At 37.7% G+C, this 144,179-nt stretch overlaps 2 protein-coding genes across 5 annotated transcripts in view; one reads left to right on the top strand and one right to left on the bottom strand.

Moving 5' to 3' along the window:
- bub3 (BUB3 mitotic checkpoint protein) overlaps positions 1 to 4,642 on the top strand; it is a 15,449-nt gene extending 10,807 nt beyond the window's left edge. Inside the window, exons 5-7 of the mRNA XM_007903933.2 lie at positions 1,115 to 1,273; positions 2,419 to 2,596; positions 3,664 to 4,642. Of these exons, the coding sequence (XP_007902124.1) occupies positions 1,115 to 1,273; positions 2,419 to 2,596; positions 3,664 to 3,884 (558 nt within the window). The 3' untranslated portion in view covers positions 3,885 to 4,642. The remainder of the gene's footprint in view (positions 1 to 1,114; positions 1,274 to 2,418; positions 2,597 to 3,663) is intronic.
- A 55,634-nt stretch (positions 4,643 to 60,276) lies between these two features.
- si:zfos-911d5.4 lies at positions 60,277 to 119,794 on the bottom strand. Of its 4 annotated transcripts, XM_007903936.2 has the most exons (8): positions 119,724 to 119,794; positions 115,573 to 115,723; positions 114,275 to 114,375; positions 113,548 to 113,696; positions 106,172 to 106,400; positions 104,135 to 104,355; positions 97,914 to 97,999; positions 63,296 to 63,345 (listed from the first exon to the last, which is right to left on the bottom strand). In XM_007903936.2, the coding sequence occupies exons 2-8, from the start codon at positions 115,692 to 115,694 to the stop codon at positions 63,342 to 63,344; spliced, it is 912 nt and encodes a 303-aa protein (XP_007902127.1). In that variant the 5' UTR covers positions 115,695 to 115,723; positions 119,724 to 119,794; the 3' UTR covers positions 63,296 to 63,341. The 4 variants fall into 4 exon arrangements, with proteins under 4 accessions (XP_007902125.1, XP_007902126.1, XP_007902127.1 ...); XM_007903934.2 differs by lacking the exon at positions 97,914 to 97,999 and having other exon boundaries at positions 60,277 to 63,345; XM_007903935.2 differs by lacking the exons at positions 97,914 to 97,999; positions 119,724 to 119,794 and adding an exon at positions 119,386 to 119,491 and having other exon boundaries at positions 60,277 to 63,345.
- Positions 119,795 to 144,179: the final 24,385 nt, after the last annotated feature.

The following is a 144,179-nucleotide window of genomic DNA, read 5'->3' as shown; positions in this document are numbered from 1 at the left end:
ATTTTTAAATTATTTAGTAGTTAGCTATATATGTTTAATGTGAATGAGACAAAGTTCCGCAACTCTACTATACTACCAATGTAACAAATGCTGGTAAGTGGATCACAAGGCAGAACTGATGAATGGAGATCTGACCACGTTTATGTTCTGTTATGAAGCCACAGAGATTTTCTTACAGCCTTGCTTCCTGTTGCCCTGCAGCCTGTACAGATGCACAGAAGAACTATGAATATATCTGGAATTCTTGCACTTTTTCCTATTTGCTTTGCCGATTTCCACATTATTAGATGCTTTCTGTGTACTCCAGACTATTTGAGTTGAAGCTGTAAAGTTTGTTAAGTTTGACACTTTTTTGGAAGAAGACAGTAAGTGGCTTTTTGTAGAATATTCCTCGGGGTTGATGAAACCATAAGCGTGTTTATGATTAGCATGATGTCGGTGACTAGTAAACTGTATATGCATTATTCTCTTGTTACAAAATTAAGTAATTTTATTAGGTGTGAGTCATAATATGTGTTTGAATTGCTAAATTGTTTTTTTCAAATGACTAGCTATTTTGCTTACATTTCAGTGCTGTACGTTGAGGAGTCCTGTAGCTCAGTGGTTAGAGCACTCGCCTCACAAGCGAGAGACCTGGGTTTGATTCCCGGTAGGGTGAAACCTTGGGCAAGTTTCCTTACTCCACACGCCTGATAATAATCCGTCAAGAAAAAAAACAGTAATAAATTGGTCACTTCAATCCACAACTGTTTGTGGGACGTTGCTGTGCGCAATTGGCTGCTGCATTCGCTGCAATTGGCTGCTACATGTGGGTATTTCGTCATGTGGGCTACATGTGGGCATTTCGTCCACAAATATACATTCAATTCACTTTACAGTATATTCTGTGAAGCACTTTGAGACGTCTAGAAGACGTGAAAAGGACTATATCAAATGCAAGGATTATTATTATATGTCAGCACAATAATGTATGTCAGCCTCGATTATTTGAGTTCCAAGTCCTGACGTAGGGCTTGAACCCACAACTTTCTGACTCGGAGGCGAGAATACTCCAAACTGAGTCGGACTCAGTACCTAAATGAAGACTCTTAAAACTGTTTTTTGTTCTTTTTAGGTGTACACTCTTTCTGTGTCTGGAGAACGTCTAATTGTTGGAACTGCTAGTCGCCGTGTACTTGTCTGGGACTTGAGGAATATGGGATACGTACAACAGAGGAGAGAGTCTAGTCTAAAGTATCAGACTCGCTGCATTAGAGCATTTCCAAATAAACAGGTATTCAAAGAGTGAATGTTATGCAGCTCAGGGAAACTCATGGGAACCCTGCCAATCCCACTCTTTTTTGCTACTCTTAATGTGTTAAATGTATCACATGGTATGATTTTAGTAAACAAAGTAAAAAGATCCAAGGTTCAAACATTGTAATTGGTAAGGACTGGTCATAGGAGCACCAAGAAACAATATTGATTGAGCAATGTTTGAAGTTGAACAAAAGGCTGGGATGAAGGCATTTGGGCCTTTTGAGATTCCCACATTCACCTCCTGCTACAAATCTGCTCACCATTTGCAGTGCCCAGGTGATGCAAGTGTCCCCTGGGTGCAACTGCAATAGCCCAGTACTGATTGGGTTTTCTGATCTTTGTTTGTACAAGGCTCTTGGGCATAGAATCGTCAGGAACTTGCCTGGTTGGCAATTTTTTTACTTGTATTTGGCTCCAAGAAATATAGGGAGAAAATTGCTTTAATCTATTTATTGGATGGCTTTGAAACAATTTCCTTAACCAAGTTTCTCTTTAAGCACATGGCCATGCTTGAACAGGTTTGAGGCAATGCCTCTTGTATCAGTTCCAGTGAATATGATTAGCTTCTTATTAACACTGATGAAACCCCTGATTTGGTATTGATTACCCCATCCAGGGAAAGGCTAACGGACAACCCCGTTATAACATCCCTACCTCTGGTGCTGACAAGTCAGCTTCCTGCACTAAAGAAGTAAGGAAGTGACCTCAGCAGTGCTTCTTGCACTCAGGAAGTTGCATCAATGGCGACCTGATGAAGCAGTATTGCTACCTGATGAAGCTATTTGTAGTGTTTATAATGCCGGATGAGATGTAGGACCACATTATAATGTGGTTGCCAGATTTGTAAAAGATGTATTTTAGATTAGTCTGAAGACGAGAATAGATCCGCTTTGCTCCAGCTTTTATATGCTGATTAAAATTTGAAAAGGAAAATGCTTCATGTGATCATTCACTAAATTTCAAGTGGAAAATAGGAGCTGATATCAATTATTGTTTTGACTAACTTTTTTATCATGTTAACTTGTTCAATTGTAGATTTTGTTCCCTGGAAAATGATTTTCCTTCAAAGGGGAATTTCAGGGCTTACTACAAGCGTTTAATTGTTTTTTTCTTGTTTAGGGTTATGTTCTAAGTTCAATTGAAGGACGTGTTGCAGTGGAGTACTTGGACCCTAGTCCAGAGGTGCAAAAGAAAAAATATGCTTTTAAATGTCACAGATTAAAGGAAAACAACCTTGAACAGATCTATCCAGTTAATGCTATTTCATTCCACAGTGTTCACAACACATTTGCTACAGGTAAGATATAGATAAGCAATATTGGATTGGTGAATTAAAATTTAGAAGAAATTATGAACTTGTGTGGGAAGTGTTTTTTGATTTAATGTTCAACTGCTTGAAGTTGGTCCAGTCTTGTAGGAAAGCTGTGATGGTCTAGGTGGTTCTGGTGCAGAGATTTCTTAATCCCCCAGTTGCTAGCTCCTGATTCTATTGTGGGTGTGTGTGTTTATACTTGTGTGTGCTTTTGTGGAAAGGTAAGCTAAATGTGTATTATTAAGTTTTGTACTGTTGTTGGAAGAAATGAAGCAAATATCCTATTTATGCTCGGCTTCTAAACCAAAAGCTATTTAAAATAGCATGCAATTGTGATGGACCTACCAGTAGCCTAATCTGATCTAGATACAGCTGACAGAAGACATTGGCTGTGGAGTTTCCATGGGAACGCTTGTAGAGCAGAATTTTCTGAAGCATTGTGTGCTGAAAATGATTAAATTTACTCTATGGTTTTATGCGGAAAGAAAGCTGTTTAGGTGAAGTGCATCTCCTTAGTGGTTGGACAATGTAGTTCTAGCTAATTAACTGTTTTGACCTCCAAGCATTGAAAGATTTTTTTGGTGAGGGGGGGGATTATTTCACTCTTTTTGCATAGAAGACTTCTGGAGTACTTTTTTGTAAAGTTTTTGGATCCAGACATAATACAGTTGCTTTGTATTTATCAATTTACTTTAATGGCTCGAAAACATAAGTATGGATGCCTTTATCAGATATTGAAAGCAAGATTGCTAATAACTTTGAAATAGGCTGAACTACAATATGGAGTTCGTATTCAAAGGTTTTGCAAGGAGTCCTTTTAACTCTGGAATGTTTGTAAATTGTAAATAACTATTGTATTACACTGCAGCAACTGTTTTAAATACAGTACTGGGGGCAGATTGGAATCTCAAGGCCCCTGCCATCATCCGATTCATTGATCAACTTGTTGATTTTTTTTGTGAATTTTGCAAAACCGTTGCTTCCCAAACCTAAATATGTAACTGGTACATTTCTGTAAACTACATTTTTCTTTTTCACTTTCTTTACTACAGGTGGATCTGACGGATTTGTGAATATCTGGGATCCCTTCAATAAAAAGAGGTTGTGTCAGTTTCATCGCTACCCAACTAGTATTGCATCACTTGCCTTCAGTAATGATGGCTCTGCCATTGCTATAGCATCCTCATACATGTATGAAATGGGTGAAATTGACCATCTGGAGGACAGTATCTACATTCGTCAAGTGACAGATGCTGAAACAAAACCCAAGTGAGTTTCTTCTCAGTTGGGTTTTATTCTTTTTATACCATTCATTTGAAACATTTATGTTTCTTAATTTCATAAAAAATTATTGATGTTGAGTGGACAATGCAGCTGCCAGCCAGCAAGGCCAGGTTGATTTTATCTTCTCCCAAGCTTTCAATATCCGCAGACTGATAAACATTGCTTAGATAGTGTGCCTTGTTTTCAGAGGCAAGAGGTTAAATAGTGGTGCTCTTTCTGAATTCCACAACTTTGATCAGTGAAATTTAACATTACAAAAGTATGTTTGCTTGAGGTATTTAATTTTTGATGGCTTATGATGGGAATGCTAAATAGATAGGAAGTTTTATTTTACAAGATCTGCACAGATTTTGACCAATTATAACCTTATTTGCTAAACTTAGTAAACTGTTGATATGGAAAATGGTTCTTTGACATGTTTTATAATCTTAGATCTAGAAGAATCCTTCCAACAATTCTTCCCATTTGAATTGCCAGGTGACTTATAAATACTTATAACAGTTGATTATAGGATATTGGTCCACTTCCTTGACTTTTTTCAAAGCCCTATAATCAAATATAATCATTGTTTTTTCTCTGAAAGCCATGCTGGAAGAGCTCACACTACCTCTGTTTCTTTTCCTTTGTAGTTTAATTGTAATCGCTATTGTCCAGCCTATTGAATGTTCTTGGCCTGTATTAAATAATCTAGTTGTTGTCTTTTGTTCTCTTTGTATGTTTAAATTTCAATNAAAAATATAAATTAAAGATTGTCATCTTACATTTTTTACACATTTGAGTAATGGCTCTGAGGGTTATTTTCTGTGCATTTCTCTTTGTGACTGTATTCTGGGTTCAAGGGTATCCGCCATGGGGGGAGAGGTAGGTGGGGTCTCCTTGGAGCTGAACATGCTACAAGGTGACATGCCTGGCAATGGAATGTCAAAATCGAGCCAAGAGTTTGTGGCGGTCTTGGTAGTCTGGTTCCTGAGGCAGGTGAGTCTGTGGCAAGCCAAAGCCCTAACGGGTAGGGTGGTCCTAGCAGTGAGAACGCTTGCCATACAACAGTATCAATGGAAAGCTATGTGGTTTCAGCAAGTTAGACTCCAGCACACTCTGGGTTTCTAATCCTTAACTCTTGCTAACCTGCGCCTAATATTTTCCTGAATTAGGTAAGCAGGATGTGTCCCTCCAGGTCGAGAGTGCACATTTCATTCCAACAATCTATTTGTAGGGTTTCCACACATAGGTGGGATCTATGGAAAATTTCAGCTTGGTTTCTGGATGTGTCAAACACATGGCTGGCCAAAAAAAAAATCTGCCTTGGTTTGAACATATTTTGGGTTCAGACTTTGGGTTGGTCTCTGGCTCTCTCCATTGCAAGCCAATCTGAAAAGAAAAAGTGGACTATTTGGGGGCCTCAGTGCATCTCAATTGCATCTCCTTTATCATATAGGTCTGGATAAAGCCTTGAATCACTGAGATGAATAGTAGCTATTGTGGATGTTGCCAATGATGCAAGAGTATGAAATAGTTAAAACAGATTTTAAGGCTGGAATCAACAAAGTAAAAGATGCCTTACAATTTAGTATAAATAAAAATATACCAGAATAGCAAAATATCCAATTTCATAAGCCCAAATGAATTAATCTTTCACGCACTGTGTATATAAATGAAATGGTTGCCTTGTTCACTGAGACTGTTCAATCCTGTCTACCAATTTATAGTGGTACTGGCAGTATTTTTACAATTAATCACATGGTTCTGTCTAAATATTGCAAGAAGCTTATTAACATTTGAACTTGCTAGAAAATTATGCATATTTCTTTTTTTTTGAACCGACATATACTTTTGAATTGCTGCCATGTAATGGGGGTAAATAGGGAAATTCAGGTTAATTCATGTGCTGAACAATCTGACAATCTTTCTCAATTTTCCTGCATCAAATGTTCATCTCAGGCAGGCTTTATTTGCCTGGAGGAGACCAGCAGTGAGGCTAAAGAACCAACAAGAGCACTGGTACATTACACTAACCAATAAAATTGCACAAAAAATCTAACATTCAAGGAATATGAGGTATGATAGAGAATTGCGAAGATTTGAAGTCTTGCAAAGAATGAGGATGGTAAGTGTTCTGTCAAAGTGGAGTCCTGTAGCTCAGTGGTTAGAGCACTCGCTTTGCAAGTGAGAGACCTGAGTTCAATTCCAGGCAGAGGGCGAAACCTTGGGCAAGTTTCCTTACTCCACACAGAGCCTAATAATAATCCCTCCAAAACCAAAAACAATAATAAAAATTGTTCATTTTCAATCTACGACTGTGGGACATTGCTGTGCGCAATTGGCTGCTGCGTTTGCCCACGAATATACAGTCAATTCACTTTACAGTGTGTTCTGTGAAGCGCTTTGGGACGTCCTCCCGACGTGAAAAGCGCTATATCCAATGCAAGGATTATTATTATTATAAAATAGTGCCAAAGACTTGAGTTCCTAATATCTACCTTCATCTTATCGCACAGCATATGGAAAGATCTATTGTCAAGATGATGATTGGTAACTTTATTGGCACAAGGCTTATCAAGCGGTAGCATTGCAGGAGACTATGGTTCTGTGAAGTGAATATTGTTCAGTATACTATTGAAATAATGTGAGTATCCATGTAAAACACTCCACAAATATTCAAGACTCATTCAAAATAGCAAGGCTCTGTCAAACCCCCTAGATTTTGAGATTCCAGTATCAACTGAATCGAAGAACAAACCTACTCTGGTTTAATTGCAAGTGCTTCAGTTTCAATATTAAACATGGTTATTTTCAGGAGATATGACACACTGGCTTCAATTGTTGTAGCTCTTTCTTATAAAGAGCCCAGTGATGAAGTAAAATAGTTTTGTAAAAAAAAAATGATCATTATAATATTCACTATTGGTAATTGGCTACTGAAAGCTGTCTAGCTCTTGACGAGGTTAGTCTGCAGTTGCACAATGATATTTTATAAGTGGTCTAGTACTTTTCTATGTAGCAGATGGCTTGCAATTTCCTGGGTTGTTCCAGAGCAGTATGGTTAAGGTTGGACTCCTGGGAATTGCTGAGTTTTTAATTTGATTAAGTAACAAAAATAAAGCCATTAATAGTAATTGTGCATCATTTCGTGACTGGAAGGAATTGGCCATTGGCAAGCAATTGGTCCCAGTGGGAAGACTGCAACTGCATAATACTCAGCCAAAAGCAGAATTAAATCACTTATTTATAATTTTTTTTAATGGTAATTGCATTGCATTAGAGCAAATGTCGACTTAGACGATGAATTTTTATTTAAATGAATCTAATGACCTTACCAAAAATGAGTTTCGTGGCTTGGAAGAGTTTCCAGTAACTAACTTAAAACACCCTACACCTAGGTGTGTAAGGCAGCTCAATAATGATTAGATAGGCCTTTTCAGTAGGTCGCTGGGTAACAAAATTCATTTAGAAATAACAATAATAATTCTTATATTTGAGATAGTGCCATAACAACCACAACAACTAGCATTTAATATAGTGGCTCTCATCCAGGGAAGCATGACGGTGATTTCTCCTTCCACCTCTGTATATTTGGTTTGGAAGCCAATTGTCCACAGCTCTGGTTAGGATCCTTAAACTTTCTTGAATCATTATGAAGTGGCTCATTTCACTACATTTGCCACAAATTCTACTGTGATATTCCAAGTTAAAAAGCACAAGAACTTTACAAGAAACTTGATTCTTGGAGGAGAAGGATGTGCTTCCAGGGCATTTTATAAATGAAGATGGCTGCACCACCTCAGGCACATTGAGTAAAATTTATCCACCAGTAAGCGGTTTAGGTTCAGTCTATATCCAGAACTGCCAAAATCTCTGTGAGGGATAACGCACTTCCACTGATGGATGATGATATCAGTAAATTGAACCTGTTTAGGATTTATTGTCTTTGAGCATAGAGTTGAGGCTTATTCTGGCTCTTGATTGATTTCCATGTTCTAATTTAGGGGAGAATAGATGAACGACAGTACTAGCAGATCAATCCCTAAAGAGAAAAGTGCAGGGAGTTTCTGATTTAGTCTACTGCATCAATACATGTTTAGATTTGTGGAAGTTTTGACAAGTATTCATTTGATAAAATGATTAATCATATCTAAACAATACTGTGCAGGATGTACAGTATATCATTATGTATTAACTTCTGCCTCTACATTTTTTTAAGTTCTGGTCCAAATGTGACGTGTGCTATTGGTAGATCCCATTGAACTAAACTGGGTATGTTAATGACTTTAGTTAATTGCATTTAACCAAATAATTACCTCAGCTATTTTCAGTTGACCAATATGAAACATTTACCATCTTGTTAAATCAACATTGGGTCAGGATTTAATGTTGCCCTCGAGGTCCAGAGTTCCTTTTGTGAAAGGTAGGGTACTGTTTTCTTCCATTGTATTACTGGAAAAAAAAGTGCATTAGATTACCTACATTACCTATGTTGCTTCTGTCCATCTCATGCAGGATATAAATGAATATCAAACTGCAAATCTAAATACCCATAATCTATATATATCTATTCATGTGTCCAAAAGAAAAGCAATGGTGAAACCCTGGTACTTTGGCTTTCGAGAGATAGTGGAAGCAATTCTTTCTCTTGTAGCTAGTTTACCTGCCTTTCAGTGGAATTCATTTTCTCTGTATCAGTAGCAATATATGCAGTATTCCTACACTTGGAGATTGTAGGCCTTTGAAATTCAGATAGTATTTTGCAGAATGTTGAAGCAGGAAATTGTCCATGCTCTTTTGGTTAACTCAGTTTATTCCAGTTTGGAGAAGTTATAGAGATTCAAATCAGGATGTTGCATTCTAACAATTTATTCTGTAACTCGCCCCTGCCCAGTTAACAATTTCAGACAATTGTAAAATGTGATTATTATGATCAGCTACGATAAGGTATTTTAAAATCAGAATATAAATGAGACTTGCTATATATTAAAGTTTTTGATCTTAGCAATGACTATTGTTACTGAAAATGCCTCAATATGCGTTTCTTTGCCAACTGTGAAATTTAATGTATGATTTAGTGTTCTATTGAAGTGCCATCAACAAATAAAAATGGTTCATTAGCAAATAGATACATAGATAACATATCTTAATTCAGCGGCTTGGGACGTCCTCCCGACATGAAAGGCGCTTTACAAATGTAATTTTGTTGTAGTAATTCTATGTTACTAACCACTAAAAGGAACAGATTTCTCTTGACAGTTTAACATGGCCATTTCATAAGTGATGACTGCTACTTGCCCTCTATTGACCAACAACAATAAACAAATCTGTTCTTAGGTAGTCAACATTTTAACTTCAGCTGGTTTATGAAGGGAAGATTGGGTTACACTTGGGTGTGGGTATCACCTTAATTAATAGAATCTCAGAAAACTTTTCACTAGGAGTTTTGGAGCATAAAACTGTCAGAAGATGTAACCATACAGATCCTCTAACATTTTGGATTCTATCTATTTAGTACAATGCAATTCAGTTTTAATTTTATTACTGTTACTGACATTGGATATTGTTTTTTGTTGTATTAGTTGTACCTGTTGCAGCTTCGCTTGCAACCAAACGATCCAACATGGAATGTAAATTGACACACTGACAGACACACAGACTATGTGTCTTTATGCTCAGCTGGGAGGACTCAGTGGGAGGACTTGGCGCTTTAAAAATGTAATTTTGTTGTTATTGCCGTGGCTTAGCTTCGTCTGTTCTTTTTTTGTTCCCGCCGCTACGTAAATCGTTATTGAGATCCTTCTTGATGCGCAGACAGACATGTTTTATCAGTATATAATATAATAACAATATATATAAAATAGTGTTTCATTTCGTCCATCTGGTTGATGTGAAAAATGTTAGCTTTGTTAGTTTTGCTACTTATTGTAAAGCATTAGGACTTTTGGGATAAGTAGTTTCACAATCACAGTTGTATCGTTTGAACCTTTGCTGTTCTAATGTTGAGTATTGTTACGACTAACTTGAAATAGCTATAGGAAATACAAGTCAAGGTCATGTTGAGGTTGTACAATGTTTGTGTGTTGCTCAGGTGAGATCCCTTATTGCTGCCCTATACAATGGCAGTTCTTATAGGTCAACAATTATGCTAAAGGCACTGCTGACAGGGATGGCGCTGAACACAACATTAAAATAAAGCTTTCATTCTTCCATTTTCTAGTGGGGCCATTGATTAAATGGTAAATGTAGGTAACAATAACCCCTTTTTTGTTGCAAACCCCTATTTCCTCTGAACAAAAGAGATTTTATAATGTCCTGTTGAAGGGAAATGACCCAGAGCTGATTTTGATCTATAGTCTGTCTCTTTTTGGTACCATCTTATCTTCAGTCTAAAAAAAACATTAAAGAAGTTCCTGCTGATGGCTACCTGTCTCACTTGATTGTCTCAGTTTCTGCAATTGTATTGATTTGAAGTAAATGCCCATTTTTTACACTTGTTCTGCTTGGTTATCTCCAGAAAAGTTTGAGGTGGTCACTGTCTGTATTGAAGCTCTTGGATAGAATTCTCACCCTATTCCTAGTAAATGGGGATGTTGAGAGGGGAAGAATTATACCCGGGCATTGTTTGATCATGAGTGCAATAAAATTGTTGCAACAATTCAACTGCATATGTAATATAATAATTCTTGCATTTGATATAGAGATTTTTGCATCTTCTAGACGTCTCAAAGCGCTTCACAGAATATACTGTAAAGTGAATTGACTGTATACTTGTGGACGAAACTCAGCAGCCAATTTCCCACAGCAGCGTCCCGCAAACAGTCGTGGATTGAGTGACCAAATTATTATTGTTTTTTTCTTGGATTATTATCGCCGGAAAAGCGATCCGCCAATCAACTAACATTCGTGCTCCCACTTGCTGCCGGGTAAACAGGCGTATGGAGTAAGGAAACTTGCCCAACGTTTCAACTGACGGTAATAGAACACAGGTCTCTCGCTTGTGAAGCAAATGCTCTTAACCACTGAGCCTCGGGACTCCAGAGTGGTCATTGAGTGACAAAATTGTCATTTTTTAACATGTTATTATGGTTGCTCCAGATCATTCCAGGCCAGTGTTGGCAGAAACAAGTTACGAGGGTTGAAATTGCCGCAAACTCTGTTCAACACACATTTAAAAATGATGCGAAGTGCAGCCTTCACAACAGCGGTGGCCTGTTTTGTTGCTTAGCAACACACACACACTGTTTGAGTACCGCATTGACATTCAATTTACAATCAGACTCCAGCTGATTGTAGCCTGACCATTGCCTCGCAGTTTTATTGTATGGTTGATGGGATGCTTTAAACTCAAACCTCCTTTGAACCTCACAAACCTTACACTGATGCCATTCTTTGCAACTAAATGAAAGTTGGACTGCATTTACCTGATCTTGCATTGTGCTTTCTTTCATTAAATCAACCGTACAATAAAATCATTTTAAATTGGAGGAAAAGCAATGCTATATGCTCCGCATAAGATATTTCCTTTTTTAAATTCATCATCAGTTTTAGCACATTGTCAATCATCATTGTCAACTTGTTCCCATGATATTCAGCATCCTTGGAAAAGTTCTTTAAAAGTGAATGGGATATACAAAACACACAATGGACCATGCTTTCTGATTCCAGATTGTCGATCTCCTCGGTAGTGTTCATTATCACCTATTTTACAAACCCATTCCCTAGCCATACTGTCTGAAGCTGGGTGATTGGAGCTCATTTCCTTTGAATCTTTCATTTGAAGTCCATTGTACTTGCCCTTTGACCAGACCTCTTGATAAAAATCAAATAGACGTTTGTGATATAGACAGAATATCGGAAATGATACTGGAAAGGGGACAGCCTGACAATTATCTACTGAAGGAGTTAATTTAGTGGTGGTCAGACATGAGATGCTTTGTTCATGCCAAGTCACTTTGTGCATTACAGGTAAGTCTAATTCCAAACACTGTTTTATTGATCTTAATAAGGGGGAGGGGGATATCATTTTACTTGGAATCATTTGGAGATCCCACAATAGACTGGACACAACCTGTTATTTTGTCAGTATGTTTTCTTGCTTTGTACAGTGATTCAAAATCAAAACTCAGTTTACAATTCTAGCAGTTGCAGTAGACAATGGAAAGTTTTATGGGTGTCATTACAAAACATGAATCAATTAATTGATGAGCTTGCTGCGTTTGGTGAAATAGCCACTTTTTGCAGTGATATTAATTGGGTGGAGAGCTCATGTTCAAAAGAAGTTTTGTGGATTTTTCTTGAGCATACAGGAATTAACATAGCATTTTATTGGACTATAGAGTTTGCATTTCTGTTTCTGTACTGTTTCCTCCACAGATCAACGGGAGGACATCAATTGCCCAGAATATATCATATATCAGAATGCGATACTAGCAATTCTGCCCTCAAGAATACAAAAATAAAATATATTTTCATTTAGAAATCTGAAAATGGAAACTAGATTAAAATAGCAATTCTGGTTGACATTCATACCAAGCCATAATGTACTGTACTATGCAGAAGCAATGTACTTTGCCGATAAATGAGAGTCAAAATGATGAGGGATTCCTAAAGTTACACTTCAGCATTCCTTCCTGCTTTTCTGCGTAAGCCACAGGGCATTTTAATATTTTAGTAGACAACCAGCAATTTTTATGCAGCTGGTCAAATGCCTGTATTCTCAGGAATAGTAGAGTAGATGGTTATGAACAATACAAAAGAGAGAGCATGGAAATCAACATATTTTAAAATGGTTCTAAAGATGTGTCTCTTGGATTTAAAATATTGCTCCCCCCCACCACCTCCCGCCTGTCCCACACCATCATGAAGTGAGGCTTTTGAATTGAGAGCTTTGTCACCTACAAATAATTAAATATTCTCTATTTGACCCCATGATTATTGCAGTTTATACTGTATTATACTTCACCGTGGCTTTTACTGTAATAACAAACAAGATTGGGAATATGGTAAGGCTAGGTTGTAAAGTGATGAATTTAGTGGAGGTTTGCATAATAACCTTTGAGGATCAGGGAGTTCATCTATTATGCATAACTTTCACAGAGGAGACTAAACAGTTGAATATTTTGTGATTGATTGTGCATACGAAAGGAAAAGTCTTGATGTGCCAAATGACCATGTTTTTCTCTTATTTTAGTTTATTATCAACAAAAAACATCTTGGTAATTTTAGTGGCAGCTTAAAAAAATCTATCCTTGCCTTTGAGGGGAATTGTGGAAGAGATATTGTCTTTTTCTCATGGTTTCCTTATAATTATGTCTGCTGTGAATGGTGAGCAAATGCAACTTATGGCAGTGATGTCAAACAATGGTACATGTGCCCAAAGTAGAAAATATTTACTGTGTGGACACTATTAAATTTTAATAATAATAATAATCCTTGCATTTTGATTTAGTGCCTTATCACGTCATTGAGACATCGCAAAGCGCTTCACAAAATGTATTGGAAAGTGGATTGCCTAAATTTTATGCGCTGACGGCCTTTGTTGGCCACCAAAAATTGNAAAAAAACCCACAAAAAAAATCCTCACAGGAAATTGAAGCTATACAATGGACACAAGGGAGTGATTTCAAGGCTACAATCTAATCTTGAGGTTCAGATAACGATTAGAAACTGCTCAAGCTTTGCTCGCACAGTTTATGATGTCACCTTGATTGCATTACTGCCTTGGAATCATTCCAACATTTTATACATGAAATATTTGTGGGTACAGTGATTTTGCTAAAATTATATGCCCGTTCAAATATTTTATGCGACAGTTCGATATTTTAGTGGTAAAGTAGCTTTTTAAATGAACTGGCAAATTTGTGAGTAGCTCCACAGTACAGATTTGTACCACGTTGGGAAGAAGGCTGGGTAGTGAAACTTGAGTTGAAGAGGGTATATCGTATTACAAACAAAAAGAAACTGGAAGCAGATACTACACAGAAACAATTTAAGCTTATCAAGCATGGATACATCAGATAAATACTTGTAAATGCATAGCCAGAGTCCACTTTAACCTTTATAATGATGTCTATTAACAGTGTCAAAAGATGTTAAAAATCATATGTCTATTCTTTTATGGTCCACCATGTGATACGGTCTGCCATTATCTAATCAACTGGCTATATAGGCTCAATAGACTTGAATAGACTCATCCTGTTTCTAAGGTCCTACCTTCATGATTTTTTAAGGTTGTAAGTGAACAAGAATAACCTATTATTTTAATGCTGCCACTGTATTTTCCAGTTCGTCATTAGATTGTTATTTTAGTTTATTATCAACAGAAAACATCTTGGTAATTTTAGCGGTAGCTTAAAAATCTATCCTTGCGTTTGAGGGGAATTGTGGAAGAGATATTGTCTTTTTCTCATGGTTTCCTTATAATTATGTCTGCTGTGAATGGTGAGCAAATGCAGCTTATGGCAGTGATGTCAAACAATGGTACATGTGCCCAAAGTAGAAAATATTTACTGTGTGGAAACTATTACATTTTAATAATAATAATAATCCTTGCATTTTGATTTAGTGCCTTATCACGTCATTGAGACGTCTCAAAGCGCTTCACAAAATGTATTGGAAAGTGGATTGACTGTGTATTTTGTGGGCGAATTTTAGCCTGGTATGTCATCTCTTCTGAAGTGAAGAATAAAAGAAAAGAGAATTTCAAAAGCTGGGCAGATTGGAACAGAAATCAAATGTGTTTAGGTGGCAAAAAGGCTTTGAATTAAAGCTCCAAATATTAAAAGATCCTTTCAATTTGATTTTCCTTCGAGGAGGAGCTATGGGTGTGAACTTGTGTTACAGTATGGCTTGTATAATTTGTGTAATATCTGTGCACTGCAGTGCCTATGGCAGTACTAGAAAATCTTGAAACACAGAAGGAAGCAAAACTAGAACATTGTATAGATTCATGTTGACAATATATTCACATAATCAAAATGTACAAACAGGGCTGGGCATTCAATCTTTGTTTAAGCTCTGAATTAAGTTTTATTAATAACCTAAAAATAAATAGAAACCATTCAGTTATTCATAACATTAAATCATTTTAAAAAGTAAACCATGAAATGATATCAGATTGCTGTATTTTTTAATTGATAGAGGCATTGATTATCAGAGCTCAAATCATAGCTAAGAGATAGTGATAATCTTTAGCAGTCATTAAAATCACCAAGATGCTTTCTTTGGCAAGAATCATAGCCAGAGCCAGAACCTTTGTATGAGGTACTATTACTGCACAATTGGGTTCTACTGGGGGCAATGCAACATTAACATAATTACAAGTCCACATTTCCCATATTGAATTAAACTAAGCCATGATGGATTAGGATATGATGATCAAAACACAAGTTAACTTGTTTACCGAGAAGTAGACCTGAATAGAATAAGCCAAGCTATAATTTTCTGCAATTTTATGTGCACTAAACATGTGTGCTGTAAGGCCCATTTGAAGTAGGGTTTAATACCTCTTATGTTGTTTAACCGGTAGTCATAAATCTGCTGCATATTTTCCACTGATGATGAAACTCGTGATTTATACATCTCTGATGATAATTATGAAATCAAATGTCACATTTTTCACCCCAGTGTCACAAAGCAGCTAATGTAAGGCACTCTGCACAGAATTGAAAACAGTTTCAATATGTGGGGCCCTAGGGCACTCCCTGAGGAGAGGAATGTGATATTGGTATCCATATTGCATAAGCCTACATTACGTGTGCTAGTTATTTTTATACAGTTTATAATTCAAAAAGTTAAATAAGTAACTTGCAATAATTGGAGGAGTCGATGGATCTTGAAGAGGTTACATTGAAGAACCAAATCAATTGCTTCTTTACTGTAGCAATCGGTTTTGTTTGATTGTGTCACCTCTTCCCTATCACCATGCTTATTGAGGGCCACATAACTCTTCAACTGACCCAAGCAAAGAACAATATGAAGACAAATGGAAATACGGAGGAAGAAAATAAAGAAAGCGAGAAGGAAACGAAAAAAAATGCAAGGGAAACATTTCTATCCTGTAACTCGATGCAAAATTCCCATCACTATGAAATTTGATGATTATAAGCAATTAGCGACGAGATGTAAATTAAGCATGCAAATTAGCTCCAAACTGTACATATAAATTAGGTTAATTAGAAAATAGATATTAGGTGATGTCACAGCTTCAATCAGGTGCTTTTAACTCTCTGTGCCATGGAATGTCAGCACATGGTATTTCTCAAGGCACAAGTTTCAGATCAGCCCAGTGCCATCGTGGCCAGGGTTTCAAGCGTAAGATGTGTGCCTCCACGCTCAGCACGAGCGCAAATGGTACATGAATTACTCTGGGCCACTCAAACAAATGTACTGGTCCAAGAGTGAAATAGATCTGGGTCGAGGTTGCTTAACCTGACCTGTTGATTGACAAATGTTGCACCTTACATTCTTTGTAAACATGGAAAGATCGGGAAAGTAATTAAATGAAACCCATGACCTATAGTGGTGAAATTTTGATGATGTGCAACTCGTTAGGCAACTGGCGACTTAACTTAAGAAATATTAAACTGCAATACATTACAGAAAGGAGTATTGTGAGATGTTAAAATGGTGACTTGGAGCACGAGTGTATAACTCCGCTATGTGTTGGGACGAAAATTCAAGCCTTTGACTTCCTATTTTCACTGCCAGCATATGACCCATTGGGGTGGAGTATGTATCTAATTTAGAGAGAGAGGTACTGTACAATAAATCTCCACAGCTCCAGCTCAGAACAATCGTATTGGCACTCAGGGATAGAGGTCATCTGCCCTTCTCAGTTTCAGTGGAGTCTGGATCAGGAAAACTGAAGCAAAATGAGAGGAAAAAGTGACTTGGAAAAAAATTACACATATATGTATTCTGATTGAAATTAAATGTTGCATAAAGCATTTAAAAGGAAAGCAGACTGGTCAAATACTTAAATGAAAGTATAGTATATGCAGGTGATCTAAATACATTTTCCACTTTCATCTTAATTTTTTCCTTGTTTTTAGGGGTCAGCTGGGTATCTGACACGTGCGGAAACCCATCACCATGATTAAGAGTATCCAAAGCAGATTGAGACTGACAGTTCCACATATGTTTCCCGCCTACATATAAAAATATCCCTGTGCCTGGATTGAAATACACTCTCCCTGGAGGGACACATCCTGCTTCCCTAATTCTGGATGGAAAGCATTTTCTTGTTTGACAGGGTGACCAAAAAGTTGTGATATCTACTCTATTATCTAAAAAAAATCATCTTTTTTTAAGACATATTGGACATTGTAATGGTATCGCAACTTTTTGGTCACCCTATGCCATAGGATTATGATGAGATTTGTCTCCTATTTGCTCACAGCCCCTATTTGTTCAGAAATTACATTTGAAATGACAGAAACAGCATCTTGTCAGAATTGTTTACTGTGCAATAACATGGGAACTTCAGCTACACAGGAAAAAACTTTTCTTGGTGTTTGAAACTATAATGCACATTCAGAACCTGACACTTAACTATTATTAAATAACAAGCTGGTAGAGTGAAGTCTAAAAAAGAAGCTGGGCTTTTTAACAACCCACTACCTCAATTGCCATCATTATCTTATATTATGAGTCAGTCCTGCTTTCTGTATTTCGTTGAAACTACTCCATCTCACCAGAGCTTTTCAACAGTTGTTTATAGTGCTTGGAGCCTCCTTTTCCCTCACTGAAACCCTTTATTTTCTAGTGAGGCAGACAGGCCTGAAATTATTCCATTAAAGAGGTGCAATTTTTGTAATGGGACTTAGAGTGTTCTGCAGAAGTGCAGGCAAGTTTCTTCAATATCCTGAGCATTATTCGCTCATTAAGTTAAATGATGTTTCTAATTCCCTAGTAATTACATGTAATGAGGCACTCTTTCTCTTCTTGATGGGACTTTAGCATAATATAAGATGTCGTTCTTTTTAGGGATAATTACCATTCATAGGGAAGCGAGGTTTGTTGTGTGGAATATGGCAAATTACATTATTTCCTGCCATTTTGACTGACAGTAAATTATGAAATTAAGTTTATTTCAGTGGAGCATTAGCACCATTTTGGAAGGAGACATGGCCTTTATCTACGTGCTGATGTCCTTTGGGATTGTGAGGACTATTATGCAAAAAAAAAAGGATTTTTTTTATCCGTTGTAGCAAATTATCATAGGCTATTCAGTTGCTTTAAAGCATAGATGGAGGCTAAATCATTGTGTGTGATCTGGAGAGCATAATTTTAATACTGCACTCAGTTGGGTGTTATTTTATATTTCTGTGTGCTGTGACGTGCGCATTTGTATTTATCTTAGAAAAAAATGCCATGAAAAAATAATATTTTGCGAATTATAAAAGGAAAATATTTTGCATTGATAAAGAATGATAAAGCCTTTATAATATTTTTGGGGACTGTTATAATCTCCTGCTTATTATTGAGATAAATCCTGTCTTCCAGCTAGTTGGCATTTGTATAGATCTTACTGATGTTATATTGCTGTGAAAGAGCTCTAACGCACGATGGAAACGCAGAAGGCAGCTACAGTACTTTCAAATGAGGCTGTGTGCATTCAGTATTTCGCCCTCCAATGTTTAGTGTGAGCAATTTTGGGGTGGGGGGAGAAGTTGCTTTTATCAACAACAAGGGGAAATTGGAGGCTAAAATCATTATCACCTGCAATTATCTCAAGCTTTCCTGCTCCACCCTAGCACTGCTCAATTTGGTATGACAATGGTCAACACAGAGCTGAGAAATCTTGTAAGTACTATAAATACTATACATAGACCAGGCAAAGCGTGTTTTTGAAAACTCAAAGACTACAAAGTCATCACTGGCTTTATCCGATTTCCTGTGAGCTGCTATAGATGGGGAATTACTGTTGCAGCGATACGCAGTACAGGTACAATGCTGTGGCTGTAATGGGGCTAGTAATGATGGATACAAACTCCAAAAGAAAAACTCCAAAAGAGTTCCTGAAACTTTTGTCCCCAACAAAGTATGATTTCTTTTCACTGAGTTTGTAGACGGGACCACTAAAAGCGGATCAAAGTTGTTTATTTTCAATGTTTATACCAATTGATATGACACTGAACATTCAGGTGACTCAGTCCTATTGGTATGTTCCTCTCAGGCAATATCACTCATGGGGGAAGGACAATAAGTCTCTGGTGGTTATCCATCAAAAAGCCCTCGTTTCCTGATCGAATCTCCACATCCTGTCACCTTACCTTTATCATTTAATGGACTTCACCTTTTAAATTTTCCCCTGTATTTTCTTTTCTTGCATTTTTCCTCTCCTAAAGGCAGCAAATCATGCTAGCATAAGGCTCCATGTAGAAATGTAGAAACAGGAGTAGGCCATTCAGCCCCCGTGCTTGTTCTGCCATTCTGTAAGATCATGGCTGATCTGTACCTCAAGTCCAGTTATCCACCCTCGCCCCATGTACCTTACTATTCTGACCTAACAAGTATCTATCCATGTATGGCGTGGACCCTGAAATGCTTTACCCAAGTGGCTATTTTTCATTTAACCCTCTGCAGTGAATGACAGTGGGTTGTTTGACCACAAAGGCCATATAACAGCTGCGTGTTATAGGATCCTCTCTTTCAATATCATGTGTTTGTGCTTTCAGCACAAGCCCATGAAATGAGAAACCTGGATTATTTGCCCCATCTCAAGATCATGGCTAAAACTGACTAACTCAGGCTAGCCCAGGGATTGAACCTGGGTCTTTTCCTCTTCTGTCTTAAATCCATGCAATGTTTCAGTACCTACTGAACCATTGGGCAGCTGGATTTTACCTTGAATCTAGTTTATCTTGGCAGAACAGTATTGACCAAAAAGTGGAAAGCTTTGTGCACGTGTCAGAACGGGTGGTCCATATGAACTTTTTTTTCTATTTGTGCTCCATTTTCCAACAATGTAAAAATAAGATTGTTTAAAGTGATGTCTCATTAAAATGGTGTGAATGGCATAGAGATAAAGATAGAGAAACCGCTCATTGGACTCCTGCATGGAGAATGACCGCTTAGCAGAGTATTGGAGGGTGAGCACCCTGACATGGAATCGAACCCAGCAGGATCTTTCAGGAGAATTAATGGAAGAACATCAAAGGAAAAAATTACACCATGGAGGAGGGGGTTTATGAAGTAAAAAACAGATTGGAAAAAAATTATAAATATATCATATGGATAATTCTACCGGCATGACTTAAAGAGGCATTGATTAATTAATAGGAGCCTATTTCTAATTTAACATTTTTGTGTTTATCCATTATTGAAAGACTTCAGAAAGTTTAAAGTGAACAATTTGGTCTCTTTATATTAAAGTTTCAGGAAATAGCAGACTACAAGGGTCATGCTCCATTGCATGAGTCTAAAATTAAAAAGGAAAGCAGGGTATAACAGGCATGAATTGTTTGGTGTAAGAAGTGTCAGCCGAACTATCGCTTTTGTGGAAGGGAACAAAGTGATTGTGGTGGGAAGAGTAGGAGTCAGATAAGTCTATTAATGTTTAAACATGTCTAAGTGTGGTTGATAGTTGCCTTCAGCACTCTGTGTTTAAACACCAGAAGTGATACACAATCTGAGGAAGGCCAGCTTGCCACATGTGATGTCAATCACATTCATTCGCTAAAGTCTACTGTAATTTGCTTTTTACCCAGGTTCATAGAATCAGAAAAATTATGGCACTGAAACAGGACATTCAGTCCATCAGATCTGCACTGATGTTTCTCTTCATGATGATTTGTGGGAGAAAATTCCACATTCCAACTACCGTCTTTGTAAAATAAATGTTTTCTAAACCATACACCAATAAAGAAACGTTAAAGGCCATTATTTAAATGACTTCATAATTTCTTAGTCATGAATTTATATACTGTAGTTTGATGGATGCATGGAAGAGTTGTTAATTATTATCATTATATTATAATTAATGCTAAGGATCAAAGATACAAATATGACAAGTGTCTAATTTTTGAAGAGTATGTTTCTGGTTTGCTGGTTACAATCTCCCTGAAAATATCCTAAATCTAGATCATTCAAATCTCTAAATTAGATGTTTAAGATGCAGATATGTCCAATAAAGGATACAAATTGATTTAATGGAGTGTTAAATTCAGCAGTTTCATTGTGGTAATATTTTTTTAAAAAAGTGGATAGTGATTCAGTAAACTGTAACAACTTTGTTGGATGAGAGATGGGGTGCTGGGGTTAGGTCAATAATCTAATTTGTCGAATTTGACATCTCTGATGGTAGGTAACATGATTGATAATAGTTGACCCATTACATTAAATGCCCCAGACGCACATTTTCACCTTGTTGGAAACGTTAGTGACAGAAATGGGACTTCCCCACTATAAGCAGACTCTTGACAAGATTAGTGATTTTCACCTCTCTGGTAAATAGAAAAACAAAATGCTTTAACATGGTCTGGCATTAGGACTTAGGTTTTGGCAGTATCCTTGTACTATTTTCTGAAAGAACTTAAGCAGGATTAGACGAGGGTTAACTTGACTTTATTGAGCATTCTCTTCACCTTTTGATCTCTTTCCTATAGTTTGCATAATAGGAAACTTACAAAGCTGAACGAAAGAAAAAAAAAATGTGGATACCTGTGGATTTGTGGAAATCAGGGACATCTTACTGTTCACCTGTGTTAACGGTGCAAATTGTTGTAGTCAGAGAACACTGATCATTTAGTGCTCCACACATTGAATGGTAAAGAACTCCATCTAGCAGGTAAAATGGTCACCATTAAAGAAAACAGAAAAGAATCTTGACCCGCTTGCGTTCTGTGCTACTTTCAATAATTGTTTGCTGTATTTTACACACACACATCCATGCTTTAATAATGCATCTTTTGCAGTCTAGCGTCTATTTTGTGGCATAGAAAATCACATTAATTTCTATTTAGCNTTTTTTTAAAATATGCATTTTGCTGCAGACATCAAAGCAGATATCTGATTTGTACGTCTTCTAAATGTTAATGGAAATTGGTGCCAGAGAGACTTAAAGAGGGACTGATTAATAGCAGCATATTTCTAATTTAGCATTTGACAGAAGACTGTCATAGGATGTCATTATCTGAAACACTAGTGTTAAAGCTTCAGACCTACTCTGTTCAATTTTTCACATTCAAGATTAGAGCACCTTGAAGCCTACTTAAATCTAGTGCTTTTCTCAGTTTTTCCCATTTTTTATGATATTGCCAAATTTCCCAATCATATGTTTGCATATAAATACTGTAACACTTAATTTTTATTTGTCCCAACTCCTGGAGATTACAGCACCAAGAAATAGGTGAAAGAGAATAGTTTGAGGCAATTATAAATAACTTACCTGATTGGATACTCAAATCCCTATTAATAATAATAATAATTATAGAATTTTTAAACAAAATTAGTAAAAGATTGTCATTATAGCACATTTGTAAATAAGACATGGTAATAATATTAACCTTTAATGGGTATAAAAAGTAATTATATTAAATAATATCTATTTTACTCTTTTCTCACTACTTTTCTCCTCTTCACTCCATTCCTGAAGACATTCAGCTCCTTTTCCTTTTGGGATGTCCTCCCGACATGAAAGGTGCTATACAAATGTAATTTGTTGTTGTCACTGTCTTCCCCCAACTACTACAGTTTAAACCTATGAATCAACCTGCGCTTACAGGTGATTCCTGGCTTATCAAATATCAAAAGCAAACCATAGGATAGATAATACAATTGACATAAATGTCCGGGTTAGCTATCCAATTGTTGTAGTAATTATTTTTATAAATTGACAATCTTGTTTTTATGCTGCGAGACCAATGCCGGAAAAATGAAACATTTTCTGATGCAACCGTTTTTGGTACAACCATTGTCGGCAGCACTAAGCACTTATAAAGGAGTATAGCTTGGGCCAGACACAAAGTGCAACTCCTTCGCCTATCCTCTTGTAAATACCTTAATACCAACCTCCAAAGAGTAGTACATTAGTGTAATTGTTTTTTTGATATCACACACTAGCCTTTCTCAAGGTTTGTTTGAGTGGCATTGCCAATTTAGTACCAAATCTGGGCTTTTTCTGTCCTGACAGTAGCTACCCATTAGGAGTTCAGTTGAAACTGTCTAAAACCCATTCCACATAAAATGTTTACAGCCAATGCAGCCGACAGAGAGACACAGAGCGAGACTGTCATCATTTCAGTCTGGGTTGGATTCCAACCCCCAGTCCCAGAGGTGAAACAATAGTAATAGGAAACCATAGTGAATGTGCCCCTTACTTATGGAGAAATTTAATAAGGTAAAACTACAACTTATGTGTGTCTATAGAGTGTTTCGTGTATAATGGATCTTTTGCTATGATGTGTCGTGGAGTGTTTTACAAACTAGAGATTAGAGCAAATGCTTTTCCCAATAGAGCAGGAGATATAGGGAATGTACATTTATTAAAAGGAGCTTTTAACCATTATGTATTTCAAAAGGAACTGGGTGACTGTGAAGATACAAACAGGATTGACAGGTGGGCTCGATGGTGAAGAGCAGCGCCCAGTGCTGGTGTAGGCTATACAGAGCTGATGGTTAGCTAATCTCAGTGGGCAGCATTTGAGGAGCTACAATTGACTTAATCTACAATTGGTTAAGGAGGGGGTAAATCCTATAAAGTTGAAGGTTGCTGCCTTGAATGATGATCAAATATTGCACAGATGTTATTATTCTAGGTTTGTTGGGAACATTGGGAATGTCATCTATAAAATATACATCACTCAGCCCTGAGTGTTTGCATCATAAATAGCATTCTGAATATTGTTGGGAGTCAGGGAGAAACTTTGCATTGGTAAGGTTACCTTTGACTTAAATTCTTCTCCCTCAACAGATTAGATCATTTGAAGAGGGTCTGTCACAGCACAAGTTGTACATAGTTTGTTGGAATGAACAAAGCTGATATACCTTGAGGCATTTTTTCAATTCCCACTTTACAATTTACATTCTTACTACATCTGTACCATCTGTTATCATTGCTTCGCCACAATACTTCACAGCTCAGGTGGTTAGATGGTTACCTGTGGATTCTGTCTCCCTTTATTCTTTCATAAAAAGATAAGTAAATCAAACAAAACTTAAGATTCCCTAAACTTTAAAGATCATCTATCTTTTTCGGAACATTCTGCATAATATTTTAAACCGTGACAGATTAAATGATCACTTCCATTAATAAGGACTTCAAAATATATTAAAGAATACCATATTTTGGTCATTAATATACTCTGGACTAATATGAAATTAACTACACTGATGACAATGATGAAATAGATGGGACACATGTGCATTTTTAGTTTCTAGATAGATTAGATTGGAGATGATCTGACAACCAGTATAATCTAACAGACACAGCCATTTTTATTGGAAAACTGGTTTTCTTTTTCCAAGAATTGCTATAAAATTGACGGCGCTCTTTACTAATGTAAAAAAAAGTAAGTATCTATTCGCTCTGCCTAACTATCCAAGTAAAATCTCCCCCACCCCCAACCACTTTCAAAGGCCACTTCAAGATTTATCTTTTTTACTGCCGCACTTTCTCATCTTTCCTCATCTTTTGGGTGTTCAGAATGCTGTGTAAAGCATTTTAACATGATCTCTGTATGCAAAAGGCACAATTTACATTGTATTGTACTTTATTAGTTATTATTACTGTACGTCCAGTTGGTGAAACTGGATAGAAAACAGAATAGCTCTTTATTCTATCTGAGAGGAAAATGCTGTTTGGTCAGATGTGCTGGAGATCAACGATTGTGCCACCAAATATGTTTGCACTTGTTAAGCATTACATTCAGTTTCCAACTTTTAAAAAATAATGGTCCTCATTTGATATAGCATCTTATCAAGTCGTTGAATGTCTCAAAGCACTGCAGAGGATTTTACTATAGAATGTATTCACTGTGTATTTTTTGTAGGCAAGCATAGCAACCAATTTGCACAATAAATTAATAGCCATGAATTTAATGATCAGCCATAATGATCAATTTTATCTTGGGGATTGTTGGCCAGGACACCAAGAGAAACTCCCTTTAAATCTCTTCAAATGGTGCCATGAGATCTTTAACATCCACATGAACAGGCAGACTGGACTTCGGTTTAATATCTCATCTGAAAGATGCACCTTTGACTATGTTCCCACATTCCTGCCCTGACTATAAACTCAAAGTACCAATGTGAACCCACAACCTTCTGACGCAGAGGTGAGAGTGCTACCACCTAAACCAGGTTGACACCTACCTGAAGTTCACACCTACCTGAGCCATACACTAGAGCAGAGACTGAGAAAGATGTTATTGTACTTGAAAAAGTAAGGTGAGAGATATCATTGGGTTGGATTATATCTCAGGAGTAAGCAGGCTGACGTTAGTGCAATTTTTGCATGGACAGACAGAATCTCGCAATAGCACAATGAACACATTGTTCCTTCTGGTTATTCTGCCTAATAGATCTTCCTCATCCAAATTAATCCCTGAAAATTCAAATTAATTGGCTGCTCGTTTCATTGTTGTTCAGGGGACACTGTTGGTATAAATTAGCCGCTGCATTTGCCTACATAAATAACACCAAATTACTATCAAATGCATAGATTATTGTAACTTGCAGTTCATTTCAAATTTCATTCTCATTTTGTGAAGTGCTTTGAGACATTCTTTTATCTGAAAAGTGCTACATAAATGTAAAATGGTGTTTAGTTAGAAAACACAATCTGAAGAATCTGCAGTTCTGAGTTTGCAATATTTAAGAGTTTCTAATAATACCATTTGAAAGATATTCACTTTAAGACTTATCTAACTCACTTCAGTGGAGTGGTTAAAGGTTTAATTTAGCTGCATTTCAGGGATTTTCTGCTCATCCTAATTCAATTACAATTGATTTGCTTCAATCCTGCCAATCCAGAGAAGTCCCACTGAATTGTAGGGACATAATTCTACAATTCGCAGCCAATGGGAGAATTCCTCCCACAGAGTCTTCGATCTATCTTGCGCTAACCAGATTTATTCATGTTTATAAACATGATTTTTATTAGTACACATGCTGGATTCACAGTTCACTTTGGTGATCTGAACTGGATCAGATCTGCTCTTGACAGAGTTATCCTAATCAGATTAAACTCTTGTTTAAAACGCTTTATGCCTCCACTGACGCACACTCCTTTCAGATGAGCGTATTCTATTCAGGGCAACCCTAGCCCCGTTCTATGACAATAATTTACACTTGTATTGTGCCTTTCACTTTGGGAGGACGTCTCAAAGCATATTACTTAGCCGACTGGACACCCGAGCATGGTGGAGGGGGGCGGTGGGAGGTCTGAGAAGGTTGTGGTTTTGCTTATAGTGTTGGTATTGTGTGGATCCCTCTAACTGGGGCCTTGGTAGACACAACCTTGATTTAACATCTTATCCGGAGGATGGCACCTTTGACAATGTAACCCCGCACCCCACTTACAGCACTGCACTGGTGTATCATCTTAGACTGTGTCAGTTAAAGGCCGATGTGAGATTTGATTGGGAGGCGAGAGTGCTACCACTGAGCCAAGCTGACACACGATGTTATGGAAAGTATTGTTATATATTTTTAAAAATCTACCTTGTAATGTACTGCCATATCTCTGGATGGACTTCTCAATGCTAAATATTTGTTCATTGCTTTTGGTCCACTTAATAATACAACGTTATCATCAGCAACGACTGCAAACAACTATCTGTTGATATTTTATGAATTTATAATAATAATGAATTTAAACGTTATGGGGAATATTTCCTGTCTGTGTCTATTTAATAAATCAATAAATAAAATTGTGTGCAAAAGTAAAAGAAGAATATTACTGTGGGGAATGTAATTTCATTGTAAAGCATTTCCCCCTCAAATCTTCCAGAAGTTCAGGTCTTTCCAACAGCTTCTCCGAACATAACAGTAATTAAGCATCTGATGCCCCCTGGACTGCTTATCCCTTCACAGGGTTAATGTCTGAGTGCTGAAGTGTTGCAGACATTTTGGCTCTTCAAGATGTAACGACATGACAATTAAAAAGGTGGAAAATGCACTCCAAGGGATTGCTATGTACATTTAGTAAAACCACAAAGTGGTTTAGTGTTTGCAGCATATGTACAAATGACCTTCAAACCAATCAATGCATTTCAATATAATTTGTCAGATATCTTTGAAAGCTATGTTCATAAAATCTGAAAAGGAAACGTGTTAGATATTGTGCTTGTTACAGATTAGTTTTTTTTAAAAAAACAATTGCTTGATGTTTAAAGTTCACTTACTGCCATCTCCAACTTGTTCTGCTATGTGAGCAAAACATTTGCTTAAGAATGAAGTTCAAGAGTATATTTTCGCCCACAAAATATACAGTCAATTCACTTTACAGTGTATTCTGTGAAGCGCTTTGACACACCTCAAAGGTGTGATAAGACGCTATATCAAATACAGGATTATTATTATAAGAGTGAAGCAATTTAGCTATTGGCGTTTTGGTTAATGGTCATGTTTTTGGCAAACTGGGGTCACAATTCCATGCACTATATAGAAACCATGAACTTCAATTGGTCACATAATTTGGGAGTGCATTAAGTTGAGAGGTGTAACTTATTATTGTAAATAATGATCCTGATTCCATCACTGGTTTGCGCTGAGTCCAATCCAGCAATCCCAATGGAAAGGGTATAGAGCGTACATCAATTGACCAGAGGTTCAGGCATGTTTTTTCATTAACTGCCCATCTCCCAACCCCCAGTTAAATAGTCTGCTCAAACACACAGAAAAGGGTTGGTTATCTGGGCAATGTTCCAGAAGACAGTCAGCATAACTTCAAAGCTTATGATGAGTCAGGACCCTCCAAACCTCACAATACAACAACAACAACTTGCATTTCTATAGTGCCCCTCAGGCAGGGTAGCATCCCGGAGTCAGCACCTTCAGGAGGTAAAGGGAGACAAATTGGAAGGACTCTCTCAAAATTATCTACTTAATGGCTAGATGTTTGATTTTGAGAATGTTTGTAAAACCTGATCTATTTTGTAATATTTCTCAGCATAGGGCATTGTAATCTCTAACGTATGGAGAAAGTGGTCTTGAAGAGAAGTGGCTGAACTCTGCTGCCGAATCAAAATGTTTACCATGGATATTTATTATTCAAATATAATGCACATTTGAATTTTAAAGGCATGAGTGTAAAAAGAACAAACAAAAATGATTCCTTCAATTGTGTTTTTTTATGTTATTATTACACCAATGTCATACCATTTCACCACGCTCAATGACTATCATCAAATTTAACAGCCGTGTTCTACCTCATTACTTTCACTAAGCTACAGGACCATGTGTGGAACACATAGAGATGTCTAAATTTGGCTGGTGACTTTTGTAGAACATGTTTTCACTCAAACGCACAGCAGATTTCTTTATTCTTGCATTTACTCCATGACCCAAATAATAGCAAAAGTGTACGACTACGTTATTTTTGTCAGTCTTCCCCTTTTTCATGCCTCTTCTCCTCCTGAGGGGCTTTTCCAACAGTAAGACTCCACTGGTAACAGAGATTCTCTGATCACTCATCCAGTAGCCATTATTCACGTGTCAGGCCAGGCAGTCAGTGTTGTCACATTATCCATCTGTACAGGACATCATACACAAAGAGACTATTCTATTTTTACCTGATATTCATGCAGGAATGCATATCCCAACAGGGTGAATTGCTGAATAGCAACCATAAGCCAGACCTGGTTTATTTATCACCTCCCTCGGGTCCCTACGCTAATTGCTGCACTCTAACTCCTGATCCAGTTTACTTTACACAAACTTAGACTCAGACCTACAACCTTCTGCTCTGTATGGGTTAGCACTACATTGGGAGGAACTTTAAACTACCCTACACTGAAGTGTGAGTATTATTATTAGTGTACTAATAAATCCTGAGCACAAAGGAGACAAAGTAAACTCAAGTGATTTCTCTTTGGACAACCAGTTGCTTTTAGACTAGAGCATAATCCATCTCCAATGGTAAGCATCTCCCTGGACCTTTGTCTCAGAGAAGCTCTCTGATGAATACTTGCCTTTAATTGTCTGGTAAACACATGCCCTCAAGCCACATGCCCCACAGTTGGAAGACAGTAGACTTATCAACTTTAGGCTAATTACACATTTGTGATGATGCTGATTGAAACTAATTTACTGTCTTTCAGTTTATTTAGGTGTCACTCAATAAAAGTGTTGAGTTAAAATGCTTTGTGTTTTAACAAACTTTGCGCCTCTGCCTGCACCAGGGGCTATAAGGAAACAAAAACCGGTTTGGGGAGAATTTTCTAAATTGCAAATGCCTAAACAACAACATCTTACATTTATATAGCTCCTTTCACTTTGGGAGGAAGTCTCAAAGTGCTTTACACAGCTGCCTGGGCCTGAAATGAAGTCCATTGACAAACAGCGTGGATTCCTGCAGCTCGGTGGTTAGAGCACTCACCTCGGAAGTAAGAGACCTGGGTTATATTCCTGGCAGAGGTGAAATCTTGGGCAAGTTTCCTTACTCCACACGCCTAATAATAATCCCTCAAGAAATAAAACAATAATAAATTGGTTACTTCAATCCACAACTGCTTGTGAGACACTGCTACGCAATTGGCTGCCGCGTTTCGCCCACAAATATACAGTCAATTCACTTTACAGTCTATTCTGTGAAGCGCTTTGAGACGTCTAGATGTGATAAGGTGCTATATCAAATGCAAGGTTTATTATTATTTTTATTATAAACAACTCAATCTTGCCTCTACAGGGTTAAAGCAAGTTGGGGGTGGGGTCGCTGAGGAGAATATGCAACATCATCCCCAAAGTAGCAAGGGTCTGATGTAAGATTACAAAACAAGAAAAGTACATTTGTGAAGCGTCTTTCATCTTTGAGACACATTTATAACCATTAGATTGGCGTCAGGTTTCAGAATGAAGTGCATTTTCACCCCTTGTAACAATGCTAATACCCTGTAGCAGAATGATGCTGGAGCAGGTTTGCCTGGTGCCTTTACAGCCCACTGACCATGCATCATGTCAGGCAGACTAGTAATCTGACCCTGGCCCTTTGCCCACCAGACTCTCGTTGTGTACACCTTTGCTGCACATCTCAGCCCGAGGGATGGTTTTATTTGCTACCCAAAATATCGCTGCAGATATCCACAGCTTTTCATGTTTTTGTATCTCAGTGACAATGCTCTCACAATTAACTAGGGATAGATATGGGAAAGAAAGTTGGTCACGTTACGGAGGTATGCGAGCTAGGCCTATTATCGCGTAATGGATTGACAGTCTCAGAATAAGACGGTGTGGCTAAAAAAACAACAGACTACATAGGTGTGTAACTTGATCACCAAACAAGCACGTTCCAACGAATGATGTCCATTGTGGAATTGGCACTTGTAGGTTTAAAGATGAACATCAGTAGCTGCCTGGTGGAACCATTGCGTTACTTAACTATCTTGTAAAACAGTTTGTTATTTTCAGCCTTTTTATTTGAAGCAGACATTCAGAAAAAAATAAAGAAAATTAATTGGTCAAACCATATAAAAGTGCCTAGGGTAAAACTAATCAAACCTCGGAACACAGCCTTTTTCTTCGCTTTGCATTTTAACTAACCAAGCTATACCAAATACATTTTATCTGAACTTGTTAAATTAAAGAGTTCATTTTTTACATTTGATACAGCGCTTTTCATACCGGAAATAACATGTCAAAATAGTAACTGTGTATTTGGAGGCAAAATACGGCAGCCAATTTGCGTTCTGCGCACAACAATGTCCTGCAAACAACCTTGAAGAGAATTTTCATTGAATATGAAATGTAAATTATTACAACGTAGAATGGAGACCTTCTATTTTGTCACTCTATCTAACCAGTAACCTAACTGGATCCCAATCAAGCCTGTCTGGAGGGGACAGTTGAGTTAAATTATCAATAAAATGACAGCATCCAAAGCTCATTCTCCAATAAATCAGCATTGTACTGAGAGAGCCAGCGAGGCAGGTCACTAGCTCTCTTTTGTATCACGAAAAATTTATGGTGTGAGCCATTTAGCATTAACTGCTCCAATTCAAAGCCAGTACATTTGTTATTACAGATATTTTTTAAAAAATACAAACAACACGTGGCAATTTCTAAAGCAGCAGGATTCTAATAACTTGGCTTCACTATGTAAGCTTTGTGTTTTTATTGTTGAGGACACTTGTATATGTTAATGAATACTTCTCTCTGGGTAATCTGGGTACCTCTCCCTCGCTCTCTCTCTCTGGCACCATGATAGTACATCTAGCAATGTCCAGTGAAATGAATGAATGAGCTTAGTGTGGTTCTCGCTATATAGTGTAGCTCCAGTTTACCTTCTTTCTGTACTGAGCGACAGAACCCCACCTGCTCTATTCAACTTCTAGTGCTTAAAGCCATTTCCCTAAAACAATGTGGCTAAGGTTTCACATGATTATCATTTCTTTTCTATTCAACGAAGCATCTGCCAGCTCAGTGTCTCAAAACGCTAACAGGTTTTAAGAGACCACGGCCTGCCCAGCAGACTGAGCCAGATCATCCAAACAGTGACAAAACCTCGCAAATAATACAAGTTGGACATGTTTCAAAGGGCAACTTTAGATGTTCTTTTACCTTTAGAGAGCTGAAGTACTTGGTGGTCCTTGTGTGAAATGTAATTGCATTTCAGATGCGTTTTGTGTGATGGTGGAGAATAATAATTGCTCACTATGTCAAAGCAGTTCCACAGGTAATACTAATTGAAAATCCTGATTTCATGAACAGATCTTCCTAGTAATTTAGTCCATTGTGTCCCATTCTGTCTTCAATCAAAAGCTCCAGCAAACTGCGGACTTGACTGATGCTGCCCAATGCACACTAACAAATTCGGCCACAAAAAATAATGAATAAGTCAAATTATCGCAAAGATCTATTGATGGGTGTCGTTTGGTTTTAGACAGGCACCCCCTCACTATCGTCAGCCTTCCACCCCCAAGTGCAAATTCTTGTGCCAAGCACCATGGACCAAAAAAATAACTTCTTTGGCGATAACGGTGCCAGCAAAAGAAAAAAATTGCTTGTTTTACATATGAAATATGAGAGAGGTGAAGGTCTACACTGTTTCAGTAGACTGTTTTTTTCCCCCCACTAATGCCATATTTGATTTGAATATCACATTACATTATTAATTGATTTGCTCTACATTTAATCATGTTTACAGCTCAGTAATTACCTTCCCAACTGTTTGCAAAACAAATTCCACAGCAGCATTATGTCCTTTTCTGCCATCAATCTCGCATTTAAACGCTTGGCTGGTAGTAATGTCAATTACATCATGCAAAGAAAACATTATTCCAAAGTCCTGCTTTCACTGCTTGATATCTGTTGATCTATCTACTGCATTGTTATTAAAACACTGATCAATGGGAAGTAGAAGTGAAGTAGGATGATAATTAACCACAGTATTTGCTCAATCTTGGCAACTCTTTAATTATTGGAATTGATTTTTTTTTACATAATTGTGCGGTACTAAAGTAGGATTTCGGAGATGAATTGGAGAGCCCAAATGTTTTTGTTAAGAGTCCTGTTGGCGATATGAATTTCTCATTTGTATAATAAAAAAAAGATGGGTGTGAAACACAGCAACCAAGCAATCTATTGTAATCTTTTGAGTTTAATACTGACCTATGTTTTTAAAGGAGCTCAGCTGTAAACTTTCACTCTAACGATGCCATGTAGAAATGTATTTAAATTACATCTCTGGGTCCTTTTTTATCCGCAGGTCTTTTACTTATGTAAAACGATTGTGTGCTGTCTAACTGGGTTGTCCACGATCAGCTGTGTTGATATACAACGAGTACAATGCTCCCATTCTAGCTTTGCACCCAAACAACCTCCACGCCCAGATCCACTAGCATTCCAGTGATAACACAGACATACCTTTCATATCATCTGTCGTGGCCTTTAATACGGCTTTAACAAGTTTCATTTGGGTTTTTATTAATCAGGAGTTTTACATTGTAGCTTAATACAACACTGAGCATCTTTTTGCATTGCCACACAGTCCCACAGCATAATGTAGACTGCATCAATCTACCATGCTATTAGTTTTACCTCATCCTACAAGCCTATTACAGTATAAAATTGAAAGGACACATGAAAGATGTCTCCCAGTACCAACCTGCTTTGCAAAAGTTTTCTCTTTATTTGAGGCTTAGAAACATTCACGAGAAGTAAAAAATACATAAACACTTATGTATATTATATCGATGGCTGCCTGAGCAAAAGTTATCCCGTGATTTGTAAGGGTCGTAAAAACGAGACTCTATCTTGTTCACGTGTCCTGGATCCGTTGAGGAAAAAAACGATTGCTTTCTATTAAGTTCACTCACCTATTTCAGTGAGCGGAATTCCATCATGCAGATTATGATTATTCATAGCACAAAAGAACATAATGGTTTGTATACCACATGTAAACTAATAACATGATTGAAATTGATGGAGCCTGCATAATGCCTTGGGACTAAATTGCCATACACACTGATGGTCAGTACATTATTGTAATATTTTAAGCACTGGATGTGGGTGATTTATTTTATTAGTTAATCAAAAGGTAAGGGGAAGGATTTCTATTGCTGATTAAACCAAAATTTGCCACTTCTGCAGAATAGCTGTCGATTTCACTTAAAGAGGTGGCAAAACAAGGTTGCACGTAAGTTTTACGATGCGTACATTTTGAGAATCACCGTGCAAGGATCGTACATACTTTACTGTTGTATGTACACAATCCTTTGTGTTAATGATAACTGCACATTTGATTGCCAGTAGTTACTCCTAACTGTTTGTGCCACTTAATGTCTGCATGACCTTAGGGGTTATGAGTGCAGTTAGGTCTTCCTGCAATTACTATTCATGGTTACCTAAGCAGAACTAATGTAGCAAATCTTTTACTCTGAGGTTTGTATTTCAAGATTTGATTTTTAACATGCCTAGAAGGAAGATTTGACTTTGCGAGAAGTGATCTGCCACTTACTTCCCTTTTTCAGCCTTTTTAAGTACTTCCTTGGTGGTTTAGAAATATATCCATGAACCATGGGCCGAAATTAATACAATTTGTGAAGTGTTATAGTCGACTATTATCAATGTTTCAGCCTTTGTTTTTCTATTTTACACTTCTTGTCTCAGATCATTTTATATAATGCCGTGGAGGCCTATAGCTTAGTGGTTAGAGCACTCGCGTCGCAAGCGAGAGCCCTGGTTTCGATTCCTGGCAGGGCGAAACCTTGGGCAAGTTTCCTTACTCCACACGCCTGATAATAAGAAAAAAAACAATAATAAATCCACGGATGTTTGTGGGACACTGCTGTGCGCAATTGGCTGCCGCGATTCGCCCACAAATATACAGTCAATTCACTTTACAGTATATTCTGTGAAGCGCTTTGAGACGTCTAGAAGACATGTAAAGCACTATAAATGCAAGGATTATTATTGTTATTATTGAATCCAAATTAATATTAATGCGTTTCATTTTCTTCACTTGCACAGGAACCTTGCAAAATATTCAATTGGGTTCTGTGTAAAGCGTAGATGACACTTGATACAACTTTAAAATGTTTTAAAAGTCTTTATTGCCCTTTAATACCCAACATATTCCTACATGGAACATGGGCAAATGGATTTTCCGTGATAGAATTTAAAATCTACACAAAATTTCAGGAAAGGGGCTTCTACTTTGAATATCCAAATGGTGTAGAAACTGTGGCCAATTGCTTTTCTCTTCCCAACTCTATGTATGCTGAGGGTACCTGCAGTGCTTCCACCCAAGGGAAGGTTGTTACCTCAGCACAGATCAGGAACTGAAACAAGGAACGTTGGGACCTGAACAGCCAGGCATCTCTCTCAGTCTCTCGTGCATTCATGCTCGAAATCGTTTGGCTCTTGCCAACCTGCGCCTAATACTTTCCGGAATTAGGTCAGTGGGACGCATCGCTCGAGGGAGAGAGAGAGCGCATTCCATTCCAGCAATCTATCTCTGGGATTTCCATGTGTAGGTGGGATGCATGAAATTCTCAGCCTGGTTTGGATACTCATAAGTATGGTGATAGGTTTTCGCATGTATCAGACTCCTGGTTGACCCCCCCAAAAATGCTTGAAATCTTCAGTACTGATAATATGTTGATTTATCTATCCCTTAATGTTTGCAAAGGAAATAAAAATGTTGCATATTGTATTATTCTATTTAGGGAAGTGCAGAAAATCAGCAATAATTATTTTTAATATTAACTGTATCTCTTATGCAAAGTAGGGCGTAGTTGGACTGTTGTTTGATAATTTTGGTTGACCCAGAGGACCACAAACCCAATCATGCTCACCAGGTTCCATTTTTAAACTCGAGTCATAATAAAATAATAATAATCCTTCCATTTGATATAGTGCCTTATCGCATCATTGCACTTCATCAAATATACTGTAGAGTGGAGTGACTGTGTACTTTGTGGGTGAAATGCGGCAGCCAATTGTGCATAGCAGTATCCCACAAACAATCATGGATTAAGTGACCAAATGTTTTTCTTTGGAGGGATTATTACCCCTGGAAAGCGATCTGCCAATCGACTAACAACTGGGTTCCTACTTACTGTTTGGTAAACAGAGACATGTGCCGAGTCAGGAAACTTGCCTAAGGTTTCAACCCATCCGTCCTCAGATTGCTTTAAAAAAAATGCAAATATTTAAATGCAAATGTCAAATTTGGGCAAGTTTGGTTATAGTTTGTGCAGATCTAAAGCGTGCTTAAATTAGAAAGTTACAAAAGTTTTTTTTCTGTCCAGAAATATATAATCTTTTAACTTGGATATTGTCATATTATTGTCTGATTATGGATTTATTCTCTTGGTTTATATTATTATTTAATGAATTACAGTTTGCCACCATTTGACTATAAAAGCTGCGTAATGGGCTTGTAGTACTATATATTCCAGTGGTTCAATGAATCACAAACTTAATTCACACTGAATATGGAATGATAATCTAATAAGAAATCATTCTAGCTTTGTGTGTAATTTCTATAAAACTAGTAATAAAATAAATGTTTTTTATATAACTACTTTTGTTCCATTAAAATTTACTGTGCCTTTTTCTGTGTCATTCTGTGATCTGACCTGTAGAATATGCAATAACTAGAAAGTGTTTGACAAGTGTTACATAGGATGTAAATCAGTACGGGTGAGACAGGCAGTTGGCAATTTCATAACAAAGCCAGTTGCACACAAGAACCTTCTGTTTCAATAGATATCTGGAAACTGCTTAAATGTAGAGCAGCTTTGCTTTTCGGCTTTTGTGGTTTCCTAGCAGGTATTTGGTATATGGTACAGTATAATGGTTTATCTTCAAACTTCAGAATGTGTTAATATGCTCAACATTAGTGGCAGGGGATGAAAATGCAGGTTCAGCCAAGGGAAAATAATTACAGCAATAATAAGTGTAATTCATAGTAATGGCTGAGTTGAATTTCACACCATAGCTCAAAGCACTTACATTTAATTAATGTAGTTTTCACTGGTCTACTAAAAAGGTTTTTAGCAGAAAATTGATAATGTAACTACAGCATTTCTTATTGTGAATGCAATTATTTCTGTAAAAGCAGCAGTAAAACAAGAATATTACTGAGCTGCGCGTGAATTTATCTGCAAGACACGTTGTGTGCAAGGGAGGCTCTGTGGATCTTCCCTATGTTTATGCATGTGTGTTTCCCACACTGTTTAATTAAGCCTGAACTTGACTGAATTTTGTAAAATATACAAATGATTCAACATCAATTAGAATAAACCTCCCAGCTCCTTTATCATGATCATAATTCATTCACGTCTGCAAGCTCCCATTAGAGGACAACATGCATATGCAAAAGAGGTCAAAATGGTGCCAAAACAGCTAATAAAATGAAGGACTAATTATTTTATCAATTAAAAAAAAAACAATTACCATGCACAGGCTTAGCAGCAGCGGTTTTGCTTTTGAAATTCTGGAATTTGAGCAGGCCTCCGGGTCAAAGTGTGTCAGTCTGGCTCAGTGGTATCACTCTCGCTTCTGAGTCAGAAGGTTGTAGGTTCAAGCCCCACGTCGGGACTGGGAATCACAGTCTAAGCTGACACTTTAATGCAGTGCTAAAATGTGTTGCATTGTTGAAAATGCCATCCATTGGATTTTTAAACCAAGGCCCTGGCTGCCCGTTCAGGTGGATGTTAAAAATCCTGTGACGCTATTCAAGAGAAGGCAGTTTCTCCCAGTGGCCTGGCTAACAATCCCCCAAATGAAATTGGTCACTCACTCCCTGGCTGTTTGTGCGACACTGCTGTGCACAACTGGTCCACAAAATATACAGTCAAACCATTCTACTGTATATCCTGTGAAGTTCTTGAGACATCTCAATGACTTGATAAGGCGCTATATCAAATGCAAGGATTATTAAATGAGAAGCTGTGCTATGGCTTCAGGAAGTTAGTATTGCGAGAATGTTGGTCATTTTACACACATTCAAAGTGTGAATACTGGTGGGAGTTCATATTATTCTTGATGGGCGCTGTGCTCAGCTATCTCCTGGAGTCCTGTAACTTCATGGTTAGAGCACTCGCCTCGCAAGTGAGGGGACCTGGCTTCAATTCCCGGGCAGGGTGAAACGTTAGGCAAGTTTCCTTACTCCACTTGCCCCTCTTTATCTAATAGTAAGTAGGAACCTGATTGTTAGTCAATTGGCGGATTGCTTTTCCGGGATTATAATCCCTTTTAAAAAAATAACAATTTGGTCACTCAATCCACGACTGTTTGTGGGGCACTGCTGCATGCAATTGGCTGCCACATTTTGCCCACAAAATATACAGTCAATTAAATTTACAGTATATTCTGTAAAGCACTCTGAGACATCTCTATACTAAATACAAGGATTATTATTATTGTTTTTATCTCCTAGAATCAAAATGTAGTACTGTACACTGGATTTATTGTATGTTAAACTCTTCTGCCAACTTGTAGTTGAACAAATTTTGTCCAGTGTTTTTTTAACTGATACATCTATGGTTTCAATCATTAACATTTAAATCTAATGACTTTATCAGCAGGTACAGTGGTATTTAGTTATTTTAAGGTCTGATATCAGGTCCAAATGCGATGCGAAAATGTCACTATATTTGAGCTATTTGCCTACTGAGCATTGTGAACAAAAGTCAAGATGGCCATAGTAAAATCGAACTCTACACTGCTGACTAGGGAGGGGGTACATGGAAGCAACTATTGTTATTTGTTCTCCTATAAAATAAATAAAGATGGATTTTATTGATAGGCTGATAAAATGCGAGTCTTTGACTTCAATATCCTGCAATTTCCTCAGAGAAACATTAAAGTAATACCCCAGGTTGGTTAGTCTGATAGTGAAAGTGAAACGCTTACTTGTGTTGAGATAACATCTGGTTGGAACCAAATGCATAAAGAAAAAGCACACAAAATAATACAGTATTATCCATGAATGCACCCAGCTGACTGCTATTTGCCATCCAAGACGCTTATCAGTCTCATTGCAACATATGGATTGCATAAAAAATAATCATTTGCCGACTCACCAGCATATTCAGATGACTTTTGCCACTCAAAGACAAATCACTTGGCAGTATATATTCAGCAGAGAGGCGGCTGAAGGAAATGAATGCCTGACTTTTCCATTTTTGGATTGGTGCTATTAACTTTTTTGCTCCAATTCATTTTTGCATAATACTTGTTTTACAATTCTATTCAACTAGGTTTCTGTTTAATATTGTCACATTAAAATCCTGTAAAATACTTTGAGATATCTCAACGACGTGATAGGCCACTATATCAAATACAAGAATTATTATAATACAATTGACATTGGTACAGTGCCTTCCACATCAGGAGGACTCACACAGCGATTGTCAATGTTGGCTGGGGAGCTGAGTTGGGGGTGGGAGGGAAAGGTGACCGACGGGGCGGTGAAAAAGATGGGCCTTGAACAAGTGGAGGCAACGAGTGAGTCAGAAGCCTCCAAATTGTAGTTTCGTAGTGCAGGGGCAGAATGGTTGACGGTGAGGTGAATACCATGGCGACATGCAGCAGCCCAGTGTAGATTGAGTGAAGGAAGCATTGTTATTTATGTCAAATTATATAATTGCATACAGAAAATTAAATTAGAAAACAGGTAATTTTTTTTGTTCTTTCACTGTTTCTGTCAATGACCAGAATCCCGTGTTAAATCTTGCTTATGTCTGTAATATCAAAAGGCTGTTTTGGAAGTACAAATAATGTCTCAAGAGTGAAGATTTCGGGAACATTCTGCTCCACTTGCTAAGTGTAGCAAATCTTTTGGATTGCCATTATGAGCGCCCATCAACCCAATATTGATCTATCAAAACATACAATCTCCTTGGGAATCACAGCTACAAGGTGGAATTTGCTAGTTCTTATATGGTTAGCTTCTTTTTTCTATGCCTGCGATTTCCGTGTATGGTAAATTGCCAATTCTTTTCTGTTAAACGTTAAAAGTATTGGCTATGACAGGCTTGTGAAATCTTGCAGTAAAAATACAATTCAACCGTGAGGATTCCTAAAGAACACAGCACATGGTTGACATGGATTCTGGTGGTCTTTTTATCCAGTCACAAAATAATGATTTCCTTCGTGCATTTTTAGTTAATTCATATGAAGCGAAATGTCTTTTGCTTCTGGTGGTTCTTAAGGATAAATAAAATAGTTTTGACTGTGTCACATAAATTGTGCCCATTCAACAATTCAGAAATGAATTCTCAGGTGTAATGGGATGAAGTTTGAAGTGTTTTAGAAACCCGTGATAACTTTTGAAGGAAGGCATGATGAAATACTGCAAATTTCTCTCTTGCATGTGCAGATTTAGGTCTAGCGAAATATTTCTGGATTCCTAAGATATACAAGTAAGGACATTGGGCCCAGTTTACTTAAAAAGGATCTTCAATATAATGACGAGGTGTAATTTGCAAAGTAACCTCAAACAGAAGAAATTCTGATCCCTATTTGGCAATGAGCAGTTGGGAGTTGCTGGTTGCTTTGTGAAAACTACACTATTAATGGGTGATAGTCCCAATTTAACAAAACACAAACTGCTCCCAGCAATGGGTTGAGCTCCAAATGAGATAGCTGGAAGACATGGACAATGGAGGTGTAATCATTTCCAGGGCCAAAGGTTAAAGCTTTGTATGTGGGTAAGCACTGCAACTGACCCTAGAGAGCTTACATTTTACAAATTCAAAGAGCAAATACAAACATTTTGTCCACCAACATTAACGATTCTTCTCATAATTAATGCTATATAAAAAATCCTGCCTATGGGATTCAAGACGTGAGCGAATTTTATATTTCTTTTTATTCTTCATTGTCACCTAGTGACGGAGTTTAATACTAGTACATTATCTTCAGTTAGGTACAGTGTGGCCTGTCGCTCTTTAATAATCACTAGCTCTCTTTTGGCAATTGATTACCCATAATTAGGCTTTTTCCCCAAGCTATTATTCTAACTGGCCATAGACGAAAGGTGTATGAAGAACAAGACTGCTTTTATGGACAGATTGCTACGACACTCAATACAGCTCAATTTTTGGACTATCAGCCTGAGCCCTTTGAAGTCTGAGTTAGCGCAACTCCTTTTTAAAAGATCCGCTGTGCTTAAAGGCTTGAAATTGATCACAAAGTCCAAAGAGACCTTTTTAACAAGTACTGTGAGGAGCTCTGCCTTGGGAAATAAATAGTACTCTAATAATAAAGGACACAAGAGTGGTCAGTGGGTGCATTAGATACTACATTAACCTCGATGCTGGAATGTCGCAATTTAGTTGGTAACCAAGGTAAGTCAGCTAAAGTATAACAATAACTGACCCAAATTGGACACACGTAATATTGTGGTTAGGCATTTCATTTATCTACATTATAAACCATTAAAGAATAGTTACTTTTTAAAAAATGAATCAGTATTTCCATTTAATTTTTAAGTGGAAATGTGTATTGTAAATAATTGTGCCATTATTGTTTCCCGCAAGGTGTTACGTGAAATGGTATCTATCTACAGTTCAATTAAAAGTAATGCCAGTATCTTGCCATTTGACTGGGTACGATAATTGTGTGAACTTATTCTCTCCTTTATTAATATGTCTTCACTGGTGATGAGACTTAATTTCTAAAACATTTTAAAATCATTAGTAAAATGTCATAGCAGGGTTTTCCAACACATTTTAAGCAACTAATAGCACTATAGGTAAACTATTTCACATGTTCTACTCATTCTCACATGTATGATATGGCAAAGATTAAAACACGTCTGATTTTACATTAATTTATCATAATAATAAATGATATGATCACGTTGTAGAAAAAGATTAATTTGTTTTTAATGAATTGCACTTTTAATGCAGGGACCTTGATGTAAAAAAAACAAAGTAATTAATACAGACCAAGAGATTCTAATAGTTTTAATAATTAATAGTTAATATTTTAATTATTTTTTTACTGGACTGATGGGCTGTCATGTCAGAATGATGAACTATAGATTCGTCAGATTCAAAGGAAGGAAGAATGGCATTTTAACGCACTTCAACATGTTGAAATTTTCAAATGGCTTCACAAATAATACTGACAAGTGTAGTGACTGATACTGTAGACTGCTGTGAGCTCACAAACAGGAGTGAGGTGAATGGCCAGTTAATCTGATTGTTGACCAAGACACCAAGAGAAAATCTCTTCTCTAATTGATTATAAGTTGCAATTTCTGTGCATTGACTTAAGGTTAGTCAACATGAAGAAACTCACACAAACTGCTGGCGTTCTGTACTCTCAACTAAGTGAATGTACCGCACAATTAAATGCTTTAAAAAAAATTAAAACAGCATCAAAGATTTCATCTGTCCTATTTTACTGGGTTTTTGTGGCGTAGAACAGTCGTGATAGTTTTTCAAGGTGATGGTTGTTTCGCTCATATAATTAAAAAATAACTGTATGCAGTCATAAAATCCTTTAAAATATTTGTTCACTTGACATAGCTTTTACACTACGTTTAACATGTATCAACAATGAGTTTGCTGCATTCTTGCTGGATCAGTCTTACTCCTATCCAGATTGAGTAAACCTTTGCTACGATTCAATATTAGTCCTGGGCAATTGTAATGATTTACAGATGAGCAACTTGCATTTTGAATTGGGCATGACCAAAAATGTTGATTAACAGACAGTAGATAAGCAATTAACTATAAGGAGTTGTTTTGAAGTTACTCCTTTGATTGTATCATTCTGGGCTAAATTTTTTTTAATGTTGGCTTATTTCTTCGTCAAAAGTAAAGGGTACTGTTGGAGAAATCAAGTTTATGTGCCCCATTCATGTAATTAGGGTCAGCTCAATTGTTCATTCAATATGTTTGTCTACTGCCTGTCCATTCTGAGCAATAATGCATCAGTATCTAGCACTATATACTCTGTTCCGTTCATCATTACTCTTACATTATATTATTATTGATAGCTTTCCCCTTAAGCCTGTCTCTTTATTAGTAGATTGTGACAGATGACGGCTACCCTTTGCTATGCTTTATGGCATTTTCCAGCAATAATGCCAGGAGCGCTCTAACTGCTGGTGTTGCATATTTATTGATCTCCATATTCCCCAATAATCTGATGTGTGTCACATTTGACAACATTATGAGGAGAGGTCAGCTATAAGGGGCTAATGAAACTGCTACAAAGATGGATGTTGTTTTGTACAGCATTAACCTTGCAAATAGCTGTCAGTAACATGCTTCAGTAAAGGCATTCTGCTTGAGCTGCCCTAACTCTGTCAATGTTGACATTAACATTAAACAGAACCTGAAGCCATTAAATTCAGGATTCATCTACAATAAAAATGTGGTCTATATGGCATCATTCCAAACCAAAATCTTATTAACTGCATATATTGCTTGTGGCAAAATAAGAGGAATTTCAAAATTGCTTCGGCCATCCTAAATACATAAAGGTTTGGGTAATGATGATGTAAAGTTGAATGTGAAATGGCTGAATACTGAAGCACTGGGGTGTGGAGGAATTGCTACTTAGTTTGCCCTTTTGTCAGTTCATTTAAAAATGGTATCTAGTGATCACCCAAGTCCACAAGCTTCACTGTGAGCCACTCAAATCCACCAGCCTCAACTGTGTCCAGCCCACTAGATGGAGTAGTGTCCGAAAAGCACATTGGCCCTGACATTCCAATAGCCACACATTCTAGACAGTGTAGGCGTGTGGAAACTGTGGCGGAACCGAGACTGTACCAGTGGATGAATTGGTGGGTAGATCTCACTGGAGATGGAGAGAGGATAGCGCAGGAATGTCGGGCTTACCCCGTGTTTCAGTCAATAACATTTTGCTGCATTTGTGCAGGCCTTAAATATAATATCCTTGCATTTGATATAGCGCTTTTCACGTCTGCTAGACGTCTCAAAGCGCTTCACAGAATATATTGTAACGTGAATTGACTGTATATTTGTGAGCGAAACGTAGCAGCCAATTAAAAGGTCATTCAGTGAAATTAACTCGTGAAGGAGATACTGTAATGGAGGCACTGCAGTGCTGAGTGTTCCTCTACATACACCTCAGCAGCCTCTCAAGCAAGAGGACAGGTCACCAAGGGTCTCAGTGCCCAATTGTTCCACTGACCTCTGCATTTAAGAATGACTGTTTTCACTGTTTAGGGTTACGGAACTGCTATTATTTTGCAACGCAGTATACTCTGTCTCTTTTGATTGACTCTGGTCGGACGGCTGACTGTTTATTTGACCCATTTTGTCCTCTTGTGCGTTGCGAACATCTCCTTGGTGTTTGGGTAGATGTCCTGCTACGCTGTCCGCACATTGGAGGATCTGTAGCTAGTACAAGTGAACGGCTCCTGCAGGCAGACACGATATTCAGGAAGCACACTAACTGTAATCCTGATGGAGTTACATCTATGCTCATGTTCTGAGAGGAGGCATTGAGTATAGTTTGGGCAGCCCTACATAATACAGAATTGCCACTTGCATCAATAAAAACCTGTGCTATTCCATGAATGCAACTAGCGAGAATCATCGCCTCAAGATGCCTTTGAGTTTCTGGTATTGAAAATATACAGATGCCCTCTTCATAGAGCCTCATACGCTGAATCCACAATTACAGCCAGGGCGAAAGGAGAAGACAGCAATCGCAGCTCAGCCAGATCCTAGACGAGATGAAGCAAAATTAGTATTGATATCTACACCACAATGTTGTACAAAGATTGTGTCAATTGATGCTGTCCACATTTCCTCATTTAGTTTACTCAGGGACTGGGGCTAAACTTTCCCACCAGATAGTTCCTTGATCTCTGCAAACATTGCATTTGCATTAATATTGCATTAGCCTTCATTTTGTTATATTGATGGGCTGTTCAAATTCAATCTCTTTGATTCAATCTCTGGTGTTCAATTGGAATGTAATTCGAACAATTGGCTCAATCCAATGCGGATTTGCATTGTTTTGCAATTTCAGGAGGTCCAGCTATAGGAGAAATATTATACTAACTACTGTTGATATAGATTTACGCTTTACTTTTTCACCCAAATTGGACAATATACAGTGGTAAGGAGTAACCATCCATAACAAAGTCAGAGATGTCATGAATTCTCAATTTGCTTGGAGCCACAGAATGTTCTAAAGCAGGTTATTGTGCGCTGAGCTCTCCCTTGCAGTAAATGCATTGCTGTGGGCTAAATGTTATGCTGTTCAGTAAGTGTTGCAAATTGTTTGTGGGCTTTTTAATGCTGTTTGAATATTTTTATTAATTTTACAAATGTAAGATTATTTACAAATTAAAATTGCATTAGATATATTAATTCTTTGTGCGCTTTTATTAATAATAGCAAGTGCACAAATTTGCAAAACCAACTAAATTGTATTATTGTTATTATTATATTAAATGAGACATTATACTGGATTGCCAATGGGCAAGTCACAAATGTTTTATGGTTCAACACATGCTCTTAAAAATCTTGGCTCAGCAATTAATGATAAACCTGGCAACGAAATCTGGGAGAGTGTTGCACATGAAAAATAGTTTATGAAACTTTGCTGCTGATATATTATGGAGGCATTTTGGTACAGCAACAGCAGATCTTGTGTTCTTGAGGTCTGTCTTCAGTGCATTTCTGACCATGGTCTTGTAAATGCCAGTGCATGTAGCCTAGTCACGTTTAGTTAATTTTCAGTTGAGGTGTGGAGAGCTGAGTGGAAATCTTCTTATGCAATCCGAGGATTTAGGTGGAATGACTTATCTATTCTACTGTACTGTGCAGTTCAACAGCAGCACCAGTGTCAGCGATGCAGTAAAGGCTTAGATCTGTTTGCCTGCTCCCCAGCCTTACCCATTAAGAAACAAAGGGCGCAAAGTGTGTACGTAAATACAGAGAATAATTTGGATGAAAATAAAAACATGCATACTGTTGCGACACTAACACATAATATTGATAAACAATTTGATATACAGTAATAATAATAATCCTTGCATTTGATATAGCGCCTTATCACGTCTTTGAGACATCTCAAAGCGCTTCACAGAAATATACTGTAAAGTGAATTGACTGTATATTTTGTGGGCCAAACAGTATACAGTATCTTAAGTGTATTGCCTAATCTGTAGCATTATTAATAAGTAAAGAGGACACCATTCAGAGTATATGACTAGTTCAGCGTTCAATACAGAGGCAGAGCATGACAGTAACTTCTCATTCATGTTTCGAGAATCCATAAGCATAACCGAGTCCAAGACTATTTAGGGGAAATGGCCTGAATTTATACTTTAAAAATACCGACCTTCATTTTATGGTAGCTTGCTGCTGGAAATGCTACAGTTGACTTTCGGGTTGGCGGACTGTTCCTCTTATTATTGTTATTATTATCACCTTACAGTTAACAAAACTGTCACAAATACAACAAGTTTCCATATTGCATGTTTTGCATTTAGGACCCTATGAAAGCCCTCCAAGTGACTGAGCACTTTGAATTCTACATGTTGGCCCCTGCTGCTGTCAATAAAACAAAAGGGTTTTTCTGCTGCTATGACCCGGGTCAGTTATCTGGGCTCTCCGTCAATCCCATTCTCTATAATTACACACACAAAGGTTACCAAGATCCACAGCTAATTTGCAGCCCTGTTTAGCAGAATTTAATAGCAGGTATTGCTGCCGCTGTGGTAATTAAGGGTCTTTGTCAATAAGATGGAATAGATGGCCACACTTTGTTGCAATCAGTGGACCCTTGAGAGCCTAAAGGAGTGAAAAGCAATGAGAGCAGCAATCCATTTGGTGAACAACAAGTTTCACCCTCCACCCCCTCCCTTATGAAAACTACCAATAGAATAATAATTCCCCAGGCAGAGAAAGTAGACAAAGGTAGTCACCCTCCAGTTTGTGATTTTTATACTTTCTATTTACTCTTCTGTGATTTTTTTTTCTGCCTTGGGCTCTATTTGATGAGGTATTGTTTGAACAATGTGGAATAAAATGGGGGAAGAGGGAAAGGATATGCGAGGATAAAGAGAAAGGGCTTATTTTTTGTAAAAAAAAAAAGTGTTTTAACCAGGTGGATCCACATTAGCTTTTGTGAAGATCTTGTCGTGTTTTATTAATGATATCTTATGGATCNAAAAAAAGTGACAAAACAAGTGGTTCAATGAGAGATGGAGAGCCATTTAGGGCTGTCTGCGCACAGTTATTCATCTGTAAATGGGTCGTGGACAACAAGGAAGAAGTGAACTTGGTATAGTATTGTAAACCTTATTTCTGATCACTAATGTACCTACTGAATGGCCTGGCATACGAGAGCAGAGAGAAAGAGCGAGAGGAGAGGCTGGTATGACAATACAAAGAGCGCTTTAAGGTATGCACTCCCTGCGGTAATTGGTGAAGAAGCTATATTTCAATCACTGATTTCCTGCCTTTTTACAGCTTTTAACAAGCATGATGCTTTTAATAGCAGTTTGAGTGCCAGGCTTATTGAGGTTTCTCTTTAAACCAGCACTAACCATATTCTCTCTATGCCACTAATGTCTGTAGAACTCCTACCTTTAATCTTTTCCAGATCAGGTTTTTACTTCCTTATTTCAATTACTCGCTGTACACTCGCCAGACATCAAATAATTCAGATGCACCAGCCATTTGCTAAACAGGAATAACATATAAGATACTTTCAAGGGCACCTTCTTTTGTAGGTAAATTGTCAATTTGCCGGATAGTGAGACTATGATAGTCGACATTTGAAATCGTGCTTCTTTTACTGAATTTTAATCAGATACTTACCAAACATTGCGTGTGTAGTTAGACCGAAAACTTTTGAATACCTGTTGATATTACACATTAACTGAAGAAAGGTTCACCACCTTCTTCAATGTGAAGCATACATTGGAGAAGCATTCCTATCCATGTGGTCGATGTGCACACTTTACATTCATGTATGAACAGTGTCATTAAGATAGTTTCATTCACATTTCTAATCTAAATTGTCTGTGTTATCCCTTTATTAACATAAGAACATAAGAAATGCTAGACGAAAAAAGACCAAGGTCCATCTACCTTGCCTTCCGCGTTTTGCCCACAAAATAAAGTCACTACACTTCACAGTATATTCTGTGAAGCACTTTGAGATGTCTCAAAGAAGTTATAAGGCACTATATCAAATGCAAGGATTATGATTATTATAATTCTGGATGCATATTGTATATAGTTTACTTTTCTGCTCAGAATATATGGACTGAGGTTCACTGGAATTACTGCTTTTTTTCTTACTCCAATTTCCATTTTTTTTTGTCGCTTCCTTTGATCCCACTAGACTTCATCATTCCCATGTAATCTGCTCCAAGTTGTTTGGAAATATGGTTCTGCAAATGACTTCTAGGCTGTGAAGAATGATTGGTGTTGACACGATCCCTCGATTTTTTTTTCCCCCCCACCCTCAGTCCCTTTGGGGAAAGCATCTCACATCCCCTCTGACAGATGGGTTTGGATTGAGGAGTCACAGGCATAATATTATGTCCTACCACACCACCAACAGGTCACCTGCAGTAAAAAGTGATGCTGAGAATGCATGTTACTTCTCCAGATGATACAGAGGAGGAGTATTTCTGATAACTCTGAGTACTTTTTAAAGCTATGCAAATGCTATAATCCGAGAGGGAGAAAATGCACCAATAAAGCAAAATTTACTAGTCTTAAAGAAACTTAAAGTTTTTTTTAATCTATATAAAGAACTGCTCAATTTAACAATTTTTTTTGCCAGGTATGTAAACAGATGTGGAGTACTGGCAATCAGCAATGTAAGAAGCTACCCCTGATATCCTAACCCTGCAATTGCTGGTGAATATGCTGAGTGCATCTAAATGTGCATATTCTTTTGTTAATCTGGTTTAGATAATAATCCTTGCATTTAATATAGTGCCTTATCATGTCTTCGAGACGTCTCAAAGCGCTTCATAGAGTATACAGTGAAGTGAATTGACTGTATATTTTGTGGGCGAAAGATCTTATTGAAGGTCACTGAGTCAAAAAAAACTTTGTAGCTTCCACATCGGATAAAGCAAATGGAACAGTGGGTGCAAACAAATCCAAGACAGGCATTGTAATTCGATGATTGTAGGAGGCGAGCACAGTTGTTTGATAAGGGATAGATTTCATTCATTCTCGTTTTTTTTGTGGGAGGTCACAGGCTTTGCAGACATCTGCATGGGGAGCAAATTGGGAATAGAGAGTGGTCTGGGAGCTCAGAGAATATTGCAGGATAAACAGTGGTAGTGGATGCTATCGCAGACAGCGGGCACATAGAAACCGTGTGTGAGGAGACTTCGGCTGACCTGGGAGGCTGTTGCTTTGCTTTGCAATCTGCTGTAGTGAGACCTCTAGGATCACTGAACTGTCTGTACCACACTGTCAGTGTCAATAAAAGTGACCACTGCACTCAATTTTTATGGAATGTGCTCTTTCCAGGCACCCATGGGGAAAATAGCTGGAGACAGTCATTTTACTGTGTCTCGCGGCACCACTATGGTAACAGAAGCCCTGGACAAGGAAGCTGCTCATTACAGTCATGTAAACTGAAACCATCAGGAGCAGATGCAGAGGCAACATCTCTACTTTAATGTAGAGGGATTTCAGAACGATCAGGCAATCGGGTTCACAAGGACTCCAGTGGCAACACCTAAACATAAAAAGTCTTCCACTTGTCGAATAGGGAGATGATCAGGGCACGGGCACTTTGCAGTATATCCTGTGAAACACTTTGGGACGTCTTCTCGACGTGAATATCAAAGGCGCTATATCAAATGTAAGGGTTATTGTGCGAGTGAATCACAGTTTTTTTTATTGATTTGCACCAGAGGTTCACTGACTTTATTTTGAGTGAAAGTCCGATTTCTTCGAACTCGCCTATTTTTGAATCCTCAGATTTTTGATTTCCTGATTTCATTTAAGATTGTGGCACAGACGATTTGGCTTGTCGTTTGGAAATGGCTTGTTCCCGTGCCGTATAATTCCAGGACATGCATCCATTGCAGGCAGTGCTGACAATTCACTCACAAATTTCGCGCTCATAGATAACTTCTGACCTATGCCACAGGTGCTCTGTGCTGTGCTGCACATTCGTGATGCTCTTCAGGTCACATTTCGCCGCCTGAGTTCTGTTACCCTGAGTGTAAGCGCTCTTGGACGCTACACTGCGTGAGGGACTCTGTGTAAATGCAAGTTGTTGTTACCCGCTGCCAGAATCATTCGCATTTGCTGCTTTCACCCACAGTGAATTACTTTACAGTATATTCTGTGAAGCACTTTGAGACGTCTTGGAGATGTGATAAGGCGCTATATTAAATGCAAGGATATTATTATTATTGTTGTGATCTGGGGTCAAAAGAGCTATTTGGAGTTGTAATTACAGAGCTCGCTGACTGCCTTTAAGATGGGCAGCAAAAATTGCAAGTTTTAACCCTTCAATTTCTCCAAATGAAACTACAGTACACAAACAGCCATGAAGCAGGTGACCATTTTTGTGGAAAATATATTTTAATTTTAAAACATGGTGCACAATGTTAGACAGATATTAGTCACAAGACCGCTTGTGAACAAATACTGCGATAGCCCATCAATTCTGGGCTAGTTGTGTTCCAATTGAATCAACCACAGTTGAATGATATGCATCCTGTCTGCATATATAAAAGGTTATGTTGTTTTATTTCTGAACAAAGTTACAATGCTATTTACACAAATATATTAGTTCACAGGCTTTATAAATTTACCAGATTATTTGTAGCAATATTTGCTAGTACATTCAGTATTCTGTAAAATAGAAAACGTTTATACAGCATGTGTATAATCATAGATACTCTATACAGTACTTAGGACGTATACAGTAATAATATTAAGTGTTGTTCATCATTGTGATAGTTTAATATTGGAAACCTGATTTGACATTTTAAAAAACAGAGCTCTTGATCATCCTCAGCAATTGCTAAGACTGGCCTGAACAGGTTACTGGCCTGCAGCACTTTGAAAGCGCCTTAGCTTTCACATATGGCACAGGGCTACCCTTGTCCAGACGGGCTGTGGTGCCCTCGGTCATTAAGGTGGGGCAGTTCAAGTACTAGGTCCTTGCGGAGTGATTCTAGTCCCTGTGACATTGCACCAGAGGGGCAGAAGGTGAAAGGCAAACTCAATGGGTCAGGGGTCAGGGTCGACGGCCTCTGGGACAAAGTCTGGCCAACCCAGATAGCACTGGGAGCTTATGAGTGGTTGGTCATGAACATCCCAACTGTGAGTACCACCAGCTTCCAGATCAGACTAACTTAAAGCTGTTTTAAGAAGTAGTTAATGTGCACTTTCTATACATTCTTTCTTTGGATTTTCCGATGGATCGTTGTATGATTAAGATTACAATTGAGTCTGGAATAAGTATAATTGCTACACTGAAATCATAATTTAGTACAAATATGACGGATAAAGTGTATATGCTTTGGGACGTCCTCCCGACGTGAAAGGCGCTCTACGAATGTAATCTTGTTGTTGTTGTTTGTTGTATGCTTGTGCAGGTTTGTTTCCCTTGGCGAGCAAATTCTACTTAGGGGAATCTTGAACCTTAAAGGTGAAGCCTAAATGGATCAAAATTTATGAGTTTCTGAAAATTAAATATTATAAACATATATTTTGAAAAGTAAGTCATAAAACCATAGGAAGTTTACAGGACAGAAGCACTGCAGTTTCATTTTGGCCCATTATGTTTGTGCTGGGACTAGTTCCCCCACAGGAGCTATCTGCTCTAGTCTCATTCCCCTGCCTTTCTTTTCTGAACCCTTTCATATTCATTTTCCTTTTTTTTAAATGCTGTCATGAACTCAGCCTCAAGAACTATATGTGGGAAGATCTTCACCATTCTAACAGCCCTCTGTGCAAATTGTTTTTACACATGAGAAAGATGCATCATTAATATTAGAATCGCTCATGTGAATGGATCAAAGCAATTTCTTGAAAATGTGCAATTGTAATGGACAAGATACTATTGCTAATGCTAACTCTTAGATGCACTCAATCCACAAACATTGGTAACCGTACAGGTGCATTTATACTAAAGACAATGGGATATCTTCTGTATTAGTTGTTTTCTAATTTTTTATAATGTCTGTTAAAATTAAGCCAAAAATAATAAAGCAGTCGTAGCTTATTTCAATGGCATACGTTTTATTGCGAATCATTATTGAACGCTGCAGTTCATAAATAAGGCTAAATGTCTCAAAAGCTACTCCGACAGTATCGCCCATTTGAGTGGTTCAGCCACAAACTGAAGCTAAACTAGAGAAATTAGTGAATAGCGTATGAGTCACATAACAAATAAAACTTGATCACAGTGAGCACACAGTGAGTACACTGGCAGTCAGCCAGCCAAAATACAGTTAAAAAAGTAATAACATTTTCTTGCATTTGATACAGCACCTTTCATGTCAGGAGGATGTCTCAAAGCATTTCACAGGATTTACTGTAAAGTGTAGTGGCTATGTATTTTGCAGGCAAATGATTGTGAGAGAATGAGGGAATCATAATGAACCATGGTAGCGAGTCATTCTAGATGGACCATATAAATACGTAGGCCATACTTCAAAACTATTTGTGGCTGTAAAAAATTTGCCATCTGTTAATTGTTACTGCTTGTAATTTTTTTGGTTTTGTTTCTGTTGCATGTTTGCGTCAAAGTGTATTAATACATAATGTAAATTATTTCAATTTCCTCTAGGTTAGATTTATAAAAGCAAACATTAATTTAAATAATAAGCAAAAACTATTCAAATGTGTGATACAATGTAATGGAATATCACATAACAGTTTAGAGATTAGAGCACTCTGTCACGTTATCCTACATGAAGAGCATTAGATAAATGCAAAAAGGTTGCTGTATTATGTTGCAAGAAACGGGATTTAAAAGATTACATTTTGACCAGTAAAGCTGGTATTTCCAACTGGGCGGGTGGAATTTGCAGAAACCTAATAATTAGCAGAAAACCATAATGATGATTTGGTCACTCAATCCACGACTGTTTGTGGGACACTGCTGTGCACAAATGGTTACCGTGTTTCGCCCACAAAATATACTGTCAATTGACGATACAGCATATTCTGTGACACGTTTTGAGACGTCTCAAAGATGTGATAAGGCGTTATATCAAATAAAAGGATTATTATTATAAAAACCCAAACAAAGAATCTAACACATCACATGAAAGGTATATTTTAACAAATTAACAAATGGATTTCTTGCTGAAAAGTTCTTAAGTGGTAAGCATATGATAAATCAAGCAACATTTCCAGAAATGGATTTGGAATATAATTTTGGGAGGAGGTTGAGGAAGGTATTGATCAAAGGATCAAGAGTTGGATATCAGTCAACAAGGGAAGGGAACTTTAAAGCAGTTTGAGGTGAATAGTAATAATAATAATAATCCTTGCATTTGATACAGCGCCTTTTAACGTCTTTGAGACGTCTCAAAGTGCTTCGGAAAGAAAAATGGTGACCAGGAGCGAAGTATGACGTGATAAGTGAGTTTAATTCTAAAATGTCAAACATTGAGTTCTACTACAAATGATGGCCAACCTTTTTTTTCCTTGCTTATAATGCGAGCAAGGCTGCTGTGTTAGACCCTAAATAGCTGATGAGTTTCTAATACTTATGCAAACTAAGTTGCCGTACTGGAGATGGAGTTGACGGGCAGATATTCAGGATCAGTATTTGCACTTGACATCGCCTGGGCAACTTATCTGCGGCTATAATCAGCCCAGACCATACGTGCAGATATTGAAAGTTATTTATTTTTGGTCTTAAAAAAAAAGCCCCCAAAACAGCAACACAATTTCAGTAACTCAAAGAGAAAATCCTCTTTGCTTAGCAATTCCAGTTGTAAAGGATTCTTTCAGTCTGACATTTTTCACTAATCTATTCCTCTTGATCAAATGGAATTTTGCTGAAAGCTGTGGACCTCTTCCTTTACCTACCTGTCACAGACTAGTTGGACCAAATGACCTGTTTTCGGGCTATATCACTCCATGTATCTGATATCAAAACTGAAATTGATCAATCATTTTCTTCAATCCCAGCCTGAAGTAAAATAGTAGCAGAAAGAAATTGAAAAAAATCCATTCATTCTGTGCGTGTGTGTGTGTGTATGTGTGCGCGTGTGTGTAAAAATAAGTGCTACACTATCTAGTTCTTCCAGAACAAATGCTGTACCTATTTATATTCCGTTACCCATTACACAAAATATGCACTCAAATTTTACAGAGGAAGAAATTAAGGGTGGAATTATTCTGTCTGCAGTAATGCACAATGAATTAATCAATCTGCAAGAGGCACTGTTTAACACCTGCAATTAATCTAGAGTACAAAATGCAAGTTAACATTAGTGGTAATAACAGTCAAAGTACATTTTATGTTCAAAAGGCAATTTGGGCCGAGTGCTAATAGCTCAAGAAAAACACAGATGTCTGAACATGCTGGTTATTTTTTTGCAATTCTGCACCTCTGACTTTAGGCAATCAATTGCATTTTCTATGTCACACTTCCTAATTCAAATAACATGCCTGGCACCTCACCCTGACACACCTTAGGTTTTTTTCACCAATGGAAATGAGAGAGAACAGTACTTTGCATATATTATATTAAATAGCAGCTGAATTACTGCTGTGTACAGTGTCCAACTGTGTTTGTTTCATATTTGTACATGTACATACAATGATCTAAATCCAATTTGGGAACTACATTTGCATCTGAATTAACTTCTTCACCCTTTATATACATATTTATTATAGATGGATTTGCCTGTAATACTGAGAAGGAATACAATGCCACACTACAGTTTTGGTCACAATATCAAAAATCCTTCAAAGCATCATAAGCTTTCTAAAAATTATTTTTAAAATGCATTATATAAAACAAACTATAAGCAATGACGTAAACTCAGTCTTGGATGATGCTTACAAAACATGCAAATCATGCTCTTTTGGTTTGTGATGTTGTCAAGGCTCCTCAGAGAGATTTTAGTCTTGAAATTCTCCCACATATCTACTTTGTAAAGTAAACAATTGGAGTTTGTTGTCTGTTTTGAATGTGCCATTTGGAGAGCCAGCTTTAAGAGTAATAATCCTAGCATTTGATATAGCGCATTTCACATTGAGAAGTTGCCCCATAACACTTCACAGAATATACAACAACAGTTACATTTGTATAGCGCCTTTCACGTCGGGAGGACGTCCCAAGGCAGTATACAGTAAAGTGTAGTGTCTTGTGAATTTGTGTAGGTAAACCTGGCATCAAATTTACACCCGTTAATGTCCCGTAAACAGCCATCAAGTGAATTTTGGGTATTGTTGGCCAGGACGCTGGAAGAAACTTTTCTCTGGATGGGATCCGTAACGTCCCACCTGATCACTTGAGGGTTTGTTTATCGTTGCATCTGAAGGATGGTACCTTTGACATGTTGATGTCTTCATTATTTAAAAACAGAAGAAGCCCACTGTGAAAACACACTGATAATGATGAATTCATTTTTAATTTTTTTTAAAAAATGATTAGGTTTGGAAAAAGTTGCCACACAACTCCCTGAATTATTTGGGACATGCAAGAAACAATCAATACAAGAAGTAGCTTCAACCAATCTTTGCGGTCTAATAATACATAAGAATAAGGACTTTAGTTAAACAAAAATTATACTCATTAATTATTTACTGAGTGATACAAAATAATTGCGAATTAGACCAAAGCAGCACACACTTCCTTACACAATACATTAGTCAAGATGCACTCAATATGATGTACGCTTGCATGATATCCTATGTACAAAAATAGGATCCTACTCTAAAAATCTATAAAGTGCAACTACTTGAAGAAAGCATTACAAAAGAGCAGTGAATGATAATGGTTTGTTAATGACTGCTGATCATGAAATCTACTATTTCAAAATCAATGAGTATCATCTAATTAAAATCTTGTCTTTCTCACTTAACCAAATCCTATAGATTCGTAGGAGAAATGGTATTTTTAACATGTAATATGTGAAGTGGTAGAGTAGTGTCAAATAAAAGCAAATGTCTGGCATTTGATCTGACTTTTATTTCATATGCAGGGTTCACTGCAGAGATTACAAGTAACAAAGAGGTGACATGATGGCATGGTCAATTCCTGCTATATATTAACAAAGATTTCTTAATTAAGAAATCTGAGTGGGACTTCTTCCGATAACCAAAAGTATGTCATGCACACCATGCCGACTCCATGGTACCATGCTCTGAAAATAGATTGAGTCGCAGTGTTCCTGTGAGTTGGCGTCGTTAGGAAATCCTGTTAAGAAATAGAGCAAAATTGACCCTGTGTCTCAGAACTGCAATTAAAACCACATCCTACACTGCAACATGAGAAGTATGTTATTGCAATTTCCAAATTCCAGCAGGTGACAATATGGTTGAGTTATTTGCAACTGTCTCCTGAATGCTTAATAATTTATTATAACCTCTTGCAAACTCATCTTTAGTAGTCTTTTTACATCTCCTTGCCGGGGCAGGTTGGCTGAAGACTCACCCACAGGTGATGGAGCAGGTCATGCGAGGGACATGTAGCAGCCGATGAAATCATCATCTTCGATGATTGTCACATCACATACCACATTTCTCCTCCCTCCCCAATACGTTTCTTATTTTAGTTTTGTACATAATAATAATCCTTGCATTTGATAAAGTGTCGGGAAGACATCTCACAGCGTAAGGTCAGGAAAAGTGTAGTGGCTGTGTATTTTGTAGGTGAATGAGGCAACCTATTTACACACTGTTAGTCAGGGCACCTGGAGAAACTCCTTTCTCTTTAAGTGGTCCTATGGAATCTTTCACGTTCCACCTGAACAGTCAGACGGGATCTTGGCTTAATAAATGTAATATTCAATGCATCGTAGTTATGTTAAAATTATGGAGACTGTTGATACAAGGTCTTGATATATACTGTGTTGCACTGCAGAGAGGTCTAATGCATTATTTCAGTGGCCAGCCAGTGTCAATGATATTGGTGTTGGAGGCTTAAATACATTTTAATCAAAGTGTACTGCAATTCCATATCTTAAACTTTTGAAGTCAGTTTGCACATAGGGCTTGCCAATAAAGATCCCTCGCCACTCCCCCAAACAAACTAACACATTCTTATCATTTTGATTTAAATTTAAGAGTATGGAAGGCAAATACTAATCCTTGCTGTGATTGCAAAGTGACGCTTGTGATTTCACTTGTAATTTGGATTGTCGAACCAGTGAACAATTGTAATAGTAATATCAAACAAACACAACTATATTACCACAATCTCATCAAGTAATGGTACAGAATCCAGGCAAAGTCGATTACCTTATAAAAATAACAAAAGGAAAACTGCTTGCGCAAAACTGTTAGGAGATAGTCAATGTTTTTGAATGCATTTAAAGTAACTCATTTGCTTTGCAATGCCCAAGGACCACAATTCATCCAGACAGCTTAAAGAGTGGTGTGTGAATGATTGAAATGATGGACCTAGCTCTTATTATATGGGTGGTTAGTTAAAGATACATTTCTTCGATGCATTACACTATCTATTCAGGCAGCACATGGAAAGGTCAAGACTGCAAATGACATGCAATAGAGTTATAAATCAGAGAATTAATACATAAAATGAATTGTCTGCTTTTATAAAATGATTGAAGAGCTATTTGTCTTTTTCCTTTGAGACTCAAACAGTTGGGCTAAACTGTAAACACTCTTTTCTAAATCTTGTTGAACAAAATATTTGATTTTTACAACTCAGTAAGATATCATTTCTCTAATTTTAAGGATATCTACATATTTTACCATTGTTAACAAACTGAAATAGTTTTTCAAATACTAAATAGACTTTGTTGCTTCCTGTTTAGTCATATTTTCAATGTTATCTGTAAACGTTATGTTACTTATAGTTGAAAAGATAGAACATTTCTTAACTGATGTGAATTGTATAATACAATTATCCACACACAGTAGAGGCAGAAACACCATGTCAAAGATATCATCTAAATTTGAACATCAACAAAATGCAATATGTATTGTATTATTGAAACACTCACTTATCTCTGGAGCAAAATACCAGTGGATGTAGACTGCTGGCTGTTCATGGAGCATAAATATGTGTACAGAGGCTTAATGAATGAGCCAGGCTAGTTTTGTCACATTCTTGGCTATCAATATCATAACTCAAAGTTTTCATCATCTCCCTTTGCGCACTTTAACATTTCTTTGTACAAATCAACATGGAGCCATCAACTGGAAAAGCTTGCCAGGCAGTGCTCTCAATGGCAAGCCATGCAATTTTAGCTCATAGACTCCAGCAGTAGTCTTGGATCCCAAGCCTTGGATCTTGCCAACCTGTGCCTAGTACTTTGTGGAATTAGGTAAGCAATATGCATCCTTCCAGGAAGAGTGCGCATTCCATTCCTACAATCTATCTCTGGAATTTCCATGTGTCGGTGGGATGCATGGAATTCTCAGCTGGGTTTGGAAACTCTTAAGCAGGTTTCCCCGTATGTCAGACACCCGACTGACCAAGAAAAATAGAACCGAAAGCCAAGCAAGGATTGTAAAGTGCAATATCCCAAAATGTAGGCAAGCACACTGACTCGCGGGAGCAAACTACATAAGAAAAGAGTAAAGATAGAGAGTAAATACCATCTGAAATACTGGACACACAATAGGAATTGAAGAACAAATTGGGAGTCAACGTGAAATAGCACAAAAAAGAACTGTGGAATCATTTATGTAGATTGTAATGTATAATTTTTCCTCCAGGAAATGAAACCCTTTTTTTTGTTTTGCAAATGAGGAGCAATATTTTCAACCAGTCACAAAATTAATAAAAGAACTTGTGGAGATTAAAGCCTGAATATTTGCCAAGAAGCTTGTAACTGGGAATTCAGAGGTCAAATGAGATTCACTGATAAGGTTTCTTAGCAACAAATTAATAAAATCCATGATAGGCTGTAAAAGATGCTGATAACTTGAAAGAGATTAAAAAGAATGAGATGGGAAAAGGAAATGTGGGTCAATTGGAAAAAATATGATGAAAGTAATTTTCCAGTTTCACCAGAGAGGAAAACATAAACTTGCCTGAATGTACTGAGTCCAAAATTAATTAGTTTCACTACACGTGATAAACGTAAAGAGACAGTTCTAGCCAAATCCTAGACAAAAGGAGAACTAAACGTTTTATAACCAGTTATTATGAATTTTCTGTAGTTAGCAGCATTACTCTGAAGCACTTTCAGACATTTTGATAATAATAATAATCCTCACATTTGATATAGCGCCTTATCATGTCTTCGAGACGTCTCAAAGCGCTTCACAGAATACACTGTAAAGTGAATTGACTGTATATTATGTGGACAAACTACAGTGTGATGTTATAGTGGCCATATCAAATGGAAAGATTATCATTAGTTGTTATTGGTCTGATGTCAGGGCAGTCCCTGGCTTCATAATATAGTGTAAGATCAACAGTTGAGTGATAGCTCGTACAAGATCAAATCATTTCTTTTCCCCTGAGCAGTGGATATGTGAAACAGACACCTGGCCAAAAAAATGTTAAGCTCTTTCAAAACAGAAAATTTCTGCTTCCGAAGAACAATTGAGGTTTTTATATTCTGATACTAAGTGTGTTGGGATTTTGTCAAAAAACATAGCTGCCATTGATATCACAATAGCAAGTGGGACGTGATCCAGGCATTTAAAATGATGAGAGGCAATAAATAGATTGTACATCATTTTGCACCAGTAAACATTGTCCATGTGCTTTATGTTCTCAACTTCCACCAGGGGCAAGTTAGAGAGACATTTTTGTTGTTGTTGGAGACTATGTAGGATGAGCTCCATCCTAAAGTTAGTTATTACACCTAAGTTTTATTTAAAAGCATATATTCCTTTTGCTGCAACGTGGCAGGTTTTTGTTTCGGTGGCAGAACCTGTTGGGGCTGTGATTGACAGCCTGAAGCACTTGTCAGTTGATGCATGATGATATCCTTGCTAAAAACATTGCAGTAAATCATTGGGAAACAACTCTGTTCTATGCATTTTTATGATTTTTTTGATGTTTTACAGCAGAATTATAAGGGTATTAATAGCCTAGTATATTATGTATAATTTATTATATACTTACTGACCAATAAACAGATTATTGGTTTAATTAGCTCGGAATCCATATAACTCATGTATTCCTAATTACATTTTTAATGGTAACTTAAAATTAAATCTGCTGGTTATGTTTAATTAAAGGATATTTACTTTTTTTTTAAATATGCATGTAATGAAAAATGGAGACTGTTGAGGCCAATAACGGAAATATAATTCCTTGAGAGTTCCAGGAACTGGCGGAAAGATTCATTAGGTTAATGTCTAACTTAGTTGACAAACACTTTTGCAGTGTTGCAGGAAACTATAGTCAGTATGCACTTTATTTTGTAATACTTATGAGTAGACTTATCAGATCATACAGTGCGATGTTAAAACTATCAATATAACAAAATACTTCTGCTTATCCAGGGTGACCTAAAAGTCGTGATACCATCACAATGTCACAATGATTTTTTTTTAGATAATATTGTAGCTGAAAAATAAGACTTTTTGGTCACCCTGTACAATACGACAAAGGAAAATAAGAATCACAGAGCAGATTTATTGACCTACAAAGATGACAAAATCCAATAATTTTCTAATAATATTCCAATATTTATTGATAATTACAAGCTATTTGACAACAGATGTTTAAGGGAGACGGTAGGATTCAGATATTTGGATGGTCTGAAGGACACATATGGATTTAAATATGGATAAAAGTAAGTTAATGACAGAAAACAATATACAGGCATCCTTGACCATGGCAAAAATCGAAAAGGAATCAAATCTGATTAATTAACATTCACTAGATATACATTCAGTGGGGAACTTTGTTCAGAAATACCACGACACAGGACTTTCTTCTCTAAATTCCACTATCTTCCAAGATCCCGTAGTTCTATCTGGAATCTGTCCTCAGTGATAAAACCACAAATCAGAATCCCTGACTTGGGGGGGAATTGGAGGAGAGAATATTGGTTGTGATATGATAATTAGCACATACATAGTGGTATCACCAGTCGTCGTATCACATACCTCATTCTTTCTTCCAATGTTCCCGGCACCAGCATTGTGTCACCTCTGGCATGTAACTTTCCAGAGTTATTTGCGCCTGTAGCTTTAATGGTCAGACAGGATGTTCACAGATCTTTAATCTTCTTGGAAGTTTTAACCTATGACGACTCATCTCCCTTAGATCTGTATTGTGGTGATGGGGAGGTAGGACAGATATTGGACAAACTTGATAGACTGAATAAACTTCCCTGAATCTAAATGTTATGCTCTTTAATATCAATCATGTAGACATGTGTGGGCTCTAGCAAAACATTACTGATACTAAACATTATTTAACTTTATTTTTTGGCAGATGAATTCTTCAAGCATTTGGCCAATCATGTAAGCAAGTATCCTATAAGTCTTTCAGCCCTCACCACCCCCTTTCAACATGGAGGAAGAGAGGACAATCCAGAATAAATATAAAAGCACTAAAGTCAGAACGGATGCAGAAGGATTGAAAGCCTAAAGGTACAGATTTGTACATTTTCCATTCATTTCTAAAAGTAACATTTCAGTCATATATTTCAGTGGAGTGATAACTTCTGTTTGTGAGAAATGAATGAAGCAATATATGGCTCCTGCGCTGATTAAAGATCAAGGCCTTTAATCAAAGTGCGGGAGTGGTTTATTGCATTCACTCCTGACAAAAGGTTACCATTATTACATTACATTTCTGCAATTAAATATTTAATGTTATATTTGAAAGGTAGGTCAAGTTCAAAATTTGAAAGTCTGATACTCGGTTGTTAACACGTTGTAATGCCAGAGGGACCGCATTGCAACATGTGAGTTGGTGATGGTTAACTGGATCATTCACTGCCGCACATTACTTAATAAACGTTTCAATGCAAATACCTTACATTTCTAGAGTGTGAGGATTGAAAGCTGTAACATTCATTTGTCTGTTAGCTGTCTGTATGAACCCACATTACCGCTGGCTCCTATTAGGGATAAGGCAGGGAGGTGGAGTTAGAATAGATCAGCCATGATCTTATTGAATGGCGGGGCAGGCTAGAGGGGCCGAATGGCCTACTCCTGCTCCTAATTCTTATGTTCTTGTGTTCCTATTGCCAATAGTAAAAAGCAATCGCCAAGCCTCAGGAAAGAGGGGAAACTGTCATCACTACTGAGCTGCCGCACAATGTTCTGTATCATAGGTGGTGTCAGAGAGCAGGCCATGAGGAAGCTGGTTTCTCTTGTGCCCCTTTGACAACTTCAACACCCTGGCAGCATTTAACTGCAATGTACATTGGAATCCTACCAAGGACCGGACAAGACTCCAGCTAAGCATGGGGCAATAATATTACCAATTTCTTCTGTGGAAACCTTGTAAGAGACAAACTAGCTGCAAGGGCACGTTGTTCCCCTGCGTTGCAAAAAGAAAAACACAATAGACATTACGTACACAGGAGCTCTGCCCAGTGAATATTAACCTTCTCTTTTCTGCCAGTGTCGGGAAACATTCTGATTTTCCTGCTTTCCTTTGGAACCTTCTACTAAAACCTTTGCTGTCTCTCTCCCTGCGTTTAAAACCCTGCTTTAAAAATACATCTTCTTTGACAGTCTTTGATCAGCATCTTTAAATCTCTTATTTCCCCTCTTGGTGAACACCACCATATTTGAAAGGGCTTCGAGACATTCTTTTACATGAAAGACACTGTACAAATGTGAGTTGTTGTCACAGTGTTTCTACTGATGTAATTCCCAGTTAAATCTTCCCCGAGTCTCCCCCAGGCTAAATACTGCAAAACCGTAAAGTCAGTACCTATTAGCTTTTCACTTCTAACATTCGCAGAGTAAAATTTTCATTTAAAATGCTAAAAGGAACTAATTTTACTTCATAATACTTTCCAGGTGAAAAAACAAAAAAATGGCACATTTTGCTCTTTTGAAAAAGGATGGTGATTAATTCTAGTCATTTTAAAAAATATATTTTCAGCACATAATACACTTCTCATTTTTAATAAGGATCAACAGTGGGCTGCTTAGAAGTAAACGGAGAACAATCAACAGAACGGAAATGATCTCTTTGAAAACCTTAACTAACTGTGGTGTTAATTAAAACTTTTTTGTTTAAAATTTAAGCACCTGACATGCATTTATAATCCAAAGCTTCAACTCGTATCTCGTCTGACTGACCACACTTGCACTAACAATGAAAAGTTGTCCTCTAGTTATGAATTACCAGGGTGTCGACACACTTTTTTTAAACTGGAGCTCCTAGTGCACTCAAACGCCTTAATGCTTTGCATTTTTGCAGCCAACTAGGCTATCAAAATGAATTTTCCCTTTTTTCATGCCCGCTGACCTAAGGCTAATGAGATTTGTGTTTCGATTAGCTGAAGAACACAAATTAACTGATCAATGAAAAATGGCTGCACATTATTGTAATAATGTGGCACAGCTGCCATGGCCAGTTTAATACCGAAATCAATTTCATATGCTCAGGATGATTCTGTCGATGTTGTTGGCTGGGATCTTTGCATCTGTGTCCTCTCCGCAGACCCTGAATTTGACGTGGGAGTTGTACGGGATAACCACTGTGCTACAAACAGGCCTCCATAACCAGCCGTGACCCCCTCGCTTGTACATCTTGACAGTCACCTTTAGGAGAAAGCACAAGACTCATGGTTACGTGGGTTAGGCAATAGCTTGGGGGCAGGGGGGCAACTAGGGACTGGCCATAGACATCATTAGCCTTTTCTCCAGCCTCCCCTTTCACCTGAAAGGGCAACGGGCCAAAGCAAAGGTCAGCAAGCTGTGAAAGTGATGCTTGTTTTCTGAGTGAAAACTTAGCAGATATCAATGTTGCTGGGTCAAAGAGCTCTCAGGCCGTGTTTGCTGGGGGAAATTGTATCTTTGCGCGGCTACATTCAGCGCAGCTGTACATACAGTCCGCGCTGGGCAGGGAAAGATGGAAAGGCTCCACAGCAAGGCTCCTGAAAGCAGCTGGGTCCTTTGTGTCATGAGTTATGTTATTGACAAACCAGCTGAAAATGAAATGTTCCCCAAAGAACTTCCAGATGTGTTTTTTTACTAATGACTTCATTACAAGGAACATTAAAAGACAGAGTAAATGGAACACTAAAATTCAAATTGCAACAAAGCCTCATCTCGTGGCTTTGAGGGTGCGTTAACGGACCTGCAATTATAATAAATTTTAATCATTTATTTGTGCTATGATGATGATGATGAGGACGTGAACTGGATAGTCGACTGGTTGCTTAAAACACTATTGAAAACAATCAATTGGACACCAGGGATTGTGCATGGGTTATTTTTTCTTTTAAAAAAAGCAACAAAAATAGATCACAAACAGCAGATAATAATGGGAACCAAATACACGATGGATGTTAAACGGTTCCTTGATAATGAATCCGACTTGTGCTTCCCTATGGCGACCAAAGAATAATCCATCAAATAGACACCCAGGAACGCTGCTCTGAAAATAATTGCAATAATGTCAAGTGAATTGACACTGTATTTTGTGGTCGAAATGCGACAGCCAATTGCGTACAGCAGTGTCCCACAAATAGTCGTGGATTGAGTGACCAAATTATTATTTTTTTTTTGAAGGCATTATTACCCCCGGAAAAGCGATCTGCCAATCGATTAACAACTGGGTTCATACTTACTGATAGGTAAATAGAGATGTGTGGAGTAAGGAAACTTGCCCAATGGTTTGCCCTACCCGGGAATCAAACAGAGGTTGTCCTGCTTGCAAGGCGAGTGCTCTACCCACTCAGCTAACAGGACTCCACAATGGAGCAGAGTCCAATGGGTTAGCGTAATTCTGGTTTCCTTATAAAGGAAGAAATTTAAATTGAAACATATATGAAATTAACGCACCTTAGACCCCGAAACGTATCTTTTTACATTTTGAAAATTATACTCTAGTGCGGTCTCGAGTCTCCAAGATAGGTTTGTCAATAGACAGACTGTAGACTCTTGTTGCAATAATGTTCGCACATCAGTTCCCACATGTTCCCACAAGCGCTCTGGGATGCTACCCTGTGTGAGGGACGCTAATAATAATAATTTGGTCACTCGATCCACCACTGTTTGTGGGACACTGCTGTGCACAATTGTCTGCTGTGTTTCTACCACAAAAGGTTTTGTTGTAGTTTGTTGTACTAAAAAAATACTAAATTATCGGCAGTTTCATGGACTTAAATTTGTGAAAATAGAAATGATGGGAAATGACATTGCTGTTCTATCATACCAAGTTTATATTTTTCGTTACTTAAACAATATAAGTCAATATCACAGGGTGCAGGGATTCTTCCCACTCATTTCTGTTAACCCTGCAAGCCAAAGCCCCAGAAGCTAGGGTGTTCCTATCTGGACAAACAGCAGAAAGCTTTCCAGACAGTGCTCTCAATGGCGAGCTATACTGTTCTAGCTATTGAACTGCAGCATTGCCGACCCACACTCTGGGATCCCCAAACCTTGGGTCTCACCAACCTGTGCTAATACTATCCAGAATTAGGTAGCCAGAGTCCACCTCTCCAGGGAGAAAACACGCATTCCATTACAGATGCAGGGAAATTTCCGTGTGTAAGCGGCTAAGTTTCTTGGGTGCAAAACTCTCAGTCTGGTTTGGAAACTCTTCTTGATTTTTGCAAATCGACTGACCAAAACACATCTGATACTCAGTCCTTTTCCTTAAGGGCATCTGATACTTGTGTGATACCTATGATGCTAATAAATGTCAGATACTAGTGATACTTATTCCCTATAAAAGTGACTTCATCTAGAAAGGTAATCTCTGAATCCTGAATATGCTAAACCAAATGGAATGAAGAAGATGTTAATGGTTGAGGGGGAGGGGTGGTAGATAGAGAGATATTTATGGACAAAATACTACAATCCCTAGGGTTAAATGTACTTCACTCAATTTTTGGTTACTAAAAGACATGTGAGCTGTGATCTTTATTCTAGACTCAATGTTAACTAAAGTGAAAATGACATACAGACAGATGCCTCTATGTACACCCCAGAGATCCAGAGATCACTGAATGAGTTGCCCTATTCTCCGTTCACTAAATCTTTTAAAGAAGAAGTATTATTTGGAGGTCGGAGCTGTTTAAGATAATTTGTGCACTGAATTTTGTGTCAGAGAATATTCAACAGATACATTTTTTTTTGCCAATCGAACATTTATTTTAAAAGGGGATTCAATTTGGGCAATATTTGAAGTCCAACTAATGAAATTTGAATGAGCCATTACTTTTGGGGATACCCAGATATAAAATTGCACACAATGCATCAATCCATCTGCAGCACTGGGTCAATATTGATAACTTTGTGCTGCTAATTGCAAAATAGTTGTAACTTACCACAGAGAGACATCTCCAGAGAAAAAGAAACAACATATGTTGGCAAGCAAACACGTATCGATGTTGGTAAACTCTGCAGTTTTTTGTTTGCTTGGAGCACACATTACGGTAATCTAACTATTTAATTCATACTCTTGTTGCATAAATAAGAATAACCAAACCATGTTCATGGCTAACCATTAAATATCACTGTGTAATAATAATCCTATAATAATAATAATCCTTGCATTTGATATAGCGCTTTTCACGTCGGGAGGACGTCCCAAAGCGCTTCACAGAACACACTGTAAAGTGAATTGACTGTATATTTGTGGGCGAACGCGGCAGCCAAATGCGCACAGCAATGTCCCACAAACAGTCGTAGATTGAAAATGACCAATTTATTATTGTTTTTGGTTTTGGAGGGATTATTATTAGGCGTGTGGAGTAAGGAAACTTGCCCAAGGTTTCGCCCTGTGCCTGTAATGCTGAAATCACAATGTACCCCACAAAAAAAAAACACATTTAATATATTACAGCACACATTGTCAATTAAAAAATAATCATTAACAGAATACTCATTGCTCTTTGTCCATTTGTGCACCTTGCTATTTTAAGCAGGGCGAAACCCAAACCTGAGGTAAGTTTCCTTACTCCACACACGTCTGTTTATCTAACAGTAAGAAGGAACCTAGTTAATAGTTGGTTGGTGGAACTAATTTCCAGGGGTAATAATCCCTTAAAAAAAATTGGGTCACTCAATGCACGACTGTTTGCGCAATTGGCTGCCGTATTTCACCCAGAAAATATGCAGTCAATTCACTTTACAGTATCTTCTGTGAAACGCTTTGAGACATCTCAAAGATGTTATAAGGTGCTGTATCAAATGGAAGGATTATTATTAATAATAAATCTTGATATAATTAAGTCCCCTGTAGGAGATACACTTCATGTCAAAGGTGCTTTATTTTGGTTCAACGTCTGCTGTCTCAAGCATTTCAAGAGTGCTAAATAAATGCAAGTTGTATTGTAGTTGACTGTAATGTGAAATATGTTGGGCCAGTCTTAACCAGAAAACATTTCATGTTAAAAGAACTATGGTTCTCAACTGTTTCAGAATGGAAAATCTCTCCACTTTTCTGGTTGAAAGTGAAACAAGTGTGAATACGCAGACCTTTCAGTTTACTCATCTGTAGTTACTGTCATCCGTTAAGGGCAATCTGGATAAATCTTTAAATATTAAATTGAGTAGAGAAGACAAAATTGCGGACAAAAATAAAATTACAGAATATTTTCCAAGTATTATTTACTTACGTAACATTTAACTACTTTTCAGCCCCCTTCCTAGTTTGGATTTCTGAAATCCCCTTTTCTCTCATCTCCTCCAAATCCATCTAATTCACAGTCACTGTGAACTGACAGCTGCAACTCATAGTGCATCAGCAGCAAAACCAGTGAGGAAGGAACAAAGAAAATCAGTGAAGGAACATGAATGAAGGGAAGAGGGAGAATGTGAGAGATGTTAGATGTAAAAAGGGAAGAAAATTAAGAAGGAACGGGAAACGGAAAAACAGATGATCTTTCCCCTTTACTGTAATAATAATAATAATCCTTGCATTTGATATAGCGCTTTTCACGTCGGGAGGACGTCCCAAAGCGCTTCACAGAACACACTGTAAAGTGAATTGACTGTATATTTGTGAGCGAACGCGGCAGCCAATTGCGCACAGCAATGTCCCACAAACAGTCATAGATTGAAAATGACCAATTTATTATTGTTTATGGTTTGGAGGGATTATTATTAGGCTCTGTGTGGAGTAAGGAAACTTGCCCAAGGTTTCGCCCTCTGCCTGGAATTGAACTCAGGTCTCTCGCTTGCAAAGCGAGTGCTCTAACCACTGAGCTACAGGACTCCACTGTGTGGTCTCAGTTCTTTTCCTGTCACTGCTTTCAGAATAAAATAACACATGAAAGCAAAATACAAGTCGCAACATTTGCTCTGATGACAACGCAGTGTGACCATTTCTGCAATGTTGCTGTTCAATTATCAGCGAATTTAATATGATATTTAACAGCTTTAATTTTTTATGTTGAAAGTCACTGAAGTCTATATAATGAGATGAGAGATTGCAGAAGGCACTTAAGTACCTCACTCCATGGCTGTTTGTGGGACACTGCTGTGCGCAACTGGCTGCTGGGTTTCGCCCACAAAACGTAGTCAACTAACTTTACAGTGTATCCTGTGAAGCGCTTTGAGATGGCTCAATGATGTTATAAGGCGCTATATCAAATGCAAGGATTATTATTATTGTGAGTAGGTCACATAAACCAGTAGTCACTTGACATTTCTCCCCAAAACTGTATTACGTTGAAAATTAACTATAAACCAGAACACTGAAGTTATATCACAGATAACCTAATAAGTCAATATTAAGACATTTTTACAAAACCTAACTTTATCGAACATAGCAAGTAAATATTTCCATTTCAAGACTTTTTACAACACTTTTGGATTAGTGTGATTCAGATGGACATTAGAAATTACATTTTGGATCAGTGCGAAAAGGCTGATGGGTGATTGAGTCACGTGGACAGGTCCCAGGTAACATATCAGGTCTGCACTGAGCTGGTCAATCTCAGCTGCAGTCTCAGCATTCCTCGGCTAGAGTTATAAACAAAATCACCAAATTTAAAGCTCTTTAAATAATAATAATAATCTTTACATTTGATATAGCGCTTATCATGTCTTCTAGACGTCTCAAAGCGCTTCACAGAATATCCTGTAAAGTGAATTGACTGTATATTTTGTGGGCGAAATGCGGCAGCCAATTGCACACAGCAGCGTCCCACACATAGTCGTGGATTGAGTGACCAAATTATTATTTTTTTTTTGGAAGGGATTATTACCCCCAGAAGAGCAATCCGCCAATCAGCTAACAACTGGGCTCCTACTTACTGCTAGGTAAACAGGGACATGAGGAGTAAGGAAACTTGCCTAACATTTCACCCTGCCTGGGAATCGAACCCAGGTCTCCAGCTTGCTATTTATCGTATCATTTAAATAGCAATTTTTAGGAAGGTTTCTTAGGTTCCTGCAGAGAGAACTGCAACTGAATTGTTGAAACCACAGGACTACCCATCCTTTAACATCATCAATGTGTTCTTCTGGAGTTTTGAAAGGGGAAAAAAAATCAATATTTCATTATTTCGAAATGCTTCATTGCAATTAGTTGCGGTTAACAAGTCCGCAACATCATACACACACACACACATACATTTTTCACAGGACTTTCATAATCACTCAAACACCACTGTAAAATGGTCCATGAAAATTAGTTTATTATCTGGATACACAACACATACATCGGTTGATACAACATTGACTTTCATCTGTTAAGAACTAAACACGTACAAAATATCAGAAGGAATCAATGACAAGACAGTTAGTTGGTATATTTTTTTAAAAGTTCAAATAAAACAAAATTATTACGTTATGATGAAGTGCTTATAAAATAAAGCGTTCAGTAGTTCACCTGAAAAATAGCATCTCTGGTTATAATTGAATTTCATTTGGACAACTTCAGCAGCCTGAATTTCCTTTTTTATTAATCATACACAGCAACTCGGTAAAGGTGGTATCGCATTGTTCCTTCCTGTCTTTGTTCTTGTGCAGTAAAGAGCTATTAAGCCTATTTGCCAATGTAGGGCACGTTACATTTATATTTCTGCTTCCTGTTTTTTTAAAAATGAGAATCTATCATTTATGTGGATTTAACTTTGCTCCCCCTTCATCTCTTGAATGAGACCAGATATGCAATGCTTTTTCTCTGCTCCCTTTCCTGTTTGTTTGCCTGAACAATAGATTAATTAGCTCGATTCTGTTGCTTAAGTTAAAGGTCTATATCAATTTCAAAGGAAGATTTAATGGTACTCATATTTTTCTGCATTTGATAAGATTATAGCATACTACAATGGCTTTTACTGCTCTATTTCTGAGGTGGTCAGTTTTTATATTGCATTTTCCTTCTTTCATCTCGAGTCTTCAATAAATTGCCTAGTGCTTTCTGTTGATAGTTCCTACAGATTGAGTTCTACACTGTAACTCCAGTGCATTGTTTCGGCCTCTTTCAGTCAGCAGAAATGTGCTGCTCAGAGACAGAACATCAAAAGGATAAATACGCATGGGAGAGGTGGAGACAAATTGCTCAGAGTACATTATTTTTTCTTACCTGTAATCGTAAGTGATTATTTTAATAGGAGAGACATGGCGAATGTGGAATCTCTGAACTCTGCCTTCAATGGTTAGTCTTAATATTCGCCCAAATACCCCTGTGTTGATTATTTCTCAAATGAGTGATCATTTTCCACCTGAGCTTACAGCAATTTCTTCACCAGCTCCCTAAAGACTCTGTCAAACAATGAACTTGGAGTCGAATTTTACCAGGCAAATCAACAGCTGCCTTAACCACCGACAATCCATTTCATTTGCTACAATCCTATGGGTCTCTTTTTTTCACTGGTCATGCATTATTTAAGATGACTTTAAAATATATTTGTAATAATTAAATGCACGAATAAGCTGTCTAATAGAACAAAATCGTAATCTCCTGGCACTTTACGGCAGAATTCCATCATCTGTATGCAAAACTACTACTGAGCCCCCAAAGTAATGAGGTTAAAAAACAGAATTCATTGAAACAAACACTTTCAAAAATAGGGGGTACAGACCAGAGACTTGATGGAAAGAATACTTAGCTAATGAGCATGATATTCCAGATATATACATGAGTATAAGGCAGAATTATATGTTTTGGGTTTAGAATTAGAATAAAAATTAGAATACCAAGGAAATAATAATAATAATCCTTGCATTTGATATAGCGTTTTATCACGTCTTCAAGATGTCTCAAAGCTGGAGATACAGTGAATTAAAATGGTATACAGAGATGAGGTACAAAACTAGAATTCTTCTCAAAGCAGCAATGGGTCTGACTGTAAGGGACTCCTATATTTGGTTTAATTTTGGGACATTTCTCAACAGATTTCTTAACCAAGAAATGTAGGACACGACTCCTTCCAGGAACTGGACGTATGATACACACGTCAAGTGACGAATTATACACACAGCACACTGACCCGAGAGAACCCATCTCCGAAAACACATTCGGTAATCACAGCATTCCCCAAAGTCGTCATCACAGACTTCTAGACTTCTTAATTAAGAAATACTGAAAAATAAATCCCAGTGTAACTTTGAATTTGTGGATATGTTTCTGACTGTACTCACAATTTGTGCAACTCCTCCTCCATTTACTTTCATGATATCAACTCAATAGAAGTTATATTAAAAAAGCAAAGGAAGAAAAAAAAACATCCATTGCTTTACTTATCTCACAATGTTATTTGATAGATTTGTTCAGGTGTTAGTCGAGACAATTGTAAAGAGACACAATTCATGCTATATTTGAAAAGGGCTCTGAATTACGAATTCTGAATTACAACCCCTTGATTGGTTTCCACTTAAAAATAAATTAGCTGTAGCACTAAACCCAATAATCAATGATTTTCTCTGTCCAATAAAAAGTCCAAGGTCACTGTAGGTCAGGTTCAGCTTCCAGCTACATTGCTGGAGGTTGAGGCTGTGTACGTAGATTGTGCAGTGAAAGGTGATCAGTGTGTTTGTGAAGTGCTATCAAAACCACGGAACGTATTAAACAAAAGTCAAAGCGTGGCCCAGAACTGTATTTTTAAAAGTGTTGAAAGTAACATTTAAATTTGTAAAAAAAACTGAATGGACTATTAATTTCGGTCTCTAGCCCTGTGCCGGTTAAAATATTTCAATGGTGAGCCTGAAATGATTATTCGAAACAATGGTTCAGTGTGTTCCAGATGAATTGAATGGGAAATGGAGTCACTTCAGTGCCAGCCTGCTGGTGGAGCAATCATGCCTCAACCCTACAGAATTTACTGTGCAGCTGATGTCTTTCTATTCAAACAAGCTATTTAGATAGTAACATAGACATGTTCAGCACTGAAGGAGGCCATTTGGCTCATTGTGGCTGCAGCCCTGTTACCTGTTTTTCGAAATCGCCCTTTATTATTAATCCCACTTTCGTGCTCTTTTCCCACATCCCTTATGGCTATTACAGTTCTTCTAACATAACACTGAAGCAGATGGGCCATTTGTGGCTACAGTTCACTTTTATTTATCTCCAGCTTTGTGATATTGCTGAATATTGGAAATCCACTCCAAGTCAAGATTCAACCAGTTTGGCTGACTTACTTTTTCCAAAAAGGGAAGACACAGTTGAATGGAGGGCATTTCTATTGCTGTAGGTAAATGAAGTTATACAATACAAATTTACATTTATATGGTGCATTTCAGGTTAGTAGGAGGACCCAAGGCACTTAGTTCAAGGCATTTGATATACTGCTTTAATCCATCGAAAAAACCTCAAAACACTTCTTAAATGAGTAACTTTCAAGCATAGTACCAGTTATTATACAGACACATGCAGCAATTAATTGTCAGTAGCAGCGTCACACAAAAAAATGACTGAATTGTATTTTTTTGCACAATTTCCCAATATTGGAAGAATATTGGGTAAGTCACTGAGAGACTCCCTTTCTCTTCAAATTAGTGTCACGATATTTATCAGAGAAAGCAGGCGATACATCGGTTTAACATCTCATCTGCAGGAATGACATGTGTAAAATACGGCATTCACTCAAGCTTGTCAGTCTTATGTTGTGAACTTAAATCCTGATACTGGGCTTGAACCCACAACCTTCTCACTCAAAGGTGAGAGCACTGCCAACTGAGCCAAGTTGACACTTCAAACAAATTCCTTCTAAAGATTAGCTATGCGTGTTCAGTTGCTTCTGAATAATCTAGAATTACTTTGCTGGGCTTTAATCAATAAATACCGACATTTCTGTGCAACTTAATGGCATTTGTGCCGATTTACTGTAATATTTTGATGTATATTTCATCAGCTTTATTAATTTAGTTTAAAACTTCCTTTTGATCAATTTCACTGTTACCATTGTTTTTAAAGGCTTTGAGCTACCACACAGGTTGTCTGATTGAGTGGTGGTATTGTTAGGTTTACATCTGAGAAATGGGCTCAATGAGCTGAATGACCTCCTCCTGTTCTGCCCAAGATATTAAGGCAGTGATGATGTCTCTGTGATACTGTGCCCAGTGTTTAGACTGCATCTTCCAATACTGACAGACAGGTAAGGCTGTGCTGAGCTGCATGTGATAGCACATCTTTATTAAGGGAATAAGGAAATCCCAAACTGTATTTTACAGTGAAGGTTTAATTAATAGTTAATGAAATTAACCAAAGCAATATTAACTGATTGAAAGGATGCAATCAAATCTTCTCTGTGAATGAACAGAGACATGAGTTTTGTAATCGTTATCTACTTGCGGAACAGTAAATGGAAGAATGGTTTTGTTAAAAAATAGGAAAAAAAACAGGTGCTTTGGAAAGGAAAGTGTGTAAAGAATAAACCATGTACTAGCTGAATGTTTAAATTAGTTTAAAAATAGCTTCATTTCGTCAATTCATTGTGTTTCTGTTGGGTTAGTGAAAGGGTTCATTGTACAGATCAGAAGAAATTTTATTTAAAATATAAGCAGAAGTCGCTGGGAACACTCAGCAGGTCAGGCAGCACCTATCGAGAGAGGAAAGTGAGTTAACGTTTTAGGACGATGACCTTTCGTCAGAACTGGGGGTTGTTTGAAGGGAGCAGTTTAAAAATAGCTTCACTTTGTCAATTCATTGGGATTCTTGTTGGGTTAGTGAAAGTACTGACAAGAACATTTTATTTAGACTTTCATTTGTATGTAATGTTAACATTTTTTAAAAAAACGTTGCAACTCATTTGCATTGCCTTCTGCCAGTGACCATGTGTTTCCACCAACCACAACCAAATGTACCCAAACCCCCTTAACCTCTTCCCACAGCCTCAACCTCGCTTTTTGGGGGGCTGTAAACAACATATTGATCAAAATAGGCAAAGCTCTTGGTTCAGAAAAAATCCTGGCCTTATTTTAGGCTCCAATGAAAATGCTTTTTACTGAACCAAATAAAGCAAGTGAGGTGAACATTCTGATCTCTCAAAGTTTAAACTTAAAGTGTGTTTGCAAGCTTACAATACTCACTTTGGAAACCTAATATTTTTTCCCTATAGCCCCAAGAACCCTATTCCAAAAGCTTCAATTCTCTTCAGGAGTCTACAAAAGAAGTAGGCATTTATTAGCAAAAGCACACTAGCTCCCAGCCTTAGGGACCTGTCATTGCAGCCTAAAATATAAAACTGTTTGATAGATATATATGTATTTTTTAGTTCTGTGCTTTTCTGACTTAATACACAACATTTTTGATTTATGGCTGAAAAATCTCCAGACCTTATCAGCATTGATTTTTTTCCCCCTACTTTTAATTTCTTGATTGACAGTCTTGATTGTCAGTCAGCGAAAAGAATAACATGAGTTACAAATACAAAACCATGTGAACTAATTATTGTAGAGCTGAACAATGGTGCTTAAGTATTAAGTATTTCACACTCTTTCCCCAACATGCAAATACACCTTCCATTTTTCTAGGTTTACAGATGTGTAGCATGTGCACTAATGCAAACAGGATTTGGCACAGTTAGAAGTACAGTACTTAGTTTAAAAAAAATAATCCTTGCATTTGATATACCGCCTTATCATGTGCTTTTAAATACTTTCTTTTGTATGCTCACTTGTACAAAAAGTAGGAATATCGTAGGAAGTTCTATAGAATTACAGACAGAGCACAGAAGAAGGCCATTTGGCCCATCTTGTCTGTGCTGGCTGTTTAAGGACTTAACATGGCTGTTTATGGCACATTGCTGCGTGCTAATTGGCTGCCGTACAAAATATACAGTCACTCCACTTTACAGTAAATCCCGTGAAGCACTTTGGAATTCCCTCATAATTGGAAAGATGCGATACCCAACTATTATTACTTACCTGCCATTCCCCTGCTAATGACTCATTTTTAGATATGTATCTTGTTCTGCATTAAAAGCTAATATGTAATGTGCAGCCAACGGCATTGCACATTGCTAGCAACCCTCACAAGATCACAGATTGGATTGGATCAAGAAGATCTTTGTTAACAAGGAAACCGGGTTCCTATTCAAATAAAAACCTTAAAATAGGGTAGCGTCCGAGGTAGGGCTTGAGACTCTACCCTGCGTGGAGGGCACTATATAAGTGCAAGTTGTTGCTGTTGTTAAAATAAAGATTTTAGGGGATATTAACATTGTTTCCAGCTGTAGAGCAATGTGCAGCAAGACGTCTGTCTCCTGTTTATGCTTCCCCTTAAACATCACACTTGCCAGGCTGAGGAGATGAGTTTACACATTGCTTATGTGCATAAAACTAACACTATATGAATGCAAATGTACAGTTTGTTGGATAATGTTCTCATTTAAATGTATTTGGTCAAGGAACATTTTGGGAGCAAAGCCAGAATCACTTTGATTTATTCGGCTGTGTTTCTACTGCTACAGTGTGAAGCAAAGTGCTGCAAAACTTTCTTAAGGTGGTCTCGAGTGAGCAGTGCTGCTCCAGAGTGATTCAGTTCCAAACGTTGCTGCCCAACATTTTGTGGGAAAGGGAGCATAAACACGGCAAAAAGGTTATTAACCCAACAGCGATTTATGAGTCGAGTTGCAGCACAGAAGGACCCAGTGCTCTTGCTTAATTTTAACCACAGCCAATGTCCTGCCCGAGTAGCCAACTAGAAGTGTAACATCACCCATAGGTTTCCTTTGGTGGGGAGGGGGGGAAATCCACCATGGAAGTGTGCATGATTTTCAGAATAGTTCCTAACATTCATCCTAACATTCATCAGGGAGCATAATTCAAAGATGTGATAAATAATGCAATGTCAGTGTCAAAGTCATTGGCTGTCAAAATCAGATGAAAATGTATCTATCTGATGGTTGGAAGTATTTTTGCATTGGATATGGGGGAAATATCCCCAGACTATCCGAGGTCATATGAACCTCAAAATATGGCTGATATACAATTTAGGATCTTTGCCAAGCAGTCCAAGCAGAACCTGTGATGGAATTGGGAGATTAAGCTCTGCACCCCATGAGCTTTGACAAAGAAAACGGGCCAACCTACTGAACAGCAAGGAGAGAAATAAAACAAAACAAAACACCCCTCTGTCATAAAATTACACAAACATTTCACCAGATGATGATGAATTTCTTTCTGAGATCGGTGACATAGCTTTTATGAAAAGACCTTTGGGGTGCACGGTTTCATTTCCTGATTCCATCACAAGTTTTACATCCACATAAGAATTATTTTCTGCCCTAAAGCTAAAATGCAACATATAGGAATGTTCATTTATCACATGTTCCAATCCCAAGCTGTGTTACAAAATAAATAGATTGCTAAAATGTGGAGGGCAGAATTTAATTCCTGCTGTGGTGGAGCAAAAAAAAAAACAAGGTGTGGTGCTATTGAGTTAAGGCATTAATGGGGGTCTAATTTGCGATATTTCCCAATGAAATTTCTTACTTCCCATCGATCTGGAGGAACTCTTCTACACGTGTAGATTTTGCCGGAGTAGAGTTCTTGTCAGATGGTAAAATGAGCCTCTGGTTTCTGGAAGGAGTCACCATTTAACTTGGATTTATTCTTAAGGAATCCTGTCAAGAAATGCCCCAATCTAGACCCTACAGAATAATAATGTTGCTTCGGGGAGCAATTGCAAGGTATTAATATGTAAGTAGTACTGATGCCAGCAAAGTTAAAGGAAGGCAGAAAGTTAGGGGCAAGTGAATCATTTTGCCAAGTGTCTGAACTACAGAAAAGCTTTTAGAAGTTATAATGGATTTACAAGTATAGCATACAATTCTTTTCTTCTTCAAAAATAACGTTGGAGCATATAGGGATTACATGAGAAAAGCCAGCAAACTCAGAGGAACCAAACCACAACTCAAGTAGGAAGTAGAATCTACAGATAAATATTTTGACAAGGGAACTTGAGGAATCTCGAATAAGAGGTTACAGGATATCAGAAATACAGACTACTTTGCGCAAGCAGGTGCAAAATCTCTCCAAAATACTAACCAGTACATAGAAACCTATAGATCCAACGTACGCCATTGCCGTGCCTCTGGCCCATCGGAAAGACACATAACCATTACTTACTTTCTCTTTTATATTCTCTAGCGATTTCTTTGCGGATCTTGACTTTGTCCATTTTTAAAAGAAACTATATTCTTTGAAAGTTGCCTTTTTTTTTAGCTCATCAAGAAAAGGATGAGCATAATTCTGGAGATGGCAAAAACTCACAGGGAATTCAATGTCACAATCAGTCACATTTTCAAGAGGGAAGTGGATAGATATTTGTTGAGTCAGGGTATTAAAGGCTATGGGGTAAGGGCAGGTAACTGGACTTGAGGTTTAGATCAGCCATAATCTTATAAAATGGCAGAACAGGCTCGAAGGGCTTAATAGCCTAATCCTGTTTCTATGTTTCTCCCCCCCACCACCTTACACTCCAATCCATTACAGGCCTCAATAACTTAGATTATCACTAACGTCACATCGCCTATTGCTGTCCAACTGTGACATTTTCACTTCTCAAAACTCAATCTCATGACAAATGACAACAAAATGCAAATCAGTGCCAATTCCTGCTCAGTTTTATACTGTTGGCTTTGTGCCAAACCATAAACTGAAGTAGTACTGTCCAAATAATTTCTACTTAAGAAGGCCACTAAAGCCAGCAGTAAGGAGAGATTTTCGATCATATCTGTTTCGATTGAATCCACTGTTATAGAGCTTCAAAGATGCTTACGATGTAAATATTCCATTGTGTTTTTAGCATGTGTGGAATCCAGAGCCACAATAGGCCATAGCCACAGAATCAATTGAAGAAACTAAGAATACTAAGGAAAAATAACATACGGTTATCTTGGGTTTGGGATTTAGAAACCTAATTCTACCTGGGTTTAAATTTATTTTATTAGCCTTACAGAGCATCCAGAATTTGACAAATTGTTGCATTTCGATTGAACTTTGAAGCCATTTTTCTTGTAGTTCTGAAACTTATACAGAGAATTCTGTCCATCCAAGTAATGATCCATGCCAACCAGTTAGTTTCCTTCTAAACAAAATGTTACATTTCACACAAGCCACTGGATTAAGATGCCACCCTCACAATCACACTTGGCAAACCTCCTTCTCTTCATACATCACTCCAGCCAATCCCTTCTGCAACATCTGTGGATCTTTGAAGATATTCAAAATAATAATAATACTTGTATTTGGTACAGTGCCATGCCACATCTTCGAGACGGCTCAAAGTGCTTCACAGTATATCCTGTAAAGTGAATTGACTATATTTCGTGGGCAAAACGCAGCAGCCAATTGTGCACAGCAGTGTCCCACAAACAGTCTTGGATAGAGTGACCAAATTATTATTTATTTTGAAGGGATTATTACCCCCAGAAAAGCGATCCACCAATCGACTAACAACCTGGTTCCTCCATCCCCCAGTGCCTTCGCCGCTTCCTCCCTTTCCTCCTTTAAGGCCGGTCTCAAGACCTTTCTCTTCGACCATGTCTTCAGCTCCCCTCTCGACTCTCTACCCCCTCCTCGCTCCCTCCCTTCCCTCACCATTTCCCCCCCGACCCGGCTGTCCAGCGCCTTGGGACGTCCTCCCGACGTGAAAGGCGCTCTATAAATGAAATCTTGTTGTTGTTACTGCTAGGAAACTTGCCCAACATTTCTTAACTGGAAAACAGTTAAAAACGCTATCTTGTTTGCTTGTAGGTCTTGAATATGCGTTATTGAAAAAGGTAGAGTTCAGAAAGCAAATCAAAACACCCCCATGCAACAAATAACAATTAAACAATTTACAGAGTAGACTGACAAGTAAACTTTCCCGTCAGCTACAAGGGGTATTACATTACTTCTGTATCATACAAAACAAGTACAACACATCCTCGCAACAGGACATTTTGTGATTAACCACAGATTTTTCTTAAAAAAAAGGTAAAATTCCAAAGGCTGAATTTGGCCTTTGAAGTTAATTGGTATTCGCTACAAAGCATTACAGAACTAAACCAAAGTATCTCTGTGGAATTAAAGGCAATGTGCCATAACTTGTGGAATGCAAGACTTTTCCCTTCTGCCTTCTATGCTTGTAAGGTGCCAATTCTCTTTCAATTGATGTGGAATACTGATCTTACACCTCGGTCAGTAACATAATAGGTTCTGTCAATATTATAGGGAGTTCTTTTCATTTTCCTGATGTACTGATTAAAGTTGAGTCAAAAGCTGCCCTGTTTCTGCTTTGACAGCGGACATTCTATCAGCCTCGGAGGGAAGCATTTTTCTCTGCACTGTCTCTCTCTACTAGGAGAGGACTGACAACAATAAGGGCTTGTCAGAGGAACATCTGAAAGCAGCTTAGTGATTCCTCAGCCCGACAGGTTGTCAGTCAACACCAGAGATGTGGCAGCAGCGCAACAAAGGTGCCAGAAGCTGACAAATTTATGACATGGAAACGGTACAAACCCACAATCCCTCTTTTGGGAGGTGTACTGGTCTGAGCAGAGTCAGACTGGGCAGGGCTCTGCTGAACCCTCCTCTCAATTACACCCTCCTGTTCTATAATTACCACTAATTGCCACATTAACAATAGACCCACTGTCTCAGCTTTACTGCACTCAATAGCCTTGAGCTTAGTATGTCAAAGTTTGCAGGGCTTCTGTGACCACTGGTGTCAGTTTGATAACTGCTCCACCCCTCAGCGCACTTTGTAAGAATAGGCTGTTGTTATGGACTGGGTGAGTTTGATGGCTGGATTGCGAAAGGGACTAGTGTCAATTCCCTGCACCTTTGACACCAACAATTTACCTCTATTGTCTCGCTGCCGTTTTATAAAGTGGTCACACCTGAGATGAAAGCAGCATCTATTTTAGATACGTTTCCTTCTTCCATGCTCACTCAAGCACCAGGTGTTTCCATTGCATTTCAATCTATCTACCTCAAAAAGGTAGCTGCAAGCTGTCCTTGATGTGAAAGCTCTTTTACTCTTAACCATACGAATGGCTTCAGCAATCAACACTTCCCACTGAGATCAGCTCATTGACTGAAGGTTTCACTGAGCCAGGTTGCTCAGCTCTCTCTGTCTGTAAGGCGATCTAGTGCGGTGAATGGAAGGCAAAGGTTTAAAGGAGGTAATGTTCTAACAAATATATGCACTGTTTCCAATTTTTCCTGTTCAATGTACAATATTGAAGTTATCTGATTCACTTACTCTGAGCGCTCCTAAATGCAAACATAGAAATAGGAGTAGGCCATTCAGCCCCTTGAGCCTGTTCCGCTATTCTATAAGGTTGTGGCTGATCTGTACCTCGACTCCAAATACCCGCCCTTGCCCTGTTTCCCTTGACATCGCCACATTGTTGTGAGTGAAGAGGCCTCACTCCTAGAAATGTGTCCACAAAACAGTCACTACACTTAACAGTCTATCCTGTGAGGCACTTCGGGACGTCCTCTTGACGAGAAAGGCACTTTACCAAATGCAGCGTTTATTATTATTATTATTATGATGATGATTATTTTAAGGACAACTTAATGTTCTGCGTTTGTCTTTCCCTGTGGAAATGAATGTGACCTGCTTTGATCATCCCATTAGGAATTCAGTATTTAAGGAGCCATGGTTCTGAACACGAGTCATGGTGCATGCCTCAAAGCATGCGGTTTCTAAACAAAATGGTTGTCGAGCTATGTTAGATGCAGCGGAAGATCCACATTTAATTTGCTGCTGTTAGCCTGGCTGGGTTTGGTTTAAACCCACAAATCATTTGTGTCTAACAGATGAGTTGACCCACAGAAGAACAAAAAAAATCAGCTAATAAGAATTCTATTTACATATCTTTGAATACTCTCAAACTTCTAGTAGTCCGTCGGAAAGTTCAATTTAATCCTTCAGTGAACAATCAATTGTCAATGCACTGACCTTGGTCACAGGTGGGACTGAAGCTACTGTATGACGTGGTTAACAGGAAATCAACAGGGCTTGGGCAATTACCATTTATATCCGTCGACAAGGTCCCTCTTTTATTTTAATCTGTTTAAGTGCGTTTTCTGCAAGAGGTTAAAAATATTAAGCTCCTCTCCTGAATGGGGCTGGTTTTCTGCCTGATTTGAGAGCACAATTTACGACTGATTTAATTTGCTCCTCACAAACATTCCTAATGACATTACCCTGGTGCATATACTGACTGCCTCCTCTTATTCCATTAACTCCCAAATCAGATTTAAAGACCTTATTGATGCTGGATGTTATTATCAGTGATTATCAAAACAACAGACAACAGAGCAAAGTGTTTACTAACTGGTTTAACTGCAATTTCACATAACTACAACAGATGGTAATGGTACAAATTATAAATCAACCATTTCAGTACCAAATTATAGACTATCTGCAGCCTGCAACATAGCAATGTAGTAGTGCTTCTGCAGATGTTATGTCCCTGTCTCCTTGCCTGTCTACTGTACCTGTAGCTGTTTATATACAAAGACAAATGATGTTAGGTTAGGATATCGGTACATAAATTGGCACTTGTCATGTGTCGTTATAATAGCAACATAATATTACTTTCCACCCAATAATTTCATGATTTTCTATTCTTTTCAACGGGATTTGGGAAGCTTATCTTGCAGAGGGTGACATCCTTCAGTAACAATATTTATACATGACCTATAATCAATGTTACTCTGGCAAACACAGTTTTACTGGGATTTGCCAGGTATTGATTCAGAACCATCACAGCAGAAGACTGTTTTGTCTATAAATCCCACTAAACATTGTGCTTTCTAAATTTAAGAACGCAGCGCTATTCACAGATATGCTCCAGTTTGGGTTTTACACCTCCCAGTGGCTGAAACAAATACACAGTAGTAGTGCAAGCTTGTTACACATTTATTTTCTATCATGGTATTGCGAAAGCCTGAATAATCGGCTGAGTGTTTCTTGGAATCCTAGAATGCTTCATGCTAAATGGCTCATCAAGCCAGCTGTTTTTTTGGTGAATGTGTAACATCTGGAACAGACGAGAATGTTTCCAAGTAATGATCCAACCCATTCAAAAGATTGCACCTGGAGCATAAGCTCACCGCTGCTGGTCTAGTGCGGAAACAGATGTGATTTGGCAAAAGCTTATGAATGAATGTGACTGCCACCCATCTTGCCTGTGAGAATTAAAATAGATCTAAGGGTTTTAAATGCTAATCAGCATAATCCAGAAGGATAAGCAGCAATAACAAGAAGCTCCAAAAATGGTCTTTCAATTACAGCCCGACAATATTATACTATCATTAATCAAACGCTACCCTCAGACAAACTGATAAAAAGAAAGACGTGTATTGAATATTGGACCTCTTTTCATTTGCTTTAAAATGGTCTCCAATCTGATTATTTGCAAATTGCCTTGCAGTGTTTCAATCTTTTTCAGATGTACTAAAAACCTTTTTGGTTTCAACGCAAATACTGTGCATTCAGGCCACAGTAAGGAGTGATGACAGTGATAGATATGCTAATTTCTTCATTCACTCCACTTCAGTCTCTTTATTCTTTCCAATTAACGCAAATGCTACTGAAACTGTAATTAAGCCAGAGCTCTGGCCCCAACTGCCTGCTGCCCTCACGAAGCCTCATTGATTTTTCTTTTATTTCTATCTGCTCCGTACAATATTCAGTGGGCCAAACAAATTGATGATTCACTGTACCAGGCTCAACTGCATTTAGAAACTAAAATAATATCCTAACCTTACCAATTGTTTAATTTCAGAATACAAAGCTGCAGTTTCCCAACTAGAACAAAAAATAAATACAAAATTATTTTAAGGTCTTAAAAAAAGATCCAACATATACTTAATGTACCTTCACTTAGTTAATCAATTTGCCATTTGAAAATTGAAAACAATTGTAATTTACATTGCAAAAGAAATCGCTCCTGTTTTGCAACAGTTAGACAACATTGTAAGATCCATATGGGAAATATTGTTATGAATATGTTTGTTATGGTTGTATGTCCAGAGGAGCAAAGTAATGTTAAATGATATAAAACCTCAATGGGAATATATTTGGAGTTCTGTACACAATTCTACTTGCAACACTACAGGATGTTGTAGCAATGAAGACAGTGCACCATAGATTTATTAGGATGTTATCAGGCATGAGATGATACAGTTATCAAGATTGGACAGATTATAAATTTTCCCTTTGGAGATGATGGAACCCAGTAGAGGTGTAAAGGATTTGAAAAGCTGTTTCCACCTGTTGGTGAGTTCAACAACAGGGACATAAATATAACACAGCCATGAGCAGATCTAAAAGGAAGGAACTTCTTTACGCAGAGGGTGGAGAGAATGTGAAAGTCATTGCTGGAAGCTGTGTTCGAAGCAGAAAGCATCAATATAGTTAAGAGGAAATTCAATGCATGCAAAAGGGAGAAGGCAATAGAGTGATGTGGTTGAGTGGATTAGGAGGGATAGAGATTCATGTGGAGTATAAATACTGGAACAGATTATTTAGGCAGAATTGCTCATTTCGTATAGTCGTCTTTATAATTCTATGTGATGCCATTGGATATCAAGCTTAGAAAAGAAAACCAAAATGGAAATTAAAATCTGTAACTGATCATGAATTAACCCAATATCTGACTGTTGATTTGCCTTAAAGTATCGCAATCTAAAATAACTTAAGTGGGCTGAAATCATTTCACTGCAAAAAAGGATGAAAAGGGTTTGATTATCAAATGATATCTTTCCAACAATTGCAGGTTTGCTTTGGTTGAAACATCATAAAAACAGGAAAGCGAAGGTTAAGTACACAAAGTATATTATTTTGTATTTCTGAGTAAGCTGAAATTTTCCACCTTTTATGATAAATGAATATCGAGGTATTTTTCAAGAGGGTTGCAGGAAGGTTTGAGGATAAATCTTTTACTGTGATTAATATTCTGACCTCCTGAAATATGAAGAAGCCCTGCTTTAATTTTAAGAAATATCAGCATTTGTGCTTAGCAATAAATACATTGAATAAGCTCTTTGGTTAGTAAAAGTACTTTTAAGCCTGCTTATGACCTAATATACATTTCAACAAGCCATTTGTGTGGAAGTTAATGGAAGCAGAGAACGAATGCCTAGTGCAAAATGACAGGAGCTTCTATGAGGTTTGGAATGATTTTGGACCCTAGTAGTCATTACAGGGCAACCCCATATGATGCTGTATTAACAGAGAATTTATATCATTCCTCTCACACATGCTCATGGACTCCTTATATCTGTGGTGACAAAATAATGCAACTGTGGATCGATCAACTTACAAACTAACATTCATTTTACAGAGCTATGTGGATCCAGATCTCGGTTATCCATTTAAATCCTCTCATAAATGTAGTCCTCGGTTTACTTAGTAGTTTAATGGTTAGTGCCTTGGGATATCCTCCCAACATGAAAGACTCTATATAAATGCAATTTGTTGTTGTAAAATCCTGTTTCCATTTGATTCCATTTCTAGTCTCAGCCATGGTTTACTTTCAATTGACTTGCAAGTGAATGATTTTACAGATTTTAAATAAAGCTACGCGCTAGGAAGTTGTGAACAGAATAATGATTGGAGTGAGGGTGATTAAGACAAGTTTTCAACTTGTTTAAATTATTTAACTGCAGGTATTGGGCATTTCTTTTGTCAAGGCTCTAAATACACTTTTGTAGGCATAGCTTCAATTTCTAGTTCTTTGATGTCTTGGCACTATAAATATTATAAGATATATAAATACTGTAAAAATCAACAAGACAGAAAATAATTCTTTTTTTTTCTGACGTTCCACACCGAGGCTGCTTTGATAGCACTATAAACATTTATTCACATTTTTCTAGTATTTACGATGTCAATGAATGAGTCAAGGAACTAAAAACGTAAACTAATTTCAAAAGTTGTTAAAATACATGGCAGTTCAGGGGACTGAGCCGCACAATAGCTCACTGCAGGGTCTCATTCGCTTTGACTTAGAATGGGTTTGAATTCTACCCAGCTTGATGAAGGAAAAGACAGGTTCCCAAGGTGAATCTCTACTTTGTGTGTGGGCCATTAGGGCACCAGGTAGATTAAGTGCAGTCACATGTGAGATGTCTCAAAGTTGTGATCGGGGGCTGTGTCAAATGCAAGGATTATTATTATGTGCTGATGAAGGATCTCACCCCAAATGTTTAACACACACTGTATTCCTTTTTCAAATAATAATTGACCTGCTGTATCATTTTTGGTGTTTTATTTTAGGTTTCTGGCTTTTAGTTTTTCTTTTCATCTTTAAATATTGACCGGCAAAGATCACTGTACATCCGTTTGGAGCTGTACCATTTCCCAATAGTCTTGACAAATGGGATTTTACCTACAAAATACAGTTACTGCACTACACAGTAAATCCTGCGAAGAACTTTGAAACATTCCGCAAGTGTCAGCGCCTTGGGACGTCCTCACGACGTGAAAGGCGCTCTATAAATGGAATCTTCTTCTTGTTGTAGTGTAAAAGCACTATATCAAGAGCAACAATTATTTTTGTTATTATTCTAAAGTTGGCAATATTCTTTAAATGGTCAGAAAACACCTATGACATGGGCCTGATGCACCTCACTTGTTTATGCATCACTTAAATGGATTTACTGGTGAATTAACTTCACAGTTAATGGATGAACATTGAGTATCCTCCAGGTTATTCGACATGTAAACACCCATTACTTTTCAGGTGCTCGAATGGTGGAACTATATTTTGCGAATTCACTCACCGTTTACCTGATACAAGAATAACTTGCATTTATATAGCTCCCCCTAATGCAGGGTAGCGTCCCAGAGCGCTTGACAGTGGCTGGAGCCCTGAAGAACGCAAACTCTGTGACATTCCTACCAGTTGGTGGAGAAGAATGATTATTGGAAAGGTAAGGTTACTTTCATTGGAAGTGAGGGGCAGGTGTGGCAGATCACATCAGTACTTTTAATTCACCAACAAAATCAAAGAGTACAGGGACTTTCAAATTGCTATTTGTACAGTGTCAAACTGCTTATTTCAGGAGGGCTTTGTTTGGTGGCAGGCGGGAGAAATCTGAATTTGTATTTTAACAAATAGAATTGGATGTCTATTACACAGGCATATCTGAAATACAAACATATTAAATTAAAACTGAATTGCTGCATAACCTGGGAGCAATAAATGCCGCAGCTAATGGATTCATAATATAAAAAAATGATAGAAGTCTGCTATTAAGGCAAAACATCTTCAAAGTACCAACTTTTACATTAAAAAAAATTCTACTTCCCCCCACCATTAATGGCTTCCCCTTTTGTGATAGGTAATTTAAACAAGTACATTGTGTCCTTATTGAAAATGTTTCATCTTGCTCGCCACTGAAAATGGCTTTAACCTTTTCTCTGAACAAAAGGCCTGAATGGTAGAACAAAACCCACAAAGCAACAGCCCTGGCATCGTTGCTGTGAAAGCAGCCGCATGCAGTCTGCAAATGGTCTTTTTCCTCCTGCCCTGGTAATTAGATGAATTAAAAGGATAAAGTAGTTTATGCAACTATGGTCCAGAACCACACTCTTTTCATCTGGTCCATTTCAGCAATGAGTAGTATGTGTGGCTTGAGCTTTAGCAATGCAGTGAAGAATGTTGGCAGTAAGTAAAATTAACAAGCTTAATCTGTGAGGAATCTGCTCTGAGTCATAGATGAAATGTATCTGCAGCAACCAGAGGCTAATAATTCCTGGTTTCCTTTTTTTTTACACACCTAATAGAACATTCAATATATGAACTGTATTTTAGTTTGCTGCTCAGGCTCCATTAATCACCACAAAGAGATGTGTAGTCAAGTTACCCTGGAAAGAACTCAACTGGTACATTTCAGATCTGCAATTAGAGACCATTAGGGTGACTCTAATTAGGCCGAGATGTTGATATTTCAAGCGCTCTTTTATTATAGTGGTTCATTTCTTCTGAGCCACCTCAGCGTCCACTTGGTAATAGGCGGGGAGGGGTGTGGAGGGTGTAGAAAAGAGGAGGAAACAGTGAGGGTCAGTAGAAGTGACCTATGGGTTTTGCATTAGTGAAGAATGCACAGCTCCATGGTGCTGCAGATAAAAAAACATTAAATCAAATTGATCTGCTTGAGGTGCCACATTTAATTGTTAGCCAACAGACTGACATGACATCTTACCTCTATTGCTGCTCCCCACAATGCTCACTATCCTGGCGCATTAGTCCACCGCACTGATTTGAAATTACAGACTGGAGGCAGATTGTCTACCACCACTGCCTGCATTAATAGCTAGTGATGCTCCCAAAACAGCACTGCTAGCTTTACTGACTCATCAGTGTCCTTGTTTTCCCAGTGAAAGGCAAAGAAAAGGTCATGTAGAAATTGTCCGGATCTTTTATTTCTGTACTATGTTACTTGCTTCTTATGATTGGACATAATAAAGCCCCCATAATAAAGCATCATTTTAAAATTAAAATGTGCCCCATTCATCAAATTTGACAATCGTCTACCATGACGAGAAGATTATTACAAACAATTCAATTCATCAAAGCCAATTAAAGTATGATTCATCTGGCCACATAATACATTTGTAAGTACATATAGCTGTACAGACAATAATCCACTACAGTAATTCCTTAGCAAAATACAGTAGTATTTCCAAATAATCTTCACATATAAGTTTATCGATGTTCACGATCTACAAGGACAATTAAAGATTTTTTTATACCAATTTTAACCAATAAATACCTGATTTTAACCCAAATATATATAAATTTAAAACCTGAATCTGCCAGAAAAGAATTGGCATCCGTATTTGTGTGCGTGAATTCCAAACACTGCTGTGTTGTTGGAGTTGCCATCCTTCAGGTGAGACTGAGGTTTCACCTGAGCCTGTTCAGGTGGAAGTTAAAGTTCCCACGGAACTACTCGAGTAGAGAAGGGATTTATTCCCAGTGTCCCGGCCAACTATTCTCTGGGTGAAATTGGTTCAGTCGCTTTATGGCTGTTCTTGGGACATTGCTGCGTGCAAATTGGCTGCCCCTTTCACATACAAAATGCACAGTCACTACACTCTACAGTAAATTCTTTGAGATGTTTCGATGTAGGTGATAAGGTGCTGTATCAACGTAACAATTATCATTATAATCTTTGTTTCGTGAGTTCAAATGACCCCGTGATACTCTTTTAGCTACAAAAAGTGTCACAGGTATCCAGGTTATTTGCTTCTTTGCAGCTGGGAGTTGTGAAGCATATTGTGCAAGTTCTTCAAAGTCCCATAAAATATTGGCAGGACTGGATTATGTACTGAGAGGTGCCTCTGTTTATTTGGCACCTCCAGCTAAAGTCAATAAACCTCATTATCCATCTCAAGTATAACATGATCCTTACATAAAATATTTCAATTAATTTTAACTGTATATTTATGGCCGTGGTGCAGCCATTTAGAGATTCTCACCCCCGCAATATAAAAGCGACAGTGTATATCATACTATTCTCTCCTCCCCATTCTCCATCAAAACTCTTGGATGGATCGTTGTTAATATTACAGCATTAAGGAACCATTTGGGTAACCGGCTCTTTAACTCGAGGTAAAATTTCAGTGACTTCTCTTTTTGTAATGGTTATTTGTGTGGATTCAGATCCCTCGGCATAATTAATAAACAAAAATGACTCCAGGATAATACAAATTACTCAATGTCCTTTGCAAGGTGCCTAGTCAGGGTTCTGAATGGTTTTCCTTTTAACATTATTTGGAATATAAAAGAAAATAGCCAGACATTCAATCTGAAACACAAGCAATTGCAACATCCCAAATATAGCTGGCCAAAAGTTAGAAAGCACCTCGTGAACTTATTATTGGGGTCATATATTGACTGTTAAATAATACATTTATGAATGAGGACAGACACATATCTGCCTTTCCAAAAACACTTAACATTGTGGGCAATATAACTTCTGTAGGTCTGATGTTGTCATGTGTTACATGTTTATGTAAACTGCTTCTATCTATATGTTCTACTGTACAATCAAGGATTAGCGTGTTTTAAATGCCACTCTGTGTGCATGTAATGATCCAGGTCGCCTGTACAGCACTCCTGTGAGGTTTGCCTCTGTCTATTTACAAGGAGCAAATCAAAGATGCATCTTATTTCTGGGGTTGAAAAGTGAGTCTGGGGAGCTATCGGATAACCTTGGTACATTCAAGACTCCCAGAGCATCTGCTGCTTACAGCCTCTTAGCCATGTAATCACAAAATGAACACCATAAACATGCTGCATAATTAAGTGGCCCTAGAACTCTGAACAAAACCACTGGAAAAAAAAAACTGCCTTTGTAAATAAGTCATTTAAAATACAGTGCGAACTGCAAAATTGTGCACTGAGCGTCATTTGCAAATTGAAATGAGTGTGATTTCTACTGCTGAAAATATACCAACAATCTAGTTTCATCAACTTTAAAACAATGCCTTTAATTATGACTCTTTAAATAGCAGTGAATTTGGTTTTGAAATTATTTCCCCAAATTTGATTTAGATTGAACTATATGTGATATACCTTTGGGTGCAATTGACTGAAAAATAACATGCTGTATATATGTATATATGGAGATTTTTAATGTCACAAAGCTAACCGAGAAGTGCATTATCAATCGTGTTGCATGGGTTTACCTGGCCACCCACAACGCACTAGATCAACACTGTTTGTGACCCATTGCCTAGTACTGCCAGATAACATCTAAACATGAGAATGCTCCTGAAATGGCAATGATTTTGTTTCGAAATGCCAGCGATTTGGTTTTGCAGTACTTTGGTACTTTTGACATACAGAATACGTGGTAAGCAATCAATCAGAACTGTTGAGCATGTTTCATAATGGTTTGACCCTGCACATTTATTTATAATTTCCTCTGTTCTTGGGTTAAGCAATTGGAGTTTCTTGGATTAGTTACCAGTTTCCACTGACACGTTTGACACATCCTCTGTATATTCTCTCTGAACCAACAGTAAATGAGCACAATCTGCATTTTGTGGAAATTGAAAACATTTTTGAATGTGAAAGTCTCCATTTTTATAACCAATGGAATCTTATGCATCTACTAATGGTAATGGTGAACACAGCATTGTGTTTTATACTTATCTGTGCCGTCCTGCAGCAAAACACCAACAACTGGAAAGAGGATTACAGCTGCACTAGAAAATACTTAATAGAAATATCCTAATGCCAAAGGACTGTTCATTTAGTCTTGTTACTGAGATGTTCACTGATTCCAATTTATAGTGACATCTCTACAAAAACAAAATCATTATTCCAACTCCAACAACAGACAACAGACTTTTACACAATAAGTGTGTAAAACTCTCTGCCTCAGCTTCTTAAATCATATATTGACAAAAGAAGACAGATTTATTCAGAAATAGAACCTTTGTCCACTGTCACTATATCGAGATTATACTGCCAGGAATGAAGGCATGTATGTATATGTTTAGACAGTATATCGATGTAGAGATTTATGCTTGCATCTTGCATTGAAATTGTGAGGAGTTCCTCGTATTGACAACCCAATAAGAGCTCAAACCCAAAGGATCAAGCTGGCTCTGAGGGAGGTGGCATGTCTATTGAAGGGAGAAAAGCAGTCAATTGCAAGCTGGCCATGTTTACAACGTGTTGTTGATGGCTGACCAGCCTGGTGGCTAATTAAAAGAGCTCAAAATAGTGGATTAGCATTTATTCCTCAACTTCTGATAACCCCATAATGCCTTAATGTGTTGGGTGCCCCTAGTTGGGTGGGCAACAGGAAGCTTATTAGAATATAAGAACATAAGAATTTGTTGGCAAAAGAAGACCAAGGTCCATAGACTGCCATGTGATAAAAATATTAGGAAAGTCAGACTTTCGGTCTTTCACCTATATAAATACAGTGTACTGTTCCACCTGGTATTTACTAATGATCAGATTGTGAACTGATTTCTTGCAGCCTTCAGAGTTCAAGTGAGCTAAATGCATTTGTGGTTGTATTAAATTCAATTTTCCCCAATACTGTACTGTTAAATTGTTCCCTTTCATCAGGAAATTTGTGTATTGGGTGAACATACAAATTCTATAACATTTGATGCCAAGTCTTCAAAGAGCATCTCCATTTCCAGAAATTAAACTACGGTGGAATTCTAGGAAACAATGTTAATTATTCAGCGCTTCGATTGGAAACGACTCACTTTATTTTTGTTACTTAAAAACGCATGATCAACAGCAGAACCATCGTGAAAAGATGCAGAGATACCATTTACTAATATTTTTTGTAATACAATATCAAGTTTAAGCAAAGCAATACCCTATTGGGAATAACATTCTCACAGGAGACTTAAGAGGGCTTGTTTCAGTAATATCAGATGAATACATCTGGCACTGATCTCCTTATGGTGCCTTTCAAGGGATTCCACTAGAGTATTTTCAGCTTGATGCTCATCAGACAAGTCACAGAAGACCTTTCAGTATATGACCTGATGGGACCACCTAACTCCTTTATAGACAAACAGACAGCCTCTCTTAAACATTTTTTTCACACATGCAAACTTGTAGCAAAGCAACTTTAATATTTTACTTGAAACAGCATCTACTTAGAAACGTACGGCTCAAAATGCCCAGCTTTAATTGCCCAGCAGGTTCAATGTTCTGCTGATTCAGAGTCTTGGCTCCCTGAATTTATCTAGCTCAATTTTTTGCTCAACAATTTCCTCCCCTCCTGTTCCGAAGTTCTCCATTCCTTTTTACTTCCACTCAATCCATTAGAGCCTTTCAGTTCCAAACATTCAGGAACTGTTCATGGAGAGCTGATTTTCCATTTCCTAACCCTGGGTGCTGAGGCAAATTGCGCAACCACTTATACCTCTCTGCCTGAGATCAATTAATTGAGTATTGAGCATGGGTCAAACCGGGGGGACTTGGTTTTATTTGTGTACCACTACACATGCACCAAACATACAGACACACACGCACAGCCACATCCTTATCCAAAAGCCCCTTTGAACAGTTTCCATCATCATTTGTCTCGATTCCTCATTAAAACTTCCCTATCTTGAAGCACCTGCACCAGACTAACCCTGAGGTAACACTCCTGACAGGGCTGCAGAAATCCAACTATGATGGTTTTCCTTCCTCTCTGGCTCATCAACGTATTTGGAGGTGTAGAGATGTTAGTGTTCTTACGAGTACCAAGGTATTCATTGTTGGACATCTGATGGCTAAGGATTTGGTCCACAGTTTAATATAACTTTAGTTTTGATATGTTTTCTACCTGGTGAAATTGTTTCCACTCCAAGAAGACTTATACTAATAATAATCCTTAAATTTGATATACTACCTATAACTTTGAGAATGTCCCAAAGAACTTCGCAAAGTTTCTATAAAGTGTTCAAACCATGTATTTGTGTGCAAACACAGTAGCCAATTAGTGCACAGCAAAGCCTGCAAACTCCCTTTTCTTTTCAGGGAGTACCACGAGATCTTTAACAACTACTTGCATTTATATAGCGCTCCTCACACAGGGTAGCGTCCATGTGAATAAGCAGACAGGACCTCGGTTTAACGTCTCCTGCGAAGGATGCTATCTATGACCAGCAATGCACTGGAGGCCAGTCTAGAATGTGAGCTCAAAGTCTTGACATGAGCTTGAACTGACACTCTTCTGACACAGAGGTGAGAGTGTTACCAACTGAGCCACACTGACTTTGAAGTGCTGTACAAATTGTTTTTTTGCTTGTTCATTGAAAACGTACGCTACAATGTTATTTGCAATTTCAGACTTATGTTTAACAGTCTGAACAAGTGATGGTGCATTTATATTCAAACAGAGTGAGTCATGCTGCAATGGGTAGAAAGCTGGACTAATAGGTACCATATTGCTTAGAATGAATTACGCAGCATTTTCATTTAATCCAATGAATCAATTAATTGCTTCACTTTAGTGCAAACAAATCAGGAAATCCAACTGCAGGATTGTTAAACAGGGTGCAGGCTGCATAGCTGCTTTTAGATAAAACATTTACATGTAATTATCTTCTTATATAATTAACTGTACTCAGTTAATAAGCATCTTGCAAATGACAGCCTTGCTTTATAAATGAATGCTCTATCGCATAGAACACAGAGTGAATAATTACCAGTTGGCATACCTACATTAATGGCAGTGATCTAAAATCATGGTTATTGAGAAGGGAACAATGGAGTGTTTGGACACACACTGCTAGGCAATCACACATTTAGACCAAATAAAACTAATGAAGTTAATTTAGCCCTTAAACGCATGTCACTTTGAATGAGGGCGTGAAAAAAAAGCAAATCCCCCAAACATTATTTTTTATGCAATATTTGCCACTTGCAATCCTTCAAAGGATTTTTAAACTCAGCAAATAATGCTGCAGTGTCTGAAAATATTCATGGTTGAAAAGCAGTTCTCGCATATACAAATGTGCCTGGCAATTCTATTTAAAAACTGAATTTGATTTGGATATTTTTTTGAATATTTGGGATGCATTTTGCAATGTGCTCGCTCTTTATCATTCAGTCAGAAGGGTTTCATTATGCAGATTGTTGCTATGGAAACTACACACATATTTGAGTAACTATAGCATCTGAATACTCATGTTAGCTGTCCTAACCTGGTCTATTCTGATCATATAGTGATAAAAATGGCTTAATTTAAACTAACTTTTAGAGTAGTGGGGTTGCCGATTATTCTCTCATTGATGCTATTTTATATAACTATAGAAAAAATGACAAATCTTTAGCTAAAGTAACGCCAATAATATAGATGTGTGGGTGTCAAAATAAACAGATTCTAAAATCAACGACCTGGGAGGGAAAATAAATTCCACCATGGTTTAATTTTACTCTATTTTCTTAGCATTTCGGAGTCCACTTTAGTATTGAAGCTGCTTTTCAGAAGTCCATTATCAACAATCCTACAAATATTATTGTTCATTCACTTCATGGCTGTCTGTGGGACATTGCTGTGAGCAAATTGGCTGCTGTGTTTACCTTACAAAATACACTGACTACACTTTACAGTAAAAATCATGTGAAGCGCTTTGGGACATCTCGTTGGCATAGTAAGGTGCTGTACTAATGTAAGGATTATTATTTTTATTATTATGAATAAACACATTTTCATCTATTATTGGCTTTTGCAGGTGACTGACACTATTCCTGCAATGCTGCAGATGAGTAAAATAGTATATATTTGGAGGTTTCAACATTTTCAAGAAGAAGAATTGGGTTTCTAAGTACGTGCGCAATATATGTGGCATAAATATAAAAGATGCAACAGGATCGTGTCATATTACTTTGGAAAGATGGCTCAAAGAGCAGGTGCACAGTTTGGGACAAATTAGGAAGCTGCATTTTAAATACACCCAAGTGTCATTTATTCTGAAAAATGTATTCTAAATGAAGTATTTTTTAACAAATGACCTGTTAACTGTATTAATGCGCTAATAATGGCAAAGTGCTATTCATTACAAACGCTGTAATAGAAATAGAAAGGAGCAGTTTACGTCAGTTTCTATGGCTCATTTGAATTAAGAATGTACCTCGAGGGGGTGAATATTGGGTGGTGCTCAATGTTAGAAAACTGCCTTTGGGACCTGGGTTTAAAGCCTAGCCAAAGCAGATGGATAGAATGACTTCTTTCTAATAGATAAGACTTCTAGATTTGGCAGTCCCAGTCGACAAGTACAACATTTTTACTTCAATATCATTCACTGCATTGATAACGATAGGGAGGGAACCCTGATAACTGGCCTCTAATTAGAGATGTTCTTCTGAGATTGAGGTTTAAGCACAATAGGCAAGATTTTCTATGTACACTTTTATTTTCCTCCTCTTAAATATTTATCCATTCCCTTTTAAATGTTTTCATGGCCTCGGCTCCTCTAACCAATTGTGGCAAAAGTGTTTCATATTCCAACAACTGCTTGTGTGAAAAGTTTATTCAAACTCATCTTTTACTTTCCCAATAACAATCCTGAGTTCAGTGCCCAGTGGTAGTAATATTTTGCTAACTATATATACTCTTTGAAAAAAACTTTGAGAATCTTAAAGACCTAATAGATTCCCCTCTTAACCCGTTCTGCTTTAGTGGACTTAGATCCAGTTCTGCCAACCTCATGAATGTACTATGTACTGTGTCACAGAATAATAGGTTTTGAGTTTGTCAGTTTCCCACATACCAAGTTTAACCTTCCCATTACAGCATGACATACAACTCTTGGGAAGCCACTGAGCAGAGGAAAGGAGTGCATCAATAATAATAATAATAATCCTTGCATTTGATCTAGCACCTGATCATGTCTTCTAGACCTCTCAACGCACTTCACAGAATCTACTGTAAAGTAAATTGACTATGTTTTGTGGGCATATGGCAGCCAATTGCGCACAGTGGTGTCCCATAAACAGTAATGGATAAATTACCTAAATTATTACTTTTTTAAAGGGATTATTACCCACGGAAAGCGATCCACCAATCGACTAACAACTGGGTTCCTACTACTGCTGGGTAAACAGAGGCATGTGGAGTAAGGAAACATGCCCAACGTTTTGCCCTGCCGGGAATCGAACCCAGGTCCTCTCGCTTGTGAGGCGAGTACTCTAACAACTGAGTTACAGGACTCCAGGTTAAGGGAAATGAAAGAGCCAGATTGCTGTTGAACACCTCCAAGCAGCTGGTTAAAGGGTAGGATCAAGAGGTGGCTGAGAGTAAGCCAGCGCTGTGCCCTCTCAGTCTGCAGAAAGATGAATGTTTCTGCCCTGACTGGGTCTGCCCAGAGGCTTTCTTTAACAAGTCTTCATTTGCGCTCATCCTATTGTTAAACCTAATTTAAACTATTTAAAAAAAACACAAAAACATCAAAATGTTTTTGATGTGTCACCCACACACTGGAATCAATTTGGAATGAACTATCACAAACACTTAATTTGAATCAATTATGCACAACGCAATAAAGCATAATTTAATTATTTTATCATGATGAGAAAAATATTTCCATCACAATAAGTGCTTTAAAAATATTTTTGCATCAAATAAATTCAATCTATTTCATTTTCTCTCTCATGATGACACCAGCTTGCACTTTCAGATGAAAATGAAGGATCTAGAGTATTCAAACTACTTTGCTAGCTATCCATTCAATACAGATGCATGTATTTTGCATGCAAAATAGTTGCCACTGATACGAATAGGCAACACCATGATGATGAAGTGACGGCACTTGACAATTCCTTTGTACGCATTCTTTAAGAAAAGATAGAATTTGGATTATTGACTTAGATATTAATTGACTTTGTTAAATACAATACAGACAAAACAAACACAACCTTGCTCCGGGTTTCATTCACTTCGTACATCAGAAAGTTCATCCCAAATACTCATTCACTAAATATTTATAATAATCCTTGCATCATGTCTTTGAGACGTCTCAAAGCGCTTCACAGAATATACTGTAAAGTGAATTGACTGCATATTTTGTGGGCGAAACATGGCAGCCAATTGAGCACAGCAGCGTCCCACAAACAGTCGTGGATTGAGTGAACAAATTATCAAACTGTCATCTCAAAAAGAAAGTTTGCATGTGAATGGGAATTGGAGTCTGCCAAGATCATTAACACAAACCGGGTTTGAATTTGTTCTTATGTGAACTTGAGACCTGATATTCCACCCAGTTCCATCTTGAAAGACTACTGAATGACTGTTAATTTAAAAATATTTTTAATTCAATGTGAACCATAAGTTCTTTAGGGTTTGGAGATTTACAACAAATTTGTTATAAATACCTTAAAGTAGAATTTGTAACTAGATTTCAAAATGGCACTACAATAATAATAATAATATACTGTAGCAATGATGCCTGGAAAGGTTGGGGTGGGGGGGGTTAAATGTTCAAGAATGTTAGGGTGCCCCAAAATGCAGATGAAATGAAGAGCTGTGGCAAATTGTTTGAAAGGCCAAAGTCCACACGGTGCATGTATTTTCTAGCGTTTAGAATTTATAAAAATACTGGGAATACAATCCATTTGCGCGCACTGTAAAATGCCATGTAGAGCATAGACACATCATTGAAGTTCCCACAGATCTGGATCACTTCCAATCTCATACTTTGTGACTGATATCTGTGAATGTGTAGGTCTGTGTCCATGGGCAACCTTGCTATGTTTTACACCCACTTGGTTCAATTTGAAATGAAAAGTCCCTTGTCACTGTGAAAAACCTTCAGTATACGTAAAAGCACAGCCTGAAATGGCACTTAATGCAGAATTCACTTCAGCTTAAATTAGATTGCTAATGGCTCCCCCATGTCAGCTGTTTTGAAATTATGTTGCTATTTAATTACTTTGACTTTTTTGTTTTATTAAAAACTATTAGTTTAATCCTGTGGGGCAAACTGTAAATCCGATCCGCTAAATGCTAATCTTGAATTTGGTGACACACAGCACCATATAGGACTTATAAGACCTGACAACAGTTTTAAACTTGATCACAGCACCACCTGCTGGAGATGCGACAGTCACCAATGAGATTCAGACCACTTTGCCTTGCATCCCGAACTGTACAATTCCCCCCTCGTTCGCCCACAATGAATGGTTGGTTCAGAAGTACTAACTATGGTTCAAGCCTTATCTGTTTTCTGGAGGTAAAACCAATGACAAAAGAAAAGTTCCAAAGTCCAAACAAGCACTTACCGAAATGTCCTGAGATATCTTTTTTCACAGATGTTGTATTTATACTGTGACCTCCTTTGTTCGGCCCACGAGATAGATCTCCAGTGCTAGAGGAATGAGCTATGAGCAAAATTAGACAATCTAGGGCTCTTCAGTCCTGAAAAGACGAGTCTCAGAGAGAAACTTTATAGATATATGTAGCATTTACATAGGATTGAGGAAATAAATTCCAACCAACGCAATGGGAGTCAGCAGAACAAAAAGGCATGGGTTTAGGATTGCAAAGAGTAATTTCTGCACAGATATCACAGAGTATTTCTTTAAGAACTGAAAAATGTTACGAGGAAGGGTGGTTGAGCCCTGGGTGCTGGATTTGTTTTAAAATAAAGCTTGAAGCTCTGATGGCAGGATAGTTGGGTGGGTATTCTGGAAGGTGAGATCAAATGGGCCAAAAAAGGCCCACAAATATACAGTCAATTCACTTTACAGTGTGTTCTGTGAAGTGCTTTGGGACATCCTCCCGACGTGAAAAGCGCTATATAAAATGCAAGGATTATTATTATTATATTATTATTGTTCACCAAACCTCTCTTGTGATCTTGTGAAATCATATACCATCAACTCCTTCTGTTCCTTGTATGTGTATAAAACAACAAACTGAACGATAAACTTGGTTCCCTTTCAACTGTACCTACAGCAGAAGCATCAGCCTTGATTATAAACTGAAGTCTGGCTGAGGGATGTGAACTCACAACCTTCTGACTCAAAAGGCGGGTGCGTGTGTCCTCCACTTGGAGTCAAACCTGCACTGCCAGGTCATGTGTGCAGCAGAGTTTTACAAATAAGTAAGATAAACCTGTTTTAAACATCAAGAGCTGCAAAGCTTTCCAGTACGTCCAGAGGCCTCAAGTTAAAATGCTCACTTGTACGTGTGCTTTTTGGTTTCTCCCAAAGGAAGCACAACAACAGGAGTCTTTTGTGCTGTTTCTAAATAGAGGATACTTTAGTGGTGCTTCAGGATACACATTTTTTCCCATGATTGCTGTGTTCAGGACCATTATAACTGGAGGAAAAACTGTCTGGATTCAGTATTTCTAAATTGTGTCGTGCCACATTTGTGATTTTTTTAAAAGTGCCTATTGCATCAAGAAATTTTTTTTCGGCACCTTTAATTCTTTAAAAAGGATTCTTTTATACACGAAATAGAGCGCTTTGAGTTCCAAAGTGTCAGGATGCGGTGCATCAAACGGGCAAACCTCAAGAAGACTGTCAATCAGACAGCATAGATTTTTGGAGACTCGAAGTATGACAGAGGGATCGAGGTGTGTAAATGTGTTGAGGGTCATTTAGTAGTAAGATCTTATTGTGGGAAAAGTATCAGATTTTAACAAAGTGCCACAAGGCCTGTCATGGAGTATCGTCAGTGTGTATAAGGAGAGCATGGTCAAGTCTTTACTAGAGCATGGTCAGGTCAGGTAATGGAATGAGGTCAATTCATTGCTGGAGGGCAGCAAAGTTATAGCTTATAGTGCGAGTAAAGAAACGGCTCACCAATGTGTCTGGCAGCTAAGTAGGTGAGGAATAATGAAACATTTGCATGAACTTTCAAATGCTGCTCCTACGGATGCTGCACACTTGGGGAAAACACGAGAAAACGATTCAGTAGCTGCAGTAAGGAAACATTATCACACATCTTTCTTTTTTTGTGAAAAAGCTCTTATAGATTGACATGTATTTTGCTGAATGAGCATGTTTACCAAGATGTAAAATGCAGGGCACAGGCTAAAATGTAGGACAAATCCACAAAGTATGTATGTAAACCGTACCTTAATGCTTTTGTCACTGCCTGAAGATAATTTGAAATTGTATAAATGTCTGTAATTTAAGTTTAGCAACGACAAGATGTACCTTATCATCGCCGCAAACCAGGTCTTTTGGAGGCAAGAGAAGGGATGTAAAATAATAGCAATAATCTTTTCATTTGATACAGCACCTTTCACATCAGGAGGATGTCTCAAAGTGAGTCAAAAGATTTGTTGTAAAGTGTTGTCATTTGTAGGCAAACCTAGTGCACAATTTGTGCACAACTAAGTCCTACTATCAGCCATGAAGTGAATGATCATTTTTTTTTTCTTTTATCTCAGGGGGAATGTTGGCCAGAACTCCGGGAGAAAATCCCTTGTTTATGAATAGTACCATGGGGTCTTTAACGTTCTTCTGAACAAACAGACAGGACCTTGGTTTAATGTTTCGTCCAAAGGAAGGGATCACCAACAACCCAGCAATTCCCCCAGCGCTGCACTGGATAGTTAGCTCAAAGTCCCAACATGGGGCTTGGTCCCACAACCTTCTGACTCAGAGATGAGCATGCAACTGAGTGTGCCAGGCTGGTGCAATGGCCAAAGATGTGAAATCCAACAGGAAATCTCAATGGTATCTTAAATATTTGACATCTTCCCACTCAAGTTTGATAACACAGAAGTTTTTCGTTTTTATTGATTCTAAATTTCCCCTATCAGGTTCTGCTATTCGACTTCATATCTCTCACACATAAGGAGTAAGTCGTCTTTACAGTACTGATTGCTGCAATTATGACCCTTGAATTTTGCCATGCCCTGTAACATCAAATGAAGCAGGAATGGTTTACAAAATTACATCAAACAGAGCAAGGTTTAGGTGAACAATATCCTTTTTTTGTGTACATATATATGCATATATGTGAAGTTATTTTTTTCAAGGAAAATTGGACTGTACGATTTAAACAAAATGGAATGCAAAGAGTAGGTATGAATATGGAATTAAATGCAACATGTAGATTGCACCCTACAACAATTTATATGAGCAAATAAAAATTCCTTCAAAAACCTATCACCTCTGAAATATCTATGTACATGAAAATATAGACAGCTAGTTTTTCGCTTAAAAGTGGAGCACTGCACGGCCCTTCATTTCAGGTTTATTATGCTTTCTGTGCCTTTCCTCATTTTTCACCAGCATTGCATTAAGTATTGATATTGATTTCTTGTAAATGTATTAAATGGATGACTAGCAGGTTTTTTGGCTATTGTTCTGCAGCACTTGTATGTAATTTATTACTGCTGCAACCAATGCCTGTGTAAAACAGCAGCTTTGTTTTCAAGCAAAACTTTGTTTTAGTTCAAGTACACATCTAAATTCTTCTTGTGTCAACATTTTTTTTTTTTTGGTCAGCTGGGTGCCTGACTCAAGAGGAAACCCATAGCCAGGCTTAAGAGTATCCAAACCATATGCATTCCACCTACATATGGAAATTCCCATGTGTCAGGAATAGAATGGCACTCATTCCCCACAAGCAAGCACCCTGCTGACCTAATCCCAATGCGTATTAAGCACAGGTTGGCGAGAGCCAAGGCTTGGTGACCCCCGAATGTGTGTTGGGGGTACAGCTGGAGTTTACTCAGCTAAAATTGCGTAGCTTCCTATTGGGAGCACTGTCTGGCAAGCTTTCCGCTTCTTGTCCAGCTAGGACCACCATACCAGCTTTGACCAACAGGGTTAATAGGAGCTGAGTGAGAAGAGTCTCTGCTCCTCCAGTTCCTGCCTGGCTGGTCTGTTATTAACATTTAACATCTCATCCAAAGAATGGCACCTCCATCAATGCAATGTTTCCCTCAAGACTGAGTATCAACTCAGACTGCAAGTTCAGAGAACTCTATAGAGTACCATAATACTGCCGGTATATTATGGCATTGCACTGATTGACTGACGTGAGGAGTCTTTTTGAAGTGTCTTGCAGAACACAAAATAGGATTCTGCATAATTATTTACTACAACACAGTACATTTATTTGTTTAGACATCTAGTCTAAATACGATATATATCAACCAGCGATGAGATATTATAAATATCTCTATCTATGCAGCTGACCGCTACTCATGAGTGACATCAGCCTCACAAACAGTGATATCTCTCATAGTCATCTATGACATGTCCTCAAGACATACCATGGTAGTACTTCATGGCAAAATACAGTGTTGCCCTGAGCACCTGACTGCAAGGCTGTCATCTGAACCACTTTAGCACAGTAGGCAGTGCAAGAGACAGAGCTTTTGCTTATCCCAGGAATGTGACTTCACAGCAATAAATGCATTATTGATTGCTAAACGAAAAACGATAGCTAAATTGGAGGAACAGGATATTTAAACTTATGAGAATGCCACGCAGCTTGATGAACTAGTTATTTAAACCTATATTCCGGTAGCTATGGTAAGAGAACACGCCATAATATTCTATAAAGTAAATAATAAAAATAAATAATAATCCTTGCATTTGATATAGCGCCTTATCACGTCTTTGAGACGTCTCAAAGCGCTTCACAGAATATATTGTAAAGTGAATTGACTATATTGTGTGGGCGAAAATTAACATTTACATTTCATTCATGTTACTTTGTGGTGCAGACACACTAACTTTGATTTAAAAACAGATTAGGATTCAAATGCTTGCCCGTTTGATGACTGCGGTGAAGTTAATTTGTAAAGTTTCTATCCAGCAAAAGAGACCTCGGAATTGGGGATTTGGTAGCACAATGCAAGGCCGCCTCAAAATGACTATAAAAATGGTCAATAGGGAAAATGGAAACATTCACACTGGATAAACTTGGTGGGGCTAGGATGGAAATACGGAGAAAACATACACATCTTAACGAACACTAAATCAACAGCAGGTACATCAACCAGCATCAGTGCATTTTGTAGTTCTTTTGTAATTCCAACGCATTTTGCAGCAACTGATAGAAGAATACGATCTTCGTTACACAGATGTCGAAGAAGTGCCATAGACGTAACTATTCACAGCGAAGCGTATGTAATCCAAGTGCACCATCTATATTTAGCAACCTGATACACAGTTTGCTAAGCATAGGTAAAAGAAACAATCTTGTGCATTTTTTGTTTGAGTCGCTGCTTCTAATCGGGACATTATTTGCCATCAACCTTGTGCAAACCAAGAGCTCCCATAGCATCACATCAGCTGATAGAGAGGTATACACCTCCATTGTTTCCGAACAGTTAATGCAAATCAGGCCTTGTGAACGTTTGTGCTTTCATTGGAAAGATGCAAATTGCGTGTTCCACAAAGCAAACTGCATTTAATGGTACAAGGAGCTTTGTTCATTCTATTGCAAACTGTTGACAGATTTCAAAAGAGATGAGCAAATTAATATCAGCAAAACAATGTATAAATAGCACAGTTTAAACTGGGACATTTGTAATGAGCACACCCTTTTTCTTTCCCAAGATCGAAATATTTGGAACTATTCAACATGCAAATTAAAAAAAACTGCAGAATTCAAGATTCATTCATTTGTGGTTTAGTATTCTCTGTGGTTTAAAATATGTAAACACAGAATCATTAGATTTAGAGACATGGAAAAGGCCTTTAAATGGTGTTGATAAATATCATTCAATAAAACTTTCAAAGGATGGACAAGAATCTGGCTCAATCTCCAACTTTCAATGCTCAAGCTTCTTATGAAACTCATTGTCTGGAGTCCTGTAGCTCAGTGGTTAGAGCACTCGCTTTGCAAGTGAGAGACCTGAGTTCAATTCCAGGCAGAGGGCGAAACCTTGGGCAAGTTTCCTTACTCCACACAGAGCCTAATAATAATCCCTCCAAAACCAAAAACAATAATTAAATTGGTCATTTTCAATCTACGACTGTTTGTGGGACATTGCTGTGCGCAATTGGCTGCTGCGTTCGCCCACAAATATACAGTCAATTCACTTTACAGTGTGTACTGTGAAGCGCTTTGGGACGTCCTCCCGACGTGAAAAGCGCTATATCAAATGCAAGGATTATTATTATTATTATTATTGTGGTATAGTTTACAGCCTCCAATATAATACATTTAACACAATCCCTCAATTACTGCTTCGTTCATGCTTTGACCTGCAGTTCATTTTTATGACAGGAATAAAACAAACAAGACCAGGAATAAAACAAACAAGACCAGCAATAACATAAAATAAAAACAGAAGTCGCTGGGAACACTCCGTGGATCAGGCTTCATCTATGGAGAGAGGAAAGTGAGTTAACGTTTCAAGTCAATGACCTTTCGTTAGAACTGAAACGTTAACTCACTTCCCTCTCTCCATAGATGCTGCCTGACCTGCTGAGTGTTCCCAGCGACTTCTGTTTTTATTTCAGATTTCCAGCATCTGCAGTATTTTGCCTTAAGACCAGTAATATTACGTTGAGCCTACCTGGGGTGAAAAGCCTAGCAGAGCCCAGAGGTATCCTGCAGACAAATTTCTGTGGTGTGAAAATTCAAGTTCGTCTGCCTCCTCTCGATTCAAAGCTATGTGTTGACAGCCAAGGTAGTCGCCTATCAACCTCTGCCCACCATTCAGGTCCAAAAGATCCCAGGTACCAATCCTGCCGAGTACCTCTTTCAAATCACAGATATGCCGAAATGATAAGTGACCTGAAGGCACATTTAGAAAGCAAAAATCAACATCAATCAACAACTACAACAACAACTTGCATTTACACAGTGCCCCTCACGAAGGGTAGTGTCCCAGATCACTTGACGTTGGTGGCACATGACACGAGCCGGGGGGAGGGGGAGGTGACGTTGGCGTGGTCGAACAGGAAGGTCTTCAGGCGCGACCTGAAGATGGGGAAGGAAGGGGCAAGGTGGAGGGACAGAAACGCAGGAAGCATAGGGGAGCAGGAACAGGAGGAGGCTATTCAGCCCATTGATTTATTAGATCTTTGGGAAAACTTTCAATCTCAATGCCCTGCCTTTTCACCGTACCTCTTTTTGATCAGAGAAACACAAAACGTGGGGAAATGTTCTTTTTTTTAACATTACACAATCCCCCATCTGTAACCCGATTGATGTTTTTCTCGACAATTTGAAAACCTGTGAATAACGCCCCGCAAAATGTAACAGCCCACCCCCATTTCCTTCTGTAGCACACTCTAGTTGTTTGAGAGCCAAATAAAAGCATGTTATAATGCGGGTGGTGCTGCAACTGGGAGTCCATTTACTTTAATGCAGCAGCTGTCTCCAGTATTTAAACTTCTATCGTGGCATTTTGTGCAATGAAATCTGGCACATCTCACGTTTTTTCAATGACTATGAGGCAAACTGAGCACCGTATGCATCTTATTTATACATTTGTGTACACTGCCGACTCATTTCAAGCAAGGTAATGTGATTTTTATTAACACCATCACAATTGTAATTTCCCATGTACTAATTCACGTCTAGAGCATCAGTAGGGAGGTTTGAATCATTTTCTAACAGTACAGAGAGCATAATATCGAAACAAGTGCTTCAAAATATCTGTTGAAAGATTCTAGATTGAGGGAGCCTAGTGTTGCTGTGGTATCTGTGGAACTGTATCCCAGCAAGAATCACTGGCTTGCGAAGAGAAGAGAGAATTAATTAGTTCCTGATGAAATTTCCAATTGAAAATAGGAGAGACTGGTTTAGAGAAGGTAATATACTGTATTCACAGTGGGTATGGGTATCTATTGGGCTTCCCTGATTAGCCAATGGCGATTGGAATTTAGAGGAAGACACATTTATCAAAAGTAAATCAGTACAGTCTCTTGAACAGCATCCGAATAAAGTTAACTATGTGAAATGTATTACTGCAAATGTTAGAGATTTATCACTAATAATCCTAATTCAAATCCTTCATTCCTGCTAAACCAGACTCCTTTGCAAAAGCATACAGGACTTTCAAATAGTCAAGAGCTGGGCTTCCAACATCAAGTCATCTCTAATTTGTCCATACATTTACGGAGGTGACTTCAAAGTGATCAGTCACATTTCCTCCTAAGGAGATCTGCCATTTCAGGGTTTCGTCCACATAAGTACACAGTCACTACACTTTACAATATATCCTGTGAAACCCTTTGAGATGACTTGAAAACATGATAAAGCTCTATATAAATGCAAGGATTATTATTATTTACACAATTGTGGAGAAATTCCACTGGGGTATACGTAGCATTTAGGGGGACCTAGAATTGGCTGAATTGTTGAATTCAGCCTTAGCTTTGAGGTCGGGTTTCTGTGGTTCCTAAAAGAATTAGGAAACTCTAGTTTGTGAGCGTAAACTGAGGCGTGCGGAGCAAAGAAACTTGCCCAACGTTTCGCTCTGCCGGGAATCGAACCCAGGTCTCTCGCTTACGAGGTGAGCGCTCCAACCATGATTCTTCAACTAAACGTGTGTGACTGGTATATTCTGTAAAAATACTGCATAAAAAGCTGTGTCCGTACTCACCAGACAGCCAATGCGGTGTGATAATATCAGCGATCCATTTCATGTAGCCTTCTTTAAAAGAACAAAGAAAGGATTCCACATTGCACGGAGCTATGACCTCATTTATCTGTAGCAGTTCTGGGTCCAGTTCAGAGCTGGGATTCAGAAAGACCACTCGCGGAAAGAAGACAGTCTGGCGGAGACACACACCATTTTTCATCAGGTGATTCCACAAATTGGATGTTTTGGTCTGCGGTAGAATAAGAGGCGAGTGAATAATGGTGGGGCAGAGAATGAAAAAAAGAGAAAAAAAGAGGCAGAATTTGAGATTCATGTATCAAATGCAAGGATTATTATTAAGTGATATTTTTCATATTGAATGGGTTGAATGGTACCTGATTGACTTACTCCCTTCCCTCTCCACCCCATGGTGAAGTTAGAGAAGCCAGGTACATGGCTTCGAGCTTCTACTTATTAATAAGAATTAAGCATGCTTTAGGCTTTGTGATGAAGAAAGATTTTGCAACCAATTTACAAAGATTTACAAAGAATGTACAGCATGGAAACAGCCCACTCGGTCCAATCAAAAAATATAGTTCAAGTTCCCAGAAGGGCGCTATATAAATCCAAGTTTTTGTTGTTGTTGCATTTTGTTGTTGTTGTTGTTGGAGTCTAAGGATTCACAGTTTTGCAGTTGTGCGTCCTGTTCTACTGGAAATGGTATACAGAAAGTCCAGGTATTTCACTCAGACATAACAGGCATCACAGAATAAAACAAAAACAGAAGTGGCTGGGAACACTCAGCAGGTCAGGCAGCATCTATGAAGAAAGGAAAGTGATTCAACATTTCGGGTCCATGACCCTTTGTCAGAATTTCAATCAGTTCCGACGAAGGGTCGTGGATCCAAAACGTTGACTCACTTTCCTTTCTCCATAGATGCTGCCTGACCTGCTGAGTGTTCCCAGCCACTTCTGTTTTTTTTCAGATTTCCAGCATCTGCAGTATTTTGCGTTTTGATCACAGTAAGAAGCCTTTGTATGCGTATGTGCCTGGTTTGAGCATATATCCCATAAGTAAAAATGAAGTGCTGTTGTCTAATCCACTAACACAGATTTTCCAAAGAAGGTCTGATTTCCTATGTCCCCGAAATCAGTTTATAATATAACCTGTCAACATAATGCCAATGTGATTAAATTTTTCTGTCAAAGAAGCAAAGCCTATGCAGTGCACCATTAATAACATTGTTGAATTTTCGGTACTTGATCTTATCTTGAACTTTACGATATTCTGCATCAAACAATATGCTTCGATGATTGTTATCTGGACTCTGAATGCAAAGGAACTTTCTATATTTAAGAGGGAGGTTTCTCCCAATATGTTAGTTTATTTGGGAACCCTATGTCAAATCGTTTTGGACTTTATTAAGCTGTATTGAGAGGACGGTAGAGATGGTATTCTGGAGGGATGAGGTCAGATGGGCCAAAGGACCTTCTCTTCATCTAAACCAACCTTGTGATAATTCAAAGTCTTTTGATGGTTCACCTTTTATTTCTGCAGTTGTGCTTCCATGTTGTGCATCCTCTCTATATTATTCAAATCCACATCTGCTAAATTAATAGATATTTGATACATTTGGCTGGGTCACTGAAGCAATACTTGCCACTTACTGAAAACAATGGAGCTCGTGAAGACCTATACATTATTCTACTCATTAATAGGGGTTGCGCTGTTAATCCCACTTCAGGCTTTGTGATAAAGAAAGATTTTGTCACCAATTTACAAAGATTTTCAAAAAATGTACGGCATGGAAACAGGCCACTCGGCCCAACCAAAAAGTGTATTAAAAATATTCAAGTTCATAGAAAACATGCTCCACTTCTCTGAGCTCTTATTCATTTAAAGTTTCGGAAAGCCTGGCTCATTATAACAACTGGGGGCCAAGAATCAGAGGAGAAAGCAACCTATATTTTCTATCTCCCTTTCAATGACAGCACTTCAGTGAGGATCTTGACCGGTCACCTCACTAGGGTGCCTTTGGCAGCTACCATTTCCTTTCTTTAAGCCTCCCTCTTCTCAATTTACAAGATTGGTTCAGATGAAGAGTTTATTTCACGATCCATTTTAACACTCTCACAATTGAATTTCCACTACTCTGCCCCTCGCAAAATCTGTACATGCACAAAGCTCACATTAGGCCCAGATGAGTGCAAGAGAGAGAACTATAGCTCCCTGCTCTGAATTGCTTCAGGCAGCATAAACCAGGTTATCGAAGGTGCTTGCCTCAAAGATGCCGCGCTGGACATGCATTTCATTATATCCCTTCTCAATCTGTTTCCCCACTTCCGCCCACATTGTGACCTGCAAACAGATAGATTATCGCGTGCACATAATGAAGCTAATCGCACAACAGTACCACTTTCCAGTTTCTTTTACTAGTTCTCTCAGTGATCAAACAAATCTCCAGCATAGGACTGCTGCTGTCATTGTAACCTCATTTTACCTACACTCAATATTCCATTAGACTGATACCATTCAGGCAAAGTGCCTGACCGACTAACCTACCGACCAACAGAAAGGAAGCTTATTATTAGCAAGTCCTTTTAGTGCTCACTAATAAGTAATGGAAAATATTTACATCTTAGAAACAGAATGCCTCCTTCAGCGTGTTTAGTCCTGCTCTGCTGAGAAGCTTCATGGCAATCGTTTGTAGGAAAAGATTTCATTTGTCTCCCCAGCAAGTGGTGAAGTAAGTTGTTTCAGATCAACAACCATAAAAATAACTGTTCACGTGATGGGAATGGGGATCAGGTCATAGCACGTGGCTCTCACAAGGATAAAGGCAGCTGTAGACGGAACCTTTCTGGGATTCTTCCAAGCAACAGTTATCTCTTGCAATTTCTCTTAGAAGCAATAACACTGTCCTGAGAAGCGACATGCATGCAGTATTTGATTTCAGTTTAATTTTAGTTCATAAACATTACTCGGAAAACACATTGCAGCCGTCGAACTTAAGGGGTCATGTTACAGCTTGCAAAAATCAATAGTATCAAGGTATTAGAGCTGGGGAAGGACTTGACAAACTATTTTACACTTTCCAGATCCACAAATATAATAATGATAATACTAATCTTTGTATTTGATGCAGCACCTTATCACATCTTTGAGATATCTCAAAGCTCTTCACAGAATATACTGTAAAGTGAATTGTATATTTTGTGGGTGAAACGCGGCAGCCAATTGCGCACAGCAGTGCCCCACAAACTATCTCCATTATTTAAATGAAATTCATTAAATTAAATTCATGAAATTAATTTCATTAATTAAATTCATCAAATTAAATCAAATTAAATCCCCCAATTAACACTATTTTGACTAGCAGGATATTGCCTCTGTAGAAAATTTGACCATTTGAAAATTATTAACCAAAATTGAGAGTTCTCATAACAATCATCATCCTTGCATTTGATATAGCACCTTTTAATGTTATGTAAGTCAGTGCTTTAATGACACAGTCAGTGGACTATTATATGTTCCAGACTAAACACAGCAATCAATTTTCTTACAGCAATGTCCCACAATCAGTAAATTACCAATTTTATTTTTGGGGATTGTTGTCCAGGAGAATGGAATGTAAGAGCCTAATAAACTTGTGCCAAAGAACAGTTTTATTGCTTTACCCCTTGGCTGAAACAGATTTGAAAATTCCACCGGCAATTAAATTATGCCTGAACTTTTCTGGAAATTTCCTTAAACACCACAATGTAGCCTCCAGACAGAGCCATGTAAATGCTTCATAGTTCAGTGTATTAATGTTGTTGCGACTGTGTGGCAGTGCATTTCATTTTTTTTACAGCAATGGAATGCTCAGACACAAATAATCCTTCAGAATGCTCACTATTGGAAAAAATAATATGATTAGGCAAGGCAACTATTTAAATTCCAGAAGAGGTAAATCATGTCTTAACAAGTTAAAGAGACAAGTTAGTTTACAAATGCCATGTGAAATTCCAACTATTATTCCTGAAACTAATGGAGTAATTGGATGATGAACTTTAGCAAGAGTGATTCAAAATCAAATCTACGGGCTAAAATTCTTGTCCGAAAAGTGCCCTTTGATGCCTTTAAAATGTGGGAATGAACAAGCGCATTTTGATCCAAAGTGGTCGTCAAGAACCCAAAGTTACATAAGCACACCAATATTACATTCATTTTAGTAAAAGGTAATAACGAAACTAATGATCTTTAGATAGGAGCCTGAAATTAGGTTTCATTTTGACAGAGACAATGTTTACTTGACAGCACATCTGGAATAATTACTTCCCCGTATTGCACACAATTAGCAAAATTCATTAAAAATACAAGCAACTGAGAAGCTTTAAACAAAAGGAATGGATAGGTAAGGGTTTGAGATACTCACAGATCTAAATTATGAAGTACTTCCAAAAGCCTAAACCCTAGCATTTGTCAGCATTTAGCTTCATTCTAGAGAAACAATTATACCTATCCAGAGGACATGACTTGAGTCTGACAGCTGTGTTGAGACACTTGTCTTCTTCAACAAGCATTATTATCGCAATCGAGATGAAGAGCTTTGCTCGGTTAAAAAAGAACAAGTAGTTCCAATGGCCCTCCTGCTCAACCATGGAGACTTAGGCTTCAAAAATTAGCTTTCGCCTCATTTAAATATTGAACATTAAAAAATTAAATAGCTACATTAAAAGGGGCAGCACTTTTGTACTGAAGGATTTTCAGTCACATGCAGCACCTCAAATAACAGCATACGCATATGTACCAGAATATTATTGCGATATCGATCAGGGCTCTTTATCCTCCCCAGTGTATAAACACGGTAACCACAGCAACACTACCTCTTAACTACTTCATCAACCGCTGAAACAAAAATGCTTGTCAGTATCCTCAGCCCAGTTAATCCGGGAGGGAAGGAGAGAGAGAGAGCATCTAATGCTTATTAAAAAATTCTCAAATTGAGTGGTGGCCAAAACTATTCGCCTAAGTATTCTCTACGCTTTATAGGAGTTTGCCTGTCCAGGCTGTCATATAATTTGACTGAAATGAAATGCTTCAATATTGCAGAAGGTTTCAAATGAACTACCTGTACTTCTAAGATTACAGTCAGCAGAATGCTCAAAACTACATGATAGATGTCAGTGGTATTGTCCCGAAAGGGGAATAAACAATTCTTATGCATTGAATAAGTGTATAAATGACAGTCCTGAACTTTCAGTCCACATAATCCAGTAGAAGGCAAGCTTTGGTTAGTATATGTTAGCACTGATAAGCTATTAAAAGTAAATTGGTGAAATTATCCTATGAGCTGATAGATGGTTAAAAGAAAGTCTTATAATTATTAATTTTATTATTATCGGTCATTCCTCCCGCTTCCCTTAGTCCCTACCTCTCCCAAATCAGGTGAAAATCCTCAACTGTCCAGCACCTTGGGACATCAACCCAATGTGAATGGTGCTATAAAAGATAATTTGTTGTTGTATTAATGATGATAATAATAATAATCCCTGCATTTGCTATAGAGCCCTTCATGTCAGGAGGACATCTCAAAGCTCTTTGCAGGATTTACTGTAAAGTGTGTGGTGATTTTTTTGTAGGCAAACGCTGCAGCGCACAGTAATTTAAAATGACCATTTATTAAATAAATTGGTACAGTATCTACAGTCCTCATTTGTGATTCTTTCTTCAGCAGAAAAGAAAAAATCTTCTCTCAGAATCAGCGACTTCGGATTTAAAAATTCTATTTATTGATCACTTAAGAGAATTCTTCTCTTTTTAGGTCAACAGAATGAGATTCTCATGGTGACCTCAGGTATTTGCAGTTGACTGTACATTGCTACTGTTTTGTTTGTTGTTAAGAGACACCCTTGTTAAGGTGTGAAATATTCTGCTACGTGCCCTGCAACTCTCTATTTGTAATTGACCAGCCTGTTTTTTACATTTTAAGATTTTAATTTGCGCAAGTGATGCCCTATTCTGTCCCTATTCTGTTCCCTAGATCCTACTTTCACAAATATATTCATAAAAAGTAGCTTTCCATGTCAAAGAAATTAATTTAATTCTGTGCAAAAATGTCACAGTCACAAGCGTTACACTGAGTCCATTGAGAACACTAGAAATGTGATATAATTTAAATGGATTTGTAAGGCATATTGCACAAGCCGGCAATGTTGGTAAAAGTTATTAATATTAGTTCATGATGCAAGATCTAAACGCTTATTTTTACGCATGACATTTTTTTTAATATACAAGGAAAGCAACAGTAAATGCACACACTTAATGCAAAGCCTGGTCAAGCATATTATAATATACGTGGCATAAAGACTTATGGTGCCTTACCCAATTTAAATGCACCCATATCTTAGTTGGACCTACCCCTTAATAATTGGTTCAATAGGAATTTCAATCCATTACCATTAAGCAATTACTGGCGTGTTAAATCCATATCGGAGAATGCAACTAGGCATTAACACTTCCTACATGAACGTTGATGTCAAGTCTATTTTCTGCCTGGCAATAAGTTATTGTGAAATGTGCTGACATTCCAAAAATTGAGCTCAAGATCTCCAGCTTGCTTGAGGTGAAACAGAGGGCCAAAGGAGATAGCATAATAAAAAGAGAAAAATACATTGAAAAATGAAGGAAAAGAGCAACGAGAATTGAAAGATATACAGGTATAACTAACAAATTTATACAAAAATAAATGGGCATGGTAATAAAGCAGGTGCTCGAATGCTTTGAGAGAAAAATGATCTTAGTGGTGATTTGAATACTGCAGTTGTGATCTGAATGTCGAGGCACTGAAAGTGCCTTTTAGTTGATCTGTGTTTAACTAGTTGTTGAAGCTTATTAATGAAGTGCAAGACACTTTTAAAGACAGGTGCTAATATTATTTGATTTGCCCAATGATAATGTAGTTTTATGATTGACAACAGTCTTATTTGCACTTTTAGTATCGCTCCAGTAAAATCACAAATCACATCAGTTTCCTTCTGTCCTGAGCAGATTATCTTAACTCTTGGGTAGCTATCATGTCTAAGCAAACCATTATCACCCTGACCCAAGTAGTCCTACAAGTTTTCAGCTCATGCATCTTGATACTAAGAATAATACTTAATAACACTGAGAATAAGCACTCCATTTACATAGCATTTTAGACCATTTGAGATTTGCCAAATTGATAAATTCTTCAGCCAATGTGAAAAAGGTCTTAAAAAAGTTGCCCCACCTTTCAAAATGGACAGTAGGGACTTGGGAAATAATTTATAGACGTGAACAAGTCTATCACTGAAGCATTAAAATGCATTCAAACAGGCAACACAAAAACAATGTTACATACCTTCTGTGACAGTGCTACACAAATCCTTACCTTAATTCTCTGGACGGGATCAGCAAATTGTTTGACTGAAGTGTTTTTGATCATTTCTGAGCTCTCTGGTGATTCTAGCAGCCAAAAGTCATCCTGCATGGATACCTTACCCCGCCAATTCCTCAGATCCAGACAGAACACTCCTTGTCCTAAAATATCACCAGTGAAGTCAACGGAATAGATTATAAGAGCATGAAACAATGAAAGTTATTTGCTCAACTGAAACAGAATTGGGGATGCTCCACTACACATGGTGTATACAAAATGTCTACTCAAAATTGGGCAATTAAAAAGCATATTGATTTTTTTTTCTTTTCTTTTTAAATTATAATTTTCCAGAACAATAGTTATTTATTTGCTTTAATGAAATCAACCCTGGTAAAGTTTTGAGGTTATCCACATTTGGCATTGTTGTCAGATGTAAGGCTCCAGTGGCTGCTATTGCCCAGAGGACGGTAAGATGTTAGAGAGGAAACCAATGTTGTCTGCATCAAATTCTGTATATACAGATGAACGGTTGAACATTGTAGCAGAGTGTGCCATGTGTGCAATTGGCTGCCGTGTTTCGCCCACAAAATACACAGTCAGTTCATTCTACAGTATATCTTGTGAATCGCTTTGAGACATCTCGAAGATGTGTTAAGGCGCTATCTATATCAAATGCAAATGCAAGGATTATTACGTGGAACCCAAAAGTTAAGATGAGATTTAAAACTACAACTCATACCTGTGAGAACAACCACATTGATTTCCTCTTTGGATTTCTGAAACTGGTCTGGAACTCGGAGGTTGTAGAAAACTGCTTCTTTTGCCAGCCCACTCAGCAACCTTTAAGAAACAAAATGAAAACATATTTCCTATTAACGCCTCCAAACATAATTTAAAGAATTATTTCACTGTTGAGAACAGTTGATTTATGGAACAATCGTGGCTTATTTTCAAGCATTCAGAAGGGAATTGGGACAACACCTGATTGAACAAATAAAATTCAGACTGAATCCAGAAACAGAACTTTGAAGACAAGGATGAATGAGCTGAATAATCTCCTTACACCTTGTTCAAATTCTTTATTATGAACAACTACAATATTGACAGACAGTGTGATGACATAGCTAATTAACTGTGGTATGGAATGATGATGTGTTATTGATAGGGCAAGAGTTTATGCCTGTGATTCTCAAAGCAGTCACAGCAGTTTTCAATCCTGGAGGTGCAATCGGTGAGCAGAAACCATGCATTCCTCATAGAGAGAGAGAAAGAGGTAGATTGGAGCATAATCCACCTCAGGCCACTCTGGCGAATCGCAGAGACCTGGGAGTGGGTCACCTATTTATTCTGTTAGCCACAGTTATGGTGCATGATGGGCCTGAAGCAGGAATGGAAAACAAAACTCGGTCCAACAAATAAGTTGCAGTCGAGAATCTATTCAGTATCAGGAATAATACAAATACACACCATAAAACACTGCTTGTATACTGTTGGGTGGACACCTTACCCCTGCTTGAGTGCAGATTAGGGTGGCCAGAACACCAACTTCCTCTCCTTCCCTGTGGGGGAACCTCTGTATGTGGGAGTTCCCCAGTAGAAGGCCATTCGGCCCATCACACCTGTGACGGCTCTCGTGATAGCCATCGGTCTCAAGAGCCTCCTCTTCGATTGCGCCTTCGGTCATCCTCCTACACCTACCCTCCCCGCCTTCCACCCCTCCTGATCGCAACATGACTTTCCCGCGCCTTGGGATGTCCTCCCGTTGTGAAAGTCCCTATACAAATGTAATTTGTAGTTGTTGTTGTTTAGACCCACCAATACCCCTTTACCTCATATCCTTCCCTTTTTTTTTTCCTTGTTAATTCACTTTACAGTATATTCTGTGAAGCGTTTTGAGACATCTCGAAGACGTGATAAGGCGCTATATCAAATGCAAAGATTATTATTATTGTGCTTTATTGCCAAAGAGTTAAAAGAACACACACCGGAACTGTAACTGGGTTAAGTGGCTTAATGCATAGACACTTTCCATTGTACCTTAGCTTTTGGAGGAATTTCTGAAATGATTGGATTTCAAGCATTTTCTCTTTGTTTTCTGGAAATTCAGCTGGTACACACGCCTGACGCACTTGTACCAATCGACTTTCAAACTTCAGCATCTTGAGCAGGTCCACATCTATCAACAAACCTGCAGTCAAGAAAAGCCCATTACTTTCTGCTGTATTTTTCTTTCGTAATCGGTTATCCTTTTCGCTCGGCAAGTCCCCTCGAGTTCAACCATAACAAAAGCCAAGCATGTTTCTCTCAAGAAAGACTGTGTGAAGGTGGGAAAAATGCATCAAGGTGATTTCCGGCATGCAAACTGGTGCCACCCACACTTATGCAGCCGATTATGTATCAAATGAGAATCCCCCAAAAACTCAAAAGAAAAAATAACTGAGAAAAAACAATCCACATATCACACACTGGTACAAAGCGTTCGACTAGATTTGCTAGATTGAAGACCATTGCTGCCCACGATAGTGTTTTACAACCTGTAAAGAATGTGGAATAGCATTATTGCATTTAGTCCTTACTGCTGCAGAATGCCGTCAATCCTACTCCAACTTGATCAATAAGCTGTTACTGTACCACAAGGTACAATAGAATTTTCTCAGTTTTTTTTCCCAGATATCATTGGTTTGACTGCATCGTGGCAGGAATGGTGCCTTACATTCTTACCCTGGACATGTGCTACATTGCAAAAGGTAATATAGCTTTACCGATAACAAATCGTTTGGGGAATGCAGCTGCAAAGTGCATAAATAACCCATCATTCATATTTGCCACCAGTCGTGTTAAAATTTAAGCTGATTCTAGTGCAAGATAATGAAAGTGAAATTTTTAAAAGTCGATGTTTTCAAGATGATGGTTGACAAGCAGATCATATGATCAAATTGGAAGCATAATAGGCTTTCTGTTAGCACTCATCCTCATATTCCTCCCCCTCACCTATAAATACTTTCATGCCATAGCACCTCCTTATCTCTTTGCTCTTCTCCCACTGTACTCTTTTACTCACCCATTCCACTCAGATAGCTCAAACCTGTTGCACATAATTCACCATTCCTTCGCGGACATCAGTGTCTGAGCCTTCAGCAACTACTCTCCTGAGTCTTCCACTCTGTACCCCTCCGTCTTGTCCCCTCTTTATCTAAAAACCTACAACTTTAACAGCACTTACAGTCACCTCATCACCTCCCTTACTCATTGTCCGATTCTGTCTTTTGAAGTAGTCCGTGACATTAAAGACACTATATATTGATACAATATAAGACACTATTCTGCAGTATATAACCAGTTTCTTGACCTTTGCCTTTTTAATAATTGGTTTGTTTGCTGTCACAAAGTGCTTCTGAAATACAGCCACTGAATATATATATTCTCTTGACAACATAGGCCACTGTATGACTATTGAGAGCCTTCGAACAAGTTTCTTACTATACTGAGCTCATGAATAGGATGCCAGGACCAGTGTGCACAATGAATACTGCACGAGTAACTGTGCAAATACGCTTTGTGATCTTTTGTTACACGACTTAAGGAAGAATAAGCAATTAAGTCAGGATGTAATTACAGTTTCCGAACCAGTGTCCCCTATTTCAAAGCACGAGTAAAGTAATATGTCGCTCTCACCAGTTCAAAACATGTCCAGGTTTTCAAACAGTTTAACAATTTGTTCCACTCAATTCTGCCAGATGAATTGCAAATACAGAGTTAGTACAAGCACTCTGAGTCACTTTGATACAATAAGGTACAAGAGCGAGTTTTCAAATCAATTATAGCAAAGGTCTACTGTAGGTGTAGCTTAAATACTGATAGGAAGAGGCAAACATTTGCAGTTTGGAGAATACTGAATGCAACCTCAGAACTTCCAGCAACACTCGCTATTACTATATTAGACTGAACATACTGTACAAGTCTTTATATAGTCCACGGTATTATCACATTAGTTGCAACTATAATTGCATGAGCCATATAACAGATTACATGCATCACAAAAACAGTATCCATGAAATCCTGTAAATTGGATACACCAATCTAAAAGTCACATTTCCAACTTTACTTTAAAGTACAATTTATGCACTTGATTTTATACGCCACATGAGTCACTGATTAGGAGACAGAAAGATTACACTCACATGGCACAACCTTACACCACATGGAACAGTTACACTGTCACATGAAGTAATGAAAGTCAGAGCTAAAATTAACTTAATTTTTCCTAATTTTACTTATATATTTCAATAACATCCGACAAAATCATACCAGAACTATTCACATTTCTATGATAACCTATAACTAAAGTAAATAAGCAAAGAACTCTTAGCAAAATAGCTATCAATATTTTTCATGACAATACTGTATTTATAACATCTAAAACAGGTAGATACAGCACTTAAAAGGAATAATCATGGATGCGTAATCATGAGCAATGTTTCATTAAAAAAATGGATAAAAAGATCATGTTTCAGAATTCTTTATTTTTGGAAACCAGGGCACTCTGCTAAGTGTTTTTCTCCTACAATCTGTTGGTAAATAAACATTACTCAGATATTGAATTTGAATTTCAGTACTAACTAGACTGGCTGCAAGATGTTCTGATTTCTAAGACCATACAAATGTGAAGTATCCCAACCAATTCTCACTGCTCTTATTTTGGTGAATGCACATCCCGCACTTTCCAATTCCTCACCTTTCTTCTGCATTCAAATTTATCTCACTTGGATCAAATTTTGCAACTGACTCAAACTGATAGTAATCAAAGACTTATTAAGCCCTGGATCAACTGTATTGTTCAATTTTGTGCGACACATTACTGACCCGATTGCTCAGACTCACCTACTGTGTAGAGTAGCCCTTTCCATTGACACTTCATCACTGTGATATCATTTTATATACTTCCATGAACTTTGATTAACCCAAGCCATTTTACTGTCACCAAGACACTTCTTCCTTGGCTCATCTGTCCCTGGTTTATTCTCAAAGGCTCTCCATCCATGGATCAATATCACTTCTGTATTTTCTCATTGTTTATATGTAAGATCATAAAACAAACAAGCCTGGCCCAGTTCATTGATGTGCAATGTACAATACCACTGAGAGCCAGGATACAGGCTTTTACTTGCAATTCTCTCCATAGTGATTTTTCTTCTTATTTTATTCTATGGAGATTCTCCCACTAGAAGTCTCAACCCATCATAACTAAACTCATGCCTTGCTTATACCGATTTCTGTTTTTGTTAGAATCCTTTTGTGTTTCAAGGTCTTTCTACTCCACTAATTTAGCAATAATTTGGTCGCTCAATCCACAGCTGTTTATGGGACACTGCCGTGTGCAATTGGCTGCCGTGTTTCGGAAACAATATTTACAGTCAATTCACTTTACTGTATATTCCGTAAAGCGCTTTGAAATGTCTCGAAGACATGGTAAGCGGTTACATCAAAAGCAAAGGTTATTATTTTTTTAAATCATATTTCTTTTTCAATTTCAATTCTAACAGGAATTTTTCACTGAACATGAAGCATCCATGTTTACAATTTGTAAAACGCATCATGGTCAACACTAGATGTACAGTCAACAATTAGAATTCTAATCAAAGATCACATTCTGTTGATTTTGATCAAATATTCTGAATCCAAATTCACCACAAAACTTACAAATCCGTCCAAATCAATTTTTTAAATTCACTACTTGTACATCCCTAGTATTCAGTTCAAGTTACATTACCGTACAACTGTAAATAATGATGTTAAATACGCACTAATGGATGCCAATATTGAGCTTATAATGTGCTCTTTTTCTCTTACATTGTTCAGTTGTTCACCACACAAGCACAGCATGTCCCCCGTTTGAAGCAATCCACAGTGTAAGAATGACTCAAGCATATAATGCAATGCACTCATAGTGACGGTTACCTAGAATTCAGGGTTGAATTCAGATTACAAATGGCACTGCTTTCCATTTTCATGCAATTTGAATTCACCGCACTCATGGACTTTCCAGTGGTTTGTGTCAATAAAATGCCTAAAATTTTTCTCTGCACCCGGACAATACTTGATGTTTCACGGCATCACTAACAAACAGTTTGGCGTTTGCGTGGGTGGGTTTGAACAATGAAGAAAAGAACAGGAGAAAATATACTTACAACTTCAGCCCACGAATGCCTTACGCTAACAGTAAACATGCGGCTTCTGACAGATATCATGACTCATTCATTGGCAAAGTCTGGAACGCAAGGGAATGATTCCGTATATACACACACACACACATACGCACTCATACGCACACACACACACAGTTGTCAGCTGTTACTTTCCATCGGGCTGGCGTCAACAACACATGTGCTTCACTCAGACAGCTGGTCAACAAAGGGCTATGCCATTGCCAGCCATTCGCTATGTTTCTGCACTGCGAGGCAAATTCAAATCCTTTATACAGGGTGACCAAACAGATGTAATTCTGCACAATACAATTTTTTTCCATAAGGAGTGCTTTCTTGTGTGCCACTGGTAATAATGATAATAATAATCCTTGCATTTGATATAGTGCCTTTCATGGTGGGAGGGTTTCACATAGTGCTTCACAGATGTGCTGTAAAGTTTAATAACTGTTCATTTTCTAATGATAATGAAAACAAAATGTTGGTCAAACACTTAGTCATTAAAGAGAGGGCCCTATTAAAGATTCTAGTCCACAATCCAGATCTGTTATAAATTTGATTAGATGTGAAGACTTGCATGGTTATAAAAGCAGATTTGCAAAGTGTTACGAAAGTGCTAATGTGTGCAAGTGTGCTTGCGTGTATCATTATATAACATTAACTGCAGTAATCTGATTATTTCTCTTCCTATTCAAAATTTTTTTTCGCATTTACAATTCGAACAGTTCTTTGAGTCATGATTGAGAAATGGGCACAGATCTAATTGTTGTGGAACTTTGCACTATGTGCAATCCAGACACGATGACTCTCTGTATTCTCCCTTGAGAGTCTGTATTTTGGGGCGGTGGGCCTCAGGGGTCAAGTCTATCACAACACTTTTTTTTCCAGAGTATCTTGGAAAAAACAATAGACGGTCTAAAAATGACCTTGGTTGTATTTTGACACCAGTTCCAAAGGTGAGAGGATAAAGGATAAAAAAGAACAGAACAAAAGATTTACATTTTTGTTTCGCTAGATGAAGGTCGATAAGGGATTTCAAGTGAATGACGCATTGAATAAGTGTCCACAACTGCATTTTAAAGTGGTTCATTTCCTTTAGTCCTTTCCAAAACTTTTGTTTCTGCTTCAGGGGCATTAAGGGAAGTCCTCACCTCACCCCTCTTCGAAATTCAATCTCTTGCTTTTTTGTGTCTCAGATGGTGGCAGAAATATCTGAAAGGTAATTCATCATTATAGTTCACTTGGAGAGCGTTGCCACTAATTAGCCTCACATAGTTATCGATAGGAGTTTGCGTGAGCTTGCGTTATTTACTTCACTTCCCAACCCATTCAACCAACAGTTTATCTGTCTTTCTTCACAAAATAACAGTGACATTTTGCAGATGTATAATTTTCCATCTAACCACAGGCATAAATACTGTTTGTGTGATAGAGACACATAAAAAGTAAGTACCGATCTATTGCAACCAATGTCTTCACCTGTATCAGGGTCAATTTAGTATTCTAATAATTTTCTCGAAAGAGCGAACATTTCACAAGTTGAGAGCCAGCTGTCATTGTCAGAAGCATTCAGAAGCATTTCTAATTTGCCTAGAAATGTTTCCTGCTTTACACCATTTTGTGTGTGAAGTGCCTCAGCTAGCCACAATTAAACTGAATTTGAATCCCCTTGTGCGATCAAGAAATTTCTACATACAGTTAGACATTTATCAAACAGGGGAATGGGTGCTCAGAGTTGTGTGCTAGATGTAGCTACCAACTAATTGGAGTGAATGAGCACTAAAATCCGCAATTACCACGCTTTGAGAGTTGGCTGCATCTGGGGAAATTCTGTGTGTGCAAAGTAACTCTCAAAAGCAGCCACAACATCATGATTGTTTCTAGTGTTCATTTCACCATATCTGCTGGGAAAAAGAAATACCAAACACAACACAAAAAAGCAACGACATTGCACCTTTTGCCCAATTATAATGTCAAGCAGAAAATACCGCTGCGTTAATTTTCCAAAATAACAAAGGGTTTCCAGAGCAGTCCTGTGTTACTGTTTTGTTGATATCGTTATGGATGAGCTGCTTGCAGCATTTACCGTTCAGAATAAGAGGTTTTGAAATAATTGCCCATTCTGCTGTACAGTGGAATGCAAATTGTGACCTTTACACCACATGGGAGAAGCTCTGAGGTCAGGAGGGTGATGACATGATTAGGCGGGGAGGGGAGGAGGCAGAACGACTGCTTTCTGATATGCTTTCCACACCCACTCCAATTTGCACACAGTCACAGCCTTTGAAATGAGCCTAAAGCGGCAATTCTCCTCAATTCGACTCAATACAGGAGCAAGTGCAATGGGGCAAGATGGCACAATGCTCTCTCTCTGTGTGCCCAACTCATTTAGAAACAAAAATAATATACATGCTTTAATGAAGGCAGCTTGCAGTTTTTATTGGATTCTTTACCCAGCCAGTGTACCAATGCCAGAATCGTTTTCCGTTCAGCAAACTTTATAAATTGCTACTGTTCTTAAAAGCACGGAATACTTTTGTGACACACCATCTAAATGACAGGAGAATCTAGTCATCAGAAAAACAAATGTTTTAGTCATTTTAATTGTGCTCTTTTCCACTTCTGTTAAAAGCACAAGTGAAACTCACCTCTCCGCATCCCTGAATTACAAAAGGGTTTAAATGCAGTAGTGCTCTTCAAGCAGTCCTTTTCTGACTGGGATTTATTGCATTGGACCTATCGGTGATTTGTGTTCAAGATGAGTAGACATGATGATCCGAGTCACCTTCCTCTGCAAACATTATAGGATCCTATGATCAGAATGAGGATCACGAGACAACACATTTGTTGTAATGCAGTAATATCAAAAAGGAAATTCTTCCACTCTTTAGTTACGCTTCCAGGAATTGAATTATTTTATGAAAAGCTGACCTCTTCAATCTTGCGTATGGTCACCTATTTTGCCTATTTTGTAGGAAAACGCAGAAGCCAATCTTCATGCAGCAATGTCCCGCAATCAGCCTTGAAGTGTATGACTAATTTTATCTGTAAGATTGTAATAATAATAATAATCCTTGCATTTGATATAGCGCTTTTCACGTCGGGAGGACGTCCCAAAGCGCTTCACAGAACATACTGTAAAGTGAATTGACTGTATATTTGTGGGTGAACGCGGCAGCCAATTGCGCACAGCAATATCCCACAAACAGTCGTAGATTGAAAATGACCAATTTATTATTGTTTTTGGTTTTGGAGGGATTATTATTAGGCTCTGTGTGGAGTAAGGAAACTTGCCCGAGGTTTGGCCCTCTGCCTGGAATTGAACTCAGGTCTCTCGCTTGCAAAGCGAGTGCTCTAACCACTGAGCTACAGGACTCCACATTGTAGGCCAGGATACTGGGAGAAACTTATTTTTCTTTTCAAATAGTGCTGTTGCTTCTTTAATGCCCAACTGAACAAGCACTCCGGGACCCTATCCCGCGTGAAGGGCACTATTATAAATGTAAGTTGTTGTGTTGTTGGCAGGTTTAATGTTTGGTTTAGTGTTTCATTTGAAGGACGAGACCTGTGACAATGCAGTGCTTCTCCCCAGCACTGCACTGAAGTCAAAAATACATTTGAGTATGATTTTTTCAGCTCCTTGAGCTTTTACAGAATAGTAATATATAAAAATAACGCACAACAGCTAAATACAGAGTGGTGCTGCAGATGAGTGAGAGACTAAGGACATTCGGTTTGCATACTGAGAGGTAAGCATAACACAGTGTAGACTGCAGTGCTATCATAACAACATTAATAATCATTGCATTTGATATAGTGCCTTATCACATCTTCAAGCCATTTCAAAGCGCTTCACAGAATATACTGTACAGTGACGTGACTGTGTATTTTGTGGGCAAAGCGTAGCAGACAATTGCGCACAGCAGTGTCCCACAGATAGTAAATAATCAATAAATATAGTCCAGTACATATGAGCTTCAAGATATTTGTTTTTATAGAATAATTTTCATTAATTAGCACATAGGTTGTAATTCATGTTATTTATATGTAATACTAGCAAAATAAATACTTCAGTTCTGTGAACGAAGATAACATGCATGAGATGATTCGTGTAAACATACTGTATTTGACAAGGACAATATTCAATGAAACCTGCATATATTGTCTTTAAACTTTGTCAATTTATTATATGATTTGTATTCAAAGCAATTTATAAATGCATAACTGTTAATGAGTATTCATATAGAAGCTTATGATAGAGGGCATATTTCAAAACTTGGTTAAATTCCTACAAAAGTGAAGCTTGCTCTGCATGCTATATTTCTCCTTGAATAACCATATCCTGGTCCTCACTGACCATTATGGAACTGATTTAAGATCTAAACTGTGATGGAAGTTTGAAAATTAAGAACGAAATAGTTTTTTTTTCTTTATTGACCATTTGGCACATCGACTCCAATGCAAAGTGTCTGTGCTCTCCTATGGCATCATTCTAATGAATTATTAATCTGGAACTGTTGATATATTGTCAGCCACGTACATACATTTTATGAAAATGAGTTTTACAGTAGGCTGGGATTTATAATAAACCTTGGCATATGCTGCTAATTCATGTAGACAGTCCTGTCAGTTTGGGTTCATAAATAATTGACAACCAGGGCTTGGAGTTCAGCTAGTGTTAGTGCTTCAGCTGTTTAATTTTTGCAGTGTAATGGATGAATATTTGTTTATAATTTGTGTACACGGACCTGATGTCAAGTCCCCTGTCTAATTTACATAGTTATATTGAGATGGTATAAGTGTAATGAGTGTATGAAGATGATGAATTGTTTTCTGCTCTGTGTGCCACCATTTGGCGCTGTGTGTAAATGTTTGATTAGTTTTGAATGGATTACTGATAGCTTATCCAGTTCAGGGGTTAACGTGAGCATAGCCTTGCTCCCTGAGCTTTCATAATCCCCCTTGTGACATCCTTCAGTATACACACAACGGTGTGCCTTATTCCAATGAAGAGAGTAAAATGCTTGAGTATTCAATAAATTAAACAGGAAACCTTGAACTCACCTTGCCTGTTCGGCTGGAACAAAAGTATGAAATCTTGGCTGCAATTGCTCCCCCTCAAAAAAAACAATAGTAGGCCATTGTTTCAATACCCACAAAAATATAAAACAATCAGATATTTTAGGAGTTGACTTAAAATTAAATACTATCATATTTTCCGGTAGAAATGCACCTACAAGTGTAGGAATCTGCTGGATGATTCAAAATGTGTTCCAACACTATATGTACAGAGGCACTCGCTGGGAATACATTTTAACGCAGAATATGATTGATGGTTTTCTTTGGTTTGGGAAGAAGAATTATTATGAGCACCAGGAAAATAAAAAAGAGTAAAATGTAATACTGAGCATTCATTTATTTTACTGTGACCATATCCCATTTATTTTGTTTAAACTACGTTTGTGTAGGAAACAGTGTGAAACAAAGGTAGGGATTCAGAGACCTAACAAAATATAAGGCTAAAAGTCAGCAGATTGGGGTTGTGTGAATCTCCCATTACGAAGGATAATTTTGATAATTATTGTTATCAAAATGCCATATTTTAGGGGACCAAATGTATTAATATTGCACAATGTTTCTAGTAATGCTTAGAGGCCCTGAACAACACTCATCAATCTATTTCAGCACACCGTAGCATTTTAGTTGAAGTAAAGTGACATTTTACAACTCATTTACAGCTGATGTTGCCACATAAATGCTGCATGTTACGAGTCTAGTCTTCCATTCTAGATGATTTGATTACTGTTAAATGTTTACACTGGGGGTTGAAAAAGTAGAGGTCCATTATGGGATTTACCCAACAGTAACTCTTGAGTGGTTAACAGGAATTCTGCTGGTAGACAGAGGTACGTCATGCTCGAAGCATAGACTGTACCTTAAACATTTTGAAGCCGGTATCCGGCAATAATAATAATCCTTGCATTTGAAATAGCGCCTTATCACGTTGTTGAGACGCCTCAAAGCGCTTCACCGAATATATTATAAAGTGGATTGACTGTAGATTTTGTGGGCGAAACGCATTTTTAATTTTTTTTATTTTCAGGCAGGTTATCTGCTTATTTGCTAGCTTTATTTAGAGAGAAGATTTCCTTCTTTGCGCTGTTGGCTCCAAGTTTCCAGAGCAGTTTTACAAGTACAAAGGAGCATTTGAACATATACTAGTCTCAACTGAGTGTTAAATTTGCCGATTGATTTAATCTTTCCTCCTTCTTCCTTGTCTCCTGAAGTAACTGACTCTCGCTGGGGATTAGTTCCACTGATACTGTCAACCCTTCAGTGGCTTGCAAATGTGAATAGGCTTCATTTACAGAACTGGGTAGTGAGAGTGTCTGATACAATGACTATGGAAGGCATCAAAACCATGGTTGCTGCTATTCTCACCTATTGCCCACATTGATCAATTCTAGTACTGGATAACTATCAAAAGCAGGAATCCATGCAAATCTTTTCCCATGTCTACCTGCCTAAAGGCAATTGTACTATCCCCACTGATGTTCCGAGTCAGATCAGTAAGCTCAGCATTGATTCGAAAAGTCACCTGCATCCTTCATGTGAAAGTTTCCTTACTCCACACACCTCTGTTTACCTAGCAGTAAGTAGGAACTTGGTTGTTCATCGATTGGTGGATCGCTATTCCGGAAGTAATAATCCCTTCAAAAAAATTAAATTGGCCATTCAATCCACGACTGTTAGTGGGACAATGTTGTGCGGAATTGGCTGCCGCGTTTCGCCCACAAAATATACAGTCAATTCACTTTACGGTTTATTTTGTGAAACGCTTTAAGATAAAGTAATGGGCTGAAATGAAAGTTGCTGAAATTGTTGAAAACACATTAAGATTGATTTGCAACAAATAAATTAGCACCCCAAGAGGCTACCCCCACATGAACAGCCCTATAGAAATGCAAGTTGTTGTAAATTACACTATTTCAAGATCACTTTCAGTTTGGAATCAGAATGCTCAACCTATTAACCATGCTATCATTGAACAGTGTTGGTGCAGTGATTGCAATGTTGCTTTTATTTAGCAACCTGCTGAATTTGTACCTCATTTTGTTCTCCCTTTGACCATTGCATCACCATATTTGTACCTTGTCTCTGTGAACGAACTATGGACATGAAGATAATTTAATGTTCTTGTTTTACTGAACACTGCACACAGGCCTTTGGGGTCATAACCAATGCATTGAGAAAGCATTAGCATGGTGCTACATCGGAAAGAATTTTTATAATGAAATAAATAATTCAAAACAGTTATGTAAACTTTCCCCTTGATAGGGGAGCAATGTAAATAAACTGACCCTCTTTTATGTTATAGAAAAGATCGGTTGGGAAGAATTGCTGCTTTTAGCTGTAGGACCATTTGTTCCATTCTTTGTCACGCTGAGGTCAAACACAGCAATGTAAACTTTACCATCGAATTAATTCAATTCATTTAAAAATATTCATTCAACAGGTACTCAGTTTGTTTCCTTACTGCCTCACATAAAATAATTGATTTTCATTCTTTACCTCTGGCATGAAAAATCCTCCTTATGTCAGCAGGAGTAAAAACAGAAGCTGCATTTATAAAGCATAAGCATTGTTTTTTTTAAAAAAAGAATAGTGACTATTTTATAAAATGCAAGTAAGATTAAATGTTCTTTTTTTCGTAGTACCAATGACTGCTGTAAGAATTACCCATAGGGACAAAAACTGCAGTATGTGTCACCATACTTGTGATAATTATCACAGAACAAACCACATCATAAGTATTAGTCATAATAGTTCTTGCATTTGATATAACTTCTTATCATGTCACCAAACCAAATCGAAGCACTTCACAGGATTTAATATAAAGTGTAGTGACTGTGTATTTTTTGGTGGACAGCCAATCTACACATAGCAATGCCCTACAAATAAGCATGAAGTGAATGACCCAGTTTATGTTGGGGGGAAATTCACCCCCTGGTTTTCGCCCGTTGTGGGATTTTTTGTACCAGAAAACTCTGGTAAAATATGTAACTATCTGCATCAGATATCACATTGATTATCATTCAATTCAGTGGTGAAATATAGCAGAGATTTCTGGTAAATTATTTAATGAAGGTCATTGTATAGCAAGAGGATCACATTAGGCTAGGTTTAAATAGAATAATTACTAGGACTCTAAGGTGGTTTTCTGAGGTGCAGAAAAGCTCAGTGTACCTGCTAGCTTGGCAACCTGGTATAGCCCAGCTTTGGGGGTAGAGGTAACTAAATCCCAAATTCAAATCGATCTGATTTTTAATTGAATCAGATTAACTACACAGATATGTTGCGATTGTAGTAAATAGATCAAATCAAAATGCTTGCTAATCTTATATTTTAATCACTGCATGCATTAACTGGAAGTAAAAGCATATTGAACCGTTTAATGATAAATGGAAATTCATATCACTTTTCAAGCGCCTCCCCTCATTTATTTCTGCTATAATGTCTCCTCCTTTAGCTAATAGATAACGATCCGAATACAGTGTCACCGTCAGCAACAATGCGTGATTGTAACACAAGGGTTTCCTTCTCCCTGAGATCATAGAGGGCTCCACTGCTATAGAATTCTCCATCTAGCTACCCAGACAAAAGCTGCTGAAACCCAGCTGAGGACAACCAAAATATATCAGTTCAGGCGGGTTTACATTTGCTATTCTTTGGGCTAGAAGCCCAACACTTAATCATTGGAAGTTCCTGGCTAACTTCGAAGGGCCTACTTGGTGTTGTCTGACCTTTTCTTCAGCCACTCTTTTTCTCTATTATGGGAAATGTTGTAAATCTGTAGTGCACTTGTGATAAATGGTTATCCAAGTGCAACAATGCTCCACAGGCTGAAAGACCAAAGGATCCATAGCATTTAATCAACTCGTTCTCTTAATGACACTGACACGACAGATAGGGCCTCCAGTATTTTCTTGCTGAAAAGCTGTCATATATAAATCTAGGAAAACTTTGTGAAGACAATGATAGGGATACATAAAATTTGATGAACCAAATGAGTATAATGACAACAGCATAACATTCTCAGCATTAGTCCTGATACATGGGGCTCTGGTTGTCATCCACGGATCATTGATGATACATCATTGGCAAACTTGGCACAGTGGCACATATGGTAGAAGTGATAGGAAACAAAAGCGAAACAGTGCAGATGTGCCTGTTCTAAACCAATATCCATTTGACTGCTTGTTTGGCAAATTATCCTTTGCCCAAAACCTTTGATAGAAAATGGCCTTCGCCTTGGTTGCATTTAAGGTGATTAAATATGAAATGTGAAAATGTCATTAAATACAATTGGATTGCATTCCATTACCGACAATGGAGAAATCTCCCAAATGAACTGACAACATGCATACGCACTACTTATAAATATGGGATTTCTTCTGCAATACGGAATTACATTCTCAAACTGGTCGGGTGACAAATGACAGAATAGTTTATTTGCTAAATCTTTGGATCACTTCCTTCTAAATGTCAAATGATATGGTTATGCAGCAGGGTGCAAAAATCTATACAGATTAAATGTTGCTAATATCTTACTCTCAGGAAAGACCCAAATCTCCAATATGAGCACAGGCAATATTTTACGCCACTCTCTGGTGATATTGTCTATGATCTCATTTGAACTAAAGATCAGAATTTGTATTATATAAAAAACTACAATTTTAAATAATTGGGTCTCTGCACTATATACTTTTTAACAGAAAATTTCGACAGCAGAGATAGATTTAATAGATTTAGTGCTGGCAGCTACTGAATCGAGTTCCAACGCTCTATTGAACTGTATTTTGTCAGTATTGTGTACAGTTCCATTGCTTGTATGGCAATCATGTTAGTGATTATATGGGTAATGAAACACGTGCCTTTTTGTCTGTGCAGCTGATTAATCTCCCTTCTATTTAGCCTTGATTTATGGTACTCAACTGTTGAGGTGAACACAAGCCCATCAGTTCCGCAGCCTATTACTGCTGCCATGACTGCTCTATGCCTGCAAGGCTGGAACCATTTCTTGACAGCCCAGCTTCCCACTACATTCCCTCCAATCTGTTTTGCTTCCTGGAGTGACCTTTCATACAGTAAAATACATTAGTTGAACAGCACGGTCTCATTAAAAGAGTGAATTAACCATGGAGTCTTTTTAACCAAATGACAGCTAGAGGACTGAGTGCTAATAGCTGCGGGCGGTGAGAAACTTAACTCATGAATCAGACTGTTAATACTGCATAATGCCTGCAGCATATAGGCCACTGCACTCTCTGCTTGCACTCATAAGAAGAAAAGCTCATTACTTTCCTCCTGATGGAGGAGAAAGAGTGAGTGGGCAATAATAAAGCTTGAATTTTTCAATACTGTTAAAAATGAGGCTGACAGATTGTTTGCTGGCAAAAGGAGGAAGGCTCATAAACAGGAACTTGGAATTAGTGGTAGCATACATCATACAAACTAATTAAATCAAACTTCAAAATGAAATTACTTCTCTGTATCTGTAGAAAATCCTTTGAAGAAGGTTTCTATAAAATGAACTATAAAACTTGAATTGAATATTTTGTAGAAAAATATTTTTGTGTACCCCGTAAAGGACTTTCCACTTAATTGTCCATATTATGTTGTGGACCTGGCATTTTATTAAAAATAGGCTTAATGTACATTTTATTGCAGGCATTCAAACATAGGTGGGATAATGCAGTCGGCAGAGTTAAAATATAGAATCGTGTAAAGTAAATGTTCATCCTAATTTTTGCTGCCAAAATTGAAGAGTGGGCTGAACTTAAAATAACAAGTGATACTACCTTTTTAATCTGTCACTGAATAAATAACATTGTTACATACCCAGAATGGTCGTAGGATATATCGTTAAAGTATATTCTAAATTACATGCGTACAATCAATAAGTACGGCATAAGCACTTATTTTTTTAAATAAAAATAGACATCAATTTATCCTAGAAATACATTGTGGTGATTCTGGTGCCCCAGATATTGCCCTGTAAATATACACTAGTTTCAAATCTAATTTCAGAAATAACTCCATTCATTTTCCAATTAGCTTTTTCTTATCAGTGCCCCGTAATGCTATCCTGTGTGAAAGGCACTATATAAATGCAAGTTATTGTTGTTATTGGTTCCACTTTCAACCACAATCTTTCAAGGCTGATCTACTAAACAAGGGAAATATTGGAAAATGGTTATTTGTCCGAGATCACATTAACTCGCGTTACTTAATAAGCAGTAATTCTCATAAACAAAAAGTGTTATCAAACTGACCTGAATATAATTTATCTGTAATAATGACCTATTTTCTGTGCACGGCGGGCATACTTTGAACAAATTAAAATGTCTTGTTCCTTTTACAGTAACTACTAGATTTAATAATAGTTAATTTACTGTGTTTTCAAGTAAATACCTCAGCTCAGTGGATTACGTAGGTTGGATTTTATCTCATAAACCCACAAACATGAGATTAGTTCGATGAGTTCTGATGACACTCAAATTTACCTCTCCACTTCTGCCTTTAATTTCAGTTCCACTACATCAAGGGTTCTATCCAAAAGGAAGCTGTTTTTATCCTTAAGATTTGCTGTCTCATTTCTCACTGATAAACGGCAGATGCATGGCGACAAATATGTATTGGGACAATCAGCAGAAAACACTGACCTGAAATTATCAATGATACGACTGAGACACAATCCACCCCTTGGTTCCACTGTGGCGACTCAAAGCCCATCATAGCTTGACAATGACTCCAAGCTCAGCCTAGCTTGGCACGTACTCTTGAAGTGGAAAGCTCCTTGATGTCAGGATAAGTGAGTGTTCAATCAGGTTCAATCGCAACGACTGTCATCCTCTGGAGACTGCAATGAAACTTGAACAAGATTGCAATTATGCTCTCTCTTTCTTATGCCTATCTTGTTCCGTCTTGAAAGCTACAATGTACCTTGGCGGTGCAATCCGCATCCCAGCAACTCTCTGGGTGAAAAAATCCTCCTAAGTTCTCTTTGCCCTGTTCCTGTGGCTATTTTATAACTATGTCCCCAAGTGTATTAAGCGCTCTGGGATGCTACCCTGTGTGAGGAGTGCTATATAAATACAAGTTGTTGTTGTTTGTCACCTCCAGCTTGGATTACTCAAACGCACTCCTCGCTGGTCTCCCCAGCTCCACTATTCAAAAGATCCATCTCATTCAGAAATCTGCCACCCGCATACTGACCCGGACCAAACTCCGTATACCCTGCGTGGAGGGCGCTATACAAGTGCAAGTTGTTATTGTTATATTATGCAATGGCAAATTTAATGTGAAAAAGGTGGAATCCTAGTAGGTTTGCTCCTCAGGTAGAATATTTTTAAACTTGTATTTGTATTTTCTTTTCTCTCCCACAGTAGAAAGGCACATCTGAGGCAGGTTTAGAAGTACAAATGGAAACAGGAAATGCTGAAAGAAAACTCTTGTTCATTGGAACAAACTTAAAGTGGTTCTTTTGATCTGCCACATGTACAAAAGGATAAAAGACCCAGCAGGTTTGACACAAGATCTAAAAAGGTTTTCAGTGCTGGCAGAAGTGAACTATTTTAACCTGCTGGCTCCAATATAGTTTGTAAAAGTATAAATACTAACAAGTCCTACAATACATTACCCAAGTGACCACTCTGTAAACATGAGCCCAGGCAATGACTGATAAACAGGTTATTTGACTGTGCAGGACATCACAGATCAAGCTCGATCCTCGATCAATGTAGACACGCACACATCTAGCGTGGAGCATTGCAGAGCGATCAGGAGCAGAAATTCTGGTATGTTTTCCCCCTCCCAGCGCACGAACACTGAAGCCAATTGTATCCTAGCTGAAACAAGCTAACATCATAATCAAGAATGAAACCTGGGATCTTCTGGTTTGGACAGCTCAACACTACATAGTGCATTTATTTAGTGAGACAAGGTACATTTACTTCATAATAATAATAATAATAATCCTTGCATTTGATATAGTGCCTTATCACATCGTTGAAACATCTCAACTTGCTTCACAGAATATATTGTAAAGTGGTATAAACACAGCAGTCGCTGGGAACACGCAGCAGGTTCCTCTCTCCAGCATCCATGGAGAGAGGAAAATGAGTTAACGTTTCAGGTCAATGACTTTCATCAGAACAATATTGTAAAGTGGATTGGCTGTGCACCCAGGTCCTCTGGCTTGCGAGACGAGCTTGCTAACCTCTACGCTACGGAACTTCTATGCATTTACTTAGTGAGAATCTGAAAGAATCATTTCTTATATATTAAAACATCTTAGATTTCAAAAACTTTGATATCCAGATATCAAAAAAAACTCTCCAAAGTTCCAATAGTTCCAATGCATTTTCTCAAAGTTATGTTTCTTTTTGCGTATTTGTGCAGTTTTACAAATACCTGCGTGATATCGCATTTAATACATACTCATCTGTCAGTTTCCAACCTGAAGTTGTTTTTAGTATCTCAAGGGTTGTTGAGTATTAAAGCAGTTCAGTTAGTTGTATGCCTCTAAGTGAAGGCACTTGCTCCCCAGCCATGAATGCTTCATTTTCTGATAAACAACATATAAATTTTTCATTGGTGGTAAATTAGGTTACCCAATGGGATGTCAGCTTAAATTATTCACACTTACAACCTCAATAATCCTGAATGAAGTCATTGACCCTGGGTTAATGAATGTGACATTGTACATTGTAATGGTCAAGGGCAGCCATTTAAAAACCAAATGTTTTACTTTTAGCCAGCAGTTCAAATACATTATATTTGTCTTTTTATGAGATTTGCACAACCACAGAAAGTCTTGGACCGTGATGGCACCTATTTCTGTGCACAATTGTCCATCGCATTTTGCCCACAAAATATACAGTCAATTCACTTTACAGTATATTTTGTGAAGCGTTTTGAGACGTCTCGAAGACGCGATAGGGCGCTATATCAAATGCAAGGATTATTTAATTATAGTCAATGCAGTTAATGTTTCTCAAATTCTACAAAGTGCAGAAGTTTAATGACTATCGCTGCCCTTTATCTTTTCCTGTGTCCAGGGATCAAAACTGCTGCCACTTCTGCCCTGATTTGGTGGAACAAACAATCCCTTCCTAGTTCCTCCTAATTGTCCAAAAAGGCCATTTGCATGTTCAGCTCTTAGAATGAGATGATTTACCAGAAGGCTGTAAGCTATTGGCGCTGTGCCTGCAAGTCCAAGACAATCTGCTCTATTGGTCTATAATTCCAGTTCACTGTCTCTGCCCGTCTGAACTGCCTCATTTAAACAGTCAGCTGGCATAGCCAGCCAGGCCATAACTACAGCATCTGTCCAGTTTGTCATTCCGTGGACAAGCCGGAGATTGCATGTGTCCTATCAATTCAACACTTTCTGCCTCCACAACTCCACAAAGCAATTTTACTGTCAGACACAAGGGTACTAATACGTGGAGACGATTGCAGTTAATTGAACTCTGTGATCCAACTACCCATCTTTTCTGAGTCATCCAGACAATGAATAAAATACAACTGTGCCCACTTCTCTCAGAGTGTGATCATCAAGCATTCACTGTATGAGCTGAGTTGGCTACTTTTTATGTGACATTTAGTTGATTGTCCATAGAATAACACTCCAGCAGATTGGGTGAGTGTCCTGAGTACTGTTGTGAACAGACACACAGCACAGAAATCAGCACTATCTCGGCAGTCTCACTCAAAAGCCAACAGGATAACTGTTGTGGGAAATGGAAATAAAACATGGATCTTCTCTTCTCAGGCTAGGTCAGGTTTCTGAAGGAGGGAAGAGGAAACTTCCGCTGGCTTCAGTGTCTGTTCTGGTAACCCCTGAAGATCATAATAAAAGGGAAAGTGTTCCATTTCCCAGTATTAATGTTCCTTAACTATTTTGTATCTTAAGTATCTTAAGTTAAGGAAAAGCATATACTATTTTTGAAAAGACAAATCATTAACTAAATGCAGTATAGTATGCAATGAAATCATTTAGTTCACAAACACTCTTTTGTCTCAATTAGAGGATCATATAAAAAGGTGCCGTTCAGCTCTCCAGCACTGACTTGTTACTGATATTTCTTTTTATGGCTGATGGTAATTTCACGCCAAAATATCAAACCTACTTAAGGCTGAGGTGGATCTAATTGTGATACCAGTTACCTTGACTCCCTGTATTGCTTGCAAGGTGTGCCGGCTCGGAGTATCAGATTGTGAAATGTGCAACCAGCAAATTGCAAATCTCAAGTTGGTAAAGTCAAGATGGTAGACAATAATAATAATAATAATAATCCTTGCATTTGATATAGCGCTTTTCACGTCGGGAGGACGTCCCAAAGCGCTTCACAGAACATACTGTAAAGTGAATTGACTGTATATTTGTGGGCGAACGCGGCAGCCAATTGCGCACAGCAATGTCCCACAAACAGTCTTAGATTGTAAATGACCAATTTATTATTGTTTTTGGTTTTGGAGGGATTATTATTAGGCTCTGTGTGGAGTAAGGAAACTTGCCCGAGGTTTCGCCCTCTGCCTGGAATTGAACTCAGGTCTCTCGCTTGCAAAGCGAGTGCTCTAACCACTGAGCTACAGGACTCCACAGCAAAGTGTTGGATATTTTCTGCTGGTATTTTGCTTGATGGGATATTATTCATACATAGATGGGGAAAGTAGTTTCAGTGGACTAATAATATAATAATCATATAATAATAATAATTCTTGCATTTGATATAGTGCCTTATCACGTCATTGAGATGTCTCAATACACTTTACACTGCAAATATACCTCACAGTCATCGGTAGCTGAAGATGGCATTGAATGTTATACCTGATTCAAAAGCAATCTCCTTCCTGTTGATGAAGAGTTTTTTTTAAATGTACCACATTTTATAAAAAGTAATAACCATGATTTGTCTCTGATCATGCTTTTACAGCACGTTTATGGGCAGATGCGTGAAAAGGTGAATTTAAGATTCCAAACATGCCTCAAATTAAAGGCTGTCCATTTTAGTATTATTCCACGTAAAGGCCAACGCAAACGCAAAACTGGGTAAAATGAAATATATGTAGAGAAGATAATGTGACTCATTGTAAAATAGTGGCGCGTGTAATTCTGGACTCATGAAAGATTTGGAAATCCTGAATGATGACAGCAACAGGTTAAAAGAAAATAATTGTTTGCCTTTGTGCAAAAATATTTTTAAAGTAGATATGAAAAATATAATTGAAGTAGATTTCTGCTACGTATATATAAAACACATCCTTCTTTCAGGTTACAGCACTTTATTCAAAGTAACAGGCACTTATTTTGATCATTCTGTGAACTGTGCAATACTTACCGTTTTAACAGCATTAACCACCCCTTTATTTGACATAGAAAAATCAAGTGTTATATCAGTGGCAAAAACTGCATCAATTGTCGATGAATATCAATTTTTTTATATTATATTAAAATATTCAAAAAAAAGTATGTTTTTCTCTTTGACTCACAGTGTTCAAATCATATACAGTTTTACATCCAGTCACATTTTCATATGACACTACTTTCAGTCTCCTATATGTACTCCACACTACAGAAGCTGTGATTTAAGTCATTGTTTGTATCATGATTTAACACTTATTCTAAAATGTGGTATCTGCCAAGGTAAACTGACAATTTTATAAATGTAATTTCATTTAATAAAGATTCTTTGGATTTCATTTAATGCTGTTTTTCTGGTATTATGGACTGCAGAATGTCACTTGTATGAGCTGTTTTTATAATGTGCCTCTGCTGGTTAAGAACATTAAATCAGGAGACATGGTTTATTCAGGAGAAACAATGATAATTATCTCATTGAATCTGACTTTTAAAATACCCTACAGAGAATTTGTTGCATCCGTCATACCTCTTGTTCAATTGTAAATGCTTTGTGAAAACTTGTACAGTATTCATGTCTTAGTTCTTAATCCACCTGATTTGATTTGAATGAAAGTTTTAAAACATTTTATTACTTGATCAAATTCTTTCCCTGACTTGCTAATGAAAAGCAACCCCCTTCTCCCTCCTTTTTGTGGGTAGCAACACTTAGTTCCAACAATTCACTGACTCCTTTCCTCCTCGTTTTTATGATGTTTGACCCTAGATGGACTCTTGCAGTGGTCCATACACACCTCGATGTGAAAAAGACTTCACAAACAAAGAGTGTCGCAAACAATGGTGTTTCAAACGTCTGCTGGTATTTTTACTATCAGTTGTTTTTGTCTGCCAACTGTGATTCAGGAATCCCTACCTGATAAATTAATTGGATCCACCCCCAATAATTGTCTACATTGGTGCTAAGGCACAGACATTAAATCCTGACTACCCTTCGCTGCAAAATGAACCATTATTATTACCATCTAACTGCATGTTTATGTCTGCATGGGAAATGTCTGCATGGCATTAGGTGATCATTAAAATTGCTGCCGGGCAGATTATCATCTCCTATCTTGCTACAAATCAGATTCTGATCGTTTCTGAGTTTTGTGCATGTGGATGAAATACCAATAGCACTCACATACCCCTGACAATAAAACATAAAGCGATAATGTTCAATAGAAAACCTTTTTTATTATATTTTGCAGTCAGCTTTCATTGAATTTCGTAATATCAGATACCAGGTCAATCACCCATATCAGAAACTCAGTCTTCTTGTGTTAACCACTAATACTTTCTTCCATTGTGAAGTTTAGTTTGCATATTTATTTCCTTCCTCGTGTTTGCATCAGATGTCTGAAGGTCCTAATAATAACAATCCATGATTTTCATATATTACATTTGTTGATACTTCCTTAAATTTAGTCTTTCAATTCTTTTTAAAAACTGCTTCCAAATTAAGACCGCATTCAAGAATTTTCAACAATTCTGTACAATCATATATTTTAAGACAAAATAGTCTGACAGGCTAAGACCATTATCCTGTAATGGAATTTTGTGCCTATGACGTTTACTGGCAAATTCAGATGCACATTATTATAGTGGTCAGAATTGAGCATTGTTGAATTTGGTACTTTCTCCTTTTTTTTTGAAGCATGTCTTTGATTTTTTTTAAAAAATGTGTCATTTCCATTCATCAATTTAACAGAAAATTTCCAGTACGTAATATTTCTGTATTGATATATTCTAGTAGCTTTAAAAGTTTGGCAGGCTGCGAGAATATTTCATTGCAACCATATCTGACAAGTTTCATTCCTTAACTAAAACCGGTTATCGTATTTGTAGATAAGACAAGATGCAATCATACACCATTTGCCTCGAAAAAGTGAATGTGGAACTGGAAATACGTTCTCAATGTAATAATAATCATCTTTGCCTTTAATATAGAGTAAAGCGATGGCTTCAAAGCACTTCACAAGATTTATTGTAAGGTGTATTGATTGTATGTTTCGTAGTCTACAAAAGGGCATCATGACTTAAGAGGTTAGACATTGCCTTAAATTTGAGATGCATGTGGAAGAAAACATTACATTTATCCATGGCGAAAGTTAAGAAAATAACAATCTTCCCATAAAATCAGTGATTGTGCAGAAGAACTTTCCTAAAACTTCTGTCAGTGTTAAATTAATAAATAACAACGCACAGAAGCAAAGGTACATATAGTTATAACAGCTAAAAGCACATTTGGTGAATATTGAGTTCTAAACTTGTCTTTTAGTGATTTGTGGCTGTGTCACTGAAAATATTTTTCAATGTCATTGCCAAAGCCAGTGCTGTCACTAACACGGCCAGCTAGGGAATAGGACACATAACACAAGGATCCTAGAATTAATAGGAGCTGTTGGAAGTGGCAAAGGTGATAAACTACTATTTAGTTACTGGTAGTGTAATGTTGCTCCAGGACATTATTATGAAATAACATGTTATTTTGTCAGATTTTAATCATGTTTCAAACAATTTGTTTCAATACTTACATTACTATTTTGAAACAGAGGGGCTTTTGGGGTTGATTGAGGCTTTGTTTTGTTTGTAAATTTTTGAGGCTTAACTTCAACAACCTCTTTGAAAGTTGCAAACCCTGTGCAAAGCTCAGTGCAGAGAGCACTTGCATTGTGGTATAGACACCGTGGCCGGCTGCGGTCAGTTCTGTGGTGGGCTGCTCGATAGTCGATCATCCGCTTCACAAAGGGAATCTCAGGTTTCATGCTGGTGAATTAGGACTGTTCAACTGTTGAGCTCTTTTGCCACTTAGCCTTTGGGCAAGGCTGTGATTTGACTCATCTGCACCATCAGACTCTGGAGGAGGTGGGGCTGGCGGGGGGGGGGCGGTGAACTATCTTACTGATGAGACGCCGTGCGGTGTGAAGGGCGCTATATAATGCAAGTTGTTGCTGTTGATTAAAGGGTTAAAATACTGTTGGATTTTCTACTTTTTTCCTTTTATTTACAGCGTGCCCTTGTTTTTCCAACGCGTCATTTGTAATACACACAGAAACTTATGACATTTTACAGAGTTTCAAGGTTTACCCTCGTCCCTCCTGATTTCAAAATTGTGCAAATGTTGGATGAAATGTGCAAATCCAGCCTTGTAAATGACTTTTAAGTTGAAATTGGTATAATTGCGCTAGGAGAAGGAGAGAACAGGTGTATCTAGTCATTTAACACCTCCTTTGCTATAGAGTGACACTGACAGTATAATAGGAAATGATGTGCTGCCCAACCTCTCAGCTTGGTGAAAAGAATATCGCAATAGACAGAGGCGGGTGAAGAACACTGAGAGAATATTAAAACAGGAAGTTGTCGAATTCTTTGATGTTTGGAAATATTGCATTAAATGGTATTCTATAGGAATACTTATATTTTACATAGAGACTCAAAAACAATTGGGGGCAGTACAATCACATTTAGTTGATCCTTTCTGTTATATATCAAGTATCCCGTGTGCTCCTTCTTTCAATTCGTTTTTTTTTCTGTTTAGAAACGGCAGGTCTATGACATGAAAACATTGAAGACTTTTTATCTGACATTCCTCAAATATTTGTGTGAAGGGTCGACAGACAGATAATGAGTACAGTGCACTCCTTATGATTGCATGGAGTTGGACTGAACAGGCATGATATGGAGTAAGCAATCACCCGAAGTTCATTCGTGGCGGTAGCTTTCCGTCGCTCTCCGGGTTGCCTCTTCTCGTAATGTACCTCGAAAGCAAACTACGCTTTATGACGCTTTACTCTGCTACCGTAAAACCTGTGCTGTCTCACTATACGAGAGTAACGATTCCTCCCGGAATACTGTACGTCCAACCCTATTCACGTGGTCAACTTCTCAATCAATGCAATTATCCGACCTAATTATACAGGTACAAATAAAATCGATTGGATTTCATGTAACTAAGTGAATTAGGCAATAATTTGATATGCATTTGAGCGGAGTGCAATACCGTGCAAACAAATAGCGAATTTTCGGTACCTAGAAATTGCTATGCAATTGAATGGAGTATGCAATTATCCGATATACAATTAAGTGGAGTGCACTGTAGTCCTTTCTCTTATGTTTTGATTGACTAGAATTTGCTAAGCTTTAAAAAAATCAATTGTTCTCTCTTGAGTAAATGCACCTTTAACAATAAATTTAAAAGCGAAGAATGAAAAATACTCTTGCATTTTATGTAAAGAGAGTGGGTTCAAAGAAAACACCTTTTTTATATGATGAGATCTGCTCTCTGGCTATAATTCTTTGCTACTGAAACTAGTCTGAGCTGTGCGAGATGGTTTCCCCCTCATGGTAACACTTGGAAGGTTGTGAGATGAAATGCTGCTTAGGATAATGTAATTGGCCTTAAGGTACCGGGTTTGAATTATAACATGTGATTTATATTCTGGAAATTAAAGACTCACTCATTTTCTAATTTAATTCCATCTTCTATGGAAAAATGTTCACTCTGAACTAAATTGGCGAATAATGTTGCTAATTCAAATGCAGATGTAATTTCGATCCTGGTAGCAGTTTGCTATGATTGACGAGTCCCCAATGGACCGTTACTTTTCTTATCTCCTAATCTCACAAATTCTCTGCAGTTGTGATAATAACTTCAGCTGCTGGAAAAAGGGAAAGAAATTAAATTCTCAACCGCCTGTCAATTCAGGCTCCATTTCCATCTGACATGCGCTGATTTAGTATCAAGTGCTCCTATTGTACATAAGAGACATGGCTGGGAGACAGGCATTCTTCTGATAGTGATATGATGGTCTGTGTGCTCCTTGTTATTTGTTCAACATTAATAAATAGAACAGTCTGTGTCTTCTGGATGCTGTTTATCTCTATGATTGACAACCAGCTATTGTCTACTGTGATAGACACCAATACTCTTCACCCAGAATTTTGAAATTGACCCGTTGAATTCTGTCAGATTTATTCCAAAAGTCTAAGAGCGGCTAATGTAACCCACAGTACAAATGCTCTCACGCAGCATATTGTGATCTGTGACATTTCCATGAAATCGACACAGTTCAGATACTATTTGGTACACAAATTAAGAGTTTTTAATCAATGGAAAAAACAAAGCTGGTGCTTAGTTTAATCATCTGAGCATAATTGGTGAAATAAAAGAAACAAAGAAAAACGATGTATGCCTTGTCTTCAAGTAACTTTTATTAAATGCAGAGAATAATGAGTACAATATACACATATACATATATATAAGAGGTTTCACTATAAAATGGCCCCTGGATACTTTGTTAAGCCACATAACCTAACACTGTTAGGCCCTAAATCACTAAACTCCTTAACCGTGAAAACATGAATAAGAGGCCTTGTCTTTGAAACACTATATTATAAAACATTAGTGCACTGCAAGGAATTATCTTTGTCACAATTTGGACTGACCCCTCACGAACCTCATACCATTTCGCAATAGATCCTCTTCAGTTTCTTTCTCATCCTCGTCAGTCTTTTTTTGAAAATCGTTTTGACAGCTTTTTTTTAACAAAAATCTCAGGGTAGTGATACCCAGTGGTTAGTGCTGTTGCTATGATTGTACAACACCGATTTCAATAATGGGCTCAGTAAGTAATAGTAAGCAACAGTGAGCATCCTGTAGCAATGGATTATTGCACTTAGTCCCAAATCCTTGAAGAAAGGCCAGTTCTTCTCAGAGCATGTTGGTAATAATTTATTGTCCCATTACATATATTTTAAACAGAGAATAATGAATGATTGACTCGGTGATATGATTATATATTTCCACGAGTGAACTGACCAGATGACTTATGAGTAACAAAATTGCAAGTGAATTATGGTCAGCTGATGAGATGAAATATAAATCATTCTATTTTTAGCACCTACTAAAATATTATTTTTCAAGTAGTTAATATTGTTCAGAATATTTTTGTTAAGTTTAATCAGGTCTAATATGACAGAAATAGACCCTTTATTATTGTAGGAGCTACTTCTCATATCTCATCTCTCTCTCTCTCTCTTTCTCTCTCACCCCAGAGATGTCTGTGTGCCAAACTGCAACAAACAATAATAATAATCCTTGCATTTGGTACTGCGCCTTTCATCTCAGCAGGACTTCCCAAAGCACTTCACAAGCTACACTGTAAACTCCCTTTAAGATGGAGTTCTATGATGTAAAGACCCAAATCCATTTAAAATTGTCGAGTTGTAGCGATGAAGGAATGCTTTTAACTTTATTCAGTGCAAGCAATGACATACTATGTTGATATGTCTGCTGAATTATAGGCCATCTGATTTGCATCCTATGTTTATTAATTTCAGAGACCATTCCTTCGTAACACTTATTACACATTGGCTTGGTGGAGGAGGCTTTTAGTGTGGTGATTGCTTTCCATGTTTGTTGGATTCCTGTCTGACCGAAAAAAAATCGTAATCCCAGTTGTCCAGTTTGGAAGATCTCCAGGTGGATGGGACAAGATTTCCCTTCATATGTAGGATGCAGGAACAAATAGTAGACATCATGCTGGTAGTAATGAAAATTAATTCCCATGTAGTAATTATTATTTATTATGAAACTTGGTACTTCTGCAGAGCACTAGCTTTTCCATGTGTTGTATCAATGAATGCCAAGCCTTCCCTATACCAAATACTGTGAATCTCAGGTCTATATATGTGATATAATGGTATTACGTTTGAATTGAGGTGGACTGGTCTAGGTGAACAGAAATTGTATTCATCTGAATTTCCACACCTACTTGAGGTTATCGCTTATCACAGGGTCATTTGCTATTGCTACAAAACAGATGAGTGAGATTTTATCGGAAGATAGGACTTTGAATTTTTTAATTTTCTTAGTTGTCTGGATGTTTTAAATTGGCCGAAATGATCTGAGGTAGCTGGTGAGGATCTTATATTTGTTTTACACAGAATTTGTATAGGAGGATACGCAATGGGATTGGGAAATGCAGCACTTGTCTGGGAGCGATGAAAGAGGTTGCAGCATTGAATTCGGAATTAATTGTGTGTAATTAACAGATAATTAATGACTGGAACAGCATATACTTTTACGCCCACAAAATATACAGTCAATTCACATTACAGTGTATTCTGTGAAGCGCTTTGAGACATCTCGAAGACGTGAAAAGGCATTATATCAAATGCAAAGATTATTATTATTATTATTACACTACAGATAAGCTGCACAGTTAAATTGCTTATCCTTTCACTGCACACGCATGTGTGCAACTGGATTATTTTTGTGCTGGTATTGTAGTCCCAAATTCATTTCCACAGTGGAGCCTGATGCAGATAAATGGTAATACGGATAGTCAGTATATGGATATGAGGTGTCCCACTGTATTGCTAAAGGCATTTCATTATCTTCATCCATAATTAAGGGATGGATGCATTTAGGAATACTGCAATTTTCACCCCAAAGTTCTTACACTTCACCATAAAGGTCAGTTGCCTTACACCATTTTTATATTATGTGGTTTTCTTCCAACTCAGACAGAGAGAGAGAAGAAAGACACACACACACTCAAGTATATTTTTAGATTATATATCTGGTACAGTATAACACAGCTTGAAAGCAAAAAAAAAGACTATCTACTCTGTGCAATGAATGTCTTAATTTAATTTACATCTGGAAGTATCATGCCTTGTAAGTCACAATAGCGTTATGTAACAGTGTTTTAATGTATGGGTAAAAAGGTGGCATATAATTTGCAGGTCAGTTTATGAGAGAAATGCAAGGATGTAAATTTAAAATAGAATGTATTGGAAAAATAATATTACACTAGCTAGCTGCTATAAAACATTAACAAACTGTTTCAGATATGGTGTTTCTGTTTAATAGCACCATTTTTTAAATGTCTGTGGGAGAAATTAATGCAAATCTTTTCCGGACAAAATCAGCAGTAACAGTGCCAACTAATTTTTGCTCATTTGATTTG

The sequence above is a fragment of the Callorhinchus milii genome, unplaced genomic scaffold (assembly GCF_018977255.1).
Source record: "Callorhinchus milii isolate IMCB2004 unplaced genomic scaffold, IMCB_Cmil_1.0 Scaffold7, whole genome shotgun sequence".
NCBI lineage: Eukaryota > Metazoa > Chordata > Chondrichthyes > Chimaeriformes > Callorhinchidae > Callorhinchus > Callorhinchus milii.
This window is presented reverse-complemented; position numbering and strand designations above follow the sequence as displayed.

What these genes read in the sequence shown, in the direction of transcription:
- si:zfos-911d5.4 (XM_007903934.2), bottom strand. Translation starts at nt 115,694, where the DNA reads ATGCTGAAGTTTGAAAGTCGATTGGTACAAGTGCGTCAGGCGTGTGTA. An exon ending in ATCCCGTCCAGAGAATTAAG is followed by an intron (nt 106,401 to 113,547) that starts GTAAGGATTTGT and finishes ATTCTACCGCAG; the next exon opens with ACCAAAACATCCAATTTGTG. An exon ending in CACACCGCATTGGCTGTCTG is followed by an intron (nt 104,356 to 106,171) that starts GTGAGTACGGAC and finishes ATGTGCCTTCAG; the next exon opens with GTCACTTATCATTTCGGCAT.